We start from the raw sequence: 144,179 nt of genomic DNA on the forward strand, positions 1-144,179 counted from the left end.
TGTTATTTGGCTGTAATCTTTTATGATGCACGCGCACCAAAATGTGTCCTTTATTTTTAATCTCTTCACATTTCGTACATGAGCTTTTGAATGGTGTACGACGCGGCTGAATTCATGATCCTTTTTGGGACGATTTCTACCTCAAATATGTAAGCGGGACTGCAATAATTTCATGATTTTTTTTTCTCCCTAGTATTATCTCTTCACCTTTTGTGCATGTGTTCTTAAACAATCTTCATTATGAGACCATTCTGAACGAATGAAAATATTCATTTGTGAAATGACAGTGTAAAATGAAAATGAACGCAATCAGATCCATTTACTGTATCGCTGAATATGGAATATGTTTTTACTTTTTATAAAACTTGGCACGAGGAAATTAGTTCTGACATGTCAACTGCCACGCTGCTGCGCGCGAAGCCAAATTCAGGATCGCACCGATCTTGCGTTGAAAAATCATGAGTAAAATGACCCACAAATGCGTGCGCTTCTATCAGTGCTTCTAGTCTGGCATGACTGCCGATCGCAAGCAAACAAACAAACAAAACGGGGATCGGGGAATTACATGCATTTCAACAGTTACATTGTACATGCTTTGCATGTATTGCATGGCATGGCAGTGCGTGAGCAGCGCCACTGCGCAAGCGAGCGCGAATAACTGGTCGACTGCTAGTGCTCAAAACTAATATGTTTACTGTACAAATTGCACTGGTAGACATACACGAAAACTTGCGTGAAACTTGTTGAACAGTGCGATATCTTGCATTCTGTTTCTCCCTGATCGGGGCTGCTCTTTTTCTTTCTACTGATCCCGCCAATGCTTTTTTTTACTGGTCATCTTGGATCGGTAAATTGTGGATTTCCTGAAAAGTTACCGGTCCGACAGTGACTTTTACCGGTCTTTGACAGTCGGACCGGCGCCAGTGTGCAGCCCTGTAGTACATGTATACACCGAGTTTCAAGAAAATACCTTCAGGCATTGCATACACAGATATGGGGGAAATAGTGACATTTTGAGCGTTTGATCCTGACCTTTTGACCTCTTGCCGATTTCACTCAAAAACTATTCTAATTAACTGCCCCATCATACGTCATCCTTGGACCAAGTTTGGTGAAATTTGCTTCCTCCAGTTTTGAGTTATCGCGTTAACGGATGCAATTTCATGACTTGACCTTTGATCTTTGACTTCTGGTTGATTTCACCCAAAATTTAATGAAAAGAAGTAATTGCCCATCATACATTATACTTGGACCAAGTTTGGTAAAACTCCAATTAATATTACTCAAGTTATCACGTAAACAAATGGGGACGGACGTCCGTACAGACATACGGACGTAAGGACAACCCAAAAACATAATGCCTCTGGCACCCTTCGGGCAGAGGCATAAAAATCTTATTTTTAAGCCAAATTGTCTGATAAATAAAGGTAAACGTTTTCTTAGCTTCTAACACGTCTGGAACTTAAAAGGCATAATTTACCATTTGCAGATGAAACAAAAACCCAGCAATAATGCTTTAAAATAGTTCTAAAATGTGAGTTAGGGATAGAAACAACCACTGTAAAAATTTGAATCCGTATAATCGATGTTAGCGTTGTTAAATACACAAAATGTGACCAATAGTTTTAATAAAAATGTTTCTGGACTAAACCATCTACAGTTACCGTTTATTTAGAAAAATGCTTATATCTCCTTATATTTAAGGCTTTATTGCGAAAATTTTATGAGGTAGGATGTTTTGTGATACAACAGACCTACACATATGCATCAAATGTGATATCTTGAACATTTTTGAAATCACTGCTCCCAAAGGTAAACTGAACCTTTAACAAAGCAACATAACAGGTCACATACAACACTGTTGATGTAACAAATGCAACAGTGGATCTAAATGTTCATCTGTGAATCACATAATAAAGGAGTGAACCAAAAGGGTATATTCTGTGCAGAACACAGTGCAAAGTTTTTGGCATTTCCCTAAAATTCCCATGTACAAAATCAACTTCCACTAGTGCACCACAACAGTTCACAAAGCCACATGTGCACACAGGTGAAAACTATTTCTACTATTTCACACAGTATGAACGGGTTATTCAAGCACAGCACAAGCCTTTTTTTCTTTTTTCTTTTTTTTTTGGTGAAAATCTTGTTACAGACTTACCTCCTATGCAACACCATTGACAGGCAAAGTTAATGTGACAAAGAATAAAAGAAATTGACTTGCATTGGAGTAATCACATCAGTCAATGCCACAGGAATCATAGCACAATATGCAACAAAACATAGGCATTTGTTATCTATTTATTTCCGACATCATGACAAAACAAGGCAAGTGCCAAATTGTTTCTCGCCCATTCGCGTACAAGAAATTAATATTTTTCTAACTCCCAGAAGTTCATTGACCCGCCTATGACCTTTGACCTTGTGGTGACCTTCAACTCTCCAATGGACATTTACCATCCAAGTTTGGTCACAAACGGACAAATGGATCAAAAGTTATGAGCCATAATCGAAACGCGCCATAAAAACTTAACATTGGGCCCTAAAAATTTGTTGACCCCTTTCTGTAACCTTTGACCTTGTGATGACCTTTAATTCCCCAAGGGACATCTACTGTCCAAGTTTGGTCACAAACGGACTTAGGGATCAAAAGTTATGAGCCACAATCGAAACGCGCCATAAAAACTTAACATTGGGCCCTAAAAGTTTGTTGACCCCTGTCTGTGACCTTTGACCTTGTGGTAACCTTCAACTTCCTAAGGGACATCTACCATATAAGTTTGGTAACAAACAAACAGATACATCAAAAGTTACGAGCCATAAACGAAACACGCCCTAAAAACTTAACATTCGGCCCTAAAGTTCATTGACCTCTGCCTGTGACCTTTGACCTTGAGGTGCCCTTCATGTTTGGTAAAATGTGTAACTTTGTATAACCACTCTTCCCTCCAAGTTTGATTGAAATTGAAATCCTCAGTAGAGAGTTATTCAAGTTTTTGTAGCGTTACGGACAGACGACGGACGGACGGACGACGGACGGACAGACGCCGCAGGCGATCCCTTAGTCTCACCACACCTCCGGTGGGCTCGACAAAAAAGTGGGAAAGGGAAGGGTATTGCATGCTCACTACTTTGTAGCTTCATTCCATTCATGTCATGTATGACTTCCAGATTTACTATTCAAATATCAAGAGCTTTTCACGTGATTGTAAACACTGCAATAAAGACTGCATGCATAATTCTGGAAAGAAATAGATAAGTCCCCCTGAGAGTAATGCTTATATTGGAAACATTTCAACGACAAAATGTTTGATGTTAATTTTTTACGTCTTATATCTATTTAATTGAAATTAATGGGGAAATACATCAATTTTTTTCCTTCAAGATATACAAACTTAGAAGCAGTCATAATGATCTTATTTTGCTGTTGATATTATCAACAATGAACCTCACATAAAGTTTGGCAATATCACATTTAAGTGGAGAAAGAAAGACATCTTTTTCAATACCTCACAGTCCATAGTCTTATAAATTCTAACTTCACATAATAGACCAGATGAAGATTAGGCAAACAACAAAATCAACACTATTTCACAGAATCTTTGTCATCAAAACATTTTTTGTTTTCATAGTTTTTGTGAAACATACAAGTATTCTTTACACAAAATGATAAAGATGGGCTACTAAAAACACAAGACAGAATACAACATCATTTGTAATCACTGATACCTCCAGTCTAAGTCTGATTATACATGCCAAGGACATTTTATTAACTCCGCCAAGGAAGGAGGTTATGTTTTCATCAGTGTTGGTTTGTTTGTTACCTCAGCCAAGGAAGGTGGTTATATTTTCATCAGTGTTGATTGGTTTGTTCATTTGTGAACAAAATGATTCAAAAAGCTGCAGACAGATTTGGATGAAACGAAGGATTTTCTAAAATCTTTTTGCAGATAGGGTCAATGAACTTGGGAGTCCAAGCTGCGGTTATTTGAGGTTTGTACACGCACTCTAAAGTCTGTGCTCTGCTCGGGCCGGGCGTTACGTATCTAAAAGCCGATGACGTAAACAAAAGGCTTCTATATTGGGATATTGGATGATTTTCAGCATGTGTGTATGGGTGGAAATAAGCTGCTTGGCAGAGGTCTGTGCTTTCAGAGTGCTTTTCTAGTTTTAAAGAAGAAATCCACCCCCAAAATTTGTGAACTTCAAAAGAAAGAAAAAAATATTCCCTTCTTACAAAACGATACAAAAATGACAAAAATCAGTTGAGAAATAAGGAAGATATGACATCTTGAAATTTCATATTTTTTCTTAAAAGCACCTAAAAAACAAACAAATGTTAACTCTGATGTATCTTGGTATGGCAACATGCTTTTTACTGGTACATGTATTCGCTAAAAATAACAATTATTCCCAATTTCATATACAATATGTACATGAAAAATTGTGAGGGTATGACATCAAATCACTCATTTGAATATTCATATGAACTGGTCAAGAAATGTTTTCTGAAAAACTGTCCAATCTATATCTTAAGTTCTTGAAATTACGTGCTCTTTCATTGCCTTAGTTTAGCCTTGACAATGTCATGCGAAATGAAGTCATAGATGCTGATTTTGCAACGGTGTGTGTTTGTGTGTGCGTGAGTTTCTTTTCGTTGCTTTGCTTTTTTAGATACATTCCTTACCACTTTAAACAAATTTATACACCCTAACTAGAGCAAAGTCATAGCTCCTAATTTAAGGGCTGCAAAATATGAATGATCAACCTCAACATTATATCATAAAAATATTCATGACCAAATTCTCAAAAAAGAATGCATTTATATACATTCCACAACCATTGACAACGGAATGGTGACGGCTAAAAGTTGTGATGGAGGTCGTTGCCACAGGCAATGCAAGTTTGCGCAAAGTTGGCTTGATATTCTCGTAGGGATGGGATTTTTAGTAGAGAAAATCTTAAACCCGCTGAGGACGGTTTGGGTTTGCTACAGCACGTATTTCCCATAGACGCTTGCCCGAGTAACTCGGGACTCGTCCTCAACGGGTTAAGAATTAAATCGCCAATTACTGTCTGTTGGTAGTCCGCCCCGACGTTTTCTGTTTTTTCAATTAATTCATCCTCTGTGTATATTCTGCTCCATTCAAAATGTTTGTTTGCGTTTGTTTGGTTGTTGTTGTTTTTTTCTGGTTTGTTCCTCCGTTCTTGAAACTACTATTGCAGTTATTACCTTTGCAACATTTCTCATCGAATGTATCGACCTTTCGTTGATAGTTTTCTATCTTTTGAACAATGGTATGACTATTCTTGTTCTCATAACTTTTTTTTTTCTTCTGTATACGTTATTTTCTTTTATCGCAGAGCTGTAGATACCGAACATGGGATCATGTAAAATCTTCCTTTGTGCGCTTCTGGTTCTGTACTACATAGACAGGTTAGATTCCAGTATATCCGTGGTATATGTTTGTCCAAGAGTTTAATCCGCCTCGGCTCGTCCCTATAATCTACTATTAAGAAGTTTTGATCATCTCCCCGTTAGCCCGGCTGTTCTCCATCCTTCCCACGCTCACCCCTCTAGCCCCCCCCCCCCCCGCTCCCCCCCCCCCCAACCTCCTCTTTCGCGGCTCTCTCCCTCCCCCTCTCCACCATCGCTCCTTCCCTCTCAATCTCTCCCTCTCTCTATTAAAGTGAGGATAGATTAAATTTTGTTGCATCTAAACCACAGAGATTTTCCCTCCTAATCCAAGGTATTGATCCATGGTGTTAAAGGATTCCCCAACGTTTACCTCGTGCAATGTTTAATGCTTTTATGAGTTTTTGTCCGGGCCAGACCATTGAAGTGGTCTGTCTTTAAAATACTAAACCAATTATAATTATTTATCCCACTTGTTACAAGCACGTCCTGCTTTTCACAATGTAATTATCTTTCTTGCTGTTGGCTAAATGGAATCTACACTTTACATACTTCCTAATTTCCGCAGATATTATCAGATTTTTTTTTTATGAACAGCATAAAAAAGCTAAAGATCAACATTTGCAGGTCAATTGCACACACACACACACACACACACACACACACACACACACACAAATCTATTCATTAAACTGAAACAGGCAAAATATCAATCTGAACAGTTTTAAGGTCTTATACACGATCAGAAAAGATGATTGATACAGACAACAGCACAGTGTTGATTGGTCTATAACATTTTCTAAAAATGTGAGAGTTTGGGAGGGAGGAAGAAAGTAGGAGATAGATATCAAGATAGACAAGTATATATAAATGATTCAGAATGAAAAAAAGGAGACTAGTATAGTTTAAAGATATAAGATAATAACACTAAATCATCAATATTTTAGAAAGAGAGAGGGAGTAAATGGAGAGAAGGGGAGAGAGAGAGAGAGAAAGAGAGAAAGAAAAAGAAAGAGAGAGAGAGAGAGAGAAGGGGAAGGCAGACACAATCTCCCTGTAGTAACACAGTTACTCCTCTTTGAAAATGCAAAATCATTGTAGCATGAGACAGGGTCCAGAGGAAACAATACTTAAAACCACTTTTAACTTCGCATTCTTGTCCGTTGTTCTAAAGACAAATGGGACTGTTCACAAGGACGAAAAGAAATTTGAGATGTAAATATTATTGAATATGGTCTTTCATTGTAGTTCTTGTTAACCAATTTGTTTGGTTAAAAGAGTGCTAAAAGGGAAGTTTTGTCATTCCACTGTATTGCACTCTACACAGGATTATTCAATATTTGATTTCATGAGCTTGTTGGAAGATGAAACCTAGATGAATAATTATTGCAAAAATTATGTTTACATAGGATTATCATGTTGCCCTTGTTTTTGCCTTGTTTCATACTTTTTCCAACTTCTCAGCACGTCTCAGCTGCATGTACATAATTATTGTTTGTGTATCTATGTGATATAAGACAATGCACTTTGCTTGTATATTATTGTTATTATCATTATATGCAATTAGATTATACTTATTTCTTTTGTACTCTTATTTCAATTCAGATGAAACCCTAATCACAAGATTTTCTATATCTCTATTTGCGAATGAGCAAATCGCCTTTCTTCGTTATTATAATAGCTGCTTCTCTGGGTAAATCTATGACTTGTCATGTGGATTTCAGTGCATAATTATGTTTTAATCATTTTTTGTTACCATGTACGGTACAAATGTACCCTTTTCATTTTTATTATGCTATCCTATTGTGACGAAAAGGGGGCTAAATTTGTTAGCATTCAAGTTTCTATGCAGTCCAATTAAAGACGAAAAGGGTATAATCATTTATTTTTGAAAAAAAAAATGAATATATTCAGAGATCGAGATGGTATTATTGAAAACCTATATAGTACACCTCATCAGCAAAATATTCAAAAGGTCGTGATATAATGATGTGGTGAGTCACCATGGCCAAATAAAGGTTTAGTTGTAGCAGTTTGTTTTGTTTTGGTTTGGTTTTTTTCCCCGGTTTCTGTAACAGGTGCTCTCCTCTAAGCTGCCCCTGCGTGTTTTTGCCGCCAGCCAAACGATGTCTCACCGATGAGGGCGCCTGCAAGAATGGATCCCACCTCGTCTACGACTCGTGTGGGTGTTGTAAACGGTGCTCAAAGGTCAGAGGAAAACGCCTTGACTTCCGGTCATTTTGTATAGAGCTCGCACCTGTAAATAAAATGGAATGTCCCAGACCCCTTCACAAATTCGTACCAAAGATACCAAAATAAATGAAGAAAAGATTTAATTAAAAATCAATGATGTAGATGGCAAAAAACTGAATAACTGTAGATATTGAGTATGAATTCCTCTACAAACTGCATTTTGGTTGGGAGATGAAAGCTTTTCTGATGGAATTTGAGAGGACTATATTTCATTGTGTACGTGTACGGAAAATAGGTGATTTTTTGAGTGACAAGAACTGGTAGTCTGGCTTTGCGGACCCTTGGAAACAATTTGAGCTGAAGAATCCACCCTGGAAATTTGATGGATGAAAGGATGAAAGGTTAGTGAAGCTGAAACACTTTATTTCTCCCAGCTATTTTACAGAATTTTTTGAAATTTGAATTTTAACACACGTCTCTATGGGGAATTATTTACCCGTGTGAGCCCTATAGAGCTCGCACCTGTAAATAAAATGAAATGTACATGACCACTTCACAAAATCGTACCAAAGATACTAAAATAAATGAAGAAAAAATAATTAAAATCACAAATGGAGTTTTGCAAAAAACTGAAAAGCTGCAACTATAGGGTATGAATTCCTCGCATTTTGGATGGAAGAGGAACGCTTTTCTCATGGATTTAGAAGGGACTATATTTGATTGGGTGCATGTACAGAAAATGTGTGATTTTTTTTTTTAGTAAAAAGAACTCGTAGTATGGTTTTGCGAACCCTTGGACAGAGTTGAGCTGAAGAACACCCTTGGAAATTTGATGGATGAAAGGGCATACACAATGTATATCGCACTTTTTCAGGTTAGTGAAGATGAAACACCTCTTTTCTCCCAGCTATTTTACAGATTTTTTTTTTTAATTTTGACAAACGTCTCTATGGGGAAATATTTTACCCGTGTGGGCCCTATAAGAGATGTTTTCAAGGAAAAATGCTAAAAAACGTGATGAGATGTCACAATACAATGTCATAATTACATTATCATGGTATTTCCCATATCCGACGTCTTCATTAGCACAAATATTAATGAGATTCATAGACATTTCACCATTCACGGAAAATTATTATTACTGACCGTGTCCATAGTTATGATTCTCTAAAATCCATCAATGAGCATGTAGAGTTCGGGCAATAATCTCTGAGTTTTCCATGGCCAGCGGGTAAAGATTTTATTTTCTTTTTATCACCAAATGTTCACCGGAAGCAGCCAAGAAGGACTTGCACTTAGTCGTGTTGTAATTGTTTTATACAATGTTTTAGTCCTTTAAATTTCATCTCATATATAGTAAAATGATTCGTTCTTGTACTTACACTTTTGTACCGTGATATATCTACTCACATCAATGTTTGGTGCAATTTTCTTTTGGTTGTATATGTTTTATTCAGATGTTGTTTGGTAACGAGTTTCACAGCATAAAATTATGTTCATTCATTGATGTTCGTTTGAAATAGTGCGTGTGTATTTCCCTTTGAGTTACTTTTGTTTGGTTGATTCTTTTCAGGTTGAAGGCGAAACTTGCGGGGGTCCTTGGTTTGTCATTGGAAGATGCTCCACAGGACTGGTCTGTGTCGATCAAATCAGCAACGCGTCCGTATTGGATAGACGAAGACCGAACATCGCCATTGGCCGGTGCGTCGATGTAAGTGCTGCTCCGATAACCCCGCCCATGACAACCAGCATCGTGCCCAGTACTATGACCACGACCCCATTTGCTACTAATCTCTCGTCGGATCTCGATCTCTCTGTTAGTCACTCGGGATCGTTATCGACCAGTCAAGAGGATAATAGTGACGAGCACGGCTGGGAGAAACGGACAAAACGTGGAACGAAAATCAGAAGAGATAGAAAATCCAGAAAAGGAAAGCAGCAACTGAAGAAAGGAGTTAAAATCAACAAGAAAATGAAAAAGAAAAATATGTTTGTAATAAAACCATGACGACCACTGAATTCACTATGAAGTTTTAACATCTTTTCCACTTTTTCTTGTTCGGTTTTTTTTTTTCGTTATGTTGTTGTTGTTTTTTTTCGTTATGTTTTTTTTCCCGTGATTATGTTATTACTACTCTTCATTAGGTCTACAAATTTATTATCGCTTCATCAGTCACTCTGTCTTACGTACCTGCTTTTCGACCAGAGACAACGGAAATAGATCGGTTTTCAAACAAAGCTAAATTGTTTGCGTCTTTTCGTTAAAGGTATCGCAGAGGTTTGGTTGATACTTAACTTCAGGTTTTTTATAATTTTTTTTTTTGTGAGATACTGAGAAACCTCTTATGGAATATGAAAGAGCATGCAATTCCAAGAGAGCTTCACTGTTTATTTGATGAAAGTTGTTTTGAAATGGAATGGCCGAGATATCCAAACCATTGCGATCCTAATAAAGTGTGGGACCCACCAGTCCTTTTATTACGATCGCTTTGTTTTACTTTGTTTTTCGATGTTTGAGCTATTCCAACCCCGATCTTTATCAAATAAACTTTGAATTCCTCTTAAAATGGTATGCTCTGTACTATTTCATAAGTGTTTTCTTGGTATCTCGCAAAAAAATTTAAAGCCCAATTTTCATCTCAATTAATACTGTACCATCCATTTAAGATGTTGATGGAAAACCAAAACAAACAAAAAAGTTTGGATGAGGGCTTGCTTTTAAAGAAAACTGTACCGGTATTTTCAAATAGTTTCATAATTCTTATCAATATTAGTAAATACCTCTTCTTTGAAAGAAAAGATTTAAAAACCTGCGATGAGCCTGTAATAAATTTATGAAAACTATGGGAATCAGCAAACCATGGAACGATCCACAGAAATTGACGTACGATAATGACCTGTCCATAATCTAACTTTGTGAAATTTGTGCACATTTGGCTCATTGGAAGCAGCAAGTCGTTTCCAGACGTTGACAAACAAGGCCTATATGAAAGCGATTGGTTGTTTGAACTAATCTTGGACTAAGAGACCCTCTGACTTTTATTTTGGAAGCGGTGAAATTTATAGTCAAACCTGACAATGTTTATAGCTACGACTTTAAATTTGACGAAAAAGTTGGCCGTTGTAGACAGATTTTCTACAATGACAGATTCTTCGATTTAAATGACGCGGTGATTTACGTGTGAGATATAGTCTATTCCATATCTTCAGATATCAGATTTTTTTATTTTTTTTTGGTAAATAGAAAGCTATTGGCAATATTGTCAGGAATCATGATTACAGTCAGGTATATAAAATCGTGAGTGATCAGACCCATGTTCTTGTAATTATTACAAAGCTACGTGATGCTACTGTTCCTACTGGTAGTATGACTTATCTTGATTAGATGATTATTATGTTACCTCCAAGATGTGGCAATTTTCCGTAAATTCCATGTATACATGGCATATTTTGTTACCGTTGAGTATCAGAGGCCGTTGCCAAGTCAAGCGATTTGCTTACTGATAACGGTCTCCCCCACATAGATCTGTATAATGAAGTCCATGTATTATTTCACCCGATAATTGATTATAATTGTAATGTTAAATCTTCATGACTTATGAAAACTATGTTTCCTACTGTTGTACTTATTTTCCGTTATGTACAAGTGGAAAAACAAAACTTACTGAAACTGAAACTGAAACTGAATTGTCTCCTTAAATCCAGTACCATCATTTCGCGCTATTATTATTCGTCACCAGACACTAAACTATCGGCATTATCAACGGCATCAAAACACAATCAAGGCAGTCTGCAATTTGTTTGCAGCGCTATGCGCTTTATGAGCGATTTTATCCCGTGCTGATTCTACGGACTTCACTCAGCATTGAATTGTCTCCATTTTAATCTCGTCAGGATCATGTGTCACCCTCTTCATCTCCATCTCCCTCTCTCCCCTCTCATTTTCTCTCCCTCTCCTTCTCTCTCTCTCTCTCTCTCTCTCCCTCTCTCTCTCTTCTGTTTAAATCTTCACTCATCCGTACCCTCCCTATTTGCCACAGTCTTTTTCTTTCTTTCCATTCTATGTCTCTCACATCTCTTCCCCCTCTCTCTTTCTATGTTTCTCTCTCTCTTTCTCTATCTCTCTCTCTCTTTCTATATTTCTCTCTCTCTTTCTCTCTCTCCCTCTCTTTCTATATTTCTCCCTCTCTTTCTCTATACCTCTCTCCCTCTCTTTCTATGTTTCTCTCTCTCTTTCTATATTTCTCTGTCTCTTTCTATATTTCTCTATCTCTTTCTCTCTATCTATCTCTCTCTCCCTTTTCATGTGTCTATATGCAACTTCTCTGCTTAGCCGGATTACAATCCGTATGTACAAGAAACGGGAATAAACAGATACAGAAGATTACGTATTCAAATAATAAATCAATTTCGAAATGCCACCAAAGGAAAAGAAATTACGTCATCGATATCATTTATTGTGACTTTGTCATCTTACAGAAAATTGTTCAAACGTCCTTAAATCATTTTCAACTCCATTGTCAATGTCATCTCTTGATATCATTTTGTCGTCATGCCACTTGGCACTCAGTGTGATGTTTGCAACGTGTTCTGCGCTATTTTTCTTGTAAATTAAAGGCATTATTTACCATTTGCAGATGAAACAAAAACCCAACTTTAGTGCTTCAAAATAGTTCTAAAATGTGAGTTAGGGATAGAAACAACAAATGCGAATATTTTCAATCAGTATAATCAATGTCAAATATTGTTGAATATACAATCATTAACAATAGTTATAATAAAAATAGTTCTTGACTAAATCGTCTACAGTTTTGGTTTTGCGAGGAAATTATACTGATATTTCCTTCAGGCTTTATTGTGAAATCTTTATATGGTGGGATGTTTTGTGACACAACTGACCTACACAAATGCATCACATGTGATACCTTGAACACTTTTTAAATCACTTCTCCCAAAGGGAAACAGTGCTTTTCATGTAACTGACAGCTCATCCTTGTCCTTCATATTTAAGAGATTCTACTGTTATTTCAGTATTGGTGGATTCACGTTCAACCGTATACATTATTGCTTCCAGTAAAAGAAGTCTGAAAGAATGCTGTGTTTCGCTGCCCATCAGAACCAGCACTGGCGCGGGCATACTGCCCCCCCCCCCCGCATTATTTTTTTTTATTTTACTTTAAAGCAATAATAACAAAATGGGGGATGCGCCCCTCCCTCTTTCATTTTGTATAGGCGCTCCCTCTTTACGGAATTTCTGGATCCGCCCCTGAACCAGCACAAAGGAATTTTTAATGGTGATGATAAACAAAATGGCGGCTAAAATATGCACGGTATCACGGTAAATGTCACCAATAGCACGAAGTGATCACCCTGGGGATATTGTCGATTTATTTTATGAATAAAAAAAGGTGAAACACACGATGATGAACACATGATTTACATAATATTCACCTTATCACAAGTTAATGCTTAAAAAAAAGGCAAAGAAAAAAGACGTGATCGGAATTCGGAATCAAGTAAACCAAGTGAGGTCTTCCACATTTAGTTTAGAGTATGGCTGTTGTCTCTACGTCTTTAAAGTCTTAACCACGCACAAAAAATGTCATAACCATACGCAAATTGCCAAATGTGCGTGAGTATTCCCAGTGACATCTCATACCGTCCATTCACTCAACTCTTTATGTTAGTTCAACTTCTACTCGGACCAAAATGCAAGAGTCAACCATAAGGAGGAAATAATTTATGTGAATCTTGGTAAACATTATCATTATCACAGATGAATTATGCATCAAGAACTGTTGAGCGTCTGTCGTGATAATAACAGAGAAAGACACGACAATTTACCTTATCTCGTGAGTCTTGCTTGATAAACATGTAGAAGAGATGACAACGGTCAATGATAATTGAAATGATATAAGAAATATCTCCTCGTTTGCTGTACTATCAGCAAAACGTCATTTCGATTTTCTGACACATATAATATACTCGTCTGCTGCATGCTACATTAAATTGCTTTTTTGTTTTGACTCTACTGTCCAAATCTATACACACGCAACGGACACTGTGAATTCCCTGCAAAATCGAAAGAGGTTTAAAAAACTTTGGAAGTAAACTCCTTCCATTGTGACGTGATCTTGAGAGTTTTCAGGCCATCATCCCGGGATCCATGCAAACGCCGATTCGAGGATTGACCGGGTCCCGTGGGTTGAACGCCACGAAGAGCCCGCTACCTGGGTCCATGCAGCTTAGGTCGGAATAACAAGTCCCCTCTCTTCGCCACGGTCCGCCACACGCCTCGCCCATATCCTGACGAAATAAAGACATCAACAAGAACAACAATAACAACATAGACATAATCTATTATGCGCTGTTTAGTATACATTGTATATAATAATAATAATAATAATAAACCATATTTATATGGCGCATATCACCAAAATAGATTAATGACTCTATGCGCATTGAAGGAAAAGGAACTAATGCGTTAGGGCACCCATTTCCACAGTGGTTTTTTTTTATTAGATTTTTTGGGCCTGATGTTACCATCATAATTTGATGAGAGGTGGCCCACGATTACCAAATTGTAAACCATAATCAAAATAATTTATACACTGTATGCATATATACAAAATAACAAAAATAATTTCTTACAACAAACTAATTAAAAATGAATTAACACAATTCTTAAATCTGTCCATATTTGGAGCTAGAGGAAATATATTGGTGGGAAGTGGGTTCCACAGCCGAGTCGTCCTTGGTATGTAAGAAGACTGATGGAGATACGTGTTCGACTTTGGTACAGTAACTCTGTAGGGGTGAGCAATTGCAGAAGAGCGTGTCAATCGAACATTGGAGACCAGTGGTGGAAGAATTCCAGACAGCTCAAGGGACAGTCTCAAGAAGAAATGGCGGTAGAAGGTACAAAGAGATGCCACATTTCTTCGATGCTCCAGTGGATAAATTCCAACTTTGGTGGGGTCATCAATTCTTAGGAGGCGAAGGGCTTTTCTCTGTAGCCTGTCCAGTAGCCCAAGTGCAGTGGAACCAGTTCCAGCCCATATCGGGCATGCATACTCCATTAAGGGCCTAATGTAAGCTTTGTAGATGGTGACTCTTGCCTTAAATGGAAGGAGATCTCTTGAACGGCTAAGAATGTAAAGCCTCTTTGCAACCTTTTTGGCAAGGCATGTGACATAAGGAGCCCAAGTCAAGGTGTTGGTAATGATAACACCAAGGAGGGTGATACGTCTGGTTGGCTGTAGGGCAGAGTTCATGAAGTAGAGAGGAGGGTGGTTCTGGTTCCGCTTCCTGCTGATGATCATCTCTTCTGTCTTGCTTGCATTGAAGGTGACGCACCAATCTGTAGCCCATTTCTCAATAGTCAACAAGTCACGCTGGAGGCTCTCAGCACAGACGGTTCTGTCACAAGAATTGTTTATAACAATGTGCAGAGTAGAGTCATCAGCAAAGAGGTGGAGATCATTTTCCACTAGGGAAGTCAAGTTGTCAATGTACATAAGGAAGAACAGGGGCCCTAGCACACTTCCCTGTGGCACACCAGCAGATAGGGTCTTGGATGATGAAGTGTAGCCATCTAGAACAACAGCCTGATGCCTATCGGCCAAGAATGATGAATTCCATCCATATATATCTCCATGTATGCCAAAGGATGACAATTTCGTTAAAAGGCCACGGTGCCCAACACAGTCAAAGGCTTTCTTGATGTCTAGAGCTATAATCCTGACTTCCTGTTGAGAGTCTAGGGAGTCGTTCCACCATTGGGTGATATATGAAAGCATGTCAACAGTGGATCTGTTCTCCCGGAACCCATATTGCGCATCGCTCAGAAGTTGATGTCTTTCGAGATGTTTCCGAATTTGGTCACCAATTATGCTCTCCATTACTTTCGAGATGATAGAGAGAAGAGATATGGGCCTGTAGTTGGATGGATCTTGTTTGTTCCCTTTCTTGGGCACTGCTACAACATGAGCAGTTTTCCACTCTGAAGGCACGGACTTGCTGTTCAAGGATATTTGGAAGAGCTTTGAAAGAACAGGTGCAAGCTCTGGCGCACAGTTCTTAAGTACCGTGGCTGAGATGCCATCTGTGCCAGTAGCCTTGAATGTGTCGAGATTACGGAGTTTCTTAAGAACAACCTTAGGCCAGAATTTGACGGTAGAGATGGTTTCATTAGTTTTTAAGTTCAGATTGGGAGGGACTTTGCCCTTGTCGCTGAGCATTTGCAGCAAAGGTGTTGTTCAGGAGCTCGGCAGCCTCATTGAAGATCTGTCCATTATCACTTTTCAATGGAGGAACAGCGGATGTTTTGTTGCTATCAGTTACAGACTTCACCAGTTTCCACCATTGTTTACTGTTTACTCCAGGTGGTGCGAGAACTGAATACGAGCTCTGCGTATGATGCGCTGGCATTCAGATTTGGATTTCATGTACAAGATCCAGAGTTCACTTGTGCGGTTTTTAGCCACTGTTTGTATGCTTTCTGTTTGGTTTTGACAGCATCATGACATCTACCATTGAACCATGGTTTATCCGAGTACTTGTGTTTGGTAGTTCTGGATGGTATGAAAATGTCCATGGCATCACCACTGTTGTCTTTCACACTGTTCCAGGCAGCATCAGCACTATGTGCCTTTGAAAGGGAGGACCAGTCAGCTTCAGATAGAAAACAGCGCATGCCGTCCCAGTCAGCTTTGTAGTACTGCCAGATTTTGAGCTTGGCGGGCTTGCTTGTAGTTGGAAGTCTGTAGTTAGCTACGTCCATAACCATACAGTGGTCCTAGGAGCCAAGGGGGGGGGGGGGCATCAACTGATACCACATGGTTGTCAGGGGAAGTAGTTAAGAAGAGGTCCAGTTTGGAACAGCTTCCATTCTTTCCAATTCTGGTGGGGTCATCTACAAGTTGATGGAGATTGTTGAGTGTGGCAAAGTCGAATGCAGAATCCCAGAGACTCCAACCCTCCCGTTTTCGACGGGAGATCTCCAGCCGAAAGCCCATTTTCGCAAAATCTCCCGTTCTCCCGTTTGAGATTTGATTTTTCCCGCCCTGGCTCTGTGTCTCCCGGTGGAAAGGATTTCTTACTTATTGCTATCGTATGGTCGTATCGTATGTATGTTGAAAAAATAAGCCTTAGATAGCACCAGAAAACATCTAAAATCCTAGGAACTTCGTGCTTCGCACACATCAACTTGGAGTCTCCCGTTTGTTAGGGGTTTCGGGCGGGAGAATCTCCAGATCAGAAGGTGCTTGGGGTTGGAGTCTCTGGAATCCCCGTGGGCATCTGTCTTTATGCTTCCCAGCCACTCTTCATGGTGGGCATTGAGGTCACCCAGAACAATGATTTCAGATCTAGGGTGGTGCTCTTGGATAGTGTCGATGTGATCTGAGATGACATCGTAAATGCTATCGTCAGCAGAGGGTGGTCAATACACACAGAACATGAATACCATGCGGCCAGGGAGATGTATCTTCAGGCAGATTAATTCATGGTACAGGCTTTCATATTGAGACATTCTTGTGGCAGTGAAGGCATCACTGTAGTACACCATAATTCCACCCCAACTAGAGTTGTCTGGTCGATCGCGTCTGAGAAAGGAGTAGCCAGGCACAGTGAACAAATCACCGTCGATCTTGCTATTCAAGAAGGTTTCTGATACACAAAAGATATGAGGTCGGGATCTAAGGATAGAAAGCTCCAAAGATTCCCAGTTTGAGCGAAGACCACGTATATTTGTGAAGCCTACAATAAATCTATTGTGGTGCGGACCTGTGTTTGGATGAATGTCTCCACAAATGAGTGATAAAATCATAAGAAATAACATAAATAAGCTAACAATTCCATAGTCTTGGTCATTCGATCCAATATTCATCATCATAATATAATCATTCCGTTTCGAGGCTTTATCATTTGGTAACGTGACAATAAGATGTAGATGGAATGGGCAGCCAACCCAGACCAAATATAACCAGGGGCCGGAGCCACTTGCTCCTGGGACAGAAACAGGGTTTCCCCCTTCACAGTTCGTCCGGATGCAAGCTAGGGTTGTCATCCCCGTAGGGAGCCTGGCCGGCTAGAAGCCTGTAAGGCTAGAAGCCTCCCCTCTTGGTTGCGAACTTTATCATAATGTCCATGCATCATAAAAAAAGTCGCACACATTGGTTTTGCATGAGGACTCAAAAAAAAAAAAAAGGTGAAACGGGTCATACTTTCTGAAAATGCAATTCTTCTCCTGCATTATCTTACAGTTTGTTTTGTTGTTGTTTAATTGGCATAATCAATTAATTAAGATTAGAAATTGATTTTGTTTCACAAAAAAAAAAAATTATGACAGAATCTTGTAGATTATGACATGGGTGTCACGTATGCCAAATTTCGTCGCGATCGCACCACCGACGGCAGAGATCCGGGGAGGGGGGCAGAATCCGCCCCCTCCGGTTTTAGCATAGCCGAAAAAGCCTGGCCTGATTAGAGTTAAATGCCATCTCAGGCATAGATGATAATATTGAGGGAAAAAAGATAAACAGCGGTAGTTGTGAATCGTGAATTATATCTGCCTTTGAGGTCATGTTACAACTATATACAACTTATGATAATTTGTCATCACGCGAAAAAAAAAAATCCTGACGCAAAACCCATAGTACGACTCTCAAAATCATTCCTTATTTCGTGTGGGGAAATCCCCACTTCGTCCCCCGAGAATGGTGGCGCACTTCACCTTTTTGCAAACGTCGCAGCAACCACAGGGCTCCTTCTCGGTTTCCCCACCCGGGCAATTCTCCGCTGCGGGGCACTTTCTGTCCTTGAGTTCTACGTTCCAGCATGGGCACGATAGACACTGGCACCTGGGAGCATAATCATAACAAATCTATACAATTGATAATATATGCTCTCTATAAAATAGAACAGTGACAAAGATGACGTGTGAATACAGGTGTCAAAAACTGAGGGTGGAAAAAGAGATGATTTTAAAAAACGGAGAAAGGAGAAAAGGATATTGTCTACGAGGTAGGCACTTCAAAGTCCCATTGAGTCCACAAAAGATTTTTTTTTCAAACTAGAGTTGTTGTGTTTATATATATATATATATATATATATATATATATATATATGAAGAGTTTGTTCATATATATATATATATATATATATATATATGAAGAGTTTGTTCGCAAAACCCGATAAATCCTTATTTGCCAAATGGAGGTATTTGCGATTGAAGGTCAAGAAAAACAAGGAGAATAATAAGAAAATTTTTGCTTCTTTTGACCATAACTTCAAAAATGTACCTTTACATGTAATGACCAATGTATCATTTAAAAGGTATTATTTTGTACTTTATGACAGCTAGAGACCGTACTTCACTGAAAATCTTCAAAAATGGACTTATCGGTTTTTGCAAACAAACTCTTCATATGTATATATAGAACTATTATATATATATATATATATATATATATGAAGAGTTTGTTCGCAAAAAACCGATAAGTCCATATTTGCCAAATGGAGATATTTGCGATTAAAGGTCAAGAAAAATAAAGAGAATGATAAAATTTTTTTTGCTTCTTTTGACCATAACTTCAAAAATGTACCTTTATATGTAGTGACCCATATATCATTTAAAAGGTATCATTTTGTACTTTATGACAGAGACCGCCCTTCAAAAATGGACTTATCGGTTTTTGCGAACAAACTCTTCATATGTGTATATACATATATATATATATATATATATATATATATATATATGTATATATATATATATATATATACAGCCACAACGTCCTATCATCATTTGTTATTTTCCTTTTTTATTTCTTAATGATTAATTAACTAATTTGATTATTTTTAGTAAGATTGTTATAGTTAGCTAGTTAGTTCCTCTGGTTAAAGTGGTCCCAGCAAAATGATACCGTTGTCGACGTATCTTCTGCCAAGTCTTATCCTATAACCCGTACAATCTAGGGCACCTGACAATACTGCCCCGACATTATACCCAAACAACCTTCTTAAACTCTCTCGAGGCAACATTGCATTGATACACTCACTTGTAAGTGCGCAATAGTCCAAAGGAAATGACGCACCGCTCGTCGATCACGTGCGTGGATTATAATCCCTCCCCCTCCGGGCGTGAACGGGTAGGTTGTTATGGTAATCCCTCCCCCTCCGGGCATGAATGGGTAGGTTGTTATGGCCACCCCTCCCCCTTCGGGCATGAACGGGTAGGTTGTTATGGTAACCCCTCCCCCTCCATGCATGAACGGGTAGGTTGTTATGGTAACCTCTCCCCCTTCGGGTATGAACGGGTAGGTTGTTATGGTAATCCCTCCCCCTCCGGGCATGAACGGGAAGGTTGTTATGGTAACCCCTCCCCCTCCGGGCATGAACGGGTAGGTTGTTATGGCAACCTACCTGTATAGTGAAGATTTTCGGTGTGAGTCTGCTATGTTAAAACGGTTATTCAATTCAATTCAATTCAATTCAATTCAATTCAATTCAATTTATTTCAAATTCATTGTCAGTTTCTGGATAATTGTTTTGTTTGCATGCATATCTGGTTACATCGATACATTATACATATACAAACCACACGTACACATTGTAACATAGATACATAGACATGATAGACATACAAAAGATATACATCAATACAATATCACTATCATTGTCATAAATATATAACATCAAAGAAGTATTAATCTGTATGAGTCAACATTGTATTGGATGTGGACAGGTGTATACATAATATATGCGGGTGTATAAATATGTGTCAATTGATAATAACTATAAGAAATTTAAACAATAAAAATGAATGCATGTTTATATGTAAATAAATGATTGTATAAAAATCTTGACGGTTACATACGTGTGTGTGTGGGTGCATGTGTATGAAGGTACAAATCTATGTGTTTTTGACAAAAATAAAATTGTCCGAGGCAAGGAATTTCATTCTTCAGACATTGTCCCGAGGTTGTTGGGGGTAAGATCTGATGAAACAGGGCTTTACTGTCATGTCACAGTCTGGCTCGTGAGTCCGCTGAAAAAAAAAAAAAAAATGATGATAAAGGAAACCCAAACCTAAAGAGCAATATGGATTGAGTGAAAGCAGCAACATTTGTAGAACACATCGGTGAAAGCTTGAGGAAAATCGGACAATTGATGCAAAACTTATCAATTTTTTACATTTTGGTGTTGTAACAACTGGATAAGGAGACTACTAGAGTCCAGACGTCATGTATGTATGGAAAACCAAAGAAAATTATAAAGAGAAGTCCACAAAACTATTTTTTCATGAAAATTACACATACCAACAACTTGACATTGATTGATATATATGAAAGCAATTTGTTATGTGCTCTCTCGATCATTACGCATGAAAAATGAAAATGTGTTGAATTTTCTTTCTATTTTCTTTATAATGCTGTGTCCACACATGATGTCATAAAGTCAAGTAGTCTCCTTATCCAGTGGTTCCAACACCAAATGTTAAAAGTTCATATAACTTTGCGTCGATTGTCCGATTTCCCTCAAACTTTCATTGATGACTATGTGTTCTACGTGTTGCTGCTTCTACTCAATCCATATTGCTCTATTTTGGTTCTGGTTTCCTTTGAATTTCTCAACGGAATCACGAGCCAGATCGTGAAATGACAGTAGAGCTCTGTTTTATCAAATATTATCCCTAACAACCGCGAGACAATAATGTGCTTTCTGCTGCTTTCTCTCAATCCACATTTCTCTATGCGTTTTGATTTCCTTTAATTCAATTACGTCAATTATCATGCATGTTTTACATAGAATGCTCTACCATTTGCAAGCACAGCTAAACACAAATATATAGGCAAAGCTACACAAATAGACACGGCATTACAAAATTCAGTGTTATCTGCAAGTGCAAGACCATTTTCTGCTTTGTGATTTTTTTTTTCTGCTTTACAGCTTCTGCCAATCTCTATTCCCTCCAGGTTACCTAATGCATTGAATGCCTCGTGACGTCAATTCTCCATCAGTCGCAGTCCAGCATGTTGCAACGCATCATTACTGCATACAAGCACTCACGTAATGTTGCAGCTATGATTCATTATGTCTTTCTGATATTGCGTATCACTGCAATTCTATAGAGTCACTCTTTGCGTACTTTTAGAGCTAGATTAATAAATTATTAGTCCTTTCCATTTCATAATACTCTTACCGATATACCGCCACCAACGCCACGAACAGGAGAAGGAAGACGAAATTGGTCTTCGACATTATTCTTGGAGGTTTGGTCCTAAGCGAAAAACAAACAAACACAAAAGCACACAGAATGACAGACATAAGATAGAAAGATATTAGGAAAAGAAAGGAGAGAAACTTACTTGAGATACAGGTATATCAGTAAAGGTGTCAAAACTCCTTTTCTTTGAAATCATCTAATTCCAGCTATTGTAGTATATTCGTATTAATATCTCACAGATCCCACCATACATACATATATATATATATATGTTAAATTATAATATATATATATATATATATATATATATATATATATATATATATATATAAAGGTCTTGCTTCTCTATCATTTTAAACCATTTTAGGTCTTTCAAGGAAACGGGATAGTCAAAACTATGATGCACAAGGCCATTGTAGTGCAGCAATTTATCCGGGGTAGGTCTATGTTTTTTACATAGAAGACTACCTGTATAGGAGATAAGCATGTTTTCTCTTTGCCCCGTTTCGTATTTCATTTTGCCCCGAACGTCCGGGGCAAAATTTCATTTTGCTTTAAAAACTACTTTTTTAGTTCTTTCTTAAGTTCACATCATTTGTCAAAATAGATTGTTGGAGGGAAAATATATCTACTGTCACTTTTTGGTGTTAATCCTAAAAGTAAGATTACGAACCAAAATATAATGTTTTGTTGTACAAATTTGTTGTAAATTTTATGGTCCAAATTGCTCCGGATTCCCCTACATAATAAAATATCCTTTGGCCCAACATGAGGTGACATATAACAAGAGGGAAACAACAACATGAAACCATAATGACATTTTGATTAAGTCTGAAGGTCGAATGTGTATGACGAATGAAATTCTGGCTAATGGCAGACACAACTACTAATACGACACAAACATGCGCATGTGTATTGTTTACGTTATTTAAAGGTAAGTGTGTGACAATGTCACATCGTGTATCAAAATGAAAGAAAAGAACAAGCACAACACACATTGTGTAATATTAATCATCACATTCTATTCAGCTTGAATGTAATACACATTTTTAATGTTGGAGGCAACCCATAAAGATGCCATGACCAACATATACTTTGATTATTCCCTATAAATGTTGCAATGTATAATGATTGCGTCACGCATAATGAGGTAATTGTATGTGAATCATAATACGGGGATTGCTGTCCAGAAAGAAAAAAAAAAACACTTTGCACGACTAGGGAAAATGTCATGAATACTTTAGAAAATATGTGACTCTGCACCTCAAAACAAACAAAAAGTCGCCAGACATGAATTTTTAGTTAAGACCATATTCTGAAAGAGCAGACTTTAAGCTTTAAAATGATGTATAACTCAAATCAAATGGACTCTCCTAACCTATCTAAATATTGGAAAGAAAGCACAAACTCAGGAAAAGTGTGAACTGAGAAAGGAGGCTTTGAAGTACAATGTCTATTCAAGCGCTTAATCTTTACCAAACCGTGCTGGCTGTGCGATGAATGGGACAAAAAACACGAAGTAAACCACCAGATTAACAACAATGAACGGATTATCAGATTAAACTGAAATTAAGCATGCCTCATTAACACATTCTGTCCATAATCAATGCCAACTTTCAAAGCAGTAGCACTATCCTTTCAAAGGTTATTAGAGTTGAAAGTGAAGAGTGTGGACAAGGTTTTTCAGAAATGAAAAAGGGATTCTAAAGACACACCTAATCACACTATTCTACCAAAAATGTTCTTGATAAACTGCTAAAAAAACACACTTTCCTGCCCGTTTTATGATACCAAATTTTAGAATAATGTAAAAGAAGACCTGCTCTTTCAGAAAATATGAAAAAGTCAAGTTCGGCTAGGTTGACCCATTTCACTTATTTTCAGTCCTCACGCGAAATCAGTGTGTGCGACTTTATGTTCGTTTTGAGGTGCACTGTCACATATAACGATTAGAAGTACATTGATATTATTATGATGATAATAATATAAATCAAATCTCGATGTTTTGAAACGTGGAAAGAAATGGCAAAGGAAAATGTAAACATCATTCTTCAAAAGGGGAAACTAGTACTCTAGAACTCTGTACTCTTGCATTGTGATGGAAGCGTTCCTACAAATGCTTCGAATCACTACAGACTTAAAAACGGCAGAAAATGCGCATGTTTGTTAATTATTAGTTGAATGGCGGACAAAACATTAGTGCAGTAACAACAACATGAAAGAGTATTAGATCCCAACTTACAAACGGCAGTCAATTGAAGAGGCTGTGACTATTTCGAGGGTGAAACGAAGAAATGAACAGTTCGCAACTTGACAAAAAACTATCAGACGGCCAACCAGGAGTAGTAAGAGATCGGATGTTCAATGAATGAGAATCCACTGTATATCTGCTAGCATCACCGGCTTGCATAGGCTGCTTTATAGAGATAGGAATTATGAGAAAATCCTATCACGGATCATCGCCAAATCCATTTCGATCGTTTTCGCACGTCGATTGAAGAACGATCTGTCAACAAGGCGTTAAAACTGATTATAGTTGTACGAAAATATTAATCATAATAATCATGTTTTTCTAGTTTCGCAGAAATCTAGTTTCGCAGAAATTGATCTAAAGCAGCGAGAAAGTGTGTGTGTGTGTGTGTGTGTGTGTGTGTGTGTGTGTGTGTGTGTGTGTTTGTTGTGTTGTTTTGTTTTGCTTTTGTTTTTTGCTTTACTTGTGAAGCTGCTAGAAGTGCTCGAATTATGTCACGGATATGTTATTACACCCAGTAGCATCTTGAAGGAAACGATCGAAGTCGATCTATCGAAACTGTCTATAAGGAATCACTTTCAATTTTGAATACATTGCGTGTAATTTGATTTTTTTTTTAATGTATGCTTATTTGTGTTCTTCATTGCGTCATTCTCATTCCTTCCAATATAATTTTATTTCGTTCTGTGGTAACCCATATGTTTTGCTTCAGTTTCTTTTAAAGGTAATGTTTACCTTCGGGAGCAGTGATTTATAATGATTTATATATGTTCGAGATATCACATTTGATGTAGGTCAGTAACTGTATATCTCAAAATATCCTACCATATTGCCACCATATATTTTTCAATGAATATAAGGAGATATCGCTTTTTTCCGTCAATAAAACATAACTGTAGACGGTTTAGTCTAGAAATATTTTTATCATAACTATTGTTCAAATGTTATTTATCGAACAATAATTAACATTGATTATATCACATTTTTATTTGGTTGTTTCTATCATTAACTTACATTTTAGAATTATCTTGAAGCACTAAAGCTGTGTGTTTGTTTCATCTACAATGGGAAAAAATGTCTTTACTTCAATGTGTGGCATCTTATTGAATTGAATTATATATTAAAATGAAATTAAAATTCAACATAATATATGTTAAACATGATACTTGATTTCTTTGCACATAATCAGAAATTGCATGTGTAGCCTAGTCCTTACAATGCATGCTATGTGTAATGTGTGTACTGGACTAGCTTGGCCTATTAGGCTTTTGTTTCTATTATGCCATGCATTCTTCAATTCATACGCATCACTAACTTTCTCTTAATGTGAGTTTTAAATTATGAACGTTATAACATATGGGCTACATAACATTATGTAGCCCGTATATATTGCTACACTCAGTTTAATCAAACTATAGTCATCCGGGTCTTTTAGTATTAAATGATATTTTTTCACTTTCACTATCTGGAGCATGTCCCATCACATTCCAAAATGTGAGGACCTGGTGAAAATTATCATGATTGTTATTATCATTGATATTGTCATTGTTATTATTATTATAATTACAACTATTATTATTATTATTATTATTATTATTATTATTATTATTATTATTATTATCATCATCATCATTATTATCATTATTGTTTTTATTATTATTATTATTATTATTATTATTATTATTATCATTATTATCATTACTATTATTATTGTAGTTCGACATGCTCCAAGCGAAATTGAATATCTTTTCAGGTTAAATTTGCAGATTTATCATTGATTATTAATCAATAATAGCGTGCAGCTTGCGTGCCGATGTCGGCGCTTCCGATACATCGGCATGTTCTGAATATTATATGTATACACCTTCCGGGTAGGCCTGTAGCCATCCCACACTGTTCAATGTCTAGACTAAAAAGTATTCGACTTATTAGAAGGCTGGGCGGTGATGACGACTCGAGAAGAATTAAAGGTCCAGTTTACTTTAAATGGGAGCAGTGATTTTAAAAATATTCAAGATATCACATTTGATGCATAATTATGTGTGGGTCAGTTGCATTACAAAACATCCTACCCTATGCATTTCACCAAAAGCCTAAAATTAAAAGGAGATATGACTGTTTTTCTCAATAAACCATAACTGTAGACGGTTTAGTCTCGAAACATTTTTATTGTAAGTATTGTTCTCATTTTGATTATACTGATTCAAATTTTTACATTGATTGTTCATAATATACATTCATAGCTCACATTATAGAAATGTTTTGAAGCACTAATTGTGGGTTTTTGTTTCATCTGCAAAATAGAGGTAAATTATGCCTTTAATCACGTTGTGTCTTTTTCTGTGGCACATGGCTTTGGCGTTTTCTGTTCGTATTCAAGCAGGCATGTAAAAAATCAATAATGGAGAATTGACTGAGGTCATGTCTCTTGAAACGCAAATATTGCCATTGCAGTATATGGCTTTTAATGCAAGAGTCTGGGATATTGAGAAAAATGCACTACGTTTAGCACTCCCTTCGTAAAACTTGTACATCATTACGACCACTATTGTGTAGATGACAGGGGTTTAGTGTTCTGTTTTGCTGCTGTTGTTGTTGTTGTTGTTGAAATTTTGTTGTTGTTTTTTTTTGACGTTTTTTACATTGAATGAGTTAACAATCTCGTTGTATTGATATTGCCAAAATACTAATTCTGCTTTCAGGTGGATGTGGATGGAAGCATGCATTTACAGGGATTACATGAACAATCATTACATCACGAATGCTTATCCCAGTGAATTTAGAGGGATGGTACAGTATTGGTGGAGATGAGAATTGGGCTTTTAACTTTTTGCGAGATACCAAGAAAACACTTATGGAATAGTACAGAGCATACCATTCTTAGAGGAATTCAAAGTTTGTTTAATGAAAATCGGGTTTGGAATGACTGAAATATCCAAAAACAAAGTAAAACAAAGCGATCGTAATAAAGTGTGGGTCCCACGATCTATTAGAACCGCTCTTTTTTGGATATCTCAACCACTTCAAAACCAATTTTCATCAAATAAACGTTAAATTCCTCATAGAATACATGCTCTTTCATATTTCATGAGAGGTTCTTCATTATTTCACCAAAAAATGTTAGAAACCTAAAATTAGGTCTCAACCAAAACAGTACGATCCCTTTAAAGACCAATATGTGTGTTGATACGAATAACCTCTTTCCGCTCATCCGCAGAGTGGAACTGCAAACTGGCTTGTTTTGTGTATTTTATGGAATACGATTCATTTTATTTCAGTATTTGCATTTGAGGAATCCTATATATGAGGAGGTTTGTTTGGCATAAAATGTGGTCACGGGCGGTCGAACATGCACACACACCCACCCACACGCCCACACATATACCGTGAGATAAATCAATACCAGCTCAATGCCATAGGCTTATATCCCGCGAAATTCTTCATTCACTTACTAGCTATCCCACATACACATCGTCATAATACACACATTATAACCATCCATTCAAAAGACCAGCAACCGCTCAACTCCACAAGCACCGTATATCTGCCGTACAGAGAAACACAGGTAATCGTATGCACCATTCACATTACGTGGATTTATTGTAAAATGCAGCTTTCCTCCCGTTTCTAGTGTGAAACTGGATAAGTATGTATGACTATACGGAAAATATAAATACATGGATGTGCGTATTAACTATGTAATGTATTTTTCTGTATTAAATTACACGCACCGATTTCATAGAGCCAGCAGCTATACGCGGGGCATCTCTGTTGCAGATACCAACTGGATGGTACGGTTTCGGTAACGTTGAGATGGGGCTACAAGTTTCCAACATTTGTTGTTTTTTTGGTGATGATTTTATTGAGATAATGAGAAATCTCTTATGAGATATGAAAGAGCATCATAATTATATGATGGATTCAAAGTTGTTTTTTTGTTGTTGATGAAAATCGGTTTTGAAATGGCTGAGATATCTACATAAAAAAACAATCCCAATAAATGTTGGGCACATCTTTTAGGGCCGCTTTGGTTTACTTTTTTGTTGGATGTCTCGGACACTTTTGTATCCCTTTATTGATTGTATTCTCTTAAACATTGCATAAAGTGGTTTCTATCATATTGCAAAAAGTGAAATGCTGAATCTTCACCTCAGCTAATAATTATTATACCATCCCCTGTTAAAAGCTGCAGATATACCATCAGTATCCACCTGCATTCACGTACATTGAATTGTGTATATCATTCTCGACAATGTATTTCACCATTCTGAGGGTTCAAAGATGTTCATGTATTAAACAGAAGTTCTGTACAGTCACAGTCAAGTCTTAAAGTTTGAAAGGTCGGCAGATTTAAAACAGCATAACAAAAAATTGTCACTGGATACAATGTGTTTCCCTAACTTCTAAAAGTTATAATATATCACAAACAACTGCCATCATTATACGATCTAATCTATCTCGTACTACGGGAGGGACGTTTTACATAAATGTTTTAGATGAGGAGGATGTATTTATAATGTATTTATAGTGTAAATGTATTTGTAATTGTAGTAAGTATTTTTGGAAGAAATTCTTGAGTGGTCCGCAATCTACAAGCACAGCTTTAGTAGACCTCTCAATTCTCTTCTTTTTTTTTCTCCCCAAAATATAACTTTGTATTCTCCTGTGCGTATTCACAATTTTTTTACTTCTTTTAGTTTGTTGACTATTGTTTATCCTTCGCACCTTTTACTGCATATAATATGCTTATGTTGGATTTTCTGATTTACCTCGTGTTATATTTGGTTGGAAGAAAAAAAAATGAGAATGAAATAAATTCATTGAAATTCAAATGATAATTAGTGGGCTCTATACTTTTTATTTTTGCTGAAGAAAAGCCTTGAATAGTATTATGATTTATACATATTGATAGGGACCTATATTTCTTATGGAACCACGTCGTATAGATTATACTACAATAGCACTGAAAAATGAGAATTTTCCTAAGAAAAAAAAATAATGATAAAAGTGACGATGATAAAGTGATATAGTGATGATAAAATTTTCCTCAAGGTAAATAGAGGGAAAAGTTTAGAAAGTTCATAATATTTTCCCATGCAAATAACATGATTTTCTCACTACCTAATTTCATCAGAAATGCACTTTCTCAATCCGTTGGAAGAATTTCTGCGAACGCGGGGAAAAATATGGTTATTATGATTAATATTTCCGGACACTGAATCAGTTTCAAAGCCGTGTTGACAGATTTTCCTTCCCTCGACGTGCGAAAGTGATCGAAATGGATTAGGCGATGATCCGTGAAAGGATTTTCTCGTATCCAATGGCTATTAGACAGCTCAAGCCGTTGATGTTATAGTAGCTCTCAGAGGGGATACATCTTCCGCGGACATTCTCGAATGCTTATATACTATACATGACTGTGATCAAATGGTGATAGATATCATCTACTTCACGATGATAAAACTTCAAAATAAATACGTGTATCATAAAGTTAGTGTAATTCATAAATCTGTTGCACGAGTCTTGATGTGGAACATGGTCACCGTGTACCTCACACCAACACAATAGTACACTGCAAAAAGATCGATGTTAGATTTAACACCATGGGTGTTACATCTTACACCGAACAAGTCAGAGGACCACACCGACAGCTCAGTGATGTAGAAAGTATATACGCAGTGATGGTGATGAAAACTGTTCACCTGTCCATTAGTCGCTTAATTTGACACTGTAGCTGGTGATATTTTGACACTGCGCTGGTATTGATTCAACAAAGACACTACATAACGTTGATTTGATGTTGCTGGTGTAAATGTCAACGGCATAAACACGATCCCAGTGTCAATAGGAGACCATACCAACTGGTGTGACTGTGGTGTAAATGTTTTCACAACTTTTTTCCCCAAAATCAAGTACTTTATCTTTTTTATTTATTTATCTATTTATTTATTTATTTATTTGTTTTGTTTCAGTAGGGTAGCTCTGTCAGTAGCTAAACACTGTTATTCTCAGAGGCCCTACAATTTATCGGAAAGTTCGTATTCGTCTTGCTGATGTTCAAAATGAAGAGCTAATAACTAAATATTTATCTAAAAACAAGTTTTATATTTTTAAGCGACACCCAAAGGTAGTAATTAAACACCATACATGAGCACCGGAAATCAACACCAGCTCGGTGTTTCATATTCAACTCGACTCTTTGCAAGGTATTTACACGATATAGACTCGCTGTAGCATGACCCAACATTGTCCGAGAAACTGCAAGAAAGCGATTCACCTCTGCTGGGCTGTTTGTGATATAGCTTTCACAATGTCCCTATTCTGCCTTCTGACCCGGGCCGGAACGGGTACACTGTATATTAACCCTGCTATAAGCAAACAACCGAAGGTATCTGCTGTCGACAGGGCCTTAATTTTTGTTTGGTGTGGGTTTGTTTGTTTGTTTGTTACTTGTTGTTGTTGTTGTTGCTGTTGTTGTTGTTTCTGTTGTTGTTGTTGTTGTTGATGATGATGATGATGTTGATGATGACGATGTTGTTATTTCTGGTTTTGTTTCTGTGCTTTTTTGTTTTGTTTTGCTTGCTGTTTTATATATACTTTGCTGTGAATAGTGTGTTGTAAAAAACAATGGCGGCACGTAATGTTTTTTTATGGCGTATGCGAGGTTATATTACAGTAGCTTCAATTAGTATATCAATCATACATATACAAAATAATGCAAGATGATGATTATGACTACGTGATAACTTCATACGATAGTCACTATACCCATGTTATGATGGAAGTGATGATGATAATGATAATTATAGTGGTACTAACGAATATGACACCAATGACAGTAAAACATCGACATTGGTATGAATCTATTGTGACTGATATCAGTTACCACTGGTATCAAGTAATACCACACCCGTATGACTTTGTGTCGGTTTTGTCCTGATTGTAGTTCATGTACCGGCATTGTATGCTTATTTATAGATATAATTATACTTATATATGATATATATGAAGAATTTATTTGCAAAAACCGATAAGTCCATTTTTGAAGATTTTGAAGTACGGTATCTGTCATAAAGTACAAAATAATACCTTTTAAATGATATATTGGTCACTACATATAAAGGTACATTTTTGAAGTTATGTTCAAAAGAAGCAAAATTTTTCTTATTATTCTCTTTATTTTTCTTGACCTTTAATGGCAAATATCTCCATTTGACAAATATGGACTTATCGGTTTTTGCAAACAAACTCTTCATATATATAATTCATATAGTACAACATATGTGTACATTTATATTCATAACTCTTTTTTTTTTCTTTCTGTGTGTACGTGTTTAAAAAATAAAGCCCTTATACTGGGGTGGTCTGGCTATATGCTCTAGTGATCTGTCGTCACTAAAAGTAATACCTGTAACTCTGCCCTTATGAGATGGGTCTGATTTTTTTTCTTTAATTGTATTGTATTTCGAAAGCACACGCGCACCTGCACTTTTTAGGTACACATACACACAGTTTACGCACTTGCAAAATGCACTTAGCTTTCAAATCGAAGTATACAGATCATATCAAACACAGGAGTTTTGTCCGATCATCGATAAAGAGCATTTCGACAGGTGTTCTCCTCTCAGTATAGATGCTATTCTTTGTCACTATGTTATTGTTTATCCCATGTATTTTTTCTGTTATCATTTTCTTTACCAGGATATACCAGCCAAGAATCATGTCGAGGTTCACCTCCATTTCGCTGTTCCTGCTGGTGACGTTGGTGGCAGTAGATCGGTGAGAGTGTTAGTGTCCCTGTCTCAATACAGGGACACTATAGGGCTCACACCCATAAATATTTCCCCATAGGGATGTGTGTTAAAAATCAAATTCCAAAAAATTCTGTAAAATAGCTGGGAGAATTGAAGTATTTCAGCTTCACTAAATTGGATAAGTGAAAATTTAATATACCCTTTCATCCATCAAATTTTCAAGGTGGATTCTTCAGTCCAAATTCCGTCCAGCGGTCCGCAATGCCAGACTACGAGTTCTTGTCACTCAAAAAATCACCTATTTTCCGTACACGTACTCAATGAAATATAATCCCCTCAAATTCCATCATAAAAGCTTTCATCTTCCAACCAAAATGCAGTTTGTAGAGGAATTTATACTCAATATCCACAGCTATTCAGTTTTTTTGCCAAACTACATCATTGATTTTTAATTAATTTTTTTCTTCATTTGTTTTGGTATCTTTGGTACGAATTTGTGAAGGGGTCTGGGACAGTCCATTTGATTTACAGGTGTGAGCCCGTTAGTGTCCCTGTCTCAATACAGGGACACTGAGTGTACGAAATGAAACGTAATACTATTTGCTTAGTGCCGGTAATAGATATACACTATACACTGCAAAAAGTCAGGTGTTAAACAGTGAACACCATGCTGGTGTTAAATTTTCGGTGCTCATTTATGGTGTTAAATTAACACCTACGGGTGTCATTTCCAAATTTTTAACTGTTTTTGAAGAGTTTCTTAGTAACTGCACTTCTTGTTGATTTTTAATTTAAACAAGAAAAATTTTACATTAAAATACTAGATATTTGAAAAAATGTGAAAATAAATTTACACCAAAGTAACACCACCTGGTGTGGTCCCTTATTGAAGCTGGACGGGTGTTAAACCATTGATATTAACACCAACAAATATCAAATCAACACTATGTGGTGTCATTTTTGAACTAACACCAGTACAGTGTCAAAATAACACCAGGTACAGTGTCAAATTAACACCACGAAGTGTCAGGTGAACACTTTTCAGCACCATCACAGTGCATTTTTAACACCTGTGGGTGTGGTTCTCTATTGAAGTTTGATCGGTGTTAGATTTAACACCCGTGGTGTTAAATCTAACACCGATGTTTTTACAGTGTAGTAACACAGCAGTGTGGCAGAATGGGGTTGCCATGGTAATAAGTCATTAGAAACATGAACTGAGGAATAGAAGTGACGCTGACTCTAATAGTTTTGCTATTCAAATAATGCATTGCAATGTGAGAGGTCGAATCGGCATCACGTTACATTCGATGTATTCACCATGATGTACGGATATGTATTAATTTAACCTTTATATGAAAGGCACCAAAAAAAAAAAAGAAAAAAAAAGAAAAAGAAGAAATGCTCTGGTAGATATGATTTGTGACTGTACACCAATATAACTAATGCATTACGTATCGGGGAAGTGCAAAATGATGTGTGCCATGTGCACTGTCAGTCATTCGACCCTTGATTGAAAGTCATTCCCATAATGATGTGGGTTTTTTAATCAAATAATTTCAATCTCAAGAACTTTTTTGCAATATATTCTATTAGTATTGCGTTACCGTATGATAGCGTGAATAAAGCGCGCACTCACCTAAGCACAGTGAAATAATTACATACCTAGTCAAAGAAAACTTTTTGCTTTAACCCTAAAAAGGCCGGGGGAGGGGTTGAATCAACCCCCCCCCCCTCCACATTTTTCGCGACTACTCCGCCGCGCGATTTTTTTTGACCTCGCCGTTCACAGACTTTTTACTTTCAAGTCTTGCGCATCTTTTGACACCATTTTCGCGAAAATCGCGGATACCGTTACGACGCTGCGCGACCTTTTATACATGCCTGTCAGACCGAAAATGGCTCAAAACGTGATTTTGTGTATAAAGTCTATGCAAATTGAGTTTTCTCTTCTTATTCATAAAGATATGATTGTTTTCACTTTCATAGGTTGAAACTAATTGATTTTAGCATAATTATGCTTGAAATAGGCTCTGTCATAAATTTTGAGAAAAAAATGAAAAACAAAAGGTCGAAGAAACAAGGAAATACATAAGAAATTCATAAAACAATAAAATACATAAGAAATTGATTTTGATACCAGTTTTTTTTTTTCATGTACATTGTTAGGAATGCTACAAAGAATGTTATCACCAAAATTAGGATTCTAGGAGCTTTAATTTCTGATTTAGAGCAAAAAGTATGACTTTGTGCATATTTTATTAACATGATTAGTCATTGTGATGAAAATTTCCATTTTTTTTATAGTATGGTAGATTACGCGACAGGTAATGTATGTGTCAATTTTCATGGTGATCGCGCGAGCGACGGCCGAGTTCTCGGGGGGGGGGGGGGGGAGGGGTTGAATCAACCCCTCCCCGGCCACAGAACACCCAAAAAAGCCAAGCCTGGTTAGGGTTAAAAAGAAAAGTTCTCCTGTACCCCTTGGCATGAGGCACGCTGGTCAAAAAATGTTTGCTATTATAAAAAAAAAAGAAATATTTCAAAATGTAATAGGCCTATCTTCCTTATTTCTCATGCGATCTTAAAATCATTTTCGTATCCTTCTATAAATAGAAAATACTAACATTTTTTTTTCTCTCTCTTTCTTTTGAAGTTTATTTATTTTTGGGGGTGATCCCCTCGTACACATTATCAACTCATCGCTTACAACTGTTCATGTGCCAAATAGCATGAAAATTGCGAAAGTAATTTCTATTTATAAGAAAGGGGAGAAGGATGATGTCAATATTATTATAGACCCATATCTTTATTATCTTCTATTTCTAAGATTCTTGAAAATATAGTGTACATCCGGACAGTACGTTTTCTTAAAACCTGCGACATATTTTCAAGCTTTCAATTTGGATTCAGGGAAAATCACAGCACAACACACGCGTTACTCGCCCTTATCGACAAAGTTACACACGCACTCGACACATTTTCACACACAATAGGTATCTTCTTGGACTTCTCCAAGGCCTTTGACACGATTAACCATGGAATAATTCTCGCCAAATTATCCCATTATGGCATACGTGGAAAGGCCTTGGAGTGGTTCACTATAGTTACCTATCAAATAGATCTCAATTTGTACATGTCAACGGCTTTGACTCTGAAAATAAAACGATTACATGTGGTGTTCCACAAGGGAGCTTACTATTCCCATTGTTATTCATTTTTTATATCAATGATTTTCATAGATCCTCGGAGAAACTATCATTCATATTATTCGCGGATGACTCTAACCTTTTCTTTTCCCACCCTGACCCAAATATCTTAGCAAGAACAGTAAATGAAGAGCTGAAAAAGGTTATACAATGGATATACGCAAATAAATTGTCATTAAATATTCAAAAAACAAAATTTATGCGTTTTAGTATTCACTCTATAGATAGCCTCCCAGGCAATATAACATTTGATACTATACTCCCCTAGAAGAAGTTTCTACCTTTAAATTTCTTGGTGTTTGCGTTGATAACAAGCTTTCTTGGAGGATATATCATCAACCGTATAGATAACATATGTAAAATTATATACCCTTGTGTAAACGATCTAAATCTAATTATAAAAAGATATCAAGACAGCCTTGGATCACGAAATCTCTTCTTAGGTCTATTAATAAGAAAACAGATTATTTTGTAGATACCGTAAATCCCCAAATGTTTCAACTAAATCTCGTTATGTTCGTTATCGAAATACGCTGACCTCTACGTTACGCTTATTAAGCAACAGTATTTTTTACCGACAGTTCGATAGATGCAAATCTGACATAAAGAGTACGTGGAAGGTGATCAACACAGCTTTAAAATCCAGCACTGAGGCGAATTCCCCAAATCGTATTCTAAAAGAGGGTCGCGTGATAGACAATCCAGGGGAGATGGCAGATGTATTCAATGACTTCTTCCTTAACCTTGGGCCAGATCTTGCCAAGAAAATACCTCGCTCCGGGACACCTTTTCATTCGTTTCTAGGGGATAGGAATGCACAGACTTTGTTTTTTGTTCCTATTGTCGAGGAAGAAATCAAAGAAATTGTTCGCATACTAAATAACAAGAAAAGTACAGGTAATGACGGAATCTCAGTTTTTCTTTTAAAAAATATAATAACTGAAATAATTACTCCCCTTACTTTTATCTTCAGTCAATCTTTGTCAACTGGAAAAGTCCCTGAAAAGATGAAAATTGCTAGAGTCGTTACCAGGGTGCTAAAGAATCGGTTAGCAATTACCGTCCAATATCTCTTTTAACTTCAATTTCAAAAATTTTGGAGAAGCTTGTTCACAAACGAACTCTTAGATTCCTTATCAATTGCAATATTCTTTCAATTTTTCAGTTCGGATTCAGAAAACAGCATAGCACAACCCACGCTTTGTTAGCTTTCATTGACAAAGTAGCACATGCTTTAGACGACGCTTCCCATACCATCGGTGTTTTTCTCGCTTTCTCGAAAGCGTTCGATACGATAGACCATGATATTTTGCTTTATAACTTAAGCCATTACGGCATTTGTGGGACAGCTCTAGATTGGTTTAAAGACTACCTTACTAATAGAAAGCAATATGTTTATTTAAACGGTCATGAGTCTCCTTTGAAAACATTGACTTCTTGCGGTGTCCCCCAGGGTTCCCTACTTGGCCCATTATTATTTATTTTGTACATAAACGACCTCCAAAATTCGTCTCAGATTCTTTCTTTCATATGCTTTGCTGATGACACAAATTTATTTCTTTCACATCGTAACTCTAACACGCTTATACATATGTTAAACAATGAACTGAAACTTGTTCAGTCCTGGATCCGCGCACATAAGTTGTCACTAAATATTGATAAGACGCATTATATGCTGTTCAGCAATTCTCTGCAATCTGTTTCTGATTATGTTAAGATCAATGGTATCAATCTAAACCAGGTAGATAGTATCAAGTTTCTAGGACTTTACATTGATAGTGATCTATCCTGGAAAACCCATATTGATTATCTAAGTAAAAATTTGTCCAGAAACATCGGAATTTTAAATAAGTTGAAATATTATTTCCCCATACATATATTACAAATTGTATACTCAACAATGATTTCCCCTTACCTCAACTATGGAATTCTTGCATGGGGTAATTCGTCCAGATTTTTGCTTGATTCGCTTTTCCTTCTCCAAAAACGCGCCATCAGAATTATCAATAACGCCGGATATCTATCTCATACAAATGATTTTTTTTCACAAGAATAAAATTTTGAAATTGACTGACTTGTTTGATTACAACCTAGGTATTTTCATGTATAAATACTCCACGAATGATCTTCCTGATGCTTTTCTTCACATGTTCAAAAGAAACTACTCAGTTCACAATATCCCACCCGCCAACGGGACGCTTATCACCTTCCACGTGCCCGAACAATTTTCGCGATGAAAACAATTATGCATGCGGGACCGAAATACTGGAACGATCTCCCCTCTGAACTCACAGGTTGTTTATCACTATCATCCTTTAAATGCAAATTAAGGCAGTATTTATTGAATAATAACATTAATTCAGCTCATTGAAATCTGTTTTTTGCTGTACAGGACTATCCCGCTGTACTGTACTCCAGGGTTGTTGTCATGTTAAACCAGCTGTTTGTGCCCTCAAATTCTGTCACTGTTTTTATGACCTATATTGTATATTCTTCCTTCTTTAAGACAGTTTGGGCGAGGTAACAGCTGGTATTTTAATTCTCTCTGCACTGTAACTGGTTGTTGAATGTCTTTTTTTTTGGGGGGGGGGGGGATTTGCCGGTGCATGTGTTCCCTCCTTAATACACGCAATGTATAAATTTCTAATACTTTTTAAACCATATCATTGTTATTATATATTGAGTCATATTGTTATTATTGCCAGAACCATAATGGTTCATCCGCCTACAGCATATGGCTTATCCGACCCCAAATCTGCATCAGAGAGGAATTTGCTACATAACTGTATAATTGTACTTTTTTTCTCTATGTTTTGGTCATTGTTGTATACCCATGCTCCCCATCTTAATCTTTAACTCGATTTTAACTGGGACCTACGCTCAACAAGCTCGCTTTTAAGTATATAGGTTCCTTCATATTTCTTTAGCATTCATTTACAGATTCCAAACTTCATAGATCGACCACTATATGTTTTATATATTTGCAATATTCTATATATGTCTCCAGCTTGATATCATGTACTTCATTTAATTTTGTTATATTTGATGTATTTTTTCATCGAGAGATATGAAAATAAATCGAAATCGAAAAATCGAAATCGAAATTATTTCACGTAACATTGGCGTAATGAACAGATTAAAATATTATCTTCCTTCATCTGCATTATTAACTCTTTATTCTACTTTGATACTACCTTATTTAAACTACGGGATCCTTGCTTGGGGTAATACATATCAGATATTACTTGATAAACTTTTTTCATTGCAAAAGAAAGTGCTCAGAATTGTTTTTAACCTAAGTACCCGAGAACATACAGATCCTTTGTTTTTTTACCATAAAATACTAAAAATCAAAGATTTGTATGTGTTTCAACTTGGCCAGTTCATGTTTAATTATAACAGCAATTTTTTTTACCCAAAATATTCCACGACTCATTTCATCGAAACAGTCATGTACATAACTATCCTACGCGACGATCCGACGAATTCCATCTTCCATTAATGGGAACCGCACATGCCCAAAATATATTTCTTTATACCGGACCCAGACTTTGGAATAATCTAGATAATAGTTTAAAAGATTCACCCAAATTCCTCACATTTAAATACAAATTTAGAAAACATTCATCATCTACTTATAATTCTAGATAATCTGAATTGCTTTAATTCATGCTTGAGGTTTCACTTGTCCTGATGTCGCAGCACTTGGCGTGATCTGTATGCAGACCTCTCTTCTCTCTTCTCTCTTCTTTCCTCTTTCTTTCCTGTCTTTTGTTCTTCGTAGACTTGTATTGTTACCGTCTTCTCTTTTCTCGGTACTGTCTCGCGTCTTATTATTTATGTGTGTGGGTAACTGAATGTATGTACGAGTGTGTTGTCCTTCATAATTTTCCCGATACACGCAGTTCAACAAACACTGTCTTGGCGTTAGCATTGACACTCCATTCTTATTTCTTATTACTGCCGAAGCCAGCATATCTCAAAATAACTATATTTTTACAAATGACTTAAGTAATCTATATCTAATACAATAGCTGTAAAAAAGAGAACCTTGAATAATTATATTCAAATTCATGAAGTTCTTCCGTCGAGATGTTTTCATTGCAACTGATTGACAAATTGCCCTACATCGACGTAAATAAGCACTGAATTGATCAGTGTTTTAGTAGTAGCCATGATAAAAAATCATGGGCGTACATACTCGAGCAGGATTCGAACCTACGACCTCCTGATCACCGAACAGGCGTCATCTCCACTAGACCACCAAGCTTTCGCCCGACAGCAAGTGGTGGTTCTAATCCTTATAGCAGGCAGCGGGTACTGCTTTGTTATTCAAATTCATGAAGTTCTTCCGTCGAGATGTTTTCATTGCAACTGATTGACAAATTGCCCTACATCGACGTAAATGCTTATTAATGTTAAATGCTTATTAATGTTACAGACTTTCCCTGACAATCATACATCGGTGATCAGGAGGTCGTAGGTTCGAATCCTGCTCGAGTATGTACGCCCATGATTTTTTATCATGGCTACTACTAAAACACTGATCAATTCAGTGCTTATTTACGTCGATGTAGGGCAATTTGTCAATCAGTTGCAATAATTATATTGTTTACTCATTATTTATCTAGCGATCCACGTCCCACAAGCTTTGCTTTTTAGTGGATCGCTATTTTCCATGATTGAAATTATTTTCTCACGAAGTATACATGCATTGTTCCCCGTAATTATTGTACATAATTATGTTGTTACGTATAATTTATTTCATATACTACATGAATCTTTTATAAACGTTTGAACAATATCATTTCATGACATGTATACTTTGTATTATGTTTTTGATTTTCGTTGCTTGGAAATAAACTATGATTGAATTGAATTGAAGATGCTTTGGGTTGAAGTGTCCGTCAAAGTATTTAACTTTTGACTGCTAAAGTCTGACCGGAGACGCACTCACTTATAGAGGCATATAGGCCTACAGGGAGGAACGAGGGCGAGCGGAATTCCATGGCGTTCATCATGAGGAGCCAATTGCCTGTCGACACGCCCATCTTACTCCGCGAGCGTTGGATTGACCAGCTCAGCGTAAAATTATTTTAATACAGACCGAAAACAAAATCTCAAGCACAAGACCATGCTTATTAATGTTACAGACTTTCCCTGACAATCATACATCGTTTGTTGCTGTTTTTTCTTTCCCAGCTGCCTAGGGATCGCATGTCCATGCTGGGCGGCAGATCCCAAAGACTTGGACTGTAATAAAGTGCCTCCACCTCCTTGCCCGGAGGGAAAGAATATCGTGAAGGATATATGTGGCTGCTGCGACGTCTGCTCACAGGTAAAGTGCGCCACCACGCTTGGGATGACCCGCAGGGGGATTCCCTCGTGACTGGGGACGATTTCGTGGGGAATGGCTTCCGAGAGTCGAGCCTTACACCCATGAGTCATACAGCCCATGAGTCATACAGTCCACTATAGTTACACAGCATACGAGTTCGACACTGATTTGAATAATAAAGCCCACGAGTTCGACATCAAGTAAAACTGGCCAACGATTTATATACATCCAAAGAGTTCTACACTACGCCGAAAAAAACAACAACATACAAACAAATCTTAGGAGACCGAAACTAACGAGACCGACACTGGACAAACAAGCCCATGGGACCGACAGAATAAACAGCGCTACCTATACACCAATTAAAGGCTTGATTTACCATTTGCAGATGAAAAAAAAAAACAACCAGCATTAGTGCTTTAAAATAGTTCTTAAATGTGAGTTTGGGATAGAAACTACCACTGTAATAAAACTGAATTGGTATAAAATCGATGTTAAACATTGTTAAATATACAAAATATGAACAACAATTATAATAAAAATGATTCCAGACTTAACCGTCTACAGTTACGGTTTATTGAGAAATATACAGATATCTCCTTATACTTTTAGGCTTTATCGCAAAAAAAATGTATATATATATATATATATATATACATATATATATGAAGAGTTTGTTCGCAAAAACCGATAAGTCCATTTTTGAAGATTTTGAAGTAGAGTCTCTCTCATAAAGTACAAAATCAATACCTTTTAAATGATATATTGGTCACTACATATAAAGGTACATTTTTGAAGTTATGGTCAAAAGAAGCAAAAATTTTCTTATTATTCTCATTAATTTTATTGACCTTTAATCGTAAATATCTCCATTTGGCAAATATGGACTTATCAGTTTTTGCAAACAAACTCTTCATCCATTATTTATGATACGATGTTCTGTGGTACAAACAGACCTATACACATATGCATTAAATGTCATGACTTGACATTTTTAGATATCATTGTTCCCAAAGGTAAATTATATTTTTAATTGTATAGGATGTCCAGATAATTTCACCCCTGAAAGATTTTTCGTTGTGTTTGCGTGACTGTGTTAGTGTTTGTGAAAGAGTAAACAACATTCAGTAAAAGTGGCCATCAGATCTTTCCACCTAAATCTAATAGATGCCCAAACACCTTCGTTTACAAGTTGAATCTTTGACCTGTTTTAGGACTTTTTTTTTTCTCTCCTTGCCCCCTCAAAAAAAAAAGAAAAAAAAAGAGAAAATCTGCCTACGGCTATGAATATTATATTCTTGTGGGATCATCGAAAATAAAGTGACTGCTATGTTAGAGGCATTTACAGGGTAAAAGTTGGGTGTCACACTTTACCTTTTTTTTTTGGACATGATTCGAGTATGCTTGATTGATTAGAAGAAAAAAAAAAAGGTTTGTTGACAAAAATCTCTCGCTCGATAAATTGACAATTTTACAGTCGCCAGTACGTTATTTTCCATGTCATGAACACCCTTTACAGGTTCATACTTGTAATTGACATGTAGTGGCGCTGTAACGGTCATCCTGTCGGTCTCGTGAGCGTTCTTTGCGTAGTGTGGGCTCTCTTTCCCTGTAGTGTCGGTCTCGTGAGATTGCTGTGCCTATAGGCCTATAGAGTCGGTCTCATGAGCCTTCTTTGCCTACTTCGATCAAGTGAGCCTTTTGTTGGTCTCGTGGGCTTTCTTTGCGCATTGTCGGTCTCGTGAGTCTTTTCTGCGTATTGTCGAAATAATGGGCTGTATAACTCGTGGGCTGTATGACTCATAAAGCTGTTTTTTTATGTCGGTCTATTTCATAGGATGACGCCGTCATTTTTGTAGGTTCATCCAGTCCTACGAGTCATACAGCCCATGAGTTCGACACTGCGCGGAAAAGACCTACAAAACGCCCTATTAGCTCTCTTTTTGCATCCCTCAAAATTATCTTCCTTATGCCATTATCTGGGCCCCATTTCGCAAAAAGTTGATTTGATAGCATCTCTTGCTGGAATGGCAATTGTCAGTAAGAATCATAGGGGGTGTTTCATAAAGCTGTTCGTAAAGTTACGAACGACTTACGAGCGACTGGTGATCAGTTCTGATGTGCTATACTTATCAGAATTTCCATAATTCATCACAAGAACTGATCACCAGTCGCTCGAAAGTCATTCGTAACTTTACGAACAGCTTTATGAAACACCCCCTAGCTTCCTCATTGGTTGTTGCTATTGGAAGTTGCCATTCCAGCAAGAGTTGCCATCCTAACATCTTTTATAAAATGGGGCCTTGGACACCCTATCAGTTAACTGGTCTTTATAGGTGGCGCTGTTCATTCTGTCGGTCGCGTACATGGGCCTTCTTTGCCTATTAAACATCGGTCTTATGAGCCTCTTCTGCGTAGTATCGGTCTCATAAGCTTTCTTTGCGTAATGTCGGTCTCGTGATCCTTTTCTACATAGTGTCGAACTTGTGGGCTGTATAACTCGTGCATGACTTAATTAATTTGATGTCGAACTCGTGGGCTTTATTTACTTAGTGTCAAACTCGTGGGCTGTATAAGTTGTGAGCTGTATAATTCGTACGCTGTATGACTCGTGGGTGTCGGTCTCGTGATGTGCACCCGTTTGAATCAGTTCACGAAAATAGCACGCCCACTCGAACACCTTCATGATGTCGCCTAACCATAAGTGATCCCAATAATAATTGACTGGCATTAAAGATCAAACAAAAAAGATGATTGATAATGAATTGAGTTTGTCATTTCTTTTTTTTTCAGAAATCAGAAGTGACATTGATGAAAGCATTTTCTTAACTATCTTTGTAACTATTATGTAGTCATTGCATGACTAGTGCAGTCCAAAGTAATGCGTATTCACTAAGACTGATGATAGTAATTATATCCTAGTTATTGTTGTTGTTGTTGTTGCCGATTCGTCAGGGTGAAGGCGAGCGATGTGGCGGACCGTGGAACGGATATGGAATTTGTTCTACCGGGTTAACCTGCGTAGACTCAAAGAGCGATCGCCCTATCTTGGTCAGCCCACTCTCCCGTCGCGAAGGTGTTTGCAAGAGTTCAACGACCCCGGCGGTCTGATTAGGAAACCGTTTAGATGACGTCACAATGGAGGCAGAAGGCCCGGAACCACGACTGGCTGAGGTCACGTGGAGGTCGCGATAGTAACTAAAACCCAATCAGCCCTTACACATAATTATGATAATGTCCCCTTTTCATGATAACTCATCCACGTGTGACAGTTAGAGTAACTATTCTTTAAAACCAACGAACAAAATAGCAACGTCATCTCTGAAATATGCGAGAGGGAGCATCGGATAGTCTGTTCAAAATTTGCTGATAGTAACATTAGGCACGTTTCCCTGTTTATTACCAATATTCATGTTTTCTTATTTCTTTTTTCAAATATTTTGAACCCTGTATTTAACTCGTGTAGAAAGACACAGGCTGTTGAGCAAAGTCGGTATAAAGCATCACTGTGGATCATAACCCACATTGATCCCCAATTATAGTGATTCGATAGGTAGCCTATATAGTATGTAAGGTATTAGATAAGTAAAGCCAACTATTTCCCCCCCCCCCCCTCAAAAAAAAATGCTTGTTTCACTTCATTTTGGAATACTGTAGAGCTTTGTAGGATTGTTTCTTTCTTTGTTTTTGGAAAAGAAAATTGTTTCTTTTATCATGCTATGAATGAATAAATGATTAAATCTGAAATGTTTATTCAGTCTTGATAATATTTCGACAAAATTTAACATACTGCGATTTTTCCCGCTAATGAATATGTTATCATTATTACTGCCATATAATATATATATATATATATATATATATATATATGTATATATATATATATATATGTATATATATATATATATATATATATATATAGCTATATAAATGTTATTCATTACCATTATCATTATCATTACTAGATACATGGTGCTGCCTCGATGGAAAAGGAAATACAAAATTGTGTGAATAATATTCATATTCTATACACATTCGATATTTCAACACTTTCCACGGTTCAGCGATTTTAAGAAATTTAGAACGTTTTACGGATATTATAATATATAGCGAGAGATGTATATCTATGGAAGTATAGTAATATAGATATAGATATACATTAATAGATAGATAGAGAGATAAATAAATAGATAGAAAGATAGAAAGGGAAAGAGAGTGAGAGAGAACGAAAGATAACCTGAGATATAGGGAAGAGACAGAAGAAGATAAAACAAAAGGAACATAGAGACTTAGAACAATGAGTATTAAAAGTAATGATACTCTCGAGTAAAAGACGTCGTAAAAGTCCTTATCGCATGCACACACATGATCTAAAATATGCACCAATGGCGATCAGAGCAATCTTGAATCAAACGCAACACTGTACAACATGAAAAAATATATCACTATATATCGATCACACATTCATAATAATATCATACTTTTGCACACAATCTTTGTCCATGCTCAACGGCGTTTTATCAATCTGACTTTCACATGATACTGCACAACTGAGTGAAAAACAGCAATCCTAACGAAGGAATATTAATTTGTTACCAAAGTTTGGTACAGTAACAAGAACAATATATCAACATTATTCAAAATAGATCGATGCATCCAAACAAACACAACTCGATCCACGTTAAAGCAATCCGAAAGCCCTCTTTGTCAAACAATATCCGGAACCCGAGCATAATTATGATAGTAAATATCCGAGCTATATATAAAGCACGCTATACTCAATAATAAAAGAAGATTCACAATTCTACTGGAGGAATAAAAAACTGGAATAATTTACTTTTTTGTCGACATGTTACAACCAACTCAAAATGCAATCATGCACAATTATCTTTTTTTTTTTGTCCTGTACATCTATTTTTTTAAAGTGCAACCGTAATTCTGCCAACGACATTGTGGACAATGACTGAAACGGCCACAGCCAGAGAGGCTGAGTGAGCATGGTGAGGAGAGGAGGGGGAGGTTGAAATCAGGATGCAACTCGACACATTCGTGATATGTGTTACATAATTTTAGATATAGCCCTGTAGTAAGCAAATTGTGCATGCTGTGAAAAAATCAAGTTAAACTTTTAGAACTTTTGTTGACATACATTTTTTTTTGCTGATATCACGCAAGCTTTAAATCCGAAATAGTCCCACAACAAAATGTATCTTTGCCACACCACTGCGTTTTTCTCTCTTATCCTCATGTACTTGATATAAGGACCATCACCTTTCTTTTCCTTATGATGTCCTTCCCTTTTCCCCGTTATACTCTTTTCCTTTCCTTTTCCTATGATGTCGAGACACGGTCAACCTCGCCCATCGTTATAAATGGGCCCGGTGGTATATGGTGCATAAGACTATCAACTATGAAACCCTATACCATGGACGCACGTCCTCATGGTCCTTGGACGAGATTTTTTTTTTTGTTTCCTTGCCATGGTGATGTCCCCCGTCCCCGGTAAAACAAAAAAATAATAATAAGAAGAAAAATTGTTATATATAAAAAAAGGATTACCTGCCGTTGGGTATTAGCAATGGCAGGTTCCCATCAATTTACTGTGCTAACAAAGAAGAAGGTACCCTGATGGGATAAGAGATCACATTTCTATCGATATCATTATAGTAAAATCGATGGGAGCTACGGAGAAAATTCCCCAGGTTATGCATGATTTTTGCCTTGCGTAAGAGATCAGAACAATGTAGATTTCCTTCCCGATTGATATAATTTTCTACCGCTTAGCCATTTTTGACATGCATGAAGTCGACTCGGGCGTGATAGATCAACATGTATATTATTTTTCCTCGCAGCGGCTTCCTACCAATAACACAGTCCTTCGTTCGATACAATCCCTAACCGCGCCACCTTCTTTCCTGTCCACCACTGTAAAAAAGCCGTATGACAATGGCTAATATAAGGGTATTTTAGTACAAATCTGTCTTCCTATCATTTCTTGTCGATGTCGTTAGTATTAACGACATTGTCATACGGCTTTTTTACAGTGGTGGACAGGAAAGAAGGTGGCGCGGTTAGGGATTGTATCGAACGAAGGACTGTGTTATTGGTAGGAAGCCGCTGAGAGATATATAGAGTGCTGTGCAGCGCCTGGTGGTTGCTCTCACAGGCTCTCTTATATTCCCTTTATTTCACCTAGTATTGGTGATTTTAGTGCATAAGTTTGGTACCAGCTGATTTATAATGTTCCAGAGACCAAAACTGTGCATGTAGGAAACATGGAAACTTGGCAGGTTTCCTGCATTTTGTGGCTGATTTTGGTGACAAATTTCTGTCAGATATCCATTACATTGCATGTGGATGTAGCACAGAGCTCCCCAACCTATTCATCACAGGGGACCTTTCATGCCGTGCGGTCGACTGAGTCCCACTTTGGACTTGAGAATAGCCGGGCTATTGTTCCTGCTAAGGAGCCCTTTCAATGGAACCACACTACCATGACTTTGGGTCTGAGAGTCATTCAGTACTCGGCTGTTTTCCTTCATGGTTTATGCCCCTGCTACAGTACCAATGAATGCCAACTTGAGACTGATGTCTGCCATAGAATCCAGTCACTCAATCTCATGCGTAAACCATGTACTGTGCATGATGAGTGGCAAGCTTCACATCAGCAGCCATGTTCCCGATACTGGAAGTTCGGGAAGAGGAAGCGATGGAGAAAGCGCGGGAAAAGAGGAGGAGGGAGACACGTCGGCCATCTTATTCCTGTGATCACGTCTCAACACAGGAAGTTTTCACAACGTCACCCTGGTCGAAGAGCACTTATTCAGATTCCAACTGAACTCTCCACTCATCGTCTTCAACGCACTTCGAATCATTCCATACATCGTCATGGCCAACATTCTAATTTTAGGATTGGCCATTGGAATGCACGTTCTATGAACAACAAAACAACTGTGCTCTGTGACCTCATTCTGGATAGTGACTTAGACTTAATGATTATAACTGAGTCATGGCTAAGAGGGGATTTCCGAGATGATCATATCCTCGCTGACATTACCACCACGCTACCTAACTACCACATCCAACATGTCCATAGGCACTCACGTGGAGGAGGTATATGTGTCATTCACCGCACCAGCCTGAAGATCACTCTGAACGATGCTCATGTCTTCACGACATTTGAGCACATGGACCTCACTATTCGCATCTCTCCATCTATAACTTTCAGACTTTGTGCTATCTACCGTCCACCACCATCCGTGAAGAACAAACTTACCTTCGAAGGATTCGTTCATGAATTTTCTGTGCTGCTTGAATCTGTTCTAGTCCATTGTCATCAGCCGTTGTTGATAGGGGATTTTAACATTCAAGTGGATAACGTCAGCAATAAAGATTCCAAGATCTTCTCTGATATACTCTACTCGGCGGGACTTGTTCAACATGTCACCGTGTCCACGCATCTCGCAGGACACACTCTTGACCTGGTCATCACGCGGAGGGATGGACATCCAATTCTTAGTACATCATGTCTCTCTGGACTGCCATCTGATCATGACGCAGTTGTCTGCTCTCTAAATTTTGCACGCCCCCCTTCATCTAAGAAATTGATTAAGTGTCGCAAGCTGAAGGACATCGATGTGGATCAATTCATTGAGGATCTTAGACTTACCATTGGTGATCTTCCTGATGTTGTCAGCCCGTCAGATCTTGCCCAACAGTACAATCAAGTTGTGCGTGACCTTGTCGATAAACATGCCCCGGAAAAGACTGTACTTCTGTCTTTGAGACCCAATGCTCCATGGTATGATAAGGACGTCAAGAAAGCAAAACGTGAGAAACGACGTGCTGAACGCCGTTGGGTCAAGTCTGAAACGCCAGCCAACAAGGAATTGTACCGCGAGAAGTGTCGATTGTATAATGAAATCTTGTCACACTCCAAGTCTTCTTACCTACAAGGTGAGATAGAGAAACTTGACAATAAAGGACTCTTTCAGTGGATGCAAAAACTGACATCTCCACCATCATCTAGACTGAGTCTGCCAAGTCATGAGTCGGACAAACAGTTGGCCAACGATTTCGGACTATTCTTCTGCAATAAGATCCAGACAATAGTGGACAAGTTAGATGGCCATCAAAATGAAATTGAATCCATCCAACGAGAGACCATTCTTGCTACCTTCGCAGAATTCCATCCGGTATCCGAGGATGATGTCATGAATGTTATTAATCAAAGTCCATCTAAATCATGCAGACTAGATCCTGCTCCCACCTGGCTCATCAAGAAATGTCTTGGCGTGCTCATCTCATTCATCACCAGACTTGTGAATATGTCATTGTCTTCAGGGATTTTTCCTTCTTCATTCAAGTCTTCACATGTTACTCCAATCTTGAAAAAACCTCAGCTGGACGTGGACAACTTCGTAAATTATAGGCCAATTGCCAATCAGATGTTTCTTGGGAAAGTGTTGGAACAACTTGCTGCAAGTCAACTACGGGCATACCTTCAAGAACATGAGCTACTACCTCCTCTGCAGTCGGCATACCGTCATGGTCACTCCACAGAAACTGCTCTCCTCAAGGTCTTCAATGACATTTTGCTAGCCTTAGACAATGGACATGAAGTCGTTTTGGTTCTGTTGGATTATTCGGCAGCATTCGACACAATTGGCCATGATACAATGATCCAACGCTTCAGTCACAATTACGGCATTGAAGGAACTGCTCTGACCTGGCTGAAGTCATATTTCGAAAACCGGAAGCAAACCGTCATCATTAACGGCGCAGAATCAGACGAACACCCTCTCTTGTGGGGGGGTTCCGCAAGGCTCTGTAATGGGTCCATTGGCCTTTGTCTTGTATACTGGCCCTCTGAGTGAGGTCATCGCGGCTCACAGATATAAGCCACATGCTGTATGCAGATGATACCCAGTTGTATGTTGTCATAAAACGTAATCATCTAGCTGGCGGTCTTTCATCTATGGAAGACTGTGTGAGGGACATAAAGGCTTGGGCTCGTGGCAACAACATGATGTTAAACGAAACCAAAACAGAAGTCGTCCACATTGTGTCACAATTTCGGAAAAGAATTGAGTCTGTTAGCCTCACCATCGATGGAGCTGTCATAAATGCGTCCAAATCTGCCAGAGATCTCGGCGTTATCGTGGACAACTCCTTGGATGTAAAGGAGCACATTCGCAAGGTGTGCCGGGCTGCTTCTTCTGGCATCTACAGGATCAGGACAATCCGGAAATACCTCAACCAGAGCTCCACAGAACGACTTGTTAATGCTCTTGTAACATCGCATCTGGATTATTGCAACAGTTTGCTCATCAACTTACCTGCATGTCATCTCGCTCCACTTCAGCATATACAGAACACTGCTGCCCGTCTCATCACCTGTACTAGAAAGTATGATCGCATCACCCCTGTCATCCGCAATCTCCACTGGCTGTTAATCCCACAACGAATCAAGTTCAAGATTCTTCTCATCACCTACAACATCATCCATAACCGTTCACCTATATATCTAACTGACCTGATCTCATCGAAACCCAGACCGGATACACACATTAACCTAAGATCATCATCTGCAACCCAACTTAAACTTGGCCCTCGCACCAACAATCGTTATGGTGACCGTGCTTTTTCCGTTTGTGCCCCCCTTCTTTGGAACACTCTCCCTACTCACATTCAGACCTCCACCTCCGTTGACATCTTCAAAAAGAAACTTAAGACTCATTTATTTTTAGAGCAGAATTAATGATTATGTAGGCCCTGTATGCATTTGTAGTAAATTATTTGTTATTCTAAGCTGATTTGTATGTTGGTTGTTTATCATTGTAAAGCGCTTAGAAACATGTTGTATTAAGCGCTAAATAAATATTTCATATTATTATAATTATTATTATTATTATTATTATTATTATTATTAAAAAATGTTTTATAGTCCTAATAATCGGGAACGGGAAAAGCAGTAAAGTCCTTTGTGAAAACGTCCATCTGATGAAGTTGTCTCGTTCCAATGATATTGTTTGCCCTCTACTGTCTTTTGTGTTTTTGTCTGTTTGATTGCTACATGATATATTGTGACCCTTGCATCAAAAAACCAACAAAAAGTCGCCAGACATGTATATCTAGCGATATAAATGAAAGATTCTGAAAGAGCAGTCTCTAAGCTTCAAAATGACTTACCAACTAACACAATGGAAAGAAAGTATAGATACACACTCTGAAAAAAAAAGTCAGTGTCTGTGTTAACTGAGAAAAGTGGCTTTGACGTTTAGGGTCTATAATATTCAAATGAAGAGTTTGCTCGCAAAAACCGATAAGTCCATATTTGCCAAATGGAGATATTTGCGATTAAAGGTCAAGAAAAATAAAGAGAATAATAAAAAAAAAATGCTTCTTTTGACCATAACTTCAAAAATGTACCTTTATATAGTGACCAATATATCATTTAAAAGGTATTATTTTGTACTTTATGACAGAGACCTTACTTCAAAATCTTCAAAAATGGACTTATCGGTTTTTGCGAACAAACTCTTCAAATACTTAATCTCACCAAGCCTTGCTCATGAGCAAAGAATGGGACAAAAACAAACACAAAACAGAATGTGAATCAACCACAATCGACGAGATTCAAGAAAGCTGATTATCAGAACACCCATCTATCCATGGCTCCTCAAAGGAGTAGCATCTAATCCTGTTAATGAGGAAGTCCCTTCCAAATATGAGTTCGTTCGATACTTGAAAAGAGTAAAATCTTGCGAGAAACTTGTTTTTTGATTGACATCGGATGAAAAATAAAAAAAGTTTTATATGACATTTTGAAGTTTTGCGTATTACTGCAAAAGAGTCCAGGGGGTGTCTCATAAAGCTGCCCGTAAAGACTTAGTTACGAACAAATTACGAGCGACTGGTGATCAGTTCTTGTGGTGAATTATGGAAATTCTGATAAGTACATAGTGTATAGCACATCAGAACTGCAGTCGCTCGTAAGCAGCTGTTCGTAACTTTACGAACAGCTTTATGAAACAGAGGACCCTGGTACAGTGGATATGAATATCCTAATGGTAAGCTATTACTGTGTCGTAACCCCACAATTTTTCATTGATCCTTTGCAACATAAATGAGGTAATGATGGAATAACTTCATAATAGTTAACATTTGGATATATCAGGATTTAAGTCTGGCAGTGACAGTGACTAAGATTTGAAGGATTTTTGTTATACTAAGCAGCTGTTAGAGGAACTAGAATGCATTCTAAGTAGAATATCAACGAAGGTGTTCAAATATCAAGGTAAAAACACATAACAGCAGGTGGGGCGGGTCCAGAAACTATGTTTTATTTTTATTTCTTTAATTTATTTAAAAAAAAAGTAAAGAGGGGGCGCGCGCCCGGGTGCGCCCCCTCTGGATCCGCCACTGTGAAATTATAGTACAATTAATTTTATTGGTATCATTCTTTATCTGTTTTTACGTTTCAAAAGTGCCATTCCATTGTTGATACGATTAGTATAATTATCCACTTTTCATAAAGCAGTATATCAATGGTTTTTGTCGGCTTTTTTTAGTGTTCGTGAAGGGGCAACTTTGTAAATATAATAATTATTTTACCATAAAAGTATTGCAGCCGCTGCACATGTTAATGTATGTAAGTACAGATAATGAAAGAGCGTTGTACACTCTTTTTTTTTGGTACTAACTATTAAACCATACAGGCTGTGTATGTATAACTTATGCAGCGGCTGCTGGATTTCTTCCACAAGAGGGCGCTATAATAAGATTGCCGTCAGTGATTGCCGTCGTGACCGTGCGTTGTGCATAATGTGTACCGTGAGTGGCAGCATAGCATGCGAAAACGCTGTTACGCTCGTGTGCATTATATGCAGCGGTCGTTGTGTGTACGTACGCGCTCGCCCTCGAATTCTGTAGTACTTTACTGTAATTCTGTGTTGACTCAATTTTAAACCTTGCTTTTCACGAATTTAAAGTTCCACAATGACATCAACACCCTGGAGCTGATAGAGGAGGTAATATTCAATATGTATTGGAAGTGAGAAATTTACAAATGTGTAGATTTGTGATCTTTGTAAAGCATTACCAATCCATGAACTGTTCGTTCGTACGAATAAAGACATGCATGCTACGCTACGTTTACTTGGTAGAGGGCTACCTACGCGTATTGTACTTGTGCATGCATTCGATTCGAACAACGTTTTGGCAAGCACGTCTTGTGTTGTAGTCCGACACGCTGTAAATCACGTATTGTTGTTCTTTGAAACTAGGGGTGGTATTCTGACATTGATTCTTCTGTGTTTGTTTGTTTGTTTGTTTGTTCATTTTCCATCCGAGAAGATGGCTGGATAGCCCATATTTAGCTACGTTAAGCTGGTCTCCCATGCATGGGGTCCAGTTGGATGTGAGGTGGGACCACTTCATTATTTAAACTAGAATTTAGAAAGCCAATCAACAAAACATGATACTAACGGCTAGATAGAGTCAGAGAGTCGACTAGACTGCATTTTGTTTGTATTAAGAAATATTTTGCTTGTAGGTATGTTAAGTACAAGTGTTTCATGCAGCATTAGATGACTTTTTTTTTTCATGCAGCATTGGATGACATTTTTTTTTCTTATCTACAGACAGTTCTACTTTTATTGAAGTAAACTTTAATCCACTTCCCTGTTTCATTCATGTTTTTGTTTTGTTTTGTGTTGTTTTGTGTTTTGCTGTTGTTTTTTTTGGGGCTACCCATATGGCCCATAAAATTCAAGCATGCATAATGCCGTTCAAAATTCAACTGCCAAATACATCTTTTGTTTTGTGCAGGTGAATTTTGCCACTGGTGCATGATTTTTTTTTATGTATCATACCATTAGATTATAATATAAGACTGTATTAAAGATTCATGTCTAAGGCAGTGTTTTAAAACCTATTTTTGTGTCGTAGTGTCCACTCACAAGTCATAAAATTACTGCATTTTTTAGTTTTGGTCGTGAATGACAAAGATCGTTCTCTCCACGTGATTTGACTTTTGCATGTATCTTGTACATTGTACATTCTATTGTAAGTATTATTTTTTTTTTTTTTTTGTATTTTGTATGCAGCTTTCCATCACATCAGAATCAGCCAATAGTCCTCTTCACTAGGCAGCAGTGGTAGAACTCTGTGTCTCCACCATGCCTGAGTTGATCCCCACAATGGTGGCCACGTCGGAGGTGGAAGAACCAGCCGAGAAGACCGACGCTCCTGCCCCCAAGCCTATGGTGGGCATAATCTACCCACCCCCCGAAGTCAGGAGTATCCTTACACTGCATGGGTGATAGTTTTGACGTGAAATGGGCTTGCCTTGTCATACAGTCGTGAAAGCCCATAGCCCTCTTGAAGTACTGTACTTGTATACACCAAATATTTTGTGAGTTTTTTATATTCACAAATTTTGCGAGTCAGGTGATATTCGCATTTACGAAGTACTGTATACAAACTACGCCATATATTTGGCGAGTGTAAATTTTCGCGAATCAGGAATTCCCAACGATTTTGCGGGTGGTTTAATTCACGATCGTGGAGTCCGCTACTGAACAGAGAAGCGTACACGTACAATGTATGTCACATTTACATTGAGATCAGAGTCAATATTTTCATGTGTCTTTAACTTCGCGAATAGCATCTGACTCGTGAAATTTGCAAAAATTAAAACCTTGCGAAAATATTTGGTGTATAGTGTATGCAGTATTGTGTGAATAGCATACAATGACTTGTACTAAAGTTGTAGTAAGGGAAGCTGAGCTGGTCAGTGCAAATGCTATTTGAGATCTACAACTTTGTACAGTTGAAAAATAGTGTACTTGTCAAGGAAAGGTAGTGTAGTTGACACCTCATACCTACTTGGTATGTAAGTTACCAAATAGATTGATAACTTGCTTCAAGTTCCACAGTAGTGATATCTTATACTCACCCGTTCTTTGGCCATCAATGCAATTAAATTAGGTTGATTGTACAGAGCATTCTTCAAATTGAATCCTGCTGATCAATCTCTGTTTTAACAACAAACCTCAGGCAGAAGAACATAATAATTCAAGCATACCTTTTTGCCCACTGCACACAACATTATGCATGAACATACAAGCCTGTTTAAAGATGAATCTCTGTAGTCTATTAGAGAGGACATTTGTGGCTGGTTTAGGGACTAAAGAGTGAAATAATTTTTGGAGCAACAAGGCATGAGGTACAACATGTATGTTGCTCTCTGCAACTTTCAGGAGATTAGATCCTGTATTCAAAGAAGGTGTAATATTCATTGCCGCATTGTTGTTACAATTTAAGCTCTGAAACGCAAATGAGAATGCAATCTTGGTATGTAAGGCTTTGATTGTCATTTTTCATCTAAGCTGATGAGAGGTTTTACTCTGTTTTGTTACTCTATTCACCATATATTTAGTAAGTCTAATTTTCTGCAAATCGGGATGCCCCGGCAAATTCATATGTGGTTAAATTTTGGATGGTGGAATTGTCACAAATGTACACACTAGTAGTTATGTACACGTACATGTATGATGTACTGTATGCCGGGCTGTTTTAATGTGTATGTACACAGGTGGACCAGATTAATGGAGAACATTCTATGTGGTATACATATAGTACATACAGGCTGACCAGATCAGTGGAGAATTTTCTAGGTGGTATACAATGTAACTACACAGTACATGCATGTAAGAGGAAATACATTATAACTCACTCAATTTAGAATGATTTCACCCATTCCAGAATGTTCTGGGAAGTGCTAACATATTTGGCTGAGTGAGGCACTGTCCCTGTAGCCCAATGTGATTGGTAGTTATTCTTGGTAATGATGTTTTGTACATAGTTAGGCAGTGAGTCATCCAGGTTTCCTGGAACTTGGACTGGCTAGTAGGTTGGAGAGAGTTATAGAATGTGCTAGAAGGGGGTGAATGGATAGTATGTATAAGCCAGAGAAATTCTGCAGTAGGCAGAGTACCCAACACCTCTGCTCTGAGAGTTACGTCACTTCTGGCTCTGAAGCGACTTGTTATAGTCAGTCCTGTGTTACCTGCTGACCTGTTATGTTTGTGGAGATAAGGCCTGGGAGACATTTTGCCTGCAGAGAATTAATGTGCCCTCATTGGAGATAGACACCATGTTTGTGTCAATGGACATTGCTACGGCAAAGCTGTGATGGGCTCGATTCTTAGCTGAACGTTATTAAGTGAATCATTATTCAACGCATCAACTGGACGTGGTCGTCACAACGTTTGGACTCTGCACGTTTTGCCGTGGACATATATCGTGGATTTTACCCCGGATCTATACCGTGGACTATCGTAACCTGCGCCTCTGGAGTTACGTCGGAGGAATCGTTCATCGGTGCGTCAAGGATCATTCGTCTGTGCATCGAATATCGTATTTGGACACTTTCAAAGGATTATTTAATACGTGTAAGTGATTCTACTATCGATTTATAACTGTTTCTATTGATCATTGTTGTATTGATGTGACGCCGATTACCAGTCTGTACCCACAATATCACTGTTAATAAACCGCCTGAACATCAGTTGATTGTTTCTTTTGTGCGATCATTCTCAGAGTGATTTTGGTCGTAACAGAATACAGTAATGAACATAGAAATGTACACATGCACACCCCCTTTTCTGTTGGGTCCAGAGTTGATGTTTCAGCATGCTGTTAAAGTTGTGATTAACAGCCAATTTGAAAAAATTCATGAAAATAACTACTTCCTGAAATGTGTGGTGAATGCAGTATCACAGTGAAGTATTAAAGGTGAGTATGATGTCTCTGTCTGTGTAAACTTACCAGTGTGCACTTCTATTTCAGCTTGTACTTTTGCAAGTCGTGGTTGACATTCCTGAACCATCCTCCTGACAGATATTGTTGACAAGACCGCCAGCTTTGTGGCTAGAAATGGTAAGTGTACTTGGAGAGCTATTTTGATAATAGAGCGAAGAACCAAGTGTATCTGTAGAAACCAAGAATAAAAAAAAGAAGAAAAATAGTGACCAGGTACCTCTTTATGAAGACATTGTGTCTCTTTTCTTGGAGTAACGATTCCCTAATGAATTTGAGTGTAATAGGAAAGGAAATATTTTGTATTTTAGGAATATCAGCCAATTTTGCAGACTTCCAGAAAGTAAGGCCAGTATAGAATATGTGACGTGGACATTTATTACATGAAATTAAGAGAAAATAAGATCACATGATTCAACCTTTCATAAGAGGAAGGGAAAAAGAATCAGAGGGATTTCTGGACAAATTAAAATCATTGCAAATGAGCAAGATGAGGGACTTTCTGATAAGCCGTTGTGGCATCAATAGTAATCAGACTGCCTTTATTAGGTTTACCGAGTAATTTGCTTTATTCTGTGTCATCTTGCAAGTGCTGCATAGAGTTGTGAAATCAGTGCATCTACAACTTGAGTATGTGTCACATTGAAGAAGGCACTGTGTTCTAATATCCAAAGTCTAGTCTTTGCCCTTGTAGGGATCTGAAGTCGGGGTTCCCAGCCCATCAGGGAAATCAGAGAAATCAAGGAAAATCATTTTACATTTTTTTTTTTCCAGGCAGGGAAATGTCAGGGAATTTTGATAAAATGCCCCAAATCAGGGAAAAAGTCAGGGAATCTTTATAGGCCCCAAAATCGAAAGTAGTCAGTGCGACTCTGTTATATTTTGTTGCATATCAAAACAACATTCATTGGATGACTGGCTATGTTTTTTTTTTTTTTTTTTTTGATAGTGTATCCTCTGACTAGGGAGAAGGGAGGCCATTAGATGCCTGTGTAATAGTCCTAATTAATTTTACAGTACAGTGTTCTAAAATACTTCAAATACTTCACTGCAACAACATAGAAAACATATAGAAACTGGAAATTAGTTGAAATAATTAACATGGAATTTGAGACTTTATCAGGGAACAATTGGGGAAAATCAGGGAATTTTGTTTTCTTGAAATGCTGGGAACCCTGGCAGTACAGTTTGGCTCCTGCTTTTTTACCTTGTGTTCTTTGGCAATGTTTTATCGTTGACTGCAGGACCGGAATTTGAGACGAGGATCAGACAGAACGAGATCTCCAACGCCAAGTTCAACTTCCTGAACCCCGGCGACCCGTACCATGCGTACTACAGGCACAAGGTCAAAGAATTCCAGGAGGGGAAAGCCGCGGAGCCAGTCGGCATCGCTCCCATCAAGGTACTGTATGGAAGAAGCTCTGACAAGTGGGGCAAATTTGTGACCCACGACAACGGTTTCAGGCAAAAGTCGCAAGAGCATTGAACAAATACCCAAGCTCCGACATTGTAAAGTAGTCCAAGCCGGACGAGGCATATTAAATGAAATTAAATGTAATATGCCTTGTCCGCCTTCGACTTCATGTACTTAACATAACAGTGTCGGAATTTCTGAGCTTGAGTATTTGATCCGTGTTTGTCCTGTCACTGTCAGCAACCAGGGAGAGCCAGGTGGTAGTGTCGCTGCACGGAAAGCAGTATCTGACACGTTCGAGCCCCACTGTTTCCTTTTTTCGGACAAGTTTGTTAATTTACAGATCAGCAGTTGCAATCTCAACAAATTTTATTTGCAGAGGGAGACAAATTGAAGGAACTCACACCTAAACCCTCACCCTTCTGAATGATAACTTTCTTTCATGCAAAATTCATCCATGCTGTGCATGTACAAATACACACCGCCCTTTATAGAGTACTTTATCCTGTTATGTAGTTGATTTGTTGTTGTTTTAATATCACTATACAACTCAGCTTCCTGTCAGCCAGCCGAAGCCAACATTACTAGTGGAACCCATCGTTCCGAAGGAACCCCCACCGGAATTTGAATTTGTCTCCGATCCTCCATCCATCAATGCCTTTGAACTGTGAGTTATGTTGTTTGTCAACTTACTGTATTACTGTATAAGCTGTTATTTTCGTGAGGGTTTAATTTTCGCGAGGGTTTAATTTTCGCGAATCACGGTTTGATTGTAAAGTTAGCAACATGCGAAAATGTCGCCATGCGCTAGGTTAATAATGCAATTTGGTAATGACGTCAGTGGCAATTCGCAAAAGCAGCATCTCGCGAAAATGGCTGTGACCTCCGCATTCCCGAAAATATCTGTACATGAAAATAACAGCTTATACAGTAACAACTTCCTATTTAACACTGCTTGCAGATCGGTTGACCGCTGCCTTTAACACACCAATCTATTGAAATAAATGTCATTTTGATATCGATAAATGTGACGTCTGTCCTTTAAAAATGTTTCACACATTACCAAAGCAATACATGCTTAAAATAGTCCTGTAAAAAAAAAAATTGTTCACATTGGAAAAGAATCAAACTTCATTTATTTGATTCAGTAGACTTCCGTTATAACAAAGTCCTCAGGACTGTCAGATTTCTTTCGTTACATCGAAATTTCGTTCTAACCAAACAAATAAACAATAAAAAACATACAGCCGATAACTTTGAGACCTGGATTTGTATTTCGTTGTAACTGGAATTTCGTTATAACTGTGTTTTTCGTTATAACTGTGTTTGTTATAATGGGAGTGCACTGTACATGTACATTTGTAGCAAAGTTTTGAATGTAATTTGAATTATATATTCATTTTCTTCATTTGTCAAATGATATTGTTTTCAGAATAATTCCTTGACCTTCCAATTTATTTCCAAATATTTCTGTAATACCTTATACCAAGCCAAGAAATATTCATTACCCTGAAAACATACATAGTAAGAAATATGAAAAAAAAAATTCTGCACTTAGTTTATATTGTGACATTTTTTTTTCCACCTTCTTTCGCTGACACCAGGGATGTTGTGAAGCTGAATTCTATCTAAATTCTCTGTTGTTAATAAATGTCTATGTGCTGTTACCTGATACCAAGTCAAGAATCATAATATCACCTTGGAAATGTACATAAAAATGTGAAACAAATATTGTTCTGCACTTAATTTATATTTTGACACATTTTTTTTTTCCACCTTCTTTCGCTGACACCAGGGATGTTGTGAAGCTGACCGCTCAGTTTGTGGCAAGGAACGGCGGCCAATTCCTCACGAATCTTATGAATCGGGAGCAGCGCAACTTCATCTTTGACTTCTTGAGGCCGCAGCACAGCATGTTCAACTACTTCACCAAGCTGGTGGAGCAGTACATCAAGGTATGCCAGCGAAATTCAGGCCTCGCATCCATGGCATCTTGCCTTTAATGCTGTCTAGTGTTCTGTATGGAGATGTAATATCTGTTTTACATTTGACCCCATGGCCAAATTCTTTCCCTACAGAAGCATTATGAAGTAATGTTTGTGTTAGTGTTGAGCAATCTCCAAAGTATGGAGAAATAAGTTTAATTTCAGTATGTGTTCCATATGTTTATTTACCATGGGATAATATGCATGTCATGTGTTACACACGAATCACTTTTATCCGTTACTTCTGTAAAACCAAGAAGCAAGAACTTTGCTGAATGTGGCTTTCCTTATCTGGGTAGTTGCTGAAACTTATTTAAACCACATATTAATTTGTACACGGTGTTCTATGCTGCTATATTTTATTTCAGAACTCTGTGATATCATTTCGTGGAATAGTCACACGAAAGTGAATTCATGAAGCACATCTTTGTTCTACATGTATATCAATCTATGCCATTTATTGTGGTATGTGTAGTTGCTCAATACACATCTTTCTAGTATTTATCAGTAAATCATTTATTCCGCCTGTCTTTTTTTTTTTTTTGAAAATTGATTCTATCATTCCCAATACTTCTGTATCTTTAACTATCTATCTACCTACCTATCTATCTTAATCTTCTATATAATCTATCCATATTCTCTATCTATCCATTTGTCTGCCTACAGAAGGTAGCTACAATATGTATTGGCCGTTATATCTAAACACATTAATGTTCTGCACCCCATTTTATCAAAAGATGAAATCAATTTTAAATTTCCTTACCACACAGGCTGCCATAGACTTACAGTTAAAATCCACTATGTAATCAATTTTAACTCTTCATAAAACAGGGCCCTGATGTTATGCTTTTTGTTGAACAAACAAACAAGAATGCTGAACGAATCATCAATTGCCAGAAAGCATCACAAAAATGTTCCACCAACTTGAGTCCTTCAATGTTTCTATGTCCCAGGTGCTGATCCCCCCCAAGGACCTCCACGGCAAGCTGACAAACGAGGGCGATTCTCGCCGTGCCGTGATGGAGCAGGTCTCCCAGAGGGTGGAGTGGGAGAAACACCAGGAGAGACTGAGGAAGAAGGATGAGGAGGAGAGAGAGAAGGAAAGAGGTGGGCGTCTCATTGTACAGTATATACCCCCAAAAAATTACAATCAGATTTTTGCATTGATAACACCCAATATGATTAAACTGTGTAAATGCTACTTCAGGGTCTTAAAATATAACATCTTAGCTCTATTTGGCAGAAAACCCCATTCAATTTGGTTAAGCAGTCACAGAGAAATGTGGATTGTTGTAAAGCATGTCATGAGTCAGATTCTTCCAAGTTTAGCACATGGATGCTCTTGTGCGTGAACACAATAGACGGAACTTGGAGGGAAGAGATTCCTGATATGATCTACAAAAATCTTCATTTCTCTTTTACCACTGAAGCAAATCGAATGGGTTTTCTGTAAGATGTGGTAATAAGTATATTCGTACTCTGTAATTGTATTCGGATTGCTTCACTATTTTTAAAGTTATCATTGTGGAGGGTCCCGTTGTAATTTTTTTGGGGGGACATATGATATCAAAGTATCAGAGTATCGCAGTGTGACATCATAGCCATTCATTGCTGTGGAAACTAATGCTAAACAACCTCATGTAGCCCATATATCTGATAGCAGAATGGTTGCTAACCGTGCCGGAACAAAAGACTGTGACATCATCACAGGTCTGAGTGCTTTGGTGGTAGGAATTGTGTGCCTGTGTAACTACTGACTTGTTCAAGCCATGAGGTGCCGCCGAGTTGGTTTAGACTTTATTCCATAGTCACTGTATGCAGGTTATTCCTACTGATGCCATGAAAACATGCATCATCTGTTTTATGGAATGGTGGACTAATATTTGCAAGAAATCCATTTTTTTTGTTTTGTAGTCAAGAGTCTCAGAAAATATTAATGCGTGGCAAATTTGGTGGATAAATGAGTATTAAACCATTTCTTGCTAAGTGTGTGAAGGCATTTTGATTGTAAACCCTCCTTACAAGTTGGAGAAAGTGTGTTTGCAGTGGCTGCCGTCAGAGATTGTAATAATTTTTGATATTGACCAAAGAGGCTGCTGAGTTTTTTTCACCAATTCGGTACTCCTTCCACGATTGATCGAGCTATCAACCTCGTGAATTGCAATGGTTGCTTCCCACACAAGCACAGCAATATAGTTACAGACTGGACGATTGAGCACTTGAGTCATGAATTTTCTTCTGCATAAATTGTAAAAAAAAACCCTTCTTGTTGCTGCTGAGCGAATTCGAGAAAAAAATCCCTAATTCTATTTTTTCTGTCTCTGTTTGCCTTTCACAACAGTTGCATACTCACAGGTGGACTGGCACGACTTTGTCGTCGTGGAGACGGTTGACTACCAGCCGGACGAGGAAGGCCAGTTCCCGCCTCCCCTGAAACCCAGTGAGATTGGGGCAAGGATTCTGGCTGAGGAGAGATACGAGCAGTTTGGGGTGAGCACAGAAATTTGGTGGCGAAATGATTTACTCCAGAGTCCTTGTTGACACTGCTGCATTTGTGCGATATTAGGGAGCTTTAGATTTGCAGCGCAGACGTTTGAGATGGCGCTTGCATTGGACGTTCTCCTCTCTTCCTGCGTCATGCTGATAAGTAGCTTTAGATTACACTGAGAAGCAACCTATAAAAAATAAACTGGCGCCCCCATATGATCGCTGCATGAAGTAGCCTCTCTACGTCGTGAATTGAGCGGACGTAAAAATAGCCCAGAACGCATAGTGAAAAACTCATACCACGCAAGCTATAAAGACGTTGACTTGACGCGCGTTTTGCGCATACTCAGAACATGTTTTTTTCCTCTGTACGTCCCCGTCATGAAAATCTAAAGTTCCCTATTACTGAAACATGGCAACACATCAGCTCTCACACTCTTTAAAGATTTTCTCCTGGATAATGTATAATATCTACAAAGCCTGAAACATGTAAATGCTGTTCTTGTTGACTAAAGAGATAATCAGGGCATGTGCAGTATAGGTTTATCACTCTCTGCTACACCAACCCTCATCTTCTTCTTTTAGTCAGCATATTATGGTTATCAGATGAGTCACAATGTGCAGTGCCGTCAAGTCTGTATGTCTGTCTTCATTCTTTCATGTCATGCCTTTCCTCTCCTCTCAATTGTACCCTTCGAACTTGTTGAATGAAAGAACAACAACATTAACTTCAAAATGTGCTGCAAAAGTAGCAATATTTGTGCAAGTTCACACAACCAGAAACCAGCTCAAAATAAAAACCCACAAATATTTTTGCACCTCATGTGTGCTATTAATATATGTTTTGATTCCGCGGAATTCAAAACACGCAAAATTCATCTTGCCCAGCCGAGCGTGAAAAATTACTTGAGAGATAATAACCTCTTTTGTAATGTCATGTCTTCAGTTATGAAGGGACTCGAGTTCTGGTGAAAGTACCCCGAATAAACAGACGATCAAACAATTGCATTCTTGCATGAAATCCCTCATGCAAAACAGAGGAAACCAGACAATTTTGACAAATTCCTTTCCTGCTTGTTTCCACCAGGAGGAGCTGGCCGAGGAGGAAGACGTTGAGATGGAGGTCGCCAGCGAGGACGAAGAAGAGGAGGAGGAGGAGGAAGAGGAGGGTGAGGGAGGGAAGGAGAAAGAAGGAGAAAGTAAAGAAGAAGAAGGAGAGGCAGAGAAGGTCACAGATCAGAACACAGAAGTCCAGGACATGGAGGAGGGAGTAAGTGTATTATTTTGTTGTTGAGGGCAATATATTGACCTTGGTCAATACATTTAATATATTGACCTTGGTCAATACATTCAATATATTGACCATGGTCAATACATTTAATATATTGACCTTTGTCAATACATTGAATTTATTGACCTTGGTCAATACATTGAATATATTGACCTTGGTCAATACGTTGAATATATTGACCTTGATGACCTTATTGACTGCATTTTTATGCGACACAGAGGTCATTCATTTCAGTGTACATCAAACCTGAAAAAGGAAAAACAAATCCTATTATTGCTGTGCTGCTCTTGCTATGTTGCAAAACCGTGAGATATTTAAGGTTCATTTGGTCGGGGTATGCAATGAAGTTGATTAAGAAAGAAAAGAAAAATGTTTTCCGGGGTAACAACATTACTATGACAGCGTATAACATGATATGCTTTGCTATAGTAGAGCAGAGATGCCAACAGGTATCCCCCCACTTGTTTCTGAATTTTACACTCTTTTTTTTCCCCAAAAAAATACTGCAGGCTTGAAAGAAAATTGCTGCTTTTCCAAATGGAATTTACTATACAACTTTATTACAGGGAAGATTAAAATACTATTCCCCCCCCCCCCACAATTGCATTATTGCCTTATCAGCCCTCAAAATACTGCAGTACTCTATGCAGTCTATCCATGATAGAGGGGAGGGATTTCCACTGTTAAGAAAATGTAGACTGCTTCATAATGGAGCAGGGTAAAGACGTTTGTAGGCAAATTACATCCTGCTCACATCGTATGGCAGAGAATCTCTAATAAATGCTGCTGGTTAAAAAACAAAACAAATGAAAACAAAAGAAAACAATAATAACAACAGCATCAAAGAACATACAATCGAACTGATTTTTGTTTGTTTGTTTGTTTGTTGTTGTTGTTTTGATTGATATGAATTTCTGTATTAACCAGTTGAGGAAAACCTGATTTTATTGTGTAACACATGTTTTCATAGATGTCTGCCCCAACTATCCTCAGGACTATTCCTCAACAGGCTAACTAACTAATGATCATTAATCTCGATCTCTTCTATTTTCAGTCTGACTCAGACATGGAGGAGAGTGATGAGGAGAAGGAGGAGGCGGCACCGGAAGAAGAGGCCCCGCCCGTCCCGGCTCCGCCCAAAGAGGGCCCCATGCTTCCCCCGTTGCCCCCACAGCCTGGGGAAGCCATTATCAAGAAGGACTACAACCCAAAGTGTGAGCAGACTTGAACTTACTCTGCATTTTTTCTTGTTCATCTGTGCTTCCCCTTTACATTAACCCTGTGATGAATGTACACAATTGCAGATGAATTACATGCATTTAGCCCTTTCCTTACAAATGCTCCCAAGTGCTGTTGACTAAAATAAGAGTATAGTAGTTGGTGGTTTGGTAGAGTTAAGTTGAGAAGGAGAATCTTTGATTGAAGTATCTACTACTGCTCTTGACGTAGGGAAATTATTATTATTTTTTCAAGTGCTGTGTCAGAACTGTTAAGCAGTTACTATTATTATTTTTTCGAGTGCTGTGTCAGAACTGTTAAGCAGTTTGCTTTTCGCACAGGTACTCTTCCTTTTTTAGGAAGGGAATAGAAGTAATGATCCCCCACCTCCAAAGTTGATTGCTAAGTCATGTTACTGTTCTATTTTTTTGTTTGTTTTTTATTCCCATATAATTTTGCCTTCAGAATTTCACTATTCATTTTCATATATTGGCCAATTTATCAAATTGTGTGAAGTTTTGGATCAGACACATTCAGGTTTATCAGTGAGATATAATGGTTAAATGTGTCTGCACTGTCCACTCTTCTCCACCGATGTCCATCCAGTGTCCAAGCAGACGGCTGCAGCGGACACCACCAAGTACCTCATCTCTCCCATTACTGGAGAGAAGATCGCCGCCGATAAGATGCAGGAACACATGCGCATCGGTGAGTTGATGGGCAGGTTCCTCCTAACAAATATCTCGTTTTTCAAGGAGACAGACTCTTATCTCTGAGCTTTTTTCTCTGATTATGGCATCCAGGCTGTGCCACTTTCTATGTTTGTGGTCAGCAGAATTTAAAGGGATGATTTACCATTTGCAGATGAAACAAAAACCCACCATTAGTGCTTTAAAATAGTTCTAAAATGTGTGTTAGGGATAGAAACAACCACGGTAAAAATTTGAATCTGTATTATTGATGTTAAGTATTGTTAAATACACAAAATGTGAACAGTAGTTATGATAAAAATGTTTCCAGACTAAACCGTCTACAGTTATGGTTTATTAAGAAAAATACTGATATCTCCTTATATTTTAGGCTTTATTGCAAAAATTTTATATGGTAGGATGTTTTGTTATACAACAGATCTACTTATATGCATCAAATGTGATATCTTGAAATTTTTGTAAATCACTGCTCCCAAAGGTAAACTGGACCTTTAATGGCAAAGTTTTCCACGTTTAGCGTGATGTAGATTTTTTTGTCACTGATGTTGTTTGTGTTTAACAAGATTGTGTGAAGACTAATGCCGACAGTGTTCTTATATACTGTATGTGTGATGCTGTTCCCCAACCATTTTTGTACTTGGTCTAAATGGGCTGTCTTCACTTGTGCCTCTTTGTTTGTTTGTTTGTTTGTTTGTTTGTTTGTTTGTTTTATTAAATCTAGTACTATTCCAACATTTCTCTAACAACCAAACGGCTGGCAGCAAGGCTAATTTTGTTTACCCTGACAGCCAATCACAGCTTGCCATTTCGCCCATATGGTTTCCTTTGCTTCCTTTATATTGTTTCGTTTCTGGCTTTCTGTTCATACAATTTTACTCTGATGAGTGCATGTCAGAAAGCTGTAGTATGTCTGTGTTGAATGCTATTTTCCGATTTCTCTAACAGGGAAATATAGATGCAAACTTCAATGTCAACTTGATAGTTCAGAAATTCTTTAAAAAAAAAAAAAAAAATAATGTGGACTTTGAAGCGATACCATGTTACTATAATAATGTGTTTGTGATCCCTATTGCCTGGAACTTCAATACCTCTCAATAAGACAAATATGCTAGTGGATGAGCAAAGAGTGATGGACCAGTGATTCAATATCAGTTAAACGACATTCACTGTTTTATGATATTGGAACATTTAATAGGAATTTGAAGTGATGCTATGGATATATTGGATTTGCTTTGATCAAATATGAATTGAATACATATTTCACAAGCTCAAAGACAAAGAATAACAAATGCGGTAATTTGAACCAATGATGTAACGTTACACAAATAGATACCAATAAACTATTTGCATTGAACATTATACATAAACAGAAACATGCAGTGAAATTCATATGAAATATTATTCATGAAATAACAGAGATGATTAAATGCAGGAGATCTCCTTTTGCTCTTCTTTTTTTTATCTCCCAGGATTGTTGGATCCTCGCTGGGTGGAAGAGAGGAGTCGTCAGATGAATTCCAAGGCCCAGGAGGAGGACTACCCACCGGGCGCCGCCATCGAGGAGAGCCTCAAGAACCTCGCCGAGAGGAGAACCGACATCTTCGGCGAGGGTGACATTGAGACGCAGATCGGAAAGAAGGTACGTGGATGACTGTGATGGTGGGCAGGGACCGGAGTGGGTTCGCCTTTAGCCCAAGTTGCTGTAAAACACTACTGTTAAACAAGGAATGTCCGTGTGCATTTTAATCTCGCGAATTTCGCGAGCACCAAGATTCACGAAATTAAAATGTCTACACTATACGCATTGAATGCCAGACACGAGTGGCAGTTTGCGAAAATTTCATGCCGCAAAAAAGGCAGTTGGCTCCCATTCGCGAAAAATTCATGCTTCAAATGTATCATGTTTTACAGTATTTTTTTGCAGCATGAAATTTTTGCGAAGTGGAGTTTACATGAATTGGAGCTGTCAACCTTTTTTCGCGGCATGAAATTTTCTGAAGTTGCCTCTGACATTCAATACAGGTAGTGTAGACAAGAACTTTCTTGTCCATTGTAATTACGGGAATCTTGGCTGTTGCGAAATTCATGAAATTAAAATGCACATGAACATCCCTTGTTTTAAATTATGTATGTCCTTGGCACATGGACAGTAGTTTACATTTTTGAAAGCGGATGGGAAGGGTTGGTTTTTTTTTTTGCCAAACATATTGCAGGTTTCTTTGAAAATATTGTAAATCCAAATTGTTATACTATGTAGAGATATCAATGGAAAGCAATGGTAAAAAATCCTGTTTGCCCACCAAACAGATATGTTTTTTTTTTTTCAGCCCCAAAAGTACTGCAGTGCTGTAAGTTGACAGCCCTGCACATGGTTGTTACAACTAGAAAAAAAAAAAGTTCAGGCACATGAATGCCTAAGCATTGAGACATAACAAATAGCTGGAACATCCAAGGTATTGATGAATCAAGAGAACAAATTGGCAAACTGAGATAATAGCTTATGTCTCCCAAAGAAAGTAACATTCACATTTATGAAAATGAATACATTGTAAGTCTTCTGTATTACAGTAGCCATTACCAGTGTTACCACTGCTGTACCAGAGGGCCTTGCCATTAATATTACCGTAGCATTGCCAGGTACCCATTTAAGTGCCTGGGTCGAGAAGATGTTGTAGCTTGGTGTAATGTGGTGTTGTAATGGTGTAATGTGGTTTTGTAATCTTGTATAAATGCATTGTAATGGTGTAATGTGGTGTTGCAATGTTGGTGTATTGTGGTGTTGTAATTGTGTAATATGGTGTTGTAATGGTGTAATGTTCTTTTCCAGATTGGTGAAGAGGAAGAGGAGGACAAAAACAAACAGAAGGTCATCTGGGATGGACACAGTGCCAGGTGGGTTAACCCATTTCAGGCTAGATTGGAATATCTCCATAAACATTGTGTAAGACTTACAACGGTCCAAGAAACGATGGGTTAAGAGACGAGCACTTTAGATTTGTGAACCAATACATATGAGGTGGACATGGTACCAGGTGAATTGACCATTTAACCCTTTCTGTGCCAGGGATTTTGAACAGTGTGTACAACTCTTTGGTGTTTTCTCTGCCCACCCATCTGCACTTTGTGTACACAAAGGGTTAATCAAAGGGTTTGTGGGAATCTTGTCGGTCTTTGCATACTACAGAGGAAGCTGACAGTTCTCTACTATCTCTGCAAGTAGACTGCCGTGTGGGCTGAAACATGAATAGTATGAAAAAAATGCATGTATAGTCTCTTACTTTAGTGTTACGAAACTTTGGGAGATGTTTTGTCTACAGAAATCTACAAAAAATGTGATATTGTTACAGATATGTGGCTTCACTTTTGCTTCTATGTCATTGCGTGATGAAAAAAAGAAAAAAGAAAAAAGAAAAAAACATAACAGCAACAAACGCTCTTGTAGAAAGGTTTTTCAGATACATGTTGAACGTTGGCTGCGGAATTTTTCATTATATGTCAATGCAATCAGTGTGGAAAATTTCAAACAGGATTTTTTCGGGGGTTTTGTCTTATTCATATCTTCTTCTTTTTTTTGGGGGGGGGGTTCATTTTTTCTTTGTTTTTTCTTTGTTTTTTAAATTTCTTTTGCAAAGATGTTCACATATCTTCAAACATGCCTGCACTGTCTCTCACTCTCCTGTCTTTCAACAACAAAAACCACCAGCATGGAAGCTACTACCAGAAAGGCCCAGGCAGGAATCACCCTCGAGGATCAGATCAACGCCTTCCACAAATCGAAGGGACTACTGTGAGTCTGCCTGCTGCTCTCTTGTATTCTTCTGTTTTTCTTTCTATTAAATTTAAATTGTATCATTGTATGGTTAAGCACACCAACTACTGTGTACGCCATTTTTTAGCGAGTCTAAATTTTTGTGGATAGGGACTTCCTGACGATTTTGCGAGTGGTTAAATTTCGCGATCCTGGAGTTTTGTACTGAACGGAGAAATGTTTTATGTTTGCTTGACATTCATATCTGGATCAGAGTCATTATTTTTTGTGTCTGTAATTTCGTAAATAGCACCTAACTTGCAAAATTTGCCAAAATGAAAACCTCACGAAATATTTGTCGTTTACAGTAGTTTAGTTTCATGTCTGTAAGCATCAATGATTATGTTCAATTGTAATCGTACCTATTGACCGATTCTGTGACGCGCTATGTGTATTTTTGGCATGGGCAGCGCCATACTGGGTGTATCATCCGACCCCCCCTCCGCACTCCCCCACCCCTCTCCCTACATTAGCACGCGCGCAGAATGAAAAACTGCTTTATAGCCAATGGGCGTCTCGTACTGATTGCGCGAATGCTTGCTAGTGCGCGAACCTTTGTTACAAGTGCGTGATAAACATGTTGCCCGGGGGTGGGGGAGAGCAGGGGGGGTCGGCTGATACACACCGATACACCCACTATGGCTGCGCCCTGTGCCGTAAAATGTCTGCTGCCCTCAACGAACCCGAATCGGTCAATACTCATTTGATATTGGAGATTGTCTGATTGAAATGGGCCTGATTGCAGTGCGCAGAAAAAATTACTCTAAGTTGCTTCAAGCACCAGAACATGATTAATATGTGCTTTATGAGCAACAGCATTGCTGTTGAATGACAAATTGCCCGACATCAACATAAATAATAAGCACTGAATTGATCACTGAAGGGCTATTTGTCAATCGGTTGCATTAAAAACAACTCGGCGGAAGAATTTCATGAATTGAATAGCATTGCTGTTGTTATTTACTATTATTATTTTTTTTAAATACTGGCTAGTCTATTTCAAGGCTAGTCTATTTCAAGGCTTTCTCTTGAAGTAGATTTTGGTCGACAGAACTTAGTAATAGATGTAAACCTAGGCTCTGCAAAACATTTGTGATATTGAACATTCTCCCCAGGCCTGACAAGGAGAAGGAGAGAATAGGACCTCACAGGACCAAGGAAATGCCACACCCACCCAAACCCCCGCAGGAGCCGCCCAAGCCGACGCCCAAGGCGCCCCCGATCCTCAAGGCGGTCCCCACCCCTCAGCCCCCCGTCCCGCCCCCTCCCATGCCCCCGCGCATGCCCATGGTGCACCCGGTGCCCATGGTGAGGGCCCCGTCCGCCCCGCTGATGCAGTTGCCAGGGCAACCCCTCATGAACCAGTTCCCACCGGCCCCGCCCAGGATGGCCATGCCTCCTCAGGCCATGATTCGACAGCCAGACATGATGCCAGGTAAGAGGATGGGACCCGTGATGATGTGATGATGGGGAGCTAAAAAGAATTTAGAGGCTGGCAGAGGAGGAGAGAATTGTTGTAGAGAGAGAGGAACATGGAGAGGAGGTTGGAAAAATAAAAACAGAGTGTCGGGTAGTAAGAGCTAAAGTGATGAAGAGGGCAAGTGAGAGAAAAGTGGAGGAGTGAAAAGAAAAATGAGCAGTAAATGTTACAAGAGAAGAAAATATAGTCAAAAGTCTGAGCTTTCGATCCTACCATAATCTCTGGCAGAGGCAAAATGACAAACTGTAGGCCAAGCGAACTCATTTATGGACTACACACACTATAAAGCACAGTCAGAGGAGGGCTTGGGACACAGAACAAAGAGAAAAGGGATGAATAGAAGTCAAAGGCAGGGACTCAAATAGGTAAAGGGAGAGGGATTAAAGCAGGTGGTGGTGGTGGTGGGGGATGAACAAACAAAAGGGCAGAGGTGGGCCAGTGGCGATCCCAAGACTCTGATCCAAAGGATCATTGAGGGCAACCTGTGAAGGATTAAGATGAATAGGGAGGCAACATCAAAGAAGATAAGTAACACTTTTGAAAGTAATTTTGATTTAAATTTAAATTTGAAAGTAACACCAAAGGAAAATAAGGAAATAACAAGAGCAAGAGTGAAGGGAAGGGGATGAGTACAAGCAGAAAGCCCTACACCTGGTGTAAAAAGGTTGGCAAAAATGCAAGGGATCGCTAACCAATGTAAAGTACAACACATATCATTGTATGAAAGAACAAGAAAAAAGAAAAAAAGAGAAGAATATGTGAAGAGAGAGGGCTGGTAAGTAATTCGTTTGCTGGAGTTGGCTATTCTCATTAAATGTAAGTTTGCAAATAATTCTCTCATGGGAAGATTAACATCAATGCACTGGCTTTAAACTCAGTGAGCACTGTCACTGGTACGTGAAAACTTGTTTTTGTGATTATATTTAGGAGGTCAACCCATGCCGCACGCCCCGTTACCCATGCCTCCCCCTGGCCCACCCCAGATGGTGCGGGGGGTGATGCCAGAGCCGCCACCTCGTCCCGCCCCACCACGCCCGGATATGAGCGGGGACGAACCTCCCGCCAAGCGGCAGAAGACGGAGGATGACCTGATGCCTGAGGAGCAGTTCCTGGCCACACACAAGGTAGGAGCTCCTAGAGGGGTTACCATGGTGATGGTGATTTCTGTGCAATGATGACCCTGAATCACAAAATTATTCTCCCCAAATCACCAGACATGCATCTTTAGTTATGGGCAGATTTTGAAAGAGTACACCATAAGCTTTAAGATAATGAATAAATGAATAGAAATGGACTTCCTAACCGATCTAGACAATGGAAAGAAAGCACACACTCTGAAAAGTGTCTACTGAGAAATGAGGCTTTAAAGTTTAGGGTCTATTCAGGTGCTTAATCTCACCAAGCTGTGCTCTATGCAATGAATGGGACAAGACTAGAATGTAATCCTCTGTAGCAACTGCAATGAAAAGATTATTGGATTAAGCTGACATTTTGCAAACTATAAGCTCATTCTATTCATGACTGCTACTCATTTTCAAAGTAGTAACATCATCCTTTCAATAGTGATTTGAGTTAAAAACTGAAAAGTGGGTAAAAGGTTTTTCATTATATATTGGGCCTCTAAGACATACCTAATCACACAATTCTACAGTCAAGCATTCCCCCAAAACCTGCCAAAAAATGCAATTCCCCATTTGTTTTGTGACCTCATATTTTAGACCTGTGTAGAAAAATTGCTCTTTCAGGAAATATAAAAACCTAAAGATCATCTTTTTTGACCCATTTCACCTATTTTGAATGCTCGCCTAAAATCGTAAAAATTGTGTGACTCTTTGTTAGTTTTGTGATACATGCATGGTCACAAATGATACTGGTGTTTGGAACATTATGTGTTTAGTGTTTGAAAGCAGCTATCATGGAAGAAGTAATTTCAATTTTGATACCGCAAACTTGACACAAACAAAGTAATCAACTGTAAATTCCTCTGTATTTTCTCCAGGGCTCGGTGATGTTCAATGTGCTGGTTCCGCTGGTCCAAGACAAACCAGAATGGAAGCTGCAGGGTCAGCGCATCACCCTCAATATGCCGCTGACCGACCAGGTCTCTGTCATCAAGGCCAAACTCTTCGAGCAGCTGGGCATCCCAGCCGGCAAGCAGAAACTGCAACACGAGGTGAGTCTTGAGGCGAGGCTAGCCTCATCACAGTCTGCCCATCTAAAATTCTAGTCTTGAATGAAAATGAGCAAAGAAAATGGGATACCATAGGGATTTAATTGTTAGTTTTGAATGAAAATATGAAAAGGAAATTCTATTCAACCGGGATTCAAATCTGAGATCTCCTGATTGCTAGCACTATTGCTCTTACCAACTGTTCTTCCCCCTGTCACAGTCTGTCTGTTTGTCTCTTAGTTTGAATGAAAATGAGCAAAGAATACAATATTCCATTGGGATTTGAACCTGAGACATCCGGATTGCTGGACGGATGCTCTCGTGGAATGAGCTGTAGAAAGCCCTAGTTCAGTGTTCATCTCAAAACCCTGTGATTCTCATTTGTCGTGCGGTCAAAGGCTTTTGATGAACCTTGCATTAACCCCAAGGATTGCAGTATACTTAGGGATGAATGTGCGAGACCACAGAAGTGAAATTGCTGTCTACTAGAAAGAAGCCCTCCTCTTGTGATCTCTCAAATATTCCTGTGATATGGTCATGAAACTGACAAGATTTTGGATTCTGCAAGAGACTGTCTGAAAAACAAAACATCTCTTCATATTTTTGGAAGAGAATATTAAAGCATGTGTGATGTGGGGGATTGTTTTCACCCTATAAGATGCATGTTGGACACAAATATCTTTTCTGATTGATCTTTGAATCATTGCTGAATTTGATGTTTACGTGTTGGCAGCCCCACATCGATATGTTTCATCATCACATCACTTTTGATATCATTAAATGGATAAAATGTGAAATTGTGTAGCCTGAAAATGAGGCTAAATATCTTGTCAGCCTCTTTTTCCCTGTGTACAAATAGTATACAATGTGCTAGCAAGCTACAAAGCAGGTAGAGAATCTAAATAAAAGAGCTGATTTTGAACATAATCATAATGCTATGGAATAGCCAGCAATGACCAAACGACATACAGATTGCTTTGGTGTTTGTTTGGCAACTTAGCCAAGGTTTTGGAAGCTGTCTCAAGGTTTGGTGCCCAGGCTGAGCTGTTGAGGTAAAACCTGCCTTGGTCAGACATCAGAAGACTCATACAGTTCTGTGCTTATGTCCTGATAGTCCCATAGCTATAATTTTGTGTTGGTTGTCTCATTTCTCTTTTCACAGGGTCTGTTTATCAAGGACTCCAACTCGTTGGCTTTCTACAACTTCATCCACGGCACTGTGGTGCAGCTGCAACTGAAGGAACGTGGAGGAAGAAAGCGTTAACTCTCATCTTACTTGTGAAATCAAATCAGAGTATGCATGAAATAATCGCACACTGAACAGGCATATCTACTGTCTCTGGTTGACCATCATCTTGCATCAGGGCCCCGTTTCATAGAAGCACATAACAAGTTACGATGGTTGTTATAAGCTACTGAAATTCTTGCATCTGATTGGCTGAGAGCAATTTTGTCATAGAGCTGTGGCATTTGTTACTGATACTAAGTTTTATGAAACGGGACCGAGATATCGCCGTCAAGCATAAAAACCTGATTTACTCACCAGGTGTAAATGTTCAGATTTTGGTATATGTGATTGTCTGAACGGTCAGATGTTCATGGGTGAGGAATTGTTTAAGGCTAATTTCCAAAAATCTACCACAGAAACAGATACAAATCACAGCTGACAATGAGATTAAAGCTCAGTTAGACGAGTGCCAGATTTTAAATGTACACTGTAGATCCAGTCATGCCGACGTAATATGTCAATTTAAATCACCATAATAAGTCTGTTTTCTTTTCTGGTGTGATTTTAAATGTGCCAGTCTGTGCACCAGGATGCAGGTGTATGGCTTTCCTATCTTATGAATATTTCACGTATGTATACATTCTATATTGAAAGGATGTATAAGGAGGTTTGTGGGTAGGGTAGGGGATGAAGGAGTGTCAAGGAAAGTGATCACTTCACTTTGAACAGATTGATCATGTCTGTCAGTATGGGAACTGTTGTTGAAGTAGCAAAAGTGGATGACTTGAAAAAGGAAGAAGTGGACGACTTGAAAAGGGAAGAAGTGGATGACTTGAAAAAGGAAGAAATGAATGCAAGTACCAAAACCGGTTACCATATTCCTCCCATGCTTCTTCACGTGCCAGAATTATTTTGTTACCGGTATGTTTTCTTCAAATACTGTCAAATTTTGCATGGAGAAACTGATGTTTTTCTGTACTGAAAACCTAGTGTTTGTTTGTTTGTTTGTTTTTGTTTAGTTTTTGGTAATGTTGAGCTAAATGGTATATTAGAATTCAAGCTGTGTATAATTTTGTGCTCTAAAGGCCATACTGCACATGCTTACTTATGAATAACAGATAACTACCTGTAATTCCCTGCATGATGGTGTACACACTATAGTCCAGGCTATTTTTCTTCCTTCGAAAATCTCTGTAGTGCCTTCCTATCTTCCTGGCATCTTTAAGTGTTAGAAATGAAAGGCAGATGAATTCAAGTGTGATACATACAATGTACAACATGTAGCTTGAAGGCTATGTGCACTTCCTTTTATCAAAGAATCAGCTATATCGGAGAAAATAATATTATTTGCATCCTGTGAGTTTGTCTGGCTTTGTAAAGGGCGGGAGTTTGAAAGAATACATCATCCATCACCTGCTTATCTGCTTTGAGCTTTTCCACTAGAAGAAGCGTTGCTCTTTGTTTCCAAGAAAAACTGGTGAAGAATCATTCTTAGGTTTTGATCGTATTTCCTCTTTCTTTGCTGTTATGCTGGTTCTAAACTGTTCCGAGTTATTAGTTGTCACGACTGAGATGCTATTCCTGAAAATGATGAAGTTATAATTGTTTGTCTTAACCTGTTGAAGACTAGTTTCAAATATACTTTGGCAGGGTGTCTATGGGAATTGTGTGTTCTAGCAAAATCAGCCTGTCCTCAATGGGTTAACTATGTATTATTCAAGAGTTGTACAAAATTCAAGAGAAAATGTGCTTTTACAGTGAATTGGAGGCAATGAGAAAAGAACAGAAATACCTTTTTTGCAAGTACAGGAGTTTTATTTATGTATTTTTATGTTAATCTGTCAGTAAGAACTGAAAGAAAAAAACAACCCAAAAAGTACTCTTAAAGTCTGTCATTCAGTATATCTAAACATTCTACTATTGATAAATTTAGAATACGGCTCTACTGTGAAAAAAGTTGTGACAATGACAGTGAAAAGGAAGGATCATTGCCCATGGGAAAAGGTTAGAATATCCCTTGGGAATTACAGTATCTGGGAAGCAGCAGGTTAAAGCATAAATAGGAGAGGGGCAGAGGGGGTGAGTGGATTACCTGCTACCAATGCACAGAATGTTCGTATTTCACTGAGTATCTGATATAAGCTGTGTCTTAGACCTCGTCGTCAATATCCAAAGTTCTGGCTGCTACCCCTAAAAGCTACCTCTGTATCTCATGAACTCTAATCCTTTTGCTGGACTTATGATTTTTCCGAAGTGCAGAGATACCAACTTGTACTCTTTTTTTTTTCGGTAGTTTCTACTGTTTTTGGTCAAAAATACTGGAGGATTCACATTAAATACTGTTTTTCCAAACTACTATTACGCAGGTGTATGGTAGGAAAGGCAAAAATGCTGTTTTTCCTGCAAAAAAAAAAAAAAAAAAGAAGATAAAATGCACTTTCAGCCCTCAGAATAATACAATGCAGTAAACAGGATTGGCATCGGTCCCTGCTAGTACTAAACATTTTGTTCCCATGGTATGGAGCTTTAATAATGCATACACTACTGTCCTAGTGCAGTTCTTGCACTGAGGACTGTGTATTTCAGTGTAGCTGAACCCTGTGAGTTTTTGTGAGCAGAAAATTTGACAAATCACCAGTTAATCCACGGAGCACACATTGCGCAACTAAGCCCCGAGCAAAGTCCAATTTTACACTCGTTGGTTTGGCCCGCATTGTGGTCTGAACTGCACTGTATATACATTGTAAATGTATCTCTTTTGTCTCTTTCTTTCAATTGAATAAAATTGTAAATTGTATGTTTTTGTGTTGAAGCATTTTTTTTTTTTTCTGTTCCATTTTATTTCCATTGCTGTAACATAAACATTGGGGAGGAGGGAATTGTAATACTGGATCTGTATTTATCTCGAAGTATGTATGTTGGTTAGATAATCAGAAACGACCCAAATACTGCAAATGCAAGAAAGAAGAGAAAAAGAATTTAAGATGGTATGTTATGTAGGTTAAAAAGACCAAAGAAGGAAAGAATAGTGGAAGGACAAAACAAGACAGAAGGAAAGAGGGCATGAGAGAATGAATGAAGAGAAGGAGAGGGAGAGAGAGATTAAAGAAAGAAAAAAAATCTCAGGACTAGGCGAACAAGTGACTGAGATAAACAAATGTGCATTCAGTGCACTCCAGTTATAACAAAATTCTGGTTACAATTAAAACAAATTTAGGGCCCCGACATTATCAAATCTATGTATTATTGTTTATTCATTCTTTTATAACAAAATTTCGATGTAACGAAATAAAATTGCAAGTCCCAAAGGACTTTGTTATAACGAGAGTCCACTGTAATGATGACTGAGTAAGAGATAGGAGTACATACAGGGGAACTTGGTTACGAGCACAGCACTGAGAACTATGACAATTTTGGGTTTACAGGGTACAAAAAAAAACAACAATGAACCAGTATGTAAATTGTACACTAAGAGTTAGGACCTACAAGAGCAGTATTGCTGCCAATGGTGTATCTGACCTCTGAAACAAGGTTCCACTAAATATGGTATATTACATGTATTAGCTCAAAAATTCATCACCTTTGATTAATCAACAATAATGGGGCTGAAACTTTCTGGAATGTAACCTCTCATTTCTCTACAGAGGAAACACAAGCGTGCGCACACACACACACACACACACACACAAATTGAGGTAAACATAGGCAATGTAAACTGATAAAGCCACATAACACCACTGGTATATTTTGTAAAACTTTATTCATTCTTTATAAATTTTGTCCTTTGTTACATTCAACATATTCTAGTTCACACACAACGTTTACAATCACATGTACCTCATTTATGTACATACACATTTGATTTCACATAAAAAAGTGGAGTCATAACTTTTGAATTTCAGATCATAGGAAGCATGCAGTGATGGGTAAAATAATACTTAATACAGTCAAACTTCCTTAAAGTCGACCTCGCATAAGTCAAATAATCACCTATAAAGTGAAGTTGATGTTCCTATCAACTAAGGTAGTCACAAGCATTCTTTTATCCAAAGAGACACAAGACCGACACTGGGAAAAAAAATCGAATTAATGTTTTTTCTCCATTTTCATACAACTGAAAAGCATATCTTTGGTAGTATGCAAGTGACAACCATATTATGCTTTGCAAAACCTATAAACAGCATCTATAGAGTAAACAACCCGCTTTGCGGCAGGCTTTGTACAGGGTGCCTATTTGCGGCAGGGGCCATTTCCTTCATTGATGAAAAGGCCCAATCACGTGTCACTTCCCGTAAAACTGGGGAGTAACTCAGGACCTGCTTGTGTTTTAAAGTGGGGCTAAAGCGCATGTGATGTTCATTAGCTGTTTTACGGATGAATGAAAGTATGAAAGTGCCCCTGCCAGAAATAGGCACCTTGCCGCAAGCTGGGTTGATAACTCTATGCTTAACTCAGTAAACTGCAGCATTTTGCAGGCATACTGACATCAGAACTGATGTAATCATCAATATTTATCTACACATGAACTCCCTGGGGGACAAAGTTCTTTTGGTATCTTGGTATACAACACAGATTAACCACAAACATACTGCTATAATGTCTGAAATCACTGCAGATTAGAACAGACTGCAGGGGGGGGGGGGGTGCAAAATGGTCTGGAAGCATTTTGTAAGGAAAAGTCAGTTATTTTAAGTTCACTGGTCGCACATGATAATGGTTACTGAATGCACTTGGCAGTACAAAGCAACTATTACGAGAACTTGTGCATTGCACGGCAACAACACAGATGCTGCATGTAAGCGTACTGCTGTGCACTTGTAGTCTTCTCTCTTTTTACCCCTAATCTGCATGAAGTGATGGAGTAGTAGATTACCTTTAAAAGTAGAGAAACACTCGGAGAGAGCAGATTCCCACCAAGGACCTCATTTCTACCAATACACACACTGAATATCGCTCTATAACCCACTGATGACAAAGAAGCCTTATTTGCCTACCTTATCATCAGTTTTTGCCTGTTCTGCGCCTTGAGCCCATGCTAATTGTGCATTCAATTTATGCAAATTTCTATACACAGCTTGACCTCCCTCATCTGTTGACCCAAATTTGCCCCCAAATTCAGAAATAGATAAAAATGTTTGAATCACTACCAAAATGTAATAATCTCTTCCTTCTGATATTATCAATTCTTTATGCAAAGTTCATCCGAAAGTCATTCACATTTTTTTGAGTTACACTATTGTACAAAATTGTAGAAAGACAGTGACAAACCAATGCTAGCAAAGACATAATAATCTCATTGGTGGAGCATACAAGCATGAGGAGCCTGTAGGATGATGCAAGACCGAGTATGGTAGAAACTCCAAGAGCACACCCCACACTGTTTCATTATGAAATTTTACGTGCAGCATGGAGAAATTATTCACGACGCCTTCATGTTCACATCACATGCTTCATTCTCTCTCCAATCAATTCAGAGCTTTTGGCAGCTGATAAATTCACACAATCCGAAACCGTGATTATTGGAAGGAGGGTTAATTGGTAGAGGAGATTTTAGTCGAGAAGTCCCGAGTCTGGGGCGGACGTTGCGATGAGTTTCTGGATCTCTTTGAACTTGGGGTGGGCGGCGTCTTGGACGAGGCTGAGGAGAACGCTCTCGCTGGTGGTGATGAAGGCTCCACAGTCTCGCATCCTGGAGATGGCAAACATCCTGAAGATGAGGGAGGGGGAGAATTCATCAGGCTTTTTAGTGCATTCCCATTTAGGATAACGTGCTATGCCTGTACCAGGTATTCATATGATGATAATTATGAAGACTGTATTCTGAACTTCATACTTTAATGGGACTCTTGAGGGTCCCTTTACGTAATACACAAAGTTTGGGGAAATGGACAATCTCATGAGGAATGGGTTTCCAATCTGATTTTCAGGGAGAAATTTACATTGACTAAAATTACATCTTGCTTCCTTCATATCGAAAGAGAGAGAGAGATAAAAAAGAAGGGACACAACTGGAGGAAGGAAAACAGGGCTGGTGCAACTAGGGATGGGGCATTTTTTAGAATTACTTTTTTTGCATAATACATGGGAACACATAAGGTGTAACCACTTTATAGGGCCCACTCCCCATTTTTTCTTTCTTTTTTCCCTTTTTTTTTTCTTTTTTTTCTTGCCTGGAAGTAGCACCAGGGAAAAAAAAAATGTGGTTACATTTCTTTTGTTGTTAGTCGATGTCAATTGGAAGCTGATTGAAAGTTTTGCCAACCTGTGAAACCTGCACGTGGTAGAAAAAGTGTGGGTACCGCACTTTTTTTTTTCTTCTTTTTGTTTGTCAGCTGAAGAAACCAAGATGTGGCACAAAAGGGTTGGGCTGAAGGCCTTTTTTTTTCACTTGTTAGCTGATGAAACCTGGAAGTAGCACCAGAAATATAATCTGCCCCCCTCCCACCCCTTAAAGATGTGGCACGGGTCGTGGGAAAGATCTACAAAAAAGCTGCTGTGCTTTATCCACAGGCATTGGTAATGGGGTCATCCTGACTAAACTCACCGGTCAACCAGACTCCTTGATGACACAGCATCGGCCACTATGTGGACATCATAGCCTTTGTCCAGGAGGTCAAGAGTTGTTTGCTGCACACAGACTTGTGTTTCAATCCCGCACATGATCACAGACTTTACATCATTTTTCTGCAAAAATAAACCCAAACATATATGGTATTGGATTGAGATGTAGCATCACAGTGATAATTATATAAAAAAATAAAAATAAAACTTTAGGGCCTATGATATGGGTAGCCATTTCAAACATAATGATTAGTAGCAAATTTCATGGATCCAAATCATAAAGGAAACATTTCCTTTTTCAACGTTCCATGTGGTGTACATACGTACTCTAGCGTCTCTGCAATTACATTGTGCCTGTAAATCTGTTTGGTTACTTTATATTTGGATGACAAATACAGTGTATTACAGGATATGTTCTGGAGGAAGTTTATTGGGAAAAACCAAGTTTGAATCTGCGGTGACAATCTCACACGTTGATTTCAAGTCTTCAATATTTCAGTACAAAACCCTCTACAATTATAAAGGAACATCAATCTGAAAATTTGAAGTGAACCAAATTCAATACACAAAATGTGTGTATGACCAGAGTGGTCAAGATGGAGTAGATGTTATTATTTCCTTACCGGATATTTATTTTCATTTTGTGTTTCTTTCTTTTTATTAAGCCATTTATTTATTCATTTACTTATTTATTTGTTTGTTTGTTTATTTAGTTATCATTTTTGTTAACTATCTATCCTTTTTTTTTTGGGGGGGGGGGATTATTTCATTGCACTGGATGTCAAGAGATGTTACAAAAATGTAATTAACCCATTCCTTACAGGAACCTAGCATAAAAGGTTATGAAAATGTGAGACAAGAGTATCTGCACTGAGGGCCTAAATTCATGTTTATTTGTGTTATGCTGACCAGAAAATAAGGACTTTGATTAAGAGATTCGAGAATCTTTTATCAATATGTTATCTTCTATGGTATCAAAACTGCATGTATTTTTATAAGATTTTCCTTTTTCCAATACCGGGTATAGTAGTTAGCTTCAGTTGATAAAATTTGTATCACCAACCCAGACTATCAACCTGTCTGTTCTTTGTCAACTGGCAAAAAGAATCTGGGGTGGGGGCATTGAAGGCTCTTGGAAAATTAACCCGTTGAGGACAGCTTGACTTTGCTACAACACACATTTCTCACAGACACTTGCCCAAGTATACATGGGACTTGTCCTCAACAGGCTAAGAAACAGCTAGATTAACAAGAATTCCTATCTACACTAGAATATAAAGGAAGACAGTGAAATGGAAATGCCAGTGCATACTTTTAAATCCCTAATCAAATACAACTACGCAATCAGAATGTCTGTTTATCTGCCAAAATGTTATTACCAATGATTGATACCACTACCAGTGATCTCATTGCATTCAAAATAGTATTTCTTTTTTTAACATACCTTAAGTTTTTCCTCCACGTCAGGCAGCACCATGGAGAAGCAGGTTTTAGCATAGATGTCCTCTTCATCACGGTTCACACCAAGCTCTTGGACTGTCGGCCCCAGACCTACAAAACAGAGAGGCAGAGAGGAAGAGAGGGAGTGAGGAGACAGGGTGGAAAAAAAAGATGCGAGAAGGGAGAGGAAAAAAGATCTTGGAATGGTGAAATAAAAATGTATGGGCGGAGGAGGTAAACTACAGTAGGCCTACAGACAAAATGATAATTGGGAATATCACTGATATGTTATGGCAACAATCAGAAAACAGAACAAGTGATAAACCTGCACGTAAGTGTGATACATCCAATGGAGTAACTGAACTGTAACTTAGGGTAGGCCTACCAGCAGGGGAGAGCAGGGTGAGTTGGGACGCGGGTCAAGTGGGACACTTTCTCTTCAAATCAAAAACTGTTCAACCAATCAGCAATTGGCTTACAATAAGCCCCTAGCAACCATACATCACACTACAAAGAAAGCCATGCAGTTCGGCAAATTCTAAGTACAATGCTGATATAAAATTGCTATTGAAAATTTCCCCAAAATATAACATTTCTTTGAAATCAGGTTAATCAACCTGTTGTCTTTGTATTCATGATTTCAAGGGCACAATTTAAGCTGGTGGCGAGCCTTATTAATATGCAACTAAACTTGTTTTTAACAAATGCAGGCCTACATGGTTAATTATAGTCCTACATATTTAGATTTATTGTCATGCGAGGGACAGTTGGGACGTGTCCCATTCATTTGTCCCTCATAATAACATTACATGTATTTGGAATTCATACAAAACAAACAGACATATTAAGATGAAAATCAAATCAAACAATAATTATTACCCAAATTCACAGTTGATGTACTCTGAAAAGAAAATGCAAACACCAATAAAGATACCGGTAATGGAGATTGCTGGAGATAGAGCTTAGGCCTAAGTTTTATATTTAATTTTATTTACTACTGCAACTGGGCATAATTTGTTCAGGAAACAAAAGCAGTTTAGATTTTCAAACATGTTGTTCAAACTTGTTTTGTTGAAATAAAGATAATTTTAAAGCATGTGTGACTGTTTTCACTACGGGTACCAATGGCAATGTTTCATGAATACGCCTTCCAACTTTGGCATTTCTATAGGATGCCCCACTTTACCCCCACCACCATCCCATTTCTCCCTTGCCGTTGTCCCACTTTACCCACAGGTGGGTCAACTTCTCCCCCAAAATAAGGGTTTTTCTTTTCATTAACTGCAGAAAATTGAGAACAGTGCCACCCCCAGCTTATGGCTCTCAAGTCTATGTAACCTACCATATCAGTTCGGGAAATCCACTCACAAGGGGGGCCCCTCCTTATAAGTAACCCGTCCCCCTTATAAGTAACCCCGTCCCCCTTATAAGTAACCCCCGGGGCACCCCTTATAAGGAGTCTCCACGCTTTTTTGCAATGCAACGCGAAAATGAAAGGACTGCGGCAATTCGCTTGATTATGTCCATAAAGCTTCACAAGTTTCCTCGTTACTCACGAAATTTGAGCAAAATCGGTTTGAGGCATCATATCTAAAATCATGGATTTAAATGCGATGTCAAACGACCCATGCGAATGCTGAAATGCGAGCGATTACTGGCGTGAGTGTCGCCAGGCGCGGCGGCGCGGCAATGCTTTAGTGCAGACGTGGCGACTGAGTACGTACTCAGTCGCCACGTCTGCACTCAAGCAATGCCGCGCCGCCGCGCCTGGCGACACTCACGCCAGTAATCGCTCGCATTTCAGCATTCGCATGGGTCGTTTGACATCGCATTTAAATCCATGATTTTAGATATGATGCCTCAAACCGATTTTGCTCAAATTTCGTGAGTAACTAGGAAACTTGTGAAGCTTTATGGACATAATCAAGCGAATTGCCGCAGTCCTTTCATTTTCGCGTTGTATTGCAAAAAAGCATGGAGACTCCTTATAAGGGGTGCCCCAGGGGTTACTTATAAGGGGGACGGGGTTACTTATAAGGGGGACGGGTTACTTATAAGGAGGGGCCCCCCTTGTGAGTGGGTTTCCCGAACTGATATGAACCTTCATGCAAGCCCGAAAGGAAGTGTACTGCAATCATCTCTTCTATTAGATACAAGAAGAAAATCGGCGAACTTGAAATGATGTCCCACTTCTCCTCGCTCTCCCCTACCTACCTCCACCTTCTATGTTTAGGCTGAAAAGTGATTGATAGAACAAACCTGTCAATGATTTAATCAATCATTAGCATTGTTATCAATTCAACTGTTACCTGGTACTCTGAATACTTTTATACAAAAGAGACGTAGAGCTACTAGCTGCCGCACTGACAGTAATTATCTACTAATAAAGATATTAATCAAATATCTTTATAATTCTTATAGGGCCTAGACGGACCTAGGCCTACTTGCAGTTTGAGCTTATCTCACCAACCTTTCGGATATTGCTCCGTAATGACCACAGGCATTTCGAGGGTTTTCGCCGCCCTGAATAATCTGGTAGAGACATCGATGATCTCTGGATAATATCTGATTGTGGGTCGAAACTTTTCCTGCATGTCGCAGACAAAAAGAGCCGAATTTCGCAAGACAAGCTTTCCTAGATTTCTGGCAGCCATGGTGCTAAGCTGGGACGGGAGCTAGAATGTACAGCAATGACAGCACAGGGTTCAGCGCAGCGCAGTTACGAGCAGGCTGGACAGCAGAGGGGTCACAAGCAAAATCACTAGGCCGACGGTCCCCGGTAGGGGCCGTGTACTTCCTTGGCTGCGAAAAGCACGGGAAATTTCCTACCATCCAGGGTTTCGTGAGAAAAATTCATTTTCAAATGGGCGATAATCACTTCTTAATGCAACATTTATTCTCTCACTTGATTTAAAAATCAGACAGATATCACCATTTCATTTTTAGAAAAATAGGTAGAATATGATAGTATGAATATAGTGAGTGATAAAGGGACATAATAATAATGATGATTAAAAAGAAAATGAGTTGCTACAGTTAGCTGTAGACAACCTCCCCATAGTAAATAATGGTCGTGGCCGACAAGTGTGGCATCGTGGGTCAAAGGTTGCCCTATCCATATTGCGTAACTCTTCGCTTGCACAATACTACGTACTCAGTCATAAGCCAGGCCAATAGCAAAGATTGGCACGAGTAATTCTCGAATTTTGGCTAAATATTTGCCTTCTAGACTGAAAAATGGTTACGTTCTTCAGAAAAGTGAGGATGAGACGAAACTTGCTCGTGGGCATCGGAGCCTCGCTTCTCTTGGTGTGTTTGTGGCTAAGTATAAATCCTCGTGGAGTGGACTCCAGCGAGGTAGCGGGAGATCGCGACGCCGCTCCGCCTGCGGCTCCGGCGGGTGCAGGGTCTGATGGAGTGGTGAATGTGGTTGTTGTAGGAGCTACTGGCGACTTGGCTAAGAAGTATTTGTGGCAAGGATTCTTCAACCTGGCTTATGGTGGGTAAACTAGGTAAACTATTCAGGCTAATTAAATTGAGTCGGTGTTGTGGTTTCAAACAAGGAGAAAGAGAAGAACAAACATTTTGTGTCCTAGATTATATGTCAGATCGGTTCTAGATTTACATCAATACATGTTTTATTTTCGAACTGATTTTTCCATGGAGCTTGTTGAGGAAGTAAACGGAACCCACCACAGAGTAGGCATATATCTATATCAAATAGGCCCCACCGCAGTGCGCGTGCACCCGCGGACTAGGGTTAGGGTAACCCCGTCGCGGGGCGCTGTAATACAGTAACAGCGCCCCGAAGCAACCCATGCAATTTTAGGAAGCACTCAAATGCACTGCAACACGTAAACAACTCACCGCTCAAAAGGACACTTGGATTCGCAACGAAAAGCCACATGATATAAAACCATTATTGTTGAACAATAGAAACGACTATGTATTTCTCACCATTACCTCCGAAAACAAGATAAATAGTCATCTTTGAGACCGTCTACTCGAGATACTGTCCGTTCAACGTTTTGAACGTATCACGTAAATATACTGATCTGCGCATGCGCAAATGAATATGCATATTTTACGTCATCTGCCATATGTACAATGTTGCTCGTATTTGGTTCTCGGTCTCATTTAATAAAGGACACCTGTTCGTACCAATACCATAGGTATCATGGAGTTCAAAAATGCTCTAAGTGAAGTAGAGGAGGATGCAAAAAGAATTAAGTTCAAAGTGGAGCAAATAGAAATTATCGAGAACGCAGTGAAACAGGATGACACCTTCCTAATGTTGCCAACTGAGTTTGGCAAGAGTGCTTGCTTTGGTTTCATCACCAAATCTTGGAAGTTGGATAAAGCAGGGCTGCACACTAACCCATTTTTTTTTTTTCTGCCGGTCCAACCTGTCTCTGTCGGATCAGTAAATATCCATTTTTCCTCCCCATTTTTGTACTGGTCGGAACAGAAAATTTACTGGTCAACAACAACCTGAAAAAGCATTAACTGGCTTTCAAATTTATTTTCATGTTTTTGTCGACAATAATATTACCTCCCCCCCCCCAAAAAAAAAAATACATTTTGTAAATAAATATTTTGTAAACTCAAGTGCCTTGTTTATGAATCATTTCCTTGAGAAGGAACAAAAAGGAATCATTTGTGAATTGTTTTGTTGATACGAAAAGGAAGTGAAAAAAAAAGAAGGGACTGAAATGCGGTTTTTAACTTTCCTCCGAAAATTTCTTCCCGTATCTTACAAGTATGCGTTCTTGAAAGTACACTGCAGGGTCGAATTTGTGATGCTTTGTACTCCTATCTCTTCTTCGTGTATAGAACCATTTTAAAAGAATTGAATGTTTGTGAATTAAAGTGTTAAATGATTATGAACAAAATCAGATTGTATCAAATGCGTTTGCGACTTTTTGTCAACATCGGCGCACGTAGAGTAACACGCGTTACTTTATAAGTTGCTGCGCTTTTCACATGTTTGGTGCTCAGCTGGATTGTAATGATTATATGAATTATTTTTGCTGTATAGTATTTTCTGATGCACGTGCCAGAAGGGGTTCTTTATTTTTCTCCCGATAATCTTTTCGCATTTGTGCATGCGCTCTTGAAAGGTATATACGGCAGCATACGGCATCAGGGTCGAATTCACGATCCTTTTTGCGCTTATTTCTACCTCGTGATATCAGCGGGATTGTGACGATTTCATGAACTTTACTTCGGATCACTGTTCGGATGTAATCTGTTGTGATGAACACACCAGAATGGTTGACAATGCGCCCTTTATTTTGCTCCGATAATCTTTTCGCATTTCGTAAATGCGTCCTCTCGGATTAGGAGAAATGATACGGCCGAATTCATGATTCTTTTTGCACCTCTTCTTCTCCTCAAACTTCAACGGGATTGTGATGATTTCATGAATCATTTTGGCTGTAATTTTTATAATGCACGCGCCAAAAGAGGTTTAAAATGTGTCCTATTTTTCTCCCGAATTTGTGCATGCGGTATGCATTTTTGAAAGATACACAGCATGCAGGGCCAAATTCACGATCCTTTTTGCGCCTATTGTTTCCTCAAATTTCAACGGGATTGCCATGATTTCATGGATTATTATTCGGCTATAATCTTCATGATTCACATGCCAAGAGGGGTTGAAAATGTGTTCTTTATTTTTCCCCGATAAAATCTTCGAATTTCGTAAATGCGTTCTTGAAAGATCATAACACGGCCGAATTCATGATCCTGTTTGCGCCTATCAATTTAATATCAGCGGGATTGTGACGATTTCATGAATTCCTACGGCTGTAATCTTTTACTTTGCACACACCAAAAGGGGTTGAAAATGTGTCCTTTTATACTTTTTACAGATAATCTCTCCCACATTTCGTAAATGCGCGTCTTCTCAGATTAGAAGGTATTCACGGCCGAATTTATGATTCGTTTTGCTCCTATATTGTCTCCTCAAACTTTAACGGCATCGCGGTGATTTTATGAATTATTTCGGCTCTAATCTTTTGTGATGCACACACCAGAAGGGTTGAAAAAACATTCTTTATTTTTCTCCCGAAAATCTCTTCGGAATTATTCATGCGTTTTTTGAAAGACAGTATTCAGGGCCGAATTCGATATCCTTCTTGCGCCTACAGTAGACCTCGCCTAAGTCGACATCGCATAAGTCGACAACTCGCTTAAGTCGACACAATAAAAAAGTCCCAATTTTTGCCTTTGTTATTCCTTGAAAATTTCCTCGTCTTAGTCGACATTTATAAGTCGACAACTCGCGTAAGTCGACCTGATTTTTCAGTGCCAACTGAGCTGAAATACGTGTTAATTCCCTCGTCTAAGTCGACATAATTTTTCGCTCAAAATCTTATCGCCATTCTCTGAAAAAGAATTGTTTTCCCGCTCCGATTCGCTGCATTTCTACTCGGTAATTCGCTAGTGTACGGCGCGGTAGCGTTCGCGCCATGCGTCTATTGTCTTGTATGCCAGAATAGAAAGGGCATACACTCATTGACTGGAGTATTACATGTAGTACCCAAGGCAGTTCACTTTATCCCTTTTCTCCCTCTCGTTTTTCCCCAAAACGCAAAAATTTTGTACACTTAACTATGTCCCAGTAGGTATTCATTATCCGAACATGAAATGTTTTTGTAAATCCAAATATTCTGACGTTAATTATTCCGAAGCGGTATTAAAAGCTGGGCCCTTTCTAGAAAATTTATTACAATGTAACTAATAATGCAACTAAAACAAAAAACAAATGCAGGTTTATCAAATCACACGCAACTTTTGCATTTAAACGCAAGTGCCTTGCTGAAAAGACTTGCGTCTGATAATCATATGAAACTAGAAAATAATTGTACGAACCTGAAACTCAATTGCGTTTAAACGCAACTCTAAAAATCAAATGCAAGTCCATCAAATCACACGCAACGATGTATCTAAACGCAAGAGCGTTGCAGTTTTGTACGAAACTAGAAACTGCGTTTAAAAACATCTCTATACATCTACGGGAGTGCGTTATTGTTGAAAATATTTGCATTACTTTTTTATTTCGTAAGCAAAATTAGAAATTAAACGCAACTCTGAAAATCCAATGCAAGTCCATCAATCATACGGAAAGCTGAAAGACGTGCGTTTGATAATCATACGAAACTAGAAAATTGTAGGGAATTTTTTTTGAACTCAATTGCGTTTAAACGCAACTCTAAAAAACAAATGCAAGTCCATCAAATCACACGTAACGCTGTATTTAAACGCAAGAGCGGTGCAGAGAAGACTTGCGGTTTTTGTACAGAACTAAGAAACTGCGTTTAAACGCGTCTCTAAACATCTACGGAGTTGTGTTATTGTTTAAAAGACTTGCATTATTTCTGATTTCGTAAGCAAAATAAGGAATCAAACATAACTCTGAAAATCAAATGCAAGTCCATCAAATCACACGGAACGCTGAAAAGACTTACGTTTGATAATCACACGAAACTAGAAAATTGTAGGGAACTTTTTTAAACTCAATTGCGTTTAAACGCAACTCTAAAAATCAAATGCAAGTCCATCAAATCACACATAACCCTGTATCCAAACACAAGAGCGTTGCAGAAAAGACTTGCGGTTTTTGTACGAAACTATACGAAACTGCGTTTAAACGCATCTCCAAACATCTGCGGAAGTGTGTTATTGTTTAAAAGACGCATTATTTTTCATTTCGTAAGCAAAATTAAAAATTAAACGCAATTCTGAAAATCAAATGCAGGTCCATGAAATCACACGGAACGCTGAAAAGACTTGCGTTTGATAATCATACGAAACTAGAAAATTGTATGACATTTAAACTCAATTGCGTTTAAACGCAACTCTAAAAATTAAATGCAAGTCCGTCAAATCACAAGCAACGCTGTATTTAAAAAGCAAGAGCGTTGCAGAAAAGACTTCCAGGTTTTGTCCGAAACCAGAAACTGCGTTTAAACGCATAAAAATTTACGGAAGTGCGTTATGGTTGAAAAGGCTCGCATTATTTTTTATTTCGTAACGGAACTTTCGCCGTGACCGAACTTAGTCTGCACTTGCAGGGGAAAGACATTGCAACATTCACACGTTTCAAACTGCCGAAACGCATGCTGCTTCACAAAATGTCAATGAAAAAATGACAACGAATTATTGTTAAAGTTCGCTATGCCGAAGGTTTAAATCTCAGTCCAAAATTAAATTAGTCCGACAATGGAAAGAGGTTTGTTTTTACGAAGGTTATAGTAGTCCGAAAGATGTCGTTTTCAAACAAACTTTTCTTCTTTTTATTTCAGACGGGCCCGCGCCGTACAGAGCGGTATGTTGTGAATCGGAGCGCGAGAACAATTCATTTTCAGAGTATGGCAATTCAAATTTAAACAGAACAAATATGGCGACACATATTTCAACTCAGTCGGCAATGAAAAATTATTTCGACAGAATAATGCGAAATCACCCGCATATCTTCGCAGCAACGCACTTACATTTAAATCGCAAAGTTTAATGCAATTTTGGGGAATTTGCGTTTGATATTTCAAATCAAGTTTAAAACGTAAAGTGTCTAGAAACGGGCCCAGGTTTCCGATCCCGCTCTCTCAAAGTCTCTCTAGAGATTTGGGAATTGTGCGTTGTCGTTACTAACCCGCGCGAGATTTATGCATGAACTAAAACATTATTGTTGCTGATGTCAGTAAGCATGTTTTGGTGGCAAAAGGAGTAAGATTTGGGTAGCGATCCGCATCGTGATCCAAATCTTACTCTGTACAGGGGAAATTAGTTTTCATTTATAAGTCGACAAAATGTCGACTTACGCGTAAGTCGACATTCGCGTAAGTCGACGTGTTTTGCTCAGTCCCGATTATGTCGACTTACGCGAGGTTGACTGTATATCGTTTCCTCAAATTTCAACGGGATTGCCATGATTTGATATTCGGCTGTAATCTTGATGATGCACCACCAGAAGGGGTTGAAAATGTGTCTTTTATTTTTCCCCCTATAATCTCTTCGCACTATTCGAATATCACGATTTTTTTTTGCGCCTATTTCTATAACTCAGATATCAGCAGGATTGCGATGATTTCGTGAATTCTTTCGGCTGTAATCTGTTGTGATGCACGCACAAGAAGGATTGAAAGTAGTTTTTTTCCCCGATAATTTCTTCACATTTGTGCATGCGTTTTTGATAACCAACATGGCATGCAGGACCGAATTCAAGATCCTTTTCGCGCCTACTGTTTCCGCAAATTTCAACGGGACTGCGATGATTTTATGATTTTTTTTTAATTTTTTTCTCGTCACATTTTGTGCATGCGTTCTTGAAAGGTACACAACAGGACAAATTTTGTTATCCCTTTTGTGCCTATCTTCATTATGAGACCATTCTGAAGGAATGAAATGAAAACAAACGCAATCAGATCTTTATACTGCTGTAATTTTTTCAATTTTTCTAAAAATCTGCACAAGTAAACTCGTTCTAACATGTCATCTGCCACGCTGCTACAAAGCCGGGATCGGATCATGGGTTAAAAAAGGCATTTGTGAAATGACCACAGAAATGCGTGCGCCTCTACGAATACATATTCCTTGTCTGATGGCATGACCGCCGATCGTAAGCAAACGAACAATGTAAACGCGTTGGGGAATACCGGCATGTATTTCAGTAGTATTGTACATACACGTATGTATAAGGCTTAAAAGGGTATTGATCAAGCAAGACAACATTCAAAAAAAAAAAAAAAAAAAAGCCATGGGGAGCAATGGAATACAATCCCAATGACCATGTGGATGGATCTGAAAGGGTTAATTTCTAGTTTTTCATTAACCAATCCATTATGCCTTTAAGATGAAAGCCAATCTAAAATTTTATCAATTTCACGACAATGATAAAAAAAAATCCAGCAGAACAGTGCAAAAATGATAAAATCGGATAAAAAAATAAGGAAGTTGTGACATTTGAAAATTCAAAAATTTTCAGAAGACACTTCTTGTCCCATTGCTTTGAATGAATGAATGAATGAATGAATGAATGAAATGAATGAATACTCAAGAGTCAATTGTATTGATGTGTATATCACAGTACATAGAAATTTAGCTTCCAATTCTTCCAACTTGTTACACACAATAATTATGAAACACACACGCACGCGGACACACACACACACATACACACAATCAAACAGAAAGTGACAAGCCTGACAGAAAAAGAAAGACAGGAAGGATCTCCTCTCATGCGGTAGTAAGTCTTTGGAAAAAAAAAAAAAAGGTCTCAATAAATAATCAAACAATTCTCAACTATTGGAAATAAACAAAACATGTATGTAACAGAAGTGTATTCAATTCAAATCACAGTAGAAAATAGACATGAAGCAAAAATGAATATGAGTCCCCAAGAAGCAGAGCTTGTGAGTGGAGCCCATTGTGAATGTACAACATTAAAACTATAATGTACAGTGTGAAAGGAAACTTGATCTATAGATGAGACATCTGGGGCATTGCCTCTGCAGACTGGGGAAAAAAAAAAAAAAACCAAAACATACCCTCTATCATGAAAATCACCTGTTATTTTCTTAATGCTTCACATCTCCAGATGTTCATTATGTGTGCACTTCCTTTATTGCAAATAAATAATGAACCACACATTCGAAATGAGCTTAAAAAACGAAATAAATAAATGCCGGTAGGCCCGATAGTAAATCATCGCCCAGCATGCATTCTATTTGTTACGTCTCATGAATATTCATTTCAGTTCTCAGCGAGCTTTCCGTTTTTTTTTCCACACGCATACATTGCGTATTACAGTATGTGCTACGTTTTATCCATATTAGCGCATGCGCTGTGTAAGTCGTACTACAATACGAAATGCGGTAGGACTATAAAAACCTCAGATAAACTCTTTCACAGGGCTCTCAAAACAGATCATATTGTAAATCGACTTCGCCTGCCGTGATTGTAAGTATCTTATCTAAGAGTAAGGCTACTAATTTCAGTATAAAACCCTGTATTTTGGTCTCTGGTCACGTAAATGCTTAGCCATATCAGGTGCTTCCGTGACAGGTATGGGTTTGCTGTGCGACCCCTTTACGGTACGTATTTGTCCGTATGGGGTCGCTGCTGCGGTTAGGGTTAGGGTATAGGGTTAGGTAGGGTTGTATTTAATACGGACACGCAGCTGTGGGGACTATATCACGATTATGCCGTTTATGTAATATAACTCTATCTATCTATCTATATATCTGAAAGGGGACAACTTTGCACAACAGGGAATGACACTAGAACCAGACAGGGAATTGCCTTTCAAACACTTTAATTCGGTCTTCGGTACCGAAACGTCAAACGTAAGTCCTCCGTGGACAGTCGCCATCTTTCGTTGTTCTTTCCGCCCTCTCTCGGCGTATCTGTTACAACCGTTTACACATTATGTTCCCTTACACATCTATATATACTATGTAGATATCTGTGTATGATTATTTGGGTAAAATAGGTAGAGTCTACATCTAGAAGTTAAATAATGCTGCCTCTTTCTGAATTCTGTAGACATATTTCCAGTGGGTTTGTTAACACCAGTTAACATAAAAATCAAAAATATTTAAAGTACCAGAAAGGTAGCATTTACATGTACGTGCACTTGGGTCTATAATACACATAATGCTAATTATGTTGTATTGTGTTATGTTGTACTTACGAAACGGTTAAAGGCATAATTTACCATTTGCAGATGAAACAAAAACCCAGCAATATTAGCGCTTTAAAATAGTTCTAAATGTGAGTTAGGGAAAGAAACAACCACTAAGAAAATTTGAATCAGTAAAATCAATGTTATGAAAAGTATTGTTGAATATTCAATATGTGAACAATAGTTATAATGAAAGTATTTCCAGACTAAACTGTATACCGTTACGGTTTAATATTGAGAAAAATCCTGACATCTCCTTATATCTTTGGCTTTATTGCAAATTTTTATATTGGAGGGTGTTTTGTGGTACAACAGACCTACACATACATGTATGCATGAAAGGCGATGTCGTGAACAATTTTCAAATGACTGCTCCCAAAGGTTAACTGGACCTTTAACTGGTCTATTTGTAAATTTAAGTGTTTGTTAGTAAGTTCTGTCATGAGTATAATCAGTTGAAATAGGTAAAGAAAACGTCAGTGTAAATAAACAAAAGAGAAAAAAGCATATATGTTATTGTTATATAAATATTCTTTTTACCCAGAGGAGTCTGCCCAAGTTTTCCACTTCTTTGCTGGAGCTCGTTCACCTCAGGAGAAAGGTGAGCGGGAGATGAAAGGAATTCTCAGTGAGAATGTGTCATGTGATCGGCTCCCCGAGTCCATCTCCCGCAAGACAGATAATTGTGAGGTATGTTAATTGTTTTCCAACTTCAAATTTAAAGCTTTGCTATGATTTATGCTTTTGTTGAAAATAATTAAATATGTGTTAATTCAACTAAGCATGATAATCATACTCTAATGTAAGAAGACAAAACAGCACTATTACCTTTGCTAAGTGATGAAAATGTATAATTGTACCCTTTATAGAGGAAACAAGTAAGAAACTTTGAGTATTTTTCAGTGGAACCACTCTTGTCGTTTATTGTTTCTTAAACACTTATATTTTTTTAAACTAGTGAAATAATAATCCAGTTTATAATTTACATGTATAAGTTTAACTCATAAATTTGCCAGTACAGTTAATGATAGAAGAATCACAAGTCTATGAGTGTATCAAACAACAAGAAACCTACATTTCTTCGGTGCTATAAAGGTGTATGACCTGCAACTGAATATATTCTATGGTAGAGGGAAAAAAAATGTTGTGTCATTACATAATGTATAGCTGTTTTTGATTGAAGTGAATGAAGTCAAAAGGAAATGTGGTAGGGGATGTTTTATGATCCTCACTCTGTCAGCGAATATGGCTTTGAAAGTTACATTTCATTATAAACTCCGTCATCCACAGCAAAGAAAGGCAGCATTTGGTGAGAATATTCCATACTACAACCTGAAGAAAACTGAAGACTACAAGACTCTGTGTGGTGACATCCAACGCAAAATGCAAGGAGTGGGACTGAGAGAGAAGGGCCGAATCATCTATCTATCTGTGCCGCCATTTGCATATGCAGACATTGCAGCCAGCATAAACACAGGTACAGCCATTGATCTTGTATGAATACATTATAAGAGTAGCCTGTGAAGCATTCAACCACTGTCCGTGCATGCACCATCAAAAAGTCACCAGGAATTATGATATTTTGATATAGGGAGTGGTGCAGGTACGGTTTGAGAGGAAAAAAAAAAAAATGAATATTTATTCTTCTTTTATTTTCTCCTCGCATCCATCTGTCCTGCAGCAATTAGAATATAGATGACTCAACTGTTATTAGTTAATTGTAGGGACCAGCTTATTTTTTTTTTCATTATATCAGAATTTTCATCATAGCAGAAACAGGTATGTATGTAAAAAAGATACTGGTAGATGATAATTTTGTGGACCTGAAATTTGTACTTTGTTGTAACAAGAATTTCTACATAATTGTGGCAGTGCATTGTAGTTTGCTGATGATTGCACAATTTTAGTCTTAAGTGGCATACACATCTCTAGTTGGCACCAATGATCATGCCCTCACCATAGAAAACTCTTAAAGGGATAGTACAGTAATTGGTAGAGATGAGAAATTGGGCTTTGAACTTTTTTGCGAGATACCAAGAAAAAAAAGTCATGAAAACATCGCGGGGATAGGTTTTATGCGATTGTGATACATCGCGCGGAACGTCGAGGGGGGGCCTCGGAGGCCCCCCCCCCCCCCCCGACTAGTTAGGGTTAATACTTGACCAGGAATGTAAAACTCTGATGTACACTGTCACTGCAATCTTTACTGTTTCACAGTGCCAAGTCTGCCAAAAAATCCTACAAAATTATTAAATGTCAATAATTTCACTCTGTTTCCGACATACAAAGAGTGCCGACCGTTGGGAGATGCTTGTCTGCGAGTGGTTGTGGAGAAGCCATTTGGACACGATACTGCATCGGCCAAGGAGCTGTCTGGCGCCCTCAAACAACATCTGAAGGAGAGTGAGATCTACAGGATTGATCACTATCTTGGAAAGACTGGTCAGTGAGCTCACTCTAAGTACAAATTTTCCAGGGATGGGGTTTACATCATCGATCATGAAAAACAAACCTTGTCAGCCACCCAAATCATGACATACAAAGGGGTGAAAAAAGAAGAAGAGAAATAATAAAAATGAAAGTAGAGAAGAAGACAATAAAGTTAAAATGTGCTTCAAACGGAGGTTCCAGAACTCATTCAAATTCTAGAAAGTTGATTGCATTTCTTTCTTGACGACAGCCAGAGTACCTTGTTGAAAGTTTTTTTTATAATGATAAATCTAGGTGTGGAGAAAGAGATAAGCATTTACATGTGAAGTGCCCCCCCCCCCCCCCAAAAAAAAAAAAAAAGAAAGAAAAAAAAGAAGCTCCAAACCATTTACAAAATGCACACACACACTGTTTATGTATGATTTGGAAAATATGATGGACTGTCTACTCTTTCTTGTGAAAACTTGAAAACTTTCATACCAATTAGACAGATTTAAAAAAAAAATTATATTCCCCTCCTATGGTGTGATAAAGTCCTTTTTAATCTGATGTCATTGTTATACCCTCTGTGAATAATACCATATCACTCCCTTTGGATGCATCATTCTGCATGTTACCTCCCATGTCAGCTATCAGGTGTAAAATGACAAAGCCCATTTTCTGCCCCCCCCCCCCCAGGTGTTCAAAGCATTCTTCCTTTCAGAGTCACTAACAGGGAAAAGTATGGGGAGCTGTGGGACCAGGAACACATTGAGAGGGTGGAGATAGTCATGAAGGAGGCCCTGGATGTCAAAGGTCAGTATCACCACTGTTGACTCCCATGACAACGGAGTCCTTGGTACCGACAGTTTTCTTTAGTTATATTGGAATTGTGTTATAGCTGAACAAATAAACACAAAAAACAAAGAGCCGATAATGTGGCCTGAATTTTTATTTTGTTGTTATCAGAATTTTGTTACGACCGTGTTTGTTATAACAGGAGTGCACTCTATCCACCGCAATGAATTTTCCCTTATTCGTGCAATAGCTGTAAGGGAGAACTGTGCTGGCGGTAGGAGTAGGAGGTTGATGGATGAGAAGTAGATGGGCTGCTATAAACCAACTCGCCCCCTAACCTTGCCCAAGGCAGGCAAAACTTTCTGTTGGGATAATGAAAATAGAAGAGCACTTGCCTGTTTATAATGAGCATGGTGTGGTATAGCAGATAGGATGCTTGGCTCTTGAAAACAAAATCCTGTACTCAACCCGTCATGGCAAATGTATTTAACCTTCTTTGCCCCTTTAAGACGAAGATGTATAACAATAACAAAGTGCTCATGGCAATGTGTTGCCATTGATAGTGGCAGAGTCCTAATAAAGAACAAGCCAGCAGTGGGAGGCTGCATGGGATATTTTCAGCTTTACTTCTTAACCCACTGAGGACGGTTTGATTTTGCTACTGTACAACACGCATTTTCCATAGACATTAATTTACACATTTCCCATAGACACTTGCCTGAGTATACTTGGGACTCATCCTCAACGGGTTAAAAAAAGCAAAATGCAGTGGAAACTCATATGAGATCCTTGAGACCAAGACAATTTTTTCTCTAGTCAGATGTTTTGTTATATCAGTAGTTAATCAAAAATATAGAACAAAGGAAGTGATTTCATTGGGACCACAGAAATTTAGTTTGTTATATCAGGTACTGGTATCTTGTTATGTCAGATCTCTTTTTAGAGTTTCCACTTTAGTTTGCTGTCAATCTCTTGCCATTGATCTCAATTGCACATTTAACTACCAGTGAAATTGATTTCAAAGTGCCAAGGCAATGTATATAATTATGGCTTATACAATGCATGTACTGTTCTTGTGCAGAAGAAATTAGATATGTCTATGCATGCTACTTTGTTTGCTCATCTCTTATGAAGAAGCTTGAAACTTCGGCTAAGTGCTTGGGCACATTAGGACTGTAAAATATTTAAAGTGTGAAGTGTTTTTTAAAATACCTTTTACAGAGATTCTACTCTTAAAATGTTACAGGTCGCATCAGTTTCTACGATAAGTATGGAGTCATCCGCGACGTAATGCAGAACCACCTGACAGAGATCATGGCGCTGGTTGCCATGGAAATACCCAGAAACCTCAGCGACAGTGCGGACAAGCTAGAGGAAAAGCTGGCCGTGCTCAGCCAGGTGGCTCCTGCGACTGCCAGACAAGCTGTCATTGGTCAGTACAGCGGCTATGGTGACGAATGGCGGGAGGAGATGGATCGCGGACAGGACGAATCGACGAACACTCCGACGTACGCTGCCGTGAGGTTGTCGGTATCCAACCCAAGATGGGGAGCTGTGCCCTTTGTTCTCGTTGCCGGCAAGAAGCTTGACGAAAAGCTTGTATATGTGCGCATTCTGTTCAAGAATACTGATATTTGTGCGACAACGCCAGATTATGCAAATGAGGATCATGCCTGCCAAACGAAGCAGATTATATTTTTCATTGGTTCGTCCAAGCTTCCGACAGTGGCAGTAAGCAAATCTCTTCCAAGGCCAGCCGTTCCTGTGGCTTGGACTGTTCCAGGACTTGGTGAAGGCACCAACATCCTTGGATACCCTCTGAGCGATTTTTACGTCTTCTCTGCTGGTGCCGAAAGCGATCCGTACTCGTCACTGATTCGGGAATGTTACCATGGCAACCAGGATAAATTCATCGGCACCCCCGATTTAATGGCTTCCTGGGATATCTGGACCTCCCTCCTTCAGGAAATTACTGAAGTTCAACCGAGAATTTACTTGGGAGGCAAAGGTACGGGAAGATGGCTGGATTTCAAACTTGTGAAGACAGGGTTGAGCTTTATACACCAGGTAGACACAGAGTGGAATGCTGAGCGAGGGCAGCAGTTTGCCTTGCCCTCGATGTCTGGAATTTCACGCACGTTCCGTTCTGATCGTTTGTTCACCGGCGACACGGAAGAGACCGTAGCACTTCTGGCAATGCATATCCTCCATTCTGCAAACAATGCCATCAGTGAAAGAGGGGTGTTCCATGTTGCTTTCCCAGGTGGCAGCACGCCTGGACGTTTATTCATGTACCTTGCCATGCGCATGAGGAATACATTTCCGTGGACTGATACGCACATCTGGTTTACGGACGAACGCTGCGTTACAGTGACATCGCCCGAGTCAAACTTCAACCTCATCTACACCAAGTTACTGCGCTATGTCTCGATCCTGTACACCAACATCCATCCCATGCCAGTCCAGCTAGCCAAGGGATTGTGTCATCCCGACGACAATGGTGCTGGGATATACTCGGCGGAGATGGGGCGCCTTCTACCAGATTCACGCTTTGACTACATCGTCCTTGGAGTTGGAAATGATGGACATATAGCCTCTCTGTTTCCAAATCCTATATCCCTCTATAATGACAAACATTTAGTCGTGCTGACAGAGGGCAGTGCGCAAATGGAAGTACGCCACAGAATGAGCTTGAGCTTCCTCATGATAAATAAGGCCAGAAACGTTGCAATACACGTACTGGGAGAGAAGAAGCAGAGCCTAGTTGAGACTTTGAGACACACCCATCACAACAATCGGAGCAAGCTACCCGTTCTAGAAGTTGATCCCAGCAATGGAGAGCTGACATGGTTCATTGATCATAGTGCCTTATTATCTGTATAATGTAGATTGCCCCCAAACTGCTTCACTATATAATAGACGGACAGTCAAAGTTTCCTGAAACATCATGTAGAAAAAAAAAATTCTTCTTTGTATATGTGACTTTGCATCACAAAACCAACAAGAAGTCGCACTTCTTGATTTCATGAGAAGACTCGAAAGGGTGAAATGAATCAACCAAGTAAACTTTGAGTTTTTCATCTTTACTGAAAGAGATATTCTTCTACATTATTCTTAAGTTTGGGATTGAAACAACATGAATTGGGAAGTGTGTTTGTAGCAGTTAAAATTAAAGTGCTTGAATAAACTGTTAACTTCAGGGCCTCTTTCCTCAGTTCACACTTTTCTAGAGTGTGTGCTTTCTGTCCATTATTAGGATAGGTTAGGAGAGTCCATTTCAATTCAGTTATACATCATTTTAAAGCTTAGAGTCTGTTCTTTCAGAATCAATTTCAGGCGACGTTTTCTTGGTTTAGTGATGCAGGGTCACATTTGGTTCTTTCAGAACTTTTAGATTGGAGTTATTATACCTCCATCATGTTTCTCCAACATCCTTCACTCCTATTAATCTTTAATCCGATGAGGATGAGTCCCGAGTACGCATATGGAAACATTGTATACAGGGATGTATGGGAATTATGTGTTGTAGAAAAATTAAACGGACACAACAGGTTAACTTTTGGTTAACATATACCCCCATTTCTGTCGAGCCCACCGGAGGTGTGGGGAGACTAAGGGATCGCCTGCGGCGTCTGTCCGTCCCTCGTCCGTCCGTCGTCCGTCATCGTCCGTCCGTCGTCTGTCTGTCTGTCCGTCGTCTGTCCGTAACGCTACAAAAACTTGAATAACTCTCTACTGAGGATTTCAATTTCAATCAAACTTGAAGGGAAGAGTGGTTATACAAAGTTACACATTTTACCAAACATGAAGGAGACCTCAAGGTCAATGGTCACAGGCAGAGGTCAATAAACTTAAGGGCACAATGTTAAGTTTTTAGGGCGCGTTTCGTTTATGGCTCGTAACTTTGGATGTATCTGTCTGTTTGTGACCAAACTTAGATGGTAGATGTCCCTTGGGAATTTGAAGGTTACCACAAGGTCAAAGGTCACAGACAGGAGTCAACGAATTTTTAGGGCCCAATGTTAAGTTTTTATGGCGCATTTTGATTATGGCTCATAACTTTTGATCCCTTTGTCCATTTGTGACCAAACTTGGATGGTAGATGTCCCTTGGGGAGATGAAGGTCATCATAAGGTCAAAGGTCACAGACAGGGGTCAACAAACTTTTAGGGCCCAATGTTAAGTTTTTAGGGCCCAATGTTAAGTTTTTAGGGCGCGTTTCGATTGTGGCTCATAACTTTTGATCCCTTTGTCCGTTTGTGACCAAACTTGGATGGTAGATGTACCTTGGGGAGGTGGAGGTCATCACAAGGTCAAAGGTCACAGAAAGGTTTCAACAAACTTTTAGGGCCCAATGTTAAGTTTTTATGGCGTGTTTCGATTGTGGCTCATAACTTTTGATCCCTAAGTCCGTTTGTGTCCAAACTTGGACGGTAGATGTCCTTTGGGGAATTAAAGGTCATCACAAGGTCAAAGGTCACAGAAAGGGGTCAACAAATGTTTAGGGCCCATTGTTAAGTTTTATGGCGCGTTTCGATTGTGGCTCATAACTTTTGATCCCTTTGTCCGTTTGTGACCAAACTTGGATGGTAGATGTACCTTGGGGAGGTGGAGGTCATCACAAGGTCAAAGGTCACAGAAAGGGGTCAACAAACTTTTAGGGCCCAATGTTAAGTTTTTATGGCGTGTTTCGATTGTGGCTCATAACTTTTGATCCCTAAGTCCGTTTGTGTCCAAACTTGGACGGTAGATGTCCTTTGGGGAATTAAAGGTCATCACAAGGTCAAAGGTCACAGAAAGGGGTCAACAAATTTTAAGGGCCCATTGTTAAGTTTTATGGCGCATTTCGATTATGGCTCATAACATTTGATACCTTTGTCCGTTTGTGACCAAACTTGGATGGTAAATGTCCCTTGGGGAGTTGAAGGTCACTACAAGATCAAAGGTCATAGGTGGGTCAATGAACTTCTGGGAGTAGGAAAAATATTAATTTCTTTTACGCGAATGGGTGAGACACAATTTGGCACTTGCCTCGTTCTCACTTATACACAGTCCATCATCTTTTATTCCAAGCAGTGCATCTTTATGAATCAACACCATATAAGGGACCTGGGGGCATTTCAGGAAGTGTTTTGGCAGCATGTTTATTGCCAAACCACCTTAAGCTTATAAAATTTTTGCATCTTATAGGCTGAGAGCAAATTTGTAAGAAAAAAAATCAGACAAAATGCCTAAAGAATTCCCCAAAGGGAACTTTCCACCTACTTACACACCTTGAAACAAGTTGAAAGAATCAAAAGTTTGGACTGCTTGTGTATCAGGAAGACTTCTGAGGATGATGGTGTTGTATGTGACTGGAATTCCTGTCGTATATATATTTCTTTAATGGTTGTGTATCTTTTTAGTTGTATTATTTCTTTGTTTTGTTTCCATTTGATATTTTGATTTGATCTGTCCCATTATTCCTCATTTAAAAGTTACTCTGGTCTATTGTTATGACCAAAAACTAGTTTGTTTTTTTTTTGCCTCAGAGTTCAAAGTTTCTCTACATGTCATTGTCCTTGAGACCCTGAGTTAGCAAGATTTTAATGGAACAGAATGATTTCACTGGCCTTGGGGAGTGTAATATCAAATGTTCAGTACTACAAAATGGCAACTGAAATTGAAGTCCACATACATGTATTGCTAAATAAGGTACTCTGCATTGCTTTCACAGTACTTTCCCAAACAGTTACATCGATTATTGACAGAATAAATGTACATCATGTTGTTGAATCTCACAAGTGGTTTTCATTGCAGTATCAGTTGATTTCTTACACAAATTTAAAGAAAGTGTTATACAGGGTGGCCCAGAAAGAACGGAGCACCTAAGATCTTTAATTTCACCAATATTGTTGCAAATATGACATTATTTTGCATACTATCCGATAAAGGCCATTCTTTTTTCAATAGAATAACACCATGTTCTTTAATTTTGGTTTTTGCGTTATGATTTTAGGACTTTTTTTGTAAACCCTTGCAATTTTGAAAATATGATCATTTTGCACTCTCAGAAATACTGGAACCAGCGAGAATTGGGCTTGCCATTGGGCCAGTAGCGCTCACAATGTGTGGAATGTGGGGCTGACGGTGTGACTGTCATTGTCTGTTATCATTGTGAATGAGACGAGCTGTTAGCTGGAAAATAGCGAGGTTCATTCAAAGGTATGAGTGGCAGTTATCATAATTACTTCCGCCAAGCGAGGAGGTTATGTTTTCGTTACCATTGGTTTGTTTGTTTGTTCGTTCGTTAGTTAGTTAGTTTGTCCGTGTGCAAAATAACTCAAAAAGTAGTTAACGGTTTGGGATGAAACTTGCAGGGAAGGTTGAGAATGACACAAGTAACAAACGATTAACTTTTGGTAGTGATCCGAGAATTTTGGGGGAATTTATGAAGGATTTTTGATATTATGGCAAGTAGGGTCAATGAACTTAGGAGTTCAGGCTGCGCGTATTTGAGCGTGCTCTAGTTTCTGCAAGGGCGAGGCGTGTCGTGCAGCTGAGGGTTTGAGACGTAACAATAAGCAAATAATCAACGTTGGTGAAGGTGATGGGACAAACTATCCCTTCCGAGGCGATCTGGATGTAACTATCTTTCCGAAGCGCAGCTGAGGAAAGATAGCGTACACATTCAGATCGCCGAGGAAGTGATGGATTGTCTCATTGCCTGAAACTAAAAGTTGATTATTTGCTTTATATTCCACATCTAGGGTCCTAGAAATTCCCATTTCATTCTACATCTGAAACCGTTTTAGCTGTCTTTAGGTATCCTTAAGGCTTAGGCTACGTGTGCGCGTAGATGATAAAACAATGAAGTTGCTGCGCGCACCGCGCGGCACCGAAGTGAAAGTGCGTTGCACTGTGTACTATCAAGTGACCTATAGGTCACATGATAGTCCACAGTGCAACGCACTTTTATTTCGCGCGTACTCATCTTGCGTTAGGACTATGTGGACTGTGTGGAGATCAGCGAAACAAAATGGACTATCAACATAGAGTGCAACGAACTTTTCTTCTCAGGTGATGTGATGGGCAAAACTACGCTTCATCACGTGATCAGCTCTGGACCAATCCCATTGCAATATTCTTAGTATGTGGAATATAAAGGCTTCTATCTTAGGAAATCGGGCGACTTTCAGCATATAATTATGCGTATATGGGTGGATATCACTGATATCTCTGTGGAAGAACAAGATCAGTACAAGTGGAAATGAGCTGCATGCTTGGCGGAGGTCTGCGCTCTCAGAGTGCTTCTCTAGTACTGGATAAGTGATAGTTGTAAGAACATTCAACAAACTACAAAGTGACAAAATCTCAGTTTCAGATTACATAATGTGCCTGCAGGTGGTTTGCAACTTGAGTCAGCGATTTTAATGGGATCAATTACACCATCAGTCTGTAGATCTTGTAGATCATACATTTGATATTTGTTTTCATGATTTTTTGGCTTGGTCACACCGTAATTCTTTTAACAATGCAACTGTTTATTTGTACATCAGATGCAAACAACGGCTATGAAACAAAAAAAGTTTACAAAGAAATATGTTGGACTCGTCATGCAGAAAGGGAATCATCATACAGTGTATTTATTCCAATTACATTGTAGTTTTTATCTCTGTTTCAGAGACATAAAATTTACCCTTTTTAAAAATTGTCAAATATTACCAGATGTCTATGTCATCGTCAAAGTTACATATTCTTCCAACCATCTTACAGATAATTCACAGCTAATTCCACGCTTACAGCTTTGGTACAATTTTCTGCTGAAAACTATACAATGTACAGTATACACATTGTATCCTTGTGTTGAAGCAAATATTTTGAAAGGAGGAAAGATTTCAATCCATGGAATCGATATTCCGACTCTGAATCAGATGTTTGTTATTATGTTGAAAAGTCTAATTCAAAGTTATATTCTTTCAGGCATCTTACAGATAACATACAGCTTTTCTACAATTTTCAGCTCAAAACTATATGTACACATTAAGGTGAATATTTTGAAGGAGGAGAAGATTCATTCTACGGAATCGAAATTCCTATTCTGAATCAGAGTTTTGTCATTAGAGAAGACTAACAGATTCAGAAGGGAATGCTCTCTGTTTTGTCTGATCAGACGACTAAACTTGGGGCAATGGTTGAGAGTATGACTTTCTGAATTATTCGAATCTTGGTCAAATTGGCCGATTGACCGTGAGTATAGGGCTGTATTGTAAGGCTTCGAGTGTGAGTGTATGCATGTGCTTGAGTGTGTGTGCCAGTGTCACGTGTGTGTGTGTGTGTTCGCGCGCGCACGTGTGTGTTAGAATTATTTGTACTCTCTGTTTCTAAAAATGTGAACAAGCAGCACTGTCAAGTAAGACGAGTACAGCTCAATTTTTGTTCATATTAATTTCATCGTAATGATGAGACTGATACAGAATAACATTCAAATAAAGAGTATCAAATAAAGTGCGTGTATGGATTACAGTGTCCTGTAATGCGTGTCATGTGCGAGACTTGGTGTGGAGTGCCTTGAACTAAACTGTCCATAAAAAACAAACAAACAAACAAACACGAAGCCTGCCAATTATAAGAGAAAAGGAAAAACGGTACTTCTGTAACTAGACGTGACTGATGAGCATTTTTACGACGTTGCTTAAAATGCAGTTAAATCGTTTCTATGGAAATGCCATCAAAGCAAAGTGGCTTAGGGGGTTAAACTCCTACTCGTTAATTTGATAGGTAATTTGTAACAAAATGAGTAGGTGTAATCTACAGTCGAACTTTATTCCGTTCTTTAATTTCTTCTTTTGTCCCTTTCTCTTTCGCATTATCGTCTTCTTTTTCCTCCTCCTCCTCCTTCTTGAATCTCACCCAATCCTTAAAGGGGATGGCTAGTAACTGATCAGTGGGAATCAGTGGGAATGCTGGAGGATGATTTTTCCAATCCTTGTGGGATTCATTTAAGAGTACACTATATATCTATTCTTGAGTGAAAATTATTTGCTTCAGAATGGTCTCATATTCAAGTAATGTGCAGTTTAATGTTTCCAGGTAAGCGTCCCTGGTCAGTGACGGGCATTAATCTGCACATTACTTGAATATGAGACCGTTCTGAAGCAAATAATTTTTCACACAACAGTAGATATATAATGTACTCTTAAATAAATCCCATAAGGATTGGAACAATCATCCCTCAGCATTCCCACTGATTCCCACTGATCGGTTACTAGCCATCCCCTTTAACTTTGCACAGGAGGCAATTGGTGTGTATGGAAGTGTGTGGTTAACACCGGGAAATTGGTCCTGAACAATGACAGCGCTTTGACTTCGCTATCCTATATCATTTCATTATTTCCGCTGACACAGCTTGTATTTATTCGTCGTGGAATATAGTGTATGCAAGCACTATTATGTGCTTACCTTTCGTGAGCATGGAATTTACCCTCCACCATAATTTCAGACAAGCATTAATTTGGCTTGGAGCAAGAGACTAGAAACTTAGTCAGCAAAGCTCTGAAAAAGTGGTATTAGTGGTATTCGTGGTATTCAAATGAGTTGTTCAGGGCCATTGTAAGCACACACTCACATACACATCATTGGTTCCTGTGTAAACTTAAATTTTGTACAGTGGGATCAAATTTGTCAAAAATCAGGAACCTGACTTTGAAATACATAATTAATCAAATGAAACTCAGCCATGCTTTCGAATTCAAACTACCTCCAGATAAACTGTAGACTATTCAGCTTTAACTCATGTCAATAACAGTGTTATCTGATAGTTTTCGAACTACCAGGGATCGGAAGTGACAGATATTTGTTTTTAAAACATCTAGTAGAAGGAATAGACAGCAAAAAAGGTAATCGATATGCACAAGACTCTTGTTTTATTTCCTTTTTTTCAATGATTGTGCAATTTCAGCAGACTACTATCGTGTTTGAGTTTGAGTTTATTCAAAAAAAAACATGATTTATGTACAAGAAAGTTTTGTTACATGTTTATACATAAATATTAAAGGGGATGGCTAGTAAGTGATCAGTGGGACTAAGTGGGAATGCTGGGGGATGGTAGTTCCAATCCTTGTGGGATTCATTTAAGAGTACATGATATATCTATTGTTGTGTGAAAATTATTTGCTTCAGAATGGTTTCATATTCAAGTAATGTGCAGTTTAAGGCCCTGTCATTGTACAGGTATGCTAAAACCTGGAAACATTAACCTGCACATTACTTGAATATGAAAACATTCTGAAGCAAAAAATGTTTCACACAACAATAGATAATACAATGTACTCTTAAATAGATCCCACAAGGATTGGAACAATCATCACCAGCATTCTCACTGATCCTCACTGATCAGTTAATACTAGCCACCCCCTTTAAGAGTACATTATATCTATTGTCAAGTGAAAATTATTTGCTTCAGTACGGTCTCATATTCAAATAATATGATGTTCAATGCCCCGTCACTGTACAAACATGGTAACCTGGAAACATTAAACTGCACATTACTTGAATATGAAACTATTCTGAGGCAAATAATTTCCACACGACAATAGATATATAATAGTACTCTTAAATGAATCCCACAAGGATTGCAACAATCATTCTCCAGGATTCCTACTGATTCCCAGTGACCAGTTACTAGCCATCCCCTTAAATACATAGCACACATAACTGTCTAAACGATTTAAAACATGAAGAGTTTGTTTGCAAAAACCGATAAGTCCATTTACCAAGTGGAGACATTTGCGATTAAGGGTCAAGAAAAATAAAGAGATTAAAAAGAAATTTTTTGCTTCTTTTGACCATAACTTCAAAAATGTACCTTTATTATGGAGTGACCAATATATCATTTAAAAGGTATTATTTTGTACTTTATGACAGAGACTCCAAAATCTTCAAAATCTTATTCAGAAATAGACTTATCGGTTTTTGCGAACAAACTCTTCACATATTGAATACAGGTGTATTTATCTATAATATATATTGGAAAATTGATTATGTAATCTAAAACTATTTATCAAAAAAGAGCTACAATGATGATAGCAATGATGTACACAATGAGATTGCTAAAAGAACCAAAATGTAGCACAGGTGCTACTAGGTGTTGGTCCTTTCACACTTTAACACGTATTACATAATGAACTAACAAAATACATACAAAATACTTTATTAACGTTGTAACAAAAGTAGTGCTACTATTAAAAGTAAAGTTATTTTTCATCAGTTCATGTAGTTAGTGTTTATTTGTGGTGTAAATCAAAGCTGCATCATCGAAAGTCTGTGTATTTGTGTGTGACTCTGTGTGACTGTGCGCGCGTGTGTCTGTGTGTGGTGTACCTAAAACCTAAAGGATCGATTTATTTTTTCAATAATATTTTCATTCAATATAACGATTGTCCGTAACTACTACAATATGCCATATTGTCCACTTTATGCAGACGGTTGCTTGACGCTTTTCTCTCACTTTCTCTTTCTAGCAGGAAAACTCAAATTGAATAGAATAAACCTTCAAACCTCCTTCAAATAATCTGATTAATTTTGAAATACAATAATGATATATTAATCCGTGTGCATCTTTATTGATTGTTGATAGCATGGCAACGGCATGTTCACCCGTGATCAAATTGACCGTAGTAATTTACCCATTTCAAGTAATCATACATAGCGAAGGCTACTTTGTGCTTATTAGAGCAGATTTCACCCCTGAAAAATTTTTAATTTTGAAAGAAAAATAATCATTTATTAATCCGTGTCCATCTTTATTGATTATTGTAACCATGACAACGGCATGTTCACCTGTGATCAAAATGACCGTAGTAATTGACCCATTCCAAGTATAAATACATAGCAAAGACCACCTTGTCCTTATTAGAGCAAATTTCACCCATGACAATTTTCAATCTTGAAAGAAAAATAATTTATTATTAATCTGCTTCCATCTTTATTGATTGTTGTTAGCGTGGCAACGGCATGTTTACCTGTGATCAAATTGACCGCAGTAAATGACCCATTTCAAGTATAAAAAATTAAAAGCGAAAACTACTTTGTCCTCATTACAGCAGATTTCAACCTTGGCCCATGCAACTGGTAAGTTTTAATGATTGTTTATCCAGTTTTATACTGGTAGAATAGTTGACAAATCGGTGATTTTGAAAATAATACACGGATCAAAGTTTATGTTGTTATTGCAATCGGCTTTTGTAATCAGCAAAAAAAAAAGGCCATTTGGCAGAATGATATATGCAAGAAAACGGCACGCTTTGTAAACATTAAACGTATTAATGCGTGTGTTTGTGTGTGTGTGTGTGTGTGTGTGTGTGTGTTTGTGTGCGTCTTTCTAATATGTGACCCTGCTCCACAAAACAAACAAAAGATCGCCACACATGAAATTTTAGTTAAGACCATATTCTGAAAGAGCAGACATAAAGCTTTAAAATGATGTATAACTCAAATCAAATAAACCCTCCTAACCTATCTAAATATTGGAAAGAAAGCACACACTCTGGAAAAGTGTGAACTGAGAAAAGAGGCTCTGAAATATAGTGTCTATTCAAACGCTTAATCTCTACCAAACTCTGGAAAAGTGTGAACTGAGAAAGATCGAAGCTCTACAGTACAAGGTTTAGTTAAGCTGCAATGATAACTTTAAACATAGTTAAACACTCCAAATACAATTTCATGGCATGAAACTAGAACCTATCACTCACGTCTTGCACAAAAAGAAAAATACATCCGATTCGCCTCAGTGGTCAAAGAGAAATTGGGATTTTTGTGGGGTATGTCAGGAATCCCTTTCCTCCAAGTTCTGTCCATTGTCTCCAAGTTCCTTTTTTTTTCAGTCATAAGGTAAAATCATGGGGTGCGACTTGTTGTTTGTTTTGTGATACACGGTCATACACAATATATCATTTATGCATGTGTGTGTGTACATATGATCGTGTACTATGACAAAACCAACAAAAATTCGCATGCCCTATTATCCCTGAGGACTAAAAAAAAAGATGAATCAGGTAAATTTTTCAATATTGAAAAAGAAATTTGCTAAGATCGCAACGTGTCACTGAAGGCAACCACCAGGGATAGCCTGGTGGTAGTGTCGCTTCCCGGGTCTAGTCCCACTGGTACCTTTTTCCGACATGTTTGTTAACCCATTCCCTTCTGAATTCTGAAAAGCCTATAGACTTAATTCACAGGTCACCAGGTTTCAGTACGGAACAGGTTAATGTTTAGATCATAAGTCGCGATAATTTACCAGTTGCAGATGAAAGGAGATCCCCAGCATTAGTGCTTTTATATACTTCTAAAATATAAAGTAGGAGTAGCAACAACCACTGTAAAGGAAAATTAATAACATCGACGCTAAGTATTGATAACATTTAATATACAAAATGTGACACTTATTACAATATGCTTCCAGACTAAACCGTCTGCAATTATTGTTTATTAAGAAAAATAATGATATCTCCTTATATTTTAGGCTTTATTTGTTTTGCAAAACTTCTACATGGTAGGATGTTTTGTGGTACAGCAGACCTACGCATGCATTACATGTGATATCTCGAACACTTACTTCATGCTCCAAAAGTAAACAGGATCTTTTACAAACTCAATTTCTAGAGGGGGACAAACTAAAGAAACTCACAACTGAAAAAAAGTATATATATATATATATATATATATATATATATATATACACTTCATTTTCATAGTGTAATGTAATTTAAGATTTTGAAAGGGATTTGTGATGAAACCTTTAGTGATCCGTTTAGATTTATATGGATATCAAAGAATGTGATTCGTCGAACTAAACACGTCTTTTGCACCTTCTCTGCCACAGGACATCACCTTCTCTACAGAACCATCGGGTCGATGTACCTCTACCCGGCTCTCTCCAATTTGCGGGCTTCTGGTTTCAACCTAACAATGATTCGAATGCTGGAGTACGTACCATTATCTCCCACGAATTTCTTAGACTTCGCCGTATCTCATGAAACACTCTACGCTATTGGTCTCCAGGGAGACAAAGTGGTGCTCCGATTGATGCCAAACTACGCGGAATCTGCCTTCTACCACCAAGTGTCTCTACCAGACGAAGAAGAGTGGCAGGCCATCGCAGTTTTGAAAGGAGATGAAAACAGACTGATTTAGTCGTGAACATGGTGATTCAACTTGACACCGGACGGAACTGAAGCTATACGATCAAGCACTCTTTTTTCTAGCTCACCAATTCAATTACGTCCTGAAAAAAGAAAAAAAAATACGGCCCCTGCATACTAAAGGACGTCAAAACTAAACGATAAATGTGAGGTGAGGAAAAGCAGCAACATTAATAGAACACATAAGAGAAAGTTTGAGAAAAATCGGACAATCAATGCAAAAGTTATGATATTTTGAAGTTCTTGTGTTGGAACCGCTTGTGGAGGAGAGTACTTGAGTTTACGACAGAACATGTGTGGATACTAAAGAAAATGTAATAAAGAATAAATATGATTTCCCTATCTAGCATAATGAAAGAGCACGTGACTATTGCCTCTTTCAGAAAGTTGGGGGAATAGTTGGTAACCTTCACAAAAGTTACTTTCAACTGGATTGAATATGTAAGCTTCATGAAAAATGATTTTTTTTTTAAAATGTGGAAATCAGTTTAATGTTAATATTATGTTATTGTCCACACATGTCGTTGTGAACTCTAGTATTCTAAAAAAAATAAATTAGTTGCTTTTGCATATTAAAATTGTCCGATTTTCCTCAATATTTATCTGTGTTTCCACAATAACTGTTGCAGCTTTCACTCAATTCACGTTTCCCGTTGGGTTTTGGTTTCCTTTAAAGCGGAAAAGAAGTCCCACACAGCTCTGATTACTATGATTATGATTATTATCATTGTTATTATAAAACTATTATTAATTCGAATTTGAATTCATATTCAAATCTGTTTTATTTCCGTCAAATCAACATAACAGATTATACAAAACGTATATATTCGTAATGATTGCAGAAACCATACATTATTAAAATTTATGTGAAAATGAGAAACAAGATGGAAAAAATATCATTGCATTTTCTTTTAACTAGATGTATATTTACATGTTGTTTGATAGGTATACAATAAAATTTGGATAAAAAACAGAAATGTTTTAACCATAAGAGACCGAAAAGTGAATAAAAAAAAATTATAACAAAAACACGGAAATACAAGCAACCAATGTTAACTCACAAGAAATCAAATGAGGTAGGAAAAAAAGTGGGAAAATAAAACTACGACACGGGATCGAAAATAATAAGGTCTTCTTTATCTCAGTAGCCTCTTAAACAGGGTTCCAACATACTGTTGTATGCTACACGAGGGCCCTGCCATTATTATTATCCTACCGTCGCCAGGTACTCATATTATACACATCTTGATCGAGAGGGACGGGGGGGGGGGGGTAGAAACAGGGCTTTGGGACTTAATTCCTCCGAATTGGAGTCTGGAACTTTTATCCATTATGCCCTCTATGAGCCCTCTACATTGCGAAATCGGGCGATTTTTCAGCATGCATACCTATATGGGTGTGAATATTAGCTTTCCCCACGGGAAGAGGAAGATCATCGGTGGAAAGTAGCTGCTTGGCCGAGGTCTGCGCTCTCAGAGTGCTTTTCTAGTTTTATAGGCGGTAATTTAGGCGCAAAGACGAAGTCCCCGCCCCCTCCTTACCGACTGCCTTCCCCTTATTTATGACAATGGGCCGTCATACGCTTAATAACTTGAAGGCAAAAGGGAAAGAATTAGGAATAATGTCCAAAAAGTTTTCGGGGTTTGGGTATTGGACATTTCTTTTCATCTACATTGAAAGGACTGCGTAAAGAAAAATACCTCCCTTCATAAATAAACTTTTTGATATATCACGCCAATAGCTTGAACTGTTAAGGGGGGGGCGTGTTTCATATTACTACGTTTATAGACAAACAAATATTCTCCGTTGACATTGTCACATTTTTTTTTTTTTTTTTTGGGCGGGGGGAGGCGGCTCTCGCAATTGAGGGGACCTATATTTCACAATGTCATGTCCAAATGAAGGAATGTGAATTCAAAATCAAACTGGGTTCTTCTATACGATTCACTGTACTGACAATATTTGTGACACGTTGTAAATACAGTGGAGACAAAACTATTTTGCCGGCTACTTTCATATATATATATATATATATATATATATATATATATATATATATAGGGAGAGAGAGAGAAAGAGAGGGAGAGAGATAAAAAGATACACCGAACCAGTTATATGTAATATGAAATTCAATGTATTTAGAAGTAAAAAAATAATCGTTCTCATTTCATACGATGGGATTATGCTGTGTTTTTGTGCGACAGTCTTGTTTTATGACTTTTAACCCTCTAAATAATTGCTTACTATTTATGTGAGTTTGCTTATTATATGCAATAAAAAAATCTTAAATTATGTGTGACCGTTTTAACATTTTGTCAAATTTCCTGTCCTAATTTTTTTACGTGAACATTATAAATCCTTGGAATTTTATTTGCTTTCTGGAAGAAAGATAAGAATTAATAATACGAAAAACTAAAAGAAAATATCTAATTTTAGATATAAACAGATATAAATTGCGGAAAGAAATGAAACAAAATCTTTCTCGACCTATTTTGATATATAATTGATACCACAATAACCGCTTATTGTTTGATTTATATGTATATAAACATGTATATATATATTTCATTTTTATTTTCATTTCATTTTATATATATATTTCATGTTTGATGTTCAGACGCTTTCACATTAGTATCTATGAACGTAATAATGACAAAGCATGTATGGACACTCATTCTTATTTGTTCTGAATAATAAATGAATCAAACTAAAATTAAACGCTCATTTTTCCTCTTGGAAACCGTAATATTTCATTCGCATGTGCAGTGTGAGTTTGTTTGTGTGGGTGCGTGCGTACGCTGTATACCCTATAGCAACATGAAAACAACAAACATCCATGCAAAGGACACATCATACATTATTCTTAACATGGTTAAGGGGTCATGAATTTTAGATATATACATTGAATAGGATCTCCTCCCCCCCCCCAAAAAAAAAAAACAAAAACAAAAACAAAAACAAAAACAAAAACAAGAAAAAACATGCCGTCAATCCCTCGTTTGAGGCGAGACCCCACTTCCACGAAGCTGATGGAGTGCTATACCTCGCTAAAGATTTTACGTTTGGGAGTTGGGAGTCGAAGTATTTGTCCATTGCAAATTAACTTTCTGCTCAGGCGTGACAAACCTGGAGGCCAAGCCAGGGTTTAATGACTCCAGCAGCTGTCGTATTACATAAGAGCATGATAAGGATATCTGCCTGTGGCAGATCATTCAAAGTGAACTGAATTTTCTCTATCCTTTCTAAAGTTTTCAATTTTATATTCTATTGAGAAATTCTGTGGTCATCCATTTTACACTTCGAACGAAAAAAAATTGACCCGTAAATAACGAAAATACAGGAATAAGAAGGAGAGCATTCCCAGTTTGCCGGTGCTGACAATGTGTAATGCACACGTACACACACGTACACACACACGCACCAGGAGCTACATAGCCCACGCCAAAACCAAAACAATCTCCTCCTCTCGCGGTGCCCCCCCACCCCCCCCCCCCCCCCCCCCCCCCTGTGGCGCTGTGGCGATGACTGATGCTTAGACTAGGCCAGGGTCAAGAAACAGGTGTTTTATATCTTTGGTTTTTAAGTCATTGATTGCCAAGATATACACTGGCATTATTTACGGGGGTGTAGCCTCTTCAAACGAGAGATTTGCGTCATGAACAAACAAAAAATACACAGAGACGAGACAAAATTGAATAATCAATGATGAGCAGATCTATTTTTTTTTTATTCGTGACAAAATGGGTGGGGAAGGAATGTGGCTCCACATGTTTTCAAAGAAAATAATGTACTAGCGATTATGCAATGATGGAAAGAGTTGATAATAGACTTTAAATGTTATATCGTTAACATGCTTCCATTGGTTTGTGTCGTATGCCAGGGCTTAAAAGGATGGTACATTTTCAGTTGAGATGGGGCTTGAAGTTTTTGATATCATTCTTTTTCTCCATGATTGTCTTTTCAATATACAATAACAAACCCGTGCTGTGGGCCCTTTCAAAAGAGGAACTAGTCGGCCTCCTTCATGATACCACTGACAGTCAAGCGCATAGGCCATTATATGATATGTGTATATATCGTCGCTTGCCCGGAAGAAGGGAACGAGCGCGCGAATACGCGTAAAAAATAGATTTCGAGAAAATCGCAATTTAAAGTTTCAATTGACTATATCTTTGATATTTGAATATCAATACTGCTGAAAATTCACAAGTGAACAGATAATATTCCAATTTGGTACTAGCTAAAGTGGCTATAATGAATAATCTACAAATCTTATGATATTGCTTATGATCTTACCTCATGCAGGTCTTTTCTCGAAATCTATTTTTACGCGTATTCGCGCGCTCGTTCCCTTCTTCCGGGCAAGCGACGATATATAATATATATGGGTCAGAATTTCGAACGATGTACAATTGAGCCAAAACAACGCAAAAATTTAAAAAGTAGGAAATTCTCCAAATCATTTATCTTACCTGAAAGAATATATCAAACTCAAGCTTTAATATGAACCCAATTATACTAGGATTTTCCCAGAGGAACAAGTTTTTGTTCACCGCGGAAGTTTACCATGTCCAGAGCAGCGAACGTGCGTGAGGAATAGTACTGCACATACATTTGAATATCATTTAACATAGCTTGCAACGATCTGATTCAGTTCAAAATCGTAACGAAATATCTTAAGGAACATGTGTATGTGTTGGCAGAATATTAAGCTTGTACTCTTAACCTGTACGTAATTGTAGGCAACTGATGATTAAACTAAATTCGTCATTTCTGTTGAAATATTGCTCTTCCGCTAAACACTTTCTCCACTTTACGTCCATTTTACAGAAACTCAATATTTTGACCTCTTATTTCACTTTCCCATACTTTAATCCTTACTCCCAAATAATAACATACCTTTTGAAGATGCATCTGATCTAGGCAGTCTCTATAGCCACCCAAACATAGCATAGTTTTCATCACGGAGGTTCGTATGCAGCTCACGGACGTACGGAACCAAATAAACCAACAAAATATCGAACAATTTAGCTCTCTTGTGTTGGAAACGCATTCTATTCACAACAAACAGCGATTTCACGTCGAGAACAAACTCTTCTGCAAAATCCTGAATAGATATTACCAATTCTCAATTATAAAAGCTTGTTTATCTTCTCATGCTGAGGAATCAAGGAAAACAATTTTTCAATCTCTCGTAAATGAACGTACAAACGTACGTGTAATCTCAGTGACGTAGTCCATCCTTGAGAACGAATATATCTATCAACATTTTGTTATCACGAAATAAAGATTCAGGTCCTAAATTTGTTATCTAAAGTCTACTATGCAAAATTTGCTTATAACGAACAAGGTTACAACTAAATATGACAAAGAATTGGCATAGAAAACAAAAAGAAATTTGTTTCGTTGTAGGAATACGAAGTTTGGCTGATGGGGGGGGGGGGGGGGCAAACGAATACGTTGGGAAGAAATCCCTCTGCGTTTGCTCCTTGTGTTACACATTGTTACCGAAGAGAATTTATGTTATTGTATTATCAGAAATGATGTTAGGTTCGATACTGCGAAGTTTCGTCATAACTAGACACAATAAGTCCATATAACTTGGATGGATGTATGTAACTTCGATATCATACAATATGGTTTCTTATAACAAACATTTTGTAGCACGTCATTTCGGAGGCTCGTTATTCATACAGTTTGTCAATCTTAAAATTGATAGAGTTCGTATAATCATGAAGCTTTTTTATTCGGTCAATGATAGGAATCTTCGAAGTTTAATTGGAACATGAAAAGTCAGGTTCGTTTATCAAAATGTGGAGAAACAGATTAACAACAAAATCCTTCAGATTTCAAAACCTCATGATAATCGTTTTCACCTAAACGAAAATCAGGTCCATTCCACTTTCAGAAGAACGGATCTAAAAAAAGTGTACCTTGATATTTAATTTTCCGATTAACAAACTTTCGGATTAAGAACATTTTTAATAAGAAACCCCCTGAATTAACTACGAACATTTTTTTTTTCATTTTCGGAATAACAAACATTTACACATTCGGAGTAATGAATCTTTGGAAGAGCGAACGTATCAAAGTGCAACCTTAAACCTATTCTAAATCATCATTTTTTTAACATGTGTTTTCAAAGTAAGCATGAAAGCACAAGCAAATTGACGATCTCTCTGTCTCTGAAATGTAAAATGAAAAAAAAAATCTGGGATGAAATTACAAATTAACATTGCTTTTCATTGATGAGAAAAAAAATACCATGTCATGATAAGCGGAGGATTTGCGTGTTTTCATCAGACAATAGTTGTATACTGCATTATTTTTGTTCGCTTGTGACGACATCTCGATGAATAAAAAAATAAACAAACAAACAAAAACTTCTCCAGAGGAATTCGACACTGGCAATTCTTTTCTCTGTGTGTTGGAGCTCGATCCCTTCTCTGTTTCTTTTCATTTTCATTCAACTGCTTCCACGTCCTTTTGAAACTTTTCCGTTTCTTCTTCAACACAGGCCCATTACAGACTTCTTCCGTCATTTCATCCTTTCTGTTTCAATTATATCCTAAATGTGACTGCGTAGCACTTTTCGGATTTGTTTTGTTTTGTTTGTTTGTTTTTTCTGTTTGGTCGCAGCATGTTCAGGCAACTTACGAAATGACAGAAAATCGTCGTGAAGAGAAAAATAAGAGTGTGAAGAGTTTGTTAGCAAAAACCGATAAGTCCATATTTATCAAATGGAGATATTTGCAATTAAAGGTCAAGGAAAATAAAGAGAATAATAACAAAATGTTTGCATCTTTTGACCATAACTTCAAAAATGTACCTTTATATGTAGTGACCAATGTATCATTTAAAAGGTATTATTTTGTACTTTATGACAGAGACGGTACGTCAAAATCTTCACTAATGGACTTATCGGTTTTTGCTCTTCATGTATTAAGGCATTAAATATCATGACAATATCATAGAAAAAATACAGATTAAATATCATGAAAATATCATAGACAATTTTTTAACACGGATAAAGATTGGATATGTCGTAAATGTTACTTTGCAGAACTTCCGGTAGAAATGTTTGACACTCAGACTGAAGATGAACTCCGAGAAGAAGCGAACACTCCCGAATTGTTCCCAACAGCGAACTTCCCTGTCATTCCAATTCCCGAATCTGTCGAGGAAGAAATAGACATGGTAAGAGCGGAAAAGGGATTCAAAATTACCCATCTTAATTGTTTATCATTAACAAAAAAAAAAAAAAAACATTGATGAACTACGACATCTTGCCAAGAGAATGGACATTGATATATTCACCCTTAGTGAAACTCACTTAAATGATTTGATTGAAGATGGTGAAATTAAAATTGACTCGTATTACCTTATCCGTAAAGATAGAACACGTGCAGGTGGAAATGTTGCTGTTTATATTAAGAACACAATTGTATGTAAAGAGAGACATTTTTAGCTGAACCTGACTTAGAAATGATAATTTTAGAGGTTATGATGTTCAGAGCAAAATCATTTTTCATAATTGTATGGTATAGGCCGCCAAATTCAACAATGTCCACTTTAAACTCATTTGAAAATGTTTTGCAAAAACTGGATGATATTAACTGTGATTATATTGTATTAGGTGATGTGAATTGTGATTTGTTAGCAAACCGTAAATCATGGCAAGCTGAATGTTTTGTAAATCTAATCAACAATTTTGGTCTTGCTCAATGTATTCAGTCACCAACACAAAACAGACCAGTACTCTTATAGATTGGATTTTGACAAACAATCGTGACAAAAATGTTTCAGCTAAAGTTATTCCTGTCACAATGAGTGATCATTACGCCATTTATTGTACTTGGGGTAAACGTAAATCATCACAAGATTCTTTGCGTAAATACAAATTTAGTAGAAATCTTAGACGTTTAAATTTACCTGGTCTTTATGAAGATATTGCCAAACTTACTTCGGAAGACGTCTTGAATGAGACCGATGTCGAAAAAGCGTATGATGCCTTTGAAAAAAGTTTTACTGAAATTTTGAATTAACATGCTCCTTTAAAAAAGAAACGAGTAAAAAATGAAGAATGACCATGGATTAATGATAACATACTACAAATAATACGTGAACGAAATAAGCAAAAACAAAAAGCCAAGGAGTCTAATCTGGATAAGGATTGGAAACTGTATAGAAAACTTCGTAACAAAGTAACTTCTCAAATACGACATTACATTTCAAATTCAATAGAATCATGCAAGGGGCAATCAGGAGACGTATGGAAATCATTACAATACGTACTTCCCAAGAAAAATAAATCGTGTGCAATCACTCAGATTAAGCATGACCGTAATGATGTGAGTGATAAAAAAGAAATAGTTGAGTTATTCTATTCACATTTTGTAAGTATTGGCAAAAAGATTCAAGGTAACATTAAATTAAGTTCAGATAAAGACTGTAATGATAAGCAAACCACTCCAAATGTAAATACAAACTTATTTCATTTCAGTTAAATTTGTGAAAGCGAAGTTTTAGATATTATCAAAACTTTACAAGTAAAAAATAAAGTGGATTAGATATCGTACCTGTATCAATAGTGCAGCAGACAGCATCTTACATTGTTAAGCCATTAGTTTATATTATTAATTTGTCTCTCACTCAAGGAACGATACCTGTACCATGCAAGTTATCTAGAGTAACTCCAATATTTAATTGAGGAGACAAATTAGATCTGGGAAACAACAGGCCCGTACTAACTTCAGCGCCTCTTTTCTCAGTTGCCACTTTTCCTTAGTTTGTGCTTTCTTTCCAATATTTAGATAGGTTAGGAGAGTCCATTTGATTTGAGTTATGCATCATTTTAAAGCTTAAAGTCTGCTCTTTTAGAATATGGTCTTAACTAAAAATTCATGTCTAGCGACTTTTTGTTTGTTTTGAGGTGCAGGTTCAGAGGGTCTCCTAACCTATCTAAATATTGGAAAGAAAGCAAAAACTCAGGAAAAGTGTGAACGGAGAAAAGAGGCTCTAAAGTACAATGTCTATTCAAGCGCTTAATCTTTACCAAACCGTGCTGGCTGAGCGATGAATGGGACAAAAAACAGGAAGTAAACCACCAGAGTAACAACAATGAAGGGATTATCAAAACAAACTGAAATTAAGCAGGCCTCATTAACACATTCTGTCCATAATAAATGCCAACTTTCAAAGCAGTAGCACTATCCTTTCAAAAGTTATTAGTGTTGAAAGTGAAGAGTGTGGACAAGGTTTTTCAGAAATGAAAAAGGGATTCTAAAGACACACCTAATCATACTATTCTACCAAAAATGTTCGAGATAAACTGCAAAAAAAAAAACACACTTTCCTGTCCGTTTTATGATACCAAATTTTAGTATAATGTAAAAGAAGACCCGCTCTTTCAGAAAATATGAAAAAGTCAAGTTCGGCTAGGTTGACCCATTTCACTTATTTTTAGTCCTAGCTCAAAATCAGTGTGTGCGACTTTATGTTCGTTTTGAGGTGCACGGTCACATATTATGGTCTTAACTAAAAATTCATGTCTGGCGACTTTTTGTTTGTTTTGATGTGCAAGGTCACACATATTGCTCAGAGGGGGATCAGGAGGTGAATTTTCGGAGAAAATATTAATTATTTGCTTGGTTTTCGGTGAATTCTATGGTCAAAAAATAAAAATGCGGACGAGTCTCAGTCCGCTCCAAACATGACATGCAGCTCCTAGGCTAAAGAGCCAAAGGTAAAATGTACCTTTGCCATCAAAGCAAGATGGTGTCCCACTCGATAACGTTTTAATCATCACAGACGTTCTTTTTTTTTCTCGGAGGTTCGTCTAAAAATGTAATTTTGGTTCCCATTTGACAAGGGATGGACAAAAACTCAAAACAAACATATTGTCGTGTGGCTAGATGTAATAGTTGATTTGGACTCAGAACAATATCGCCAGTAAGGCCCCCATCTCACTAGGAAGGCGACCATGGCGACCATGGCGATCTGTGACGATTGAACAAATCGTGGCGCGATCGCCGTCCGTCTCCATTTTTGGCCTCCGAGGCGATTACACTACGATTTCTCCACGCTCAACATGCGCTGTATATAGGCGATAGCGCCACGATGATAATACGACTCTGCCACGTTGTAGCTGCGATTCCAGGCCGATGAGACGCGCTGCTTCTGCGATCGAACCGACTGTGTTGCGATATTCGTACGCTTATCAAGACTTCGCTACAACAGTGACACGATCCGAGCGACAATGATACGTTGACGCCGAGCTCATGCTACGATGTTAAGCGATCGTGTGTTTCCTGATTGAATTTCTTCAGGCAGATGTCAGTGTCAAATTAACATGGATATGCAGAATATGGTTCTACCCTAAACTAACAAATCGTATCCTACAATGAGACAATATTTTATGAAGATATGTTGCACATTTGAAAATATTACAACTTGATTACTTTCATTGTCTGGCAATGGTATATGACAAAGAAACAATTTAATAAACAGAGCAGATTCGTACCGAGTGCACGTGGAAAAAAATAAATTTTATACGTTTTGCTCCATGTCCAACTTCCTGGTCTGTGCATCACTTTCTATCGTTCATGGTTGGTTGCTATTACGTAATAGTGTACAAGAGGTAATTTTCATGGGCGATGGAAGCCGCTTTTGATGCGCTTGAGTTACATTTTGCGCGATGCTACCCCGTCAAAGCTGCGAATGTGGTGCTTTTAATGCACTCGTGAGGCGATAGTGATACGCTCTAAAACCACGGCGATCGGTCACGACCTCGCTACGGAAGTTTTGGAGGTGTTCAAAACTTCCGTAGTGAGGTCGCCGACCATGGCGATGGTGGCGATCCTCCGCGCTACTGAACCGCTCAAGATAAGATAGAGAAGATTTAAAGCGATCAAGCCACGATCAGCCGCGCTTTGACGATTTTTGATGATCGTAGCGGAATCGCCGTTTAGTGAGATGGGGGTATAACGTTTAATGGGCTACGATCTTTATTAGTAAATAGCGGAAGCACATCCGTGACGAAAGCTGAGTATAATTTTGCATAAAAGAATGTTACGTCCCATGTACAGCCAGCAGACGTACAATTTTTGCAGGATATATATATGTTAATGAGATGGAACACCAAATTTTAGTGTACATTACAGTTGGGGCAGCAGCGATAGAAATAAAAGCATCACGGACGTTCGTCTGTTTAGGGCTTTGATATTTCAATTGTTCTCTGTAATTCTATACGTGCTCATAAAGTTCTAATAATTCTGTGGTACATACCCATTATATATCAGATCCAGAACATGGTCAGATATTAGATGCCACCTACCATAAAAAAGGCTAATCGTTGGTTTGGAAAACAAAAATTATTGTGAAAATAGCGTTTTTACCGTATTTTTGCGCTTTAAGTCCTTCTCAAATGAAAAATATCAGTCAAAAGTCAACCAAACCATACATTTCCTGAAAGGAAATTTACCAGGCTTTTAGATGACATGAAAGAATTTATTTCTTAGATCATTGTGGCATGTTCTAAGGGAAAGAAAGTCATAAGGTGCGAAAATTGGCAATTGTACATCGTTCAAAATTTTCACCCATATATATATATATTCGTTATGCATTGTACTAATCAATGGCACTTTGCGAGAATAGGCCAGCCAGCAGAAATACAAGTTTGTGCTAAGGGCTTATGTATAGCTCTTTCTTTATAAGATTTTATAGTCCATACCCTTGAACATGGCCACGATCTTATCTGGTAATGTGGTCACTCCAATAAAAAGTCAGAAGGGTAACCTACACAGTCCGTCTTTCTCTGTTTATGTTCAATACATTGCTACAAGTAATGACTTCAATTTAAAGAGAGAAAAAATGATAATGGTTAGCCTTTGTAGGAGTCACCAAGTTATAGACAAGTTAGCCACGTTGAAGGTTATGGACCATAAAAGATAAGAAGAAACCCAAACCACAAACATGCTGTAGTGCAGGCTGGCCTGTTTATTTGGCCGCTCTCATTATTAAACATATCTCATCCAATCAGTAAGGCGTCCAATTGTTCATTTACAATAACGCCCAAATAAGTATAACTTGTCATCATTGCCTTTAAAATTTTCATGGGCTCACTCATGCATGACCTTTATCAACATACAGCTGTATCTAGGACTGGTTTCAATGGAAAGAAGCAAACTTCAATTTGCTTCACAAGCAACTATATGGTTCTATATAGCTGACAATTTTGATTTGATAACAGTTGAATGATGGATTACCTTTTTGTTTTGGATACACACTGTATGTCTTAAATTGTTTGTTATTAAAGGAGGAGGAGGAGGAGGAGAAGAAGAAAGCTGTAAATCAAATTTCAAACAGAAAAAATATGGAATTTATATTTTCTAAATTAAAAAAAATGCGAGCTGATATAACCAATTGCAATCAGAATACTGCCGTCTACTGAAGACCAAACAGTCTTTAACTATTTTTATTAATAACTTAGAGAATCTTTTTCCCCTAGAAGGAAGGAAAATGGACTGTGATGATGCTCCTATCGACCGGAGCTATCAAGTAGCCTGCATAAACAAACATGTCGTAAGCACGAATTTCGGCCACGAATGCAGTCAGTCCTCTGTACAGTTTGGGTAACTGGTATCGTCCTGGTATAAATCTTGTCACAATCTTCACTGTAAAGTCAAATAACCTTTCAACCTATAAACGCTGTTTTTTTTTTTAAGTTCGTTTTACTCATGGATAGAATGAGCTATTAAAACGTGCTCAATCTAAACTTAATCCAATACATGTATGTGTAATGTTTTACACTTTTGTGTATGTGTGTGTCCCATTCATTAAACAGACCACGGTTTGATTAAATTGAGCTTTTCAACAGACTTTATATCTCTGAGTGATTTCTTTGCAAAAGTAAGATTAGGTAAGGAAAATTGATTTGAATTATAGGTATTGCTTAACATAATTGATAGGGATTTAACTCTCTATTTTCCATCGTGGAATCCCCTGTGCGTCACATTATCCTGAGACACCAATGCAACGTAGTGATGCTTTGAGAAAGCATTCTGTTTTTTATATGTAACTTTTATAATTGAATTATAGATTTATTTTTTTAAAGTTGGATATCTAGTGAGAAACTTTGCAGATAAAATGTCAAGCTTTGTTCTGATGTAAATTGAATGACAAATCTCTGATTGTTTTTTCTTTTTAGCAAATGACCAATAAGAACATAACGACTGCATTGGAATTTAGGCGTTCGAAGTCAATTTGCACACCTATAACCATGTCATCGGAATATCCATTTCTGTTCTTGTACATTTCAAAATCACTTTTCTCTAATCACAGTTTAAACGGTATTCTGCTGTTGTAATAGTATACATTGGTCATGGCATATTATAACTTTAACTTGAAAGTGCAGAGGTCGATGGCTTCATATCTGTTTTAAAATGGACAAGTAGCCTCTGTCATAATATTGTGGAATTGGGTATACCAACCAGGTCAGGTAGCGCGCATCTTGTTGCCTTGTCAACGACACTCAATAAAAATGGACACAGATAAATAAACTATATATCTTTTTTTCTCCCCATGACTGAACTGGTTATTCCGGCAGGAACGTTTATTACTTAATTCATTTATCCTCTTGTCCTGTGAAGTAAATACACAAGCAACAGAAAAACAAAAGTGAAGCGCCAGGCTTTACAGCTGGGTAACAATATCCGAAAACGAAGCAATTTGAGAAAACTGATATTTTGATTTGAAGGAAAAAAAAAAACATTCCTTTCATTTGATATGAGATAGTGTGCCTTTTCTGTCTTTATATTCAGCACTATCATATTCATTTCTTTTTTTTTTTGTTATTTTCTAATCACTAAATGATAAAATATTACTAGGTGTTACAAAACATTTCAAATATTTTTATTCTTAACAGTTAAAAAACAGTTAAATCTATGTAAAATCATATAAAAATGACATGTCTCAGTCATTCATCTATTTTTTCCGTAACCGTTCACATTTTACATTCAGGAGTTAACATAAACATAAGTGTCTCCCTCCTACACACACACACACGCACACACACACACACACACAGAACCACAGATACAGACACACACATAGGCAATCCGAGTGCACACTGATACAAACAGACGTACCGTCTCGCATAACAACATCTGACTAATTTGAATGAAGAATTCATGAAATTGTGTGAACAAAAACGAATTTGATCTTCACATTCTGCGATCCGTCAGCGGAAGGGATGAATTGGAATGACAATTGACGAAATTGAAGTAAGGATTTGCGTTCCACGTGCTTCTCGGGACGAAATTGAATAATACATCTTTGAAATTGAATGACAAAAGTGCGAAAATGGATAGGGAAACCTATATTTCTGTAACACCTATTACACGGAAGAAAAAAAAACCGATTATAAAATGTACAAAACTCTTGATTTATTTCTTCTTTTGCAATGATTGTGCAATTTCAAGCAGAGTACTATTGAAAACTAATGCTGATATTTCATGATATTTCATCAGTAGTTATTTTTGTTTTTGTTGAATCAATAAATCAATGCTTCATCATAAAGAGTCTGAACAGATAGCGTCTTATATGTGTTTGTGTGTGACTCTGCTCGTGTGTGTGTGTGTGTGTGTGTGTGTGTGTGTGCGTGTGTGTGGCATACTGTGTGGTATTGCACACTGCATGCATTATATACATGAGCACACATACACATTTTGAATTTTCAATTACAGCATCATTATTACAAAATTGGTTCATCTCCAGAAGATACTACATCCATTAGCGTCACTTCTGAAAGTATCAATTCCGTCATAATGCCATCATAGGGAATTGACTAATCATAAAGCAGTTTGATCCTCCATTAAACTGATTGTCCGTAAATACTACTATCTGCCATATTGCCCACTTTATGGAGAATGTTGCTTACCTTTTTTTTTTTCTCTCTCTCTCTCTCTCGGAGGAAAACTCAATTCAACAAAATAACCCTTCTACCCTCCTTCAAATTGCCTGATTAATCTTGAAATACAATAATCATTTATTAATCTCTGTCCAACTTTATTGATTGTCTTTACCTAGCAACGGCATGTTCACCTTGAGCGAATTGACCGTAGTAATTTACCCATTGCAAGTATATATACGTAGCGAAGGCTACTTTATCCTCATTAGAGCAGATTTCAACCTTGGCCATGCAATTGGTAAGTGAAGGTGATCGTTTATACAGATTATGTATACTGGTAAAAAAGTTAACAAAAATAGGTGATTTTCAAAATAATAGACAAATCAAAGTTTATGTTCTTGTTGCAATAGGCTATGGCAATCAGCAAAAAGGTCATTAGGCAGAATAAATAATACATATGCAAGAAAGCGGCCCGCTTTGTATACATTGAAAGTATAACTGTGTATATGTGTGTGTGCGTGTGTGTGTGTGTTTGTGTATATAACATTCAACTCGCAGGATGTTCATTGATCATGTATTTACCTATACTGCAAGTTGAGCAAATATAGGTTTTCCCATTTATATTCACACTTTTTTCATTCAATTTCACAAATTTTTACTTCAAATTCATAGCGGGATGACGGGAATAGGTCAATCGTACTTTCAAATTCGTCTTTCGTCGTTCATTTTCCAACAAAGTCCATTCAATTTAGTCATTTGGCATACATTGTGATCATTTACGGTTCGAATTCGTCAGTCTCACTCGCAGCACTCAAAACAGCAGGATCGATTTCGTCTGTTGTCAATCATTTTCGTTACATTTTCATTTATATTCGTCTCATATCCCTATCCGGTGTGATTTCCAAGTCATTTATGTATTTTTTTTTCCTGTTACCGGTCGCATTTCACATTCAGGAGTTAATATATATATATACAAGTGCCCCCCCCCCCCCATACACACACAGAACCACAGATACAGACACACACACAAGCAATCCGACACACTGATACAAACAGACGTACCGTGACGCATCCGACAAACGATTTCTAGGCAAACATGATTAAAGACAAATTGTAAGTGTAGATTATAGCCTCTTTAATGATAAAGAATGGATAACAGAATCAAATCTAAGCAAATGGTTAGGGAATAATGTGTAACGATACAATTTTCGACAAAAAGTAAAAATATGTCTGCTTAAAGTTTGTTCACCCTCAAAATAAAGAATCGACAACATCTGGCTAATTTGAATGAAAAATTCATGAAATTGTGTGAACAAAAACAATTTGATCTTCACATTCTGCGATCCGTTAGCGGGAGGGATGAATTTGAATGACAATTGACGATGTTGAATGCTTTGTCTCGGAAAATGTTTAACGAAAAACAAAATACAATGCCAATTGACGAAATTGAAGATAGGATTTGCGTTCCACGTGCATCTCGGGACGAAACTGAATAATAAATCCTTAAAATTGAATGACAAAAGTGCGGAAATGGATGGGAAAACCCATATTGTGATATTGCAACAAGTTTTAAGTGGTGTATCAAGCACTGTGATCTCTTTATTAAATAATGCAGTGCTTTTGACTTTCCCCTGTTTTTAGTTTTCACTTAAACAGTGTACTATAGGTTTTCCCATTCGTTTCCGCACTTTTGTTATTAAATTTCAAAGATTTATTATTTAATTTCGTCCCGAGAAGCACGTGCAACGCAAATCCTAACTTCAATTTCGTCAATCGTCATTGTAATTCGTTTTTCGTCAAACATTTTCCAAGACATAGCATTTAAAATCGTTAATTGTCATTCAAATTCATCCCTCCCGTGGACGGATCGCACAATGTGAAGATCAAATTCATCTTTGTTCACACAATTTCATGAATTTTTCATTCAAATTAGTCAGATGTTGTCGATTTTTTATTTTGATGATGAACTAACTTTAAGCCAACATACTTTTACTTTCTCTCGTAAATTGTATCGTTACACATTATTCCCTAACCATTTGCTAAGACAAACACACACAGAAAAAAAAAAAACATGACTGCCAACCAAAATTGATTGAAGGATAAACGACAGTCAAAAGACATAACCCAGGACAGTATGTCAGTGTCACCTTTTAAACTTTAACTCGTAATGTTCAGGTTTTCGCATCATAATGCATGAAACAAACTTTAATATTTGTACCCCGGAAAGCAGCAAGCATAAATATGTTATCCATTCTTTGACATTAAACAGGCTACAATTCTACACTTAAATTTTGTCTTTAATCATGTTTGCCTGGAAATCGTTTGTCAGTGTTTTCGTTTGCGAGACGGTACGCCTGTTTGTATCAGTGTGTACTCGGATTGCTTGTGTGTGTGTGTCTGTATCTGTTGTTCTGTGTGTGTGGGGGGGGGGGGGACACATATGTGTATGTTAACTCATAAATGTAAAATGTGAACGGTTACAGAAAAAAAATGAATGATTGGAAAATGACACCGGATAGAGAAATGAGACGAATATGAATGAACATTTAACGAAAATGATTGACAAAAGACGAAATCGATCCTGCTGTTTTGAGTGCTGCGAGTGAGACTGACAAATTTGAACTGTATATGACGAAAATGTATGCCAAATGACTAAATTGAATGGACTTAATTTGAAAATGAACGACGAAAGACGAATTTGAAAATAAGATTGGCCTATTCCCGACATCCTGCGACGAAATTGAAGTAAAAATTTGTGAAATTGAATGAAAAAAGTTTGAAAATGAATTGGAAAACCTATACTAGAACAGCATGATGAATAAGAATCCCTAATCATCTTGCATGCATACCAGGTACATTATGTGCCCCTGCATCACAGAACCAACGAAAAGTCGCCAGACATGGAGTTCGGGAGATTTGAAACTATAAAATGAAGAACATAAAGGAAATTTGTGACCGTGCACCTCAAAACGAACATAAAGTCGCACACACTGATTTTGCGTGAGGACTGAAAACAAGTGAAATGGCTCAACCTAGCCGAACTTGATTTTTTCATATTTTCTGAAAGAACATTATGAAAATTTGGTATCATAAAACGGGCAGGAAAGTGTTTTTTTTTAGCAGTTTATCTCGACATTTTTGATAGAATAGTGTGATTAGGTGTGTCTTCAGAATCCCTTTTTCATTTCTGAAAAAACCTTGTCCACACTCTTCACTTTCAACTCTAATAACTTTTGAAAAGATAGTGCTACTGCTTTGAAAGTTGGCATTAATTATGGACAGAATGTGTTAATGAGGCATGCTTAATTTCAGTTTAATCTGATAATCTCTTCATTGTTGTTACTCTGGTGGTTTACTTCCTGTTTTTTGTCCCATTCATCGCACAGCCTGCATGGTTTGGTAAAGATTAAGCGCTTGAATAGACACTGTACTTCAGAGCCTCTTTTCTCAGTTCACACTTTTCCTGAGTTTGTGCTTTATTTCCAATATTTAGATAGGTTAGGAGAGTCCATTTGATTTGAGTTATACATCATTTTAAAGCTTAAAGTCTGCTCTTTCAGAATATGGTCATAACTAAAAATGCATGTCAGGCGACTTTTTGTTTGTTTTGAGGTGCAGTGTCAGATTTTGTAACCCATCTCAACTTTACATGGGAAGAAAATACACACTTTAAGTAAAGTTTACCGAGAAAAGAGTCTTATAAGTTTGAGGTATACTCAAGTGCTTGATCTTACCAAGATGGGCTCCGTATAATATACTGAACAGAAGAAAATAATGATGATGTTACCTCTTTGAAAACCACAATAAACAGATTGTCAGATTGACTTAGAGCTGATGTCATTTGTTCTCTTTCATAATATTCCATTTATGGCTTTTAGCAACTTTTAAAGGAGTAGTATTACTCATTCAAAAGTTGTTTGAGTTGAAAGTGAGGAAGATGTGCAATTTTTTCTTTCTAATTAAATGAAAAATGGACTCTAGAATTGACGCGATCGTTTTATAAGGGGCTGCATAAACCACAACATCAACTTCTTTACAAGATCAAAAACTTAGGAATAGCGTAAAACAAAAGTACACAATTTCTATATATGTGACCGTGCACCTCAAAACAAACATAAAGTCGCACACATTTTGCGTGAGGACTTAAAATAAGTGAAATGGGTCAACCTAGCCGAACTTGACTTTTTCATATTTTCTGAAAGAGCGGGCTTTCTTTTACATTATGCTAAAATTTGGTATCATAAAACGGGCTAGAAAGTGTGTTTTTTAGCAGTTTATCTCAAACATTTTTGGTAGAATAGTGTGATTAGGTGTGTCTTTAGAATCCTTTTTTTCAGTTCTGTAAAACCTTGTCCACACTCTTCACTTTCAACTCTAATAACTTTTGAAAAGATTGTGCTACTGCTTTGAAAGTTGGCATTAATTATAGACAGAATGTGTTAATGAGGCATGCCAAATTTCAGATTAATCTAATAATTTCTTCATTGTTATTACTCTGGTGGTTTACTTCCTGTTTTTTGTCCCATTCATTGCACAGCCAGCACGGTTTGGTAAAGATTAAGCGCTTGAATAGACACTGTACTTCAGAGCCTCTTTTCTCAGTTCACACTTTTCCTGAGTTTGTGCTTTCTTTCAAACATTTAGATAGGTTAGGAGAGTCCATTTGTGACCCGCTACAACAAAATGATCCTAAAGTCGGGCGAGGTCGATTATTTGAAAATTGCATGACACAATTCCCTAATCTTTCTGCTTTAAATTTATATATAACACGTCTTATAAAAATAATTGGCTGCGGAGATATCGATGTTTAAAAGAGAGCATGTCAAGACGTCTGGGAAATCACTGTTTCGAGAAAAGCGCCCTAAAATCACAATCAAGAGACACGGAAGTCAGTATTCACCTCCGGACAATAGAAGTTAAGCCCTAGCAACCCCCGAAATGCTCATTCAAACACAGCGTCGGCGGTCTCCTCACCGACCAATCAGTGACCAGGATGTCAGGAGAAGCGGCTAGGCATAGCGCAACCCGCCCGCACGCACCAGTCGACTGGGCAGTGTGCGAGCGTCACGCTTCGGTTAGCGGCAAGTAGCAAACTGACCAATGAGATCACTCTGGTCGTTGTTATTGGCGGAGCCTATGTGTGGCGCTCAATCCAAATGTTCGAACCAGTTTCTGCTTCGTTGAAACGCCAAAAAAAAAAAAAAAAAAAAAAAACATGGCCCAGAAAAACGCTATTTTTTGGTCTTTCCTTTCATCATTTTGCTTCAAAATTTCGACAGATGATAGAAAACATGTCAGACTCTAATAATATGTCAAATTCAGAAAATCGTAAGTTTTGACCAATTTTGATGCTCTAACTTCAAACTCGATTTTCACGGCTTCGACCGTGCGCGACTTTACGACCATTTTGTTGTAGCGGGTCACATTTGATATGAGTTCTACATCATTTGAAAGCTTAATGTCTGCTCTTTCAGAATATGATTAGGAGAGGCCATTTAGCCTATTTTGAATCTTGCGTAATCTATATAACAATGTGACCGTGCATTACAAAACGAACAAAAAGTCGCACCCCTTGATTATACGCGAGGACTCAAAAAAGGTGAACCGGGTCAACTAAGCCAATATTGAGCTTTTCATATTTTCCGAAGGAATTACCTTTCTTCTATATTATTCTTAAGTTTGGGATCATAAAATGAAGAAGAAAGTGCATTCTCAGCAGTTTTTTTTTTTCTACATCTCTTTTTTGGTCGAGTACAGAGATCAAGTATGTCTTAGAGGCCCCTTTGCGCACTCTTCACTTTTAAGTCTGATAACTTTTGAAGAAATAGAGCTACTGCTTTGAAAGTTGGCATTAATGATGGTCAGAATGTGTGAATAGAGCATGTTTAATTTCAACTTAATATAATGATCCCTTTATTGTTTTTGGCCTGGTGGTTTACATCCTGTTTTTTTTTTTTTTTTTTGGTCCCATTCATCGCACAGCTACCACGGTTTGGTAAAGATAATACGCGCTTGAATAGATAGATAGACCCTGTACTTCACAGCCTCTTTTCTCAGTTCCCACTTTCCCAGAATGCGTGCATTCTTTCCAATATTTAGATGGGTTAGGAGAGTATATTTCAATTGAGCTATACATCATTTTAAAGCTTAGACTGCTCTTTCAGCATCTGCTCTTGACTAAAAATCCATGTCTGGCGACTTTTTGTTTGTCTTGTGATGCAGGGTCACACACACACACACACATGCATATATATATATATATATATATATATATATATATAATCTTTATATTTATCTTTATTTAGATATTATATGAATATATAAACGATGGAGTACAATCTCAATTTTTGCATGTCTGTCTTACCTTTCAGACGAATGGGTAATGAAACGAAATTAGATTGGGTTAAGTCAGCATAATAAGTAGTATAACATTGACATATTTCAACACCTTTCAATTTTTTTCTACTTCGATCACAACAACACTTTTATTTGTTTTCTTATATCATAATATATATATATCATAAATGATTAATCTTTTTAACGAATACATGTATAAACTTTACAACCTGAAGGTCGTTTCCGGGAGAGGTTACTTACCTTTCTTGTTTGTTTTATTCAATTTGGATACATATTCGGCAAAGGGTGCACCGACATTTCCAGAATGACGTCGACAATAGTAAAACTTGTCATCATCGTGTTCCTGACAGGTATCTTTCCATAATGTGCACTTTGTTCATGGTACATGTAGGTACACACACACGCACACGCACACACACACACACGCGCGCATATATATATATATATACACTCAGCAAAAAAAGAAAGTAAACACTTTTTTGAGGTCATATTTTTTGTAGGAGATTTTGATAAAAATCAATGTATCATATACCATATCAAAGATAATTTAATTGGCTATTAAGCTAATAGGTTAATTAAACAGAAAACTTTACGCATGAGTGAGCACAATCGTTTTTCTCCTCCAAGGCACAAAATTAAAAATTGCAAAAATTGACATGTTAAATTTCATTTGCAAATGCCCTTTACGATAACAAAAGACCACTTAAACATAATGAGAGACATGAATGAAATAATAAAAATAAGTTTTCGTTCTCTTTATTTCTGTATAACCTCTAAAGAGCATAGTGCGGAACGAAAGGGGGCAAATAAGAATTTTCTGTCAAGTCAAACTTCACATGACAAAGAGAATAATAAGCATAAAATGATTAAATGAGCAGAATGTCTTTATTTATTTCTGTTAATCTAGTGATTTAAGAATTCATGAGATACAATCAAGAGCCAAACTTTATTTACAATTTCCTAATTTGAAAAAAAGTTCAAATTTCTATCAATTTATTTGATTATTACGTTTTCTCTTAATTCATTTGAATTTAGAATTGACACAAGATTCTTTATTTTCCTCTATTATTTTTAGCCTTCATTAATCATTTATGCTTAAAAGATATCATCGAGATCAATGATTTATTTTTGCAACTTGATTAATGTTTCGTTTTGTCCAAACTTTGTTGTTTGCTCTTATTGTTCTATGGGAAAGCACATACGCATGAATGACAACTTGCTCAGTTTTGCAATTTGTACTTTTGTGCCCTGGAAGAGAAAAACAAAGGTATTCACTCATGCGTAAGATTTCCCTTTTTTGACTTACCATGTTGATAGCCAATTAAATTACCTTTGATATGGTATATGATATATTTTAGCTTTCAGCCAATTGTTCTATGAGAAATCTTAACTTGAAAAAGCGTTTACTTTCTTTTTTTGCTGAGTATATATTGTGGTAATGAAAATTGGAGGAAATGAATTCATGAAAATATATACAGGGGACAAGGGAAAGATCCAGTTTAAAAAGAAAAATGATAATAAAAATAACTAGAAAAACACTCTGAGAGCGCTGACCTCCGCCAAGCAGCTCCTTTCCACAGATGATTTTGCTCTTCCCAAAGAGATTTTTCTCCTCTACAACACTGGGGGAAAAAAACACTTTGGGCTCCTCCATAAGGTGCAATCACACATTGTCGGTTTAGATGGCTATTCATGGCGGTTCAGCAAATCGCCGTGCTCCGCCAAAGAACGTGTTTACAACGTACACAAATCGTGGTCATCCGCCACTCATCCGCCATGAACCCCGAGAACAGCGGCGAACCACCATAAAAATTAAACATGTTTAATTTTTCGTGGCGGTCTTGGCGGTTTGAAATGGACCTTGTTCACATCGCCGTTCATCGTGTAAAGAACGGCATCCTCCGTGTTTGCACCGCAAGATCCGTGATAATACCGTGTTAACACCGCCATAATTTTCAAGCGAAAAGAAACAATGAACTTAAAAGAGAATAATGCCTCCGGCGACACTTCGTGGCGGAGTAATAAAAATGGAGAAAAAAAAGATGGACCCATAATGCAAGATCGGGGAAATATACTGAATGCCTTTTTTTTAACACATAACAGTAACACATGAAGTTTAATGTTCAAAAAGTTGCTAGGTATGTTGAATAGTAGTGTTTGTGTGTGAACTTACGTGTTACCTTGGTCTGCTGTCGGTGGTTTCATTGACTGACCTGAATGTTCTCTTAACTGATTATTATGATGCGAATGTCACTTTAAATCATTGGCGGTTGGCCTTTTGTGCTGCTGAGTCCCTACTTATTTGTACCTTGCATAGGGCCCCACTCACAAGCCTTGCTTCTTTCGGGGTCGTAAAAACCATGTAAATTTTTGTATCAGCGATTTGTGTTATCTTGTTATTTATGTTTGGTTTTTGAATAAATTGACATTCATTTATTCATACATCATTTACATTAAAAGGTCTGTTCATAATTTCATTAAAGCTTAACAGCTTTTAAGATGGCCAACAACGTGAACCTGATAAGTTATACACAGAAGACTTATGTAAATATGTTGGGTTCTGATTTCGTGATTATGTACGCCTTTTTGTAAGACTGCATATTGATACAGATATGTTGAAACTTAAGAGAGTAGAGGGAAAAGCAATGTTAAAGATTGAAAAAAACCCACCATTATTATGTTACGTGAACCTGTGAGTAAAGAGAAAACTATGCACATATACTGTATGCTTCTTTGATAATGTATAAAATACATTATGACTTTTTATTGAATGATGTTAAAGATAATAAAATTATTATTATAATATCATCATCATTACCGTTCTTATAAACGCATAATACCTTTAGCAAGGTCTCTATGCGCTTTAAAGGGGGAACAAAAAATAAGCAGGAAAAGGTAATTTAAGAAACAGTAACATGCTGCATAAATCATCATCTAGAATCACTATGTTACTGTTTTAACAGATATACTTTTTAAAAATATTTTGGATTTATTGATGGAACTTGCATGTGTTATCATTTGGGAAGCTGTTCCACAATTCTGGGGCGGCATAAACTACGTTTGCCATAGCAGTTTGCTGTAATGGGTCGAGGATATCACATACAGATTCCTCTTACGATGTAGGAACTCTCATAGGCTCATATTTCACAAGGGGCTCTGCAAGGAAAGAAGGAGCAATTTTCTGAAAACATGGATAAACAAGCGACAAAGTATCTGAAATTCAATACGCGAAACAATTCTGTGAAAACTTAATTAAGAAAGAGTGAAAAAATAGAGATGTTGAAACAAGCAAGTACTTGTACATCACTTGATAAATAAACCTGCAAATAAACAGGAAACTTTGGAAACTATGTTGGATTCTGCCTTGATATGTATGCTTTTTTAATGATAGTTAATGCAGGTATTTCAAAAATTGAAATGAGATAGAGAAAAAGCACGTTGAAACGTGAACACAATTGCTTGTTGCATCACTTATATCAATCTGTAAACACAGGGGGTTATGTTTCATAATTTCTTTTAAAGTTGTGTTTACCTAACAAAGCAAAACGCTCCTTGTTGAAATCCACTGTTAAGGACGAGTGAAAGGGCTCTGATTGCATCCAACTACATGGGCTTGGCATGGACTCCTCCACCTTCAGGGGAGATCAGTGTTACTATACAGCGTCGATCCGCGTTTCCTCCGTGTTCAAAACGTGTTGAGAACCTAGTCAAGGTGCTTTCAGTGATCAATGGGACACGGTTCACGGCGGTTTGAGAACCGCCATGAACCGTCATCTAAACCGATGGGTGAGCGCACCTATAGAGACCAGTGATTTCCACGCCCATAGGTATCCAGGTCATGCTGAAAATCGCCCGATTCCCCAATATAGAAGCCTTTGTTACGCCATAAACCCTCAGCTGCACAGCGCGCCTCTTCCTAGCAGAAACTAGAGCACGCACTTTAGTGCGCGTTTGAAAACAAAATGAGCAGCTGGAACTCCAAAGTTCATAGACCCTACCTGCTAAAATATAACAAAAAATCCTTCTGTTATTCCCCCAAATTCTCGGATCATTACCAAAAGTTAATTGTCTAGTACTTTTGTCATTCTCAACCTTTCCTGCAAGTTTCAAGTCAATCCGCTAATTGTTGAGTTACTTTGCACACAGACAAACAAGCAAACAAACAAACAAACAAACAAACTAACTAACTAATTAACTAACGAACGAACTAACTAACTTACTCACTATCTAATGAACGAACAAATAAACAAAGAGTAACGAAAACGTAACCTCCTCCCTTGGCGGAGGTAATGATAAAGGGACGCCCGGTGTTCTCCCGCTGGATGAGCCATCTTGACTTGTGATTGAATGTTAACACCCAATCACAGCTTTGTAAAAAAGAAGAAGAAATAAACAAAAGAAATAAAGAGATCGTCATTTTTTCCAAACTATGTGTGACAGATGTGCACGAACACCTGTGTTATCACCGGAATTATACATGGAAGGGTTGTCGTTCTCAGTTAATGTATTCATAATGATACAACCCTTTATATGTTCACTTCATTTATATAATCATAGACTTAGTTTTAATAGTTTTTCAACTTGGAGTTATAATGATTTTATGTTGTGTGTTGTACCAGCTCCTTTGGCATTTCTTTCTTGACTTTAAAATAGTTCTTTAAGGTGGGTAACCATATTTATACTAAACAAATAGAAAAAAATCATAATGATCCAAGGAACCAATCTTTTCCCTTTGTGAGTTTCAACCATTCAGGGCTTTCCTCTCTTTAGGAACTGCTAATGATCATAAAGTGCAGAATAGCAGTGCAGCTGCAGCTGCAAGGAATAATCGAGTATCTGGATATAAGAACGACCCAAGTCCATGGAAGGCCATTTCGAGTAAATTTGGGAAATTTTTTTCCAATAATATTCTATTTAACTGTGATGGGAAGGCGATATTGTATATACAAATTAGAACATATATCATTATGACAATTAACATTTACAGTAATTGTGGAGAGGCTATTTTATGTGATGGACTTGGGTCGTTCTTTTAATCATATACAGGATAGGCTGCTATATGAGATGAGAAGAGTGATGAGAGAGGGCGCTATAAGATGTATGTACCAATGATCCAAGTCCTGGACTTGGGTCATTCTTACATTTATTATTTCACCCATTCATTTCAGGCACTTCCGGGAGTAATTAGGATTTTTCATGTATATATAAGATGAGTCCATGCATAAGCTGCAATTTCCCATGTTAAACTAAATGTGGCCAAAAATTGGACTTGGGTCGTTCTTATATTCAGGGAACGACTCTAGGGTACATTTTAAGTTCTGTCTTTCGTGAACCATTGTGGTAGGAAAACGCTGCACAATGATAACTTGTAAACAAGGAATTGTTATCCCTTTTAAGCAATAAACCCATGGGCTTCTATTTGTTTATGTGTTTGTTTTTTTTTTTGTTTTCGGTCATGCACGCAAAAAAAATGTCTGATCAGTAATATGAAATGTTTGCGAGGGCATAGAAAGCCTTCAAATAATAAAAAGGGGCTTTTTGTCATCTTTTCGGTTTAGCTTGTTTCACTGCTTTCTTCTTTTGATTTTTCTTCTTTGTGTTACTTCGTCTGTTTGTTTTTGCTAATTTCTTTATCAATCGTGTAGAACATTCGACAGCCGCGGAGACCATCAAAAATTTGAGATCTTGCCAGGCAATACACTGTGACGACAATGGAAGCTTCGAGCTCGTTGAGAAACAGATGAAGGGTTTCAGCCATCGCTCACTGGTGTACTGTGAAAAAACAAGGCCTGGAAATTTGGGTGGTATTTGCAGCTTTCTATGTGCTTTGTGGTCATGAAATCATCCAATATGTATTTAAAGTGTTCTTGCTGTTTTTAGATGAGAAGGAAAATTCTTCCCGCTCCACTTTGCTACGTTGTTGAGAGGTGTATTATCACCAAAGTTATGATTACCGAGTGATTATGTGACCTTGCACCATGAAACAAACAAAAAAGTCACCAGAAATGGATTTTATTTTGGTTAATTAAACATGCAGATTCCAAAAGAACAGACAGTAAGCTTTGAAATAATATATTACTCATTTCAAAAGGACTCCGTTAACATAATTAGATATGGAAAAGAAAGCAAATACTCTGGAGAGGTGTCAACTGGAAAAAAGAGGCTCTGAAGTACAGGGTCTACTCAAGCGCTTAATCTTTTCCACACAATGCTTGCTGCGCGATGAATGGAATAAAAGCATGATATAAAACACAGGAGCAGCAATAATTCACATATTCTGTTCGTGATAAATTTCGAAGCAGAAGTAATATCTTTTTAACAGTTATTAGAATTGAAAGTGAAGAGTGTGCAAAGGATTTAAAAGAAAAGAAAAGAAAAGAAAAGGTACCTCTATATTATGATCTCTATGATCCCAAAACACTTTTGCCGATTCACTTTATAATCCAAAACTAGGGAACAATGTACAAATGGATTAGCTTTATCAGAAAATAAAGCTTACGTCTGAATTGGCTTACTAGTTTCACCTATTTGGATTCTTCGTGTAAAATTAAGAGGGGAGGGGTTGTGATGCACGGTCACATATGTTACCTTGCTAATAAAATCCTTTACTATAATAGGTTCACATATTCGGACTGGGCAAACGTTTGCAGGATTTTAATACTGTGTTTCTGTGAGGGTAATCCTGCACATTGAGCAGTCTCTCACCTAGCTAGTAGAAGGGCATAATCTGCCAAAAGTTTCCTACTAAAAAGCTACGTAATGACCACTGAAATATTGAACTAGGCCTGTATAAAGTCACGTAATTGTGCAATTGTATGGATGATATGAATATTCTTCTGTTCTCTGCCTTAAGATGAGACACGCCCTAACGCGTCTGTGGTCATAATATTATATATCAATATTTATATTTGTAGTTGACATGGCTATTGCAGTTGCCTGGAGATTTCGGAAATTAAAAGAAGAATGTAATAATTACTCATGGTTGAACTCCACGTTCATTTCTACATTTTCCCTAAGAACATGAGACTTATTAAAACTGGTCCATAACCGATGAACAACGTTATCTCTAAAGCTACGGTCAGAACCCCCCAAATCAGCCTGGTCGGCAATTTTTTTTTTTCCAAAAACCGGTCGGACAACGACCTTTGACCGACTAGGTGCCACTGATATTTAGGGCATCGGTCGTTCGCCGCTGAAGTTTTAACGCGGAGTTAAAATTTCAGCGGCGACCGACCGACCAATTTTCATTCGCTTGCCCAAAATACGTTCGGTGTCCGAGCGGGAACCGCCCCAGGCACTGACCTAATCGAGCGGTCGTTGGCGAGCGATTTAGGGAACAAAAATAACAGACACAAAAATGACACACAGCACAGAAGAAAACCTTGAGAATAGATCGAGCGGTTGCCGTCGAGGCGGTTTAGGGACTAAAATGTTAAAGGGATAGTACAGTTTTTGGTGGAGATGAGAATTGGGTTTTTAACTTTTTGCGAAGATACCAAGAAAACACTTATGATATAGTACAGATCATACCATTTTAAGATGAATTCAAAGCTTATTTGATGAAGATCGGGTTTGGATATGACTGAAACATCAAAAAAACAAAGTAAAACAAAAGCGATCGTAATGAAGTGTGGGTTCCATACTTTATTAGAATCGCTCTTTTTTGATATCTCAGCCATTTCAAAACCAATTTTCATCAAATAAACATGCTCTTTCACATTTTATAAGAGGTTTCTCATTATCTCACCAAAAATGTTAGAAACCTGAAATTAGGTCTCAACCATAACTGTACAATCCCTTTAAGATGGAAATGACAGAAGCACTGAAGGAAACCAGGGACTAGATGGAGAAGATAATCTAGCGTAATTAAGAAGAAGCAGGGAGAGGGATAAGAGGCAAGGAAACCCCACCAACATCACAGCATCTGTACATCTCGGCAACCAGCATGAGGGACATGGAAGTCAGAGGCAACCAATTTTGGGCAAAAGAAATGAAAGCTAAAAGTTAGTGTTGGTATGTTGACGTAGTAAAATATGATTTGGTTACTTTATCATTCATTAAAGGCCTATTGATTGAAGAAGAAATATATGTCAATAGACGGAGAAAATGAAATTATGAAATTGAATAGGAATATGAAAATAATGTAAAAAATATCACTTAAGGTGATTAATACCCCCGCCCCGTGACGTCTTACCCAAGGAATGATCTTTCCTTGATCTTCTGCCATTTAAATGCCATTACCATGGCAACGCAGCTTCCGACACGTCCGAAAAATATGTCTGGCACATCTTCCCACCAAGACTATTGTGTGTGCCACATTTCATAAGCTTTTGTCAAAAACTGAGGAAGTAGTTCAATCCACAAGATCTTTCCTTGATCTTCCGCCATTAATATGCCGTTACCATGGCAACGCAGCTTCCGACACGTCCAAAAAATATGTCTTGCACATCTTCCCACCAAGACCAATGTGTGTGCCACATTTCATGAGCTTCAGTCGAATACAGAGGAAGTAGTTCAATCCGCAAGATCTTTCCTTGATCTTCTGCTATTTATATGCCGTTACCATGGCAACGCAGCTTCCGACACGTCCGAAAAATATGTCTTCCACATCTTTCCACCAAGATCAAGGTGTGTGCCACATTTCATAAGCTTTGGTCAAAAAACTGAGGAAGTAGTTAAATCCGCAAGATCTTTCCTTGATCTTCTGCCATTAATATGCCGTTACCATGACATCGTACTTTCGGGTACTGTCAAAAAATGCGTCTTGCACATCTACAACCAAAGGCACACATCTGTACCAAGTTTCATGGAAATTGGGCAAAAACTGAGGAAGTAGTTTGCAACACAAAATTTTCCATCATTTTGGCTCATAATATGTGAGTTGTTACCATGGCAACATGCTTTTTGTCACTGTCAAGAAATGTGTCATGCTGACCTATATCGTAAGACAAACATTCAATATAAATTCCATGAGAATTGGAAGAACACTGATGAAGCAGTTTTGCCATGAAGCATTTTGCCCTATATTTTACCAATAACATGCCGTTACCATGGCAACGCACTTTTTGCCACTGCGGAAATATGTGTCTTGCACATTAACATATTATTCAGATGAACATCTGTACCTGATTTCATAAAAATTGATCAAAAACTGTGGGAGGAGTTCGCGACGCAAGATTTGTAAACATTTTTGCCCATAATATGCTGTTACCATGGCAACGTACTTTTGGGTACTGTCAAAAAATACGTCTTGCACATCTACAACCCAAGGCACACATCTGTGCCAAGTTTTATGGGAATCGGTTGAAAACTGAGGAAGTAGTTCGCGACGCAAGATTTGCAACGGACCGACCGCCCGACCGCCCGACCGACCGCCCAACCGTCCGCTGATTCCTATATACCCCCTTCAAACTTCGTTTGGCGGGGGTATAAATATAGAAGCAAACAAGATATTTTGGAAAAATATAATATAGGCATTCAAATCCATGGCCGGCGCAGCCATGGGGGCCGTGGGGGCTCGGGCCCCCACACTTTTTTGTGCACCATACAAAGGAATGCATAATCTGTCATCATTTTGGCCCCCACACTTTTTTTTTTTAACCCGGAAGTACGTAAGTGGCACTAAAATAGAAATAGATAAAGATCTTTTTTGCTTGTCAGCTATAGAAACCCTGAAGTGGACGGATAGTGATGAGCTGAGGACCTGAGCAATTTTCATCTTCATTTCGGCATTCTTTCCCTCAATTTTTGTTCGCGCATCCTCGTGTCTGTACCACCTACCTATTATAAGAAAGGATAACGAAAAGTGATTACCATCACAAAGACATATCTTCCTTTGAAAGTAGCTGGTGACTATGCAATGCAACACAAGTCAATTGCCTTCGTATCGGAGCGGCAGATCCTGTTTGGCACACGCTTCAAATATTTTTGAGCGGCGGCTTCGAACATAGATCAAAGGGAATAACTCTGTTGTTAATACTCCATCTCTTCAACGGTTTGAATATAAGGGTTAAGGTTTGCTTTTATATTCTTTCTTTGAGTCGGTCGACCTGAAGAGAAGAATAAAGAGTTTCCCTATCGAAACGGGTGTCAACACTTTGTACCATTCTTAGGCATCTGTTCTGAATAACTTGCAATCGATTCAGTTGACCCAAGTGACCAGTCCTCAAGATTACACTACAATAGTCCAAATGACGTTGGATTAGAGTTTCATGTAACCACAGGGAAGTATTCTTATCAATGTTCTTTCTTGACTGCATGAAAGACTTAAAGCGTTTTGATTCTGACGTTTTCAATTTGTGGGGTCCTATTAGGTTTTCGTCGAGAATGACTCCGCGATATCTGCATTCTTAAAATCTTTGCAGAGGCGTATTCTGAATGTTAAGATGAACATTCTTAAAATTTCGCAAATTCCGTTTAGACATTTGTTTACGTTTAAACAATAAGTCATTACTTTGGAACCATTCAAGAAGTAACTCTGGGTCATCATTATTTTTTTTTTTTGTAAACAAGACGACTTATTTGAAGCAAAATATGAACACGTGTCAACTGCATATAGGGAAAGCGCACACTTCTTGACAGATTTATGCAGATCGTTTAGAGCTAACATGAGCAAAAGAGGCCCAAGAATGCTTCCCTGTGGCACTCCGCTTGTAACCGTCCTACTTGCTGACAAGTTTCGAATGCTGATGAAATTATATTGAATAAACTACTTAGCTTTTTGAATGTTAATCTCGGTGATCATTCAATAAATTCGCTCAAAAATGAATGCTCGCATCATTAAATCGAATGCAAATCTGGTGAAATTGAGCGGGAAAACCTATAATAAAAGACTACATGCCACGACTTTTAATAGGATCTCTTTGTTTCACCTTATTTTTTATATATTTCAACCATTTCAAAACCGATGTTCATCAAATACATTTTTGATACCCCTAGAATTGCATGTTCTTTGACATATTATATAGTGATTTCTGAATATCTCGTAAAACGTTAAATGCTATATCCTCCCCTCGACTAGAATTGTACACACCCTTTAACATTTCGGTCTCACAGTTTTAGGTCATACCATAGTCAATAATGTCGTCTTTCATTTGTGTTCCTATAAAGACTGTGTAGAAATACCATGATTGCAGAAGACTTGTTTCTTTTCAGGTGTGGACGATTTTGAGGTCGCTGATCTCGTGATTCTGGTCGGGAAATCTGGATTTGTTGTGAGCAAACAAGATGGTTTCGTTGTCAGAATCATTCCCTTCACCCCCTCGCCTGTGTGGGACATCGTAGTCGACCAGAGGGAGCAGCAGTTGTATTGGACAAATGAGAATTATGAGGTCGTTCGAGCTGGAATTTTCGATGACGTCTTTGAGACAGTTTCCCGTAAGGCAGAAAATATTGCACATTTATGAATATCGTTTGTTGGTCCTTTGACGTAGCGTCAATCTACATAATATTATATAATATAATATAATATAATATATATATATATATATATATATACTAGGTGTTTCAAAAACATTTCCCACTTTTGATTCTTATTAATTCATAAACTATATATCAAATAACACTGTCATTGATATAAGTGATAACTGAATAGTGTGCAATTTTGTTGAAGGTAGTTTAAATATGAAAGCATAAATCAGTTTCATGAAATCCATGATTAATTTCACAGTTAAGTTTCAGATTTTGCTCTATTTTCAACTCACTGTACAAAACTTTCACTTTGCACAGGGGTCAATGGGTGTGTATGGGAGTGTGTGGTTAACTCTTTAAGTGCTACGTTCGCACATCCAACTCAGTCGACGGCGTGCCATCTTCGCATGTTCTGCTCAAACGC

The 144,179-nt window shown here is 37.9% G+C and overlaps 3 protein-coding genes across 3 annotated transcripts; 2 read left to right on the top strand and 1 right to left on the bottom strand.

Annotated features, from left to right (window-relative positions):
• Positions 1-53,504: 53,504 nt before the first annotated feature.
• LOC139722848 (splicing factor 3A subunit 1-like) lies at positions 53,505-74,916 on the top strand. Its single transcript, XM_071634134.1, has 17 exons — positions 53,505-53,693; positions 56,298-56,336; positions 57,461-57,618; positions 58,185-58,297; positions 59,426-59,585; positions 60,569-60,722; positions 61,957-62,105; positions 63,190-63,372; positions 64,448-64,607; positions 65,218-65,319; positions 66,791-66,960; positions 68,149-68,213; positions 69,025-69,108; positions 70,245-70,564; positions 71,537-71,733; positions 72,609-72,782; positions 73,942-74,916. Exons 1-17 carry the CDS (start codon positions 53,573-53,575, stop codon positions 74,041-74,043), a joined length of 2,451 nt encoding a protein of 816 aa, XP_071490235.1. The 5' UTR covers positions 53,505-53,572; the 3' UTR covers positions 74,044-74,916.
• A 2,860-nt stretch (positions 74,917-77,776) lies between these two features.
• Positions 77,777-84,662, bottom strand: LOC139722849 (isochorismatase domain-containing protein 2-like). Its single transcript, XM_071634135.1, has 4 exons — positions 84,479-84,662; positions 82,013-82,119; positions 80,552-80,691; positions 77,777-79,714 (listed from the first exon to the last, which is right to left on the bottom strand). Exons 1-4 carry the CDS (start codon positions 84,660-84,662, stop codon positions 79,558-79,560), a joined length of 588 nt encoding a protein of 195 aa, XP_071490236.1. The 3' UTR covers positions 77,777-79,557.
• Positions 84,663-85,245: 583 nt separating this feature from the next.
• On the top strand, positions 85,246-99,843 carry LOC139722852 (GDH/6PGL endoplasmic bifunctional protein-like). Its single transcript, XM_071634138.1, has 6 exons — positions 85,246-85,507; positions 94,239-94,384; positions 94,985-95,171; positions 95,984-96,136; positions 96,803-96,919; positions 98,148-99,843. The coding sequence occupies exons 1-6, from the start codon at positions 85,246-85,248 to the stop codon at positions 99,782-99,784; spliced, it is 2,502 nt and encodes an 833-aa protein (XP_071490239.1). The 3' UTR covers positions 99,785-99,843.
• Positions 99,844-144,179: the final 44,336 nt, after the last annotated feature.

The sequence above is a fragment of the Diadema antillarum genome, unplaced genomic scaffold (genome assembly GCF_040938485.1).
Source record: "Diadema antillarum isolate AM-2024a unplaced genomic scaffold, OU_Dant_1.0 scf00000173, whole genome shotgun sequence".
NCBI classification, from domain to species: Eukaryota; Metazoa; Echinodermata; class Echinoidea; order Diadematoida; family Diadematidae; genus Diadema; species Diadema antillarum.

What these genes read in the sequence shown, in the direction of transcription:
- LOC139722848 (XM_071634134.1), top strand. Translation starts at nt 53,573, where the DNA reads ATGCCTGAGTTGATCCCCACAATGGTGGCCACGTCGGAGGTGGAAGAA. An exon ending in TGGTGGAGCAGTACATCAAG is followed by an intron (nt 59,586 to 60,568) that starts GTATGCCAGCGA and finishes TCTATGTCCCAG; the next exon opens with GTGCTGATCCCCCCCAAGGA. An exon ending in TGGGATGGACACAGTGCCAG is followed by an intron (nt 68,214 to 69,024) that starts GTGGGTTAACCC and finishes AAAAACCACCAG; the next exon opens with CATGGAAGCTACTACCAGAA.
- LOC139722849 (XM_071634135.1), bottom strand. Translation starts at nt 84,662, where the DNA reads ATGGCTGCCAGAAATCTAGGAAAGCTTGTCTTGCGAAATTCGGCTCTT. An exon ending in ACGTGGAGGAAAAACTTAAG is followed by an intron (nt 80,692 to 82,012) that starts GTATGTTAAAAA and finishes TTATTTTTGCAG; the next exon opens with AAAAATGATGTAAAGTCTGT. An exon ending in TCAAGGAGTCTGGTTGACCG is followed by an intron (nt 79,715 to 80,551) that starts GTGAGTTTAGTC and finishes CCTCATCTTCAG; the next exon opens with GATGTTTGCCATCTCCAGGA.
- LOC139722852 (XM_071634138.1), top strand. Translation starts at nt 85,246, where the DNA reads ATGGTTACGTTCTTCAGAAAAGTGAGGATGAGACGAAACTTGCTCGTG. An exon ending in ATTCTTCAACCTGGCTTATG is followed by an intron (nt 85,508 to 94,238) that starts GTGGGTAAACTA and finishes CTTTTTACCCAG; the next exon opens with AGGAGTCTGCCCAAGTTTTC. An exon ending in TCACTATCTTGGAAAGACTG is followed by an intron (nt 96,137 to 96,802) that starts GTCAGTGAGCTC and finishes CCCCCCCCCCAG; the next exon opens with GTGTTCAAAGCATTCTTCCT.